Source organism: Pungitius pungitius, chromosome 9, assembly GCF_949316345.1.
Source record: "Pungitius pungitius chromosome 9, fPunPun2.1, whole genome shotgun sequence".
NCBI classification, from domain to species: Eukaryota; Metazoa; Chordata; class Actinopteri; order Perciformes; family Gasterosteidae; genus Pungitius; species Pungitius pungitius.
In genome coordinates, this window is record NC_084908.1 from 8,298,872 (window position 1) to 8,402,085 (window position 103,214).

Below are 103,214 nucleotides of genomic sequence, written 5' to 3' on the forward strand. Positions count from 1 at the left end.
AAATGTGTGCAGCCTCGGGATAACTTGATTAGGTTATAACCATTTCCGTAAAGCATGATAATGATTGTAGATACCAGCGGTTCTAATCTCCAAAGCTGGAAAAGCTCAACAGTGATTCTTCCTTTTACCTACACCTGTGTTTTATGAGTTTCTAAACAAATAATATTTGTGGTTGCTGTGAGGGGTCCTGCCTGTGTGTGGGTTTGTGCACGGTATTTCTGTCTGTGTACACACCTTGGCTATAAAGAGCCCCGCGTCCAGTACATCTTTAATATGTTTGAGCCAACCAGAGTTCTCCAGACCATACAGGAAGTCAGTCATGGATGGAGATCTCATCTCGCCCACTGCAATGGACAGAGACACACAAGTAAATGTGGAGAAATGCCATCAAACAATGCCTGGAGTACTTTATTTTACACATTTTTTAAGTGATGTATTATTGGTTTGTGGACAAACACAGACACACCGTCAATGATTTTCTGTTGGCTAATTCTCATAACGTGGATGTTTCTACAGCCAACTCAGACCAACATCTTGCGAACTGCTCAGTGCTGAGCGCCTAACGGTTGCACCATCAGACAAACATGATGTTTGATGATAAATTAACCACAATGTAAGCACAGCTAAAAACATTTCTTCGCAACTTGTCCGAGAAATAAACAAACAGGCAGACAAACGGAGAGATACTGACCAGGTTAATAGATCTTACAATTTATCTCACAAGGCAGGGACTAGCATTCCGAGGTGATAATGAGAGTAACTCAAGCAACAACCAAAGTAACTTTCTGGAACTTGTGAATCTCGAGAATACTGTAGTCTCCCTTCTACAGAAGAATGGTCTGGAGCTGAAAACATGTTTGACTAAGGCTATGATGGAGCAGCCAACAGGAGTGACATGTAAAAAGGTCTTCAAGCCTGAATATGCACGTTCAATGAGAAGGCCCTCTATGTGCACTGCAAAGCACACTTCCTGAATTTGGTCCTAGTGGAAGCCTCAAAGTTGAATAAGCAGTTTGTGACCTTCAACATTGTGGAGAAGCTGTATGCCTTTTGCAGTGGCTCCTCAAAGCACTGTTGGGCACGGCCGAATGGGGGGCTCCATTTTGTTGGGCATGACGTAGCGGTAATATATTGGTTAATTGCTAGTGTGAGATTAAATCATTGACATCAATAATTGCTAAGATAATTCGCAAAATAAATAAATAACGGGGCACCACCCTAAAAAGGGACTAATAACCAAACTAGAAATCAAGTTTAATAATTGATATTTACTCATTAGGAGCAAGGAATTGAAAGTTTGAGTTCGTATACTGGCTATGTTTCCAGCTAGCACTACAGTACACATATGCACAAAGAAATCACAGAAAGCTTTTTCTTAAAGTATAACATGGTTTATTGACTTCCAATAATACTTGAGATCAGATCAATACCATTTTAAATCAACAAAAGCTACCATACAATATCCTAATAGCTAAACATTTTTCTCCTCACTCTTCTTTCACTGGCGTATAAATATTTATTTTACAGAATATCGGGTAGTGATCACTGCCTATGGTTCCTATATGATACGCTTCCGCAACGTTATTCAATGCTAGTGTGAGGTCTAGTACAGACTCCTTTCCTGTGCTGATATTTAACTTTGTATTACTCACATCATTTAGGCAGACTAGGTTTCTTGCCTCTAGTTTCTCTATGGTTTCCATCAGTACTTCCACTCCCCCATTATTATGGAATGCCGTTTTATTCAAAATTAAATAAATGAATAAATAGATAAATAAATGAAATATGCATTGGAAATACATTGTGAAATAAATAAATGAGGCAATAAATACATAAATATTAAATACATTTAATAATTTCATGGTACTTTTATTTCATAAGTACACATTTCTTTATTTCATAATGGCACTTTTATTTCATAATGGCACTTTATTTCATTTCATGTTCTTATATGCAAATCAGGGGGCGTGGCTATCTCTCACATTCAGAACAGACAACAGAGCCGTGTGCAAAAAAAGGCTGGCTAAGGGACGTGAGAGTGTTGACATAATGGAAGACATCGGTGGGCTCCGAGATAGCATGCTAGCATTAGCAGATCAAATCGATCAACATGGGTTATCTGCAGATACTATTTTGACACATATTGAGGGTTTTTTGGAAATACTAGGGCTTGCGGTTCCCACTTCGGCAGTCTAGACGGCGGTCAACTCAGCCGACACTCGGATATCCGTGGTCAACTCAGCCGACACTTGAATTTTAGTGCACGTTTATGCTGACATTTACGGTATTGAGCAAGTAACCGGAATAAAAGCTATTTAATCAAATATTCTGGACAATGACTGAAGTATGTGAGTTAGTGACCAGTCTGACTACTCTTGTACAGTAAATGCAATATTTTTACTGTACATTTTTAGAGATTTCTCCAAAGGAAAAGCCCTATAATTGCAAGTTCAAAAGCACCATTTCTCAAAGTTTGGACTGCAAAAAAAACAGATTTAGCAGTAATTCCAGGCAAAGACCAATGTACCTGTGTTAAGGACCTCCTAGACTACTACCATGATGAATATCAAGCATTTTTACTGTACAGATTTTAAAATATCGGGAAAAATATATATAGGGAAAAAAATGTCCATTAAGAGCAAACAGTCCGTCAGTCCGTTACAACACGATGGGAAGGTGCCTTCAGGCAGTGGCGACTGGTGAATTTTATTGTAAAGGGGGCTAAATAAAGATTTTTTTTCACATACAAACGAAGCATTCTGGTGCATTCTGACAAAATAATAAAGACAAAATAGAACATCTTACAAAGGCAAATGGGGCCAAGGAAAATGTTTTAACTTCATTTGCCTTGTAGAATTTAGCAAGATTAAGTGCAGATACATCAATAGAAATTAGCAATTATACACAAGTTAACATTCTAACAAGTTAACAGAATGTGATTCTAAGTAGCTACTTGATCGAAAATATCCCCACCCCCCTCGCTCTCTTTGCTCAGTTACGTATGTGCGAGCCCCAAATTCTCATTGAAAATGCATTGAAGGCTCGATTTTTGAAAAAAAAGTTTTAACATGAGAGTCAACGGGAGAATGCTTGGGCAATTTTCCACGTCAATGAATTCCCCCCGGGAGAGGCGGGACTCACGGCGGGCGCACGCGACCATTTCAAACGTGACCTGAATCTGACGAATCTGAATGGACAATGACGGATAATATGTCTAGAACACTAAAAACTACTTTTGCTGTGATATAATTTGTTGAACCCTTCCCCTCTTTCTTCCAGTTGGTGGGGCGTTGCCCAAATCGCCCCTATACACCATCGGCCCCTGCCTTCAGGTCACGTGACCTGCCGGATGATGGAAACATGATGGAGACATTCAGAGAGGCGACGCTACAACAACAGAGGGACACACCTATCGACCTGCATGCTGTATGACTCAAATAAAGAAAAAAACATGTTCCAGTGACGGCTAAATGACACGAGGTCAGAGGACACACACGTTGTTCCCATTGATTAGACTACACTGTCTCCCCATGGTTTACTACTTCATGGGGGGGCGCATCGCTTTTATAATGATGAGGAGCGGTTGGTTATCAAAATATTGAACAAATACAGAATCCCTTAGTGTTCATTTCTAAACCCTCGGATTAAGGCATACGTCACTTTATTGAAGACGCTGCGCTACTTGCAGGTCGCTGTGTTGTCCCAGATCATCAATAAAGTTGTAACAACATGTAGGGCCGACCCATGGTCATGAAGACTCATTTAATGTTACATGGACTTTGCATGAGGAGCTGGAGGCGGGTTCATGTCGCTAAATACCAACTGAGATCAACTTGTACCGCGACCACCGATCTGCCGTCCTGAAAAAGATCCTTGACGACTTTACGCACCCAGCGTCAATCTGATTTGCGTCATTTGAGGCCCATCGCTGATAAACCAATAAGGTGTCTGGATGGTAAATGTTTACATTTCTCATCCAACCACAATCAAATTCACGCAATCCCAATCCGGATCCTTCTAGACAACTGTGATGAACGAGTAATTAACAAATAGTTTGGGAAGGTGGTATAGCAGGGGTTCCCAACTAGATTTGACCTGGGACCAAAATGGTGGGCACCGACAAGAGACTCTTGCACAACTGTTATGTCTGAAACCAGTAACAATTATGAAAGTGACTGAATGAATCTTTTAAATCTAAAAATGGAGGCAGCATAGATTTTGAGTATACTTGGCAGTGAAATTTGAGAAGCTGAGAAAACGTAAAATGTTTAAGCAACCATTTGCAAAGCTATTTTGAGTAAACTCAACAAAAAATGTTCAGTGCTGTTAATGGATGTTTTTCAATTTAAAATAAACACACAATTTCAAGTTCCTCCAATTTAATATTATAAGTGTTCTGAACTTAAGTACCTGAGTAGATGGCACTATCAAATGCAATATTTTAACTACTGTTAACTCAAGTATATTGGTAAGTCTGAATAATAATGTTGTTAATAATAATGTTGAGACACGATATTGAATTAAATGCAGATGGAATCACTTCTCGAAATTCAGCTACAGCCCTACCAGTTAGAAATCTAGTGTAGAAGAAAATTATTAATGACGTACACCTCAATAGGAATTATTTTGATTTGGTTAGGTGATTGTCTGATAAAGAGGGTTCTGAGGAAAGACTCTTGAATGTTGATTCTGATTTCATTAACTTCAGTTGCTGTGGGTTAGACTGGGTTTTTGGTGGTTAACTTCTCTAATGGAAGTGCAGAGAAAAGAGGTGATATCTACTTTTTGTTCTCAACCTTTGGGTTCTCATGATACTAGGTGCACACTACACGTCAGTATCCACCCATCCAGATCCATACATACATTGATGGCCAAGGCAACTAAGGATGGTGGCGCATGGAGTAATGTGATGCACTGGGAGCCATAAGGTGGGTTATTCGAATCCCGGCTGCTCCGTGCAATGCTCCCCAGGCACGCACAGACATGCCAACCCTGCCGATTTTTCCGACTCCCGAATTTCAAAGCCCCCCCCGGTCCTTTTGAATATCTCCCTAATTCTGAGGTCTCAAGGTTGGCAAGTATGGCAAAATGTAGGCCATGGCTGCCAAAGTTATAATACAATGTAGGTCGCTTTGGATAAAAGCGTCAGCTAAATGGCATGTAATGTAACTGTGAGCTGCCAAATACCCCACAGGATCCCAAACCCATTTACTCAAGCGCATTAAGACTATGATGACAGACCCTTTTGTGCAATTTCAGGTTAAATTTCTTGTCTATTCTATATGTGGACTGCAGAAGAAGCCAGGGCATTGAACTGCCGATCTCCATCACTGCATACTGCCATCTACAGCAACGTGTCAACAGGAAACTGACGCCTCTTCCTCACCCGGCTCCATAGCATGCAAACCAATGTTGGATGAGAATAAAGCGAGTTTCGGCCGACATCTTAAGCTGTTTGCTGATTGAGAAGGAATGTGCACGAAGCTTCTCAAACTCTGCTAGATGGAAACAATTGATGTAGTTTCACAATAGTCCGAAGCTTTTAAACCAAAGTGTTTAAATAATATACTGTAAAAGCTGTAGTCTGTTACATTGCTACGGTTGTTATATTGGCATTTAGTGCTTAACTTAGAAGGACAAATATTTGCATCAAAGTAATAAAGAATAACTGTTATTTCCCTTCCTCCATTCATGATAAATAAATAAATGCTGACAGTCTGCAGCCTACAGCTTGTATTTGACATGATGTAATAGTTAAAAAACAGTTTTTGTATTGTTTGTGTTACTTGCTACCTCCTGCCATTTTAAATCTACCAGTATTTTGGGAGTGAATATACAACATTTTTGTTATAGCCAGAAAATAGAAACAATATTGGACGTGATCCATACAAAACGAGGAAAGGTATTTTTTTCACAATTTGACTAATCTGATATTTTGTATAAATGATGAACACATAAATAAAAAATAACAATCTTTATAGGAAGGAATGTGTACAATATGAAAATAACAAATGCTCAATCTGTTAGTTATATATAGGCTACTTATTAAACGTAGTTTCTTGTATTTATCAATAAATTGGGTAAATTCTAAGCTAAATCAGAGAAACAGGTCTGTCCCGTTAAAGGTTGCATTTTGAGGTGGAAAACTGAATCCAATAGTATAATTTTCATTTTTCTAGCGTTTGCTTATTAAAAGCAAATACGTTCTCTTTTCATGCAGCTTGTTCGATGAAACGAAATGGAAACAGTCCCATATTTGTGTTTCTTCCTGCCAGTCTCATTGAAAACGGTCAACGAAGACAAACCCTCAACAACACACAACAAATTAACGCATTTGACTCGAAGCAGACAAAGGACTTTTGCCGCCGTGTGTTTAAAAGCTCAGATAAACCAATCAGCAGACAAACAACGCACACAAACGTGATAGCGTTTACTACAACCAATGACAACGATGTTTGTTTCTCAAGCTCTACATTCAAATGTAAATGTTTAAATCTAGCCAATCCGCCGACGGTTGGGAGGAGTTGGGGAAGTACTTCGAGCTAAGTTAGTTCGCCCCCTCAGACAGTGACAAAACAGTCGAGCTTTTGTCCTCTTTCAGTCGTTCACAAGTCGTCTAGCTGAGAACAGGTAAGGCACTCGCCATTATTGCGCTTTTGTTTAGTTATTCGAAGTCCCGGGGTTTTCAGTCAAATTTAATAGAAGTTAGTCTCCCAAGTTTGCATTTGTACCAACCAAATAGCTAACATTAAAGCCTATGGGCGAATTAAGTTGTTTGTACGTTAGCATGGCCGAAGTCGACGTTGAATATAATGCTTTCTAAAATCTGTCCAGGCGGTTGCTTTCTACTTTATCTTAGCTGCAAATGGAGACATTTCTGCCGAAGTTCATATTTGTAATCTAAGCAGTGGTATTTTGCTACTCGCGGTAACACGCAGTTCAAACGCCATTTGGTTTGGTAGCTTAGCTTGCCCCACGATGGTAGCTCCGCTTTGAAGTTAAAAATTGTTTGCTAGCCATTTGGGCTAGCGCCAGGCACATCACTTGGTTTTAATGCGGATACGTATGTATGCTAAATTGAAGCCAAAGCCGTTTGGTCGCTCCGTAGTAGTGTCCTAGATTAGCTGTTTACGCAGTTTAGGTTTAGGCGGGAAGATACAAAATGGAGTCGCGTCTTTTTGTCCCGGTGAAGCATAAATCCGATTAGAGCCTCTAAACACCCGTGGGCGTATGCACCGGTAATGCCCATCTGCAAAATACGTTTGTTTTCTATATTAACAGGCAAGTCAACAAGTTAACGTAAAGAACACGCAATGCTTAACAACCGCTCTAATAGTACGTTTTATCGTTCCGCTTTTACATACTAAGTAATGTGCTTCGTGTTTATGTGACTTTTTGTGCATCTGATGTAGATCTATCGCAGCCATGACAAAGGACCCAAATAAGCCAAGAGGAAAGACATCCTCATATGCTTACTTCGTTGCAACTTGCCGCGAAGAACACAAAAAGAAACATCCAGGTACCAGCGTAGGCTTTGCCGAGTTTTCCAAGAAATGCTCCGAGAGATGGAAGGTAAGCGGTCATTCATTCAACGAATCAAGCTATCAGCAACATAATTTGTCAAAACCATAGAACCATGTGTTTGAATTTGACCACAGAGGTGGAATTTATTATAGAATTGTACATGAGGTGATTCACTGTTTATTATGGAAATAGTATGACCTTTACAATGAAGTGGTTGTTGGTAGTGTATTTTCTAATGTTTATGGAGACTGTATTATGCTGAATTGCATCCTTTTTTAGGTACTTGTTTTGTTCTTTGTAGACTATGTCAGCCAAGGAGAAGGTGAAGTTTGAGGATTTGGCTAAGACAGACAAGGTCCGGTATGACCGGGAGATGAAAACCTACATCCCTCCTAAAGGGGCTCCAGGCAAAGGCAAGAAGAAGAAGGACCCCAATGCACCCAAAAGGCCACCGTAAGTCTTGGCGCACTGCCCATGTATGGTTTAAGACATACATTCAGTGTTCTAAAATAAAATCTTACAATTCTGCTTTTTCTCCAGGTCCGCTTTCTTTGTGTTTTGCTCCGATCACCGTCCCAGAATCAAGGAGGAGAATCCTGGCATATCCATTGGGGACATTGCAAAGAAGCTTGGAGAGCTCTGGTCTACACAGACTTCAAAAGACAAGATTCCGTATGAGGCAAGGGCCGGAAAACTGAAGGAAAAATATGAGAAGGTAACTTATCAATTTGAATAACGGTGACTTCTTCATATATACACCTCCGTACTATACTATATACTTGGAATTAAACTCATGTAAAGCGTTATGTTGGCCTTCTCAGGATGTTGCGGCATACAAAGCCAAAAGTGGCTTGGGGAAGAGTGATGCTGGCAAGAAGAGTGGACCAGGCAGGCCCGCTGCCAAGAAAGCACAGCCAGTTGATGATGATGATGACGACGACGATGATGAGGACGACGATGATGATGATGACGATGACGATGATGAGGACTAAGTGGCTTATTTAAAGGATGTGAATTTTGCATTGCATTTTTCAAATCGGATTTTGTGTGGATAATTCAAATGGCATAGCCTGCTGTCCCTGTTGGTCTGCCTCTGTAGGATACCAGACCTGTATTCATTTCATGTTCAGGGATTTAGTTTTCTTTTGTAATTTAGTCCCTTTTTACTTTAACTTTTGTTTACACATCAAAGACCCTCATTGATTCTTTAAGCGCCAACTAGACATGAATTTCCTGTGGCCATGTACAAGTGGTACAATCAGCATTTTTTTTTTAAGTATTTCTCGAAGCACTGCTTATGTTTTTGTTTAGTGGTGTGGTTTCTTCACTGTCATTTTACTACCAGGAGTTATCTGTAGTTTGATTAAAAATGTTTGAAGCCATTTTTAATATGGAGCTTTGAAAACATGTAGAATTTTTTTTTGTAATAAAATTTTGTATATTAACAGTGTTCACTCTTTTAATCAGTTTGCGTGCATTTCTTAAATGACATTTTCTCTTTATGTTATATGTAGTGTTCCTTAGCCACAAGTATTGAGTACAAAGCATAGGTTTGTATGAATATTCACCAGGCCTATGACTTGACTTCTATTCAGTGTATGGAAAGGTGTAGTCTGTTTATGGTTCAGTAATTTGATACCCCTTCACTGTTTGAGCCTAAAAAGAAAAACATTAATAGATTTATTCCTGATATCTTGGAAAGGGCTGGATTTGACTGAACATTTACTCAAGTACATGGATAAGTACTACGTTACGGTACTTACATTTTTCCCTTCCCTGCTATTAAACTCTTACTAAGTCAAATATTAATATTTTGAGGCAGAATGAGCTGCTAAAACGATTCAATGTTCAGTGAAGATAAATATTCCTCTTAATTCAGTTTATTATGAAAGCAGAGGCAACACAATTGGGCTTTGAAGAAAAATATCAATCTTTCGTAATTGTAGTACAGTACATTCAATATGAGAAACAGACCATCGGTTCTTGTTTAAATAAAAACCTTGTTTTACAAAAATACATTACAGAATGACGTGTGATAAACTGCTGAATACCGTATACCTCATATCGGTTGCTCAAACATGTAGAGTCTGGAGAGGCCTTGAAGTACTCCCCCTAGCACCTTAATTATATTGTACATATCAATAAATGTTTATACTTAGTTTTTGTGCTTTATTTTGTTGTCTTCATATTTTTTTATATTTCTGTCTGCTTCTACTTACTAGTTTACTCATTTCAATGCACAACTAAGAAAGAAATCCAAATAAATGGATAATTCAGATCCATGCAGCAGGTTTTAGCGCAGGAAAATGAATCACACATCCTGTCGGAGTCATGACGACAGTCTGCGCTTCTGGGTTCACGCAGAAGGAAGTCTTACTGACACTCCAGGCAACCAATAGCTGATCAAGTTGATTATTCCCGCCGACCAATCATTGCCGTGGTTCCGACCCACCGAAACGACGACAGTGAGTAGGGCGCATTTCAGAACCTGGGAGCTATCCATTGTGCACGAGCCAGTTGAAAAGAGGTAGACGGTAGGAATATTTATATTAGCTGATACACATAAATGACGATGACATGCCAAAAGAATGTGACATATCTTTGAATGCGCGTTTCATTCTCGCGCTCAGTGGTGTCCAGACGTTCCAACGTTCTATCTCCGACACTCAGGTGCTTCCAAACGGATTAGTTTGTGCTGTTGAAACCTGTTGACGCCGTCCACACACTAAGGAGGAACACGCAAAGACATATTCGTTTGCATGGAGGAATGTAACGTTTGCTAACGTTGGCATATTGCTGTAAAGCTGGTTCAGGCGATTGTAAACTGTTATCGTGTCTGAAACGAGGGATCTGTGATAATAATAGTTCCATGCTCATTGAATGAGTGAAATGTCTCTGCTAGTAGTTGACCTGCATGTGAAATCCAGGTCCATGGGGTTAAACATAACGCAAAACGAGGCGGCATGTAGTAGAAACAGCTTTTCCATGGTGACGTTGGTGTGTAACACAACATTCAGTGTTGATACTGGATGATCCAGAATGTGTTCTACAGAGATAACTATATTATGGCTAACGATGACTACCTAATGAGCAAGACAGCACCATGTCTTATCGTAAGTATGGGCAATTTAAAGAGACAGCTCAATTCTTTTACAATTGCTTCATTTCCATTAATACTGCACCTTTAAACACGTTTGTTCTGTTTTGCTTGGTGACTGAGCTAATACTGTATAGAGAATACTATATTTCAAAGATGATAGGTCACTGTTGGCCTTCTGGCAGTGAATCTCGTTTGAAGACCCTTCTCTGTGGCAGACAGTAATTCATATCATTGTCAAAACTGTATTCCATTTAGATGAGCCAGGTCCAGGTTCTTGGTATATTGGCTAACTTAACAGGATTTATGAGCAACACACAGACACCAACAGACACAGACACCAATGTTATCTCTAATACACACCATGTAGCCAGCGGACTTCGCTAACTCGGCAGGTTTTCCGGCTCGATACGGCCAGATGTTAGCCAGATTTGTCCCATTTCATTTTGCCATATCTGGTCCAGATGTAGCTGTTACGACATGGACCTATTCTGGCTGAGACATGGCCACCGGATTTATCGGCAACAGGCACTAAAACAGGTTCTGGCCCGTTGATGGCTGCCATACCTGAGCCAAATCTGGCATAATAGCAATCATCTTATCCTCTTAAACTTGAAATCTGTGTACTATTGTGAGTGTTACTACAGTAAATCTGACTACTGGAATCAAATCAAAATCCATAATTCTTCACAAATAATAGTAAAAATGCAATATAAATGCATTGTACTTGTTTTATCAGTAAATAACATTCACACAGCTTCCACAATTCAGGGTTAAGTGTCTTGCCCGAGGACACATCTACATGGACACTACCAGTGCCGGGGATCGAACAATTAACCCTTGAAAGAGAATCCTGCTCTCCACTGAGCCACATTCACCACCAGGAAAAGATGACTACGTTTTTAGCTAACATTTGGTCTTTAGACTTTGTTTAACATACATACATTGTATGTCGCCAGAGACACTGAGAATGTGATCATCTGTTTGCAAAAAACGTGCGCATTGATGCCATCTGCGAACGATGCTTGAATGTCTACAAAATGTAAGCCACACAAAAAAATTGAAGAGAATATAGAAAAACACATTAGTTATCACTAAAAACTGCGCAAAAGTGAAATCCTTGGACTTGTAGAGAAGACTTAAATATAACATAATTGCATCTGCATGTGTTGTGTGTCTCTAGGTGATAATGGCCAAGGTGAAGCAGGTAGGCTTACTGGCAGCAGGCTGCCAACCTTGGAACAAAGATGTGTGTGCTGCTAGTGGGGACCGCTTCGCCTACTGTGCTACTTTGGCTATATACATCTACCAGGTGAAGTACTTGTGCGTATATGTGTTAATAAAGGGTGGACAACTATTGAAATCTAAGATTTCATTATGTGAGCATACTTCTAAAACCTCATAGGAGAGGTAAGCTTAATGTAGTGTTTCCCAAACTGGGGGGTTGGGAGGGGGGGGGGGGGGCGCAACTTCATCACAGACCCACACACACAGGCACATAGACACACATTGGTAAAACAATATCAAATAAAATGATAACAAATACAATTAGATAAGATTAGCAAGATAGGTAAATCATATGGTTCCATCTAAAATATAAAAATGAAAGAAAACTAAATTAACCACGCCCCCAGCTCATGTTACAGACGACTAGAGAGAGAGAAACATATGTAAAAAGGAAGATGAAAGTATATGATAAATTGCCAAAATTGACAGATGGGTGAAGATAGTCTGTTCCAGCCGTAACAGTCAACGTCACCACCACAACAACGGCACAAAAAAAAATATGAAAATATAACAAGGCATGAATATCCCTGGGCTTTGCAAGCACTATGGTCGGCCAAGAAGAGGGACCCCAGTGAGCAAGGCCGTAACCATGGATTTAGACATTTGGGGGGGTCCAAATGAATATCCTTACCCATCATTTTTGTTTGTTAAGTGTATTGTCTACAATTCTATATTTATATATGAACATTTGCACATTTGCACAGCTGAGCAAAATGGCACAATTTGAAGAACGGCGACTGATGTTCATGAGCTATCATTTAATATTCTGCTTTTATGAGGCTACTCATTTTATTTGCTTACACATTTACCTTGGGAACAAGTTACTTACTGTCTGAGTAAAAACACTTATGCTTAGCTGCTGGTCCAGTTTTCTCTGCTTTTTAGGTAACCTTAAATCCTCCATTACTCTACTAACGTTAAAAAACAGAAATAAATTGAAAATCCATTGACAGGGTTCATAAAAGGAGATTTGACATATTTTCTGCTGTATATTGGGGGGGCAGATTGGTGAGGGGAGGACACGACCCCTCCAAAGAATACGCCCTTGCCAGTAAGTGTCTACCGGAGGCAGACAAAATAAAGCTCACTAAACTGACAAGAAACTGATCATGTTTAATGAATCAATCTTTAACATCTTTAAACATTGGTAACCATAGTTTTAAGGCAGTGGCAAACTGGGAGGTGGGACTCTCAGGGGGGTGCGGTGGGCCGACAAAGTTGAAATATTTCAACTTTCGCTTTTGCTGCCTTTGGGCATTTGACGCAATTTAGCCCAAAACTGCGTCAAATTTGTCACAAACTTGATGCAAGAAACCCGGTTACCACCAACTAGAGCAGAACGGTTACTTTCTTCTTACTTTGTTCTTCTTATTTCATGTCATGCTCTTTGTCTCCCTGTGTAGTTGGATCAGCAGTACAATGAATTTAAGTTGAGATCCATCATGTCAGAACACAAGAAGACCATAACAGCTATCAGCTGGTGTCCTGACAACCCTGATCTATTTGCGTCAGCATCAGCTGATAACTTGCTCATCGTGTGGAACGTAGCAGAACAGAAGACTGTTGCCAGATTGGACAATACCAAAGGTATTGATGGTTCATACCAGGTTTTATTGCCACACAAGATTGTGTCAACATATTTGATATACACTACCAATTTGGGTCTCTCTGTAATAACTGTAATAATCATATAAATATTGTGTTCATATATAGTGTCTTTCTGTGCTAAAATGACCTCCCCCCCTGACAGTTTTGGAAACTTTTATCTATCTATTGTAGTCCATCTGAGATATGACAAAAAATATACTTCTGGGACCTGCGGGAACCCCGGTTGACAGGCTAAGGGACAACGACAATATTCACTGTTGCGTAAAGCAGTGGTTCTCAACTGGTCTGGCTCCAGGACCCACCATCACCCCTTAATGACAAGCCTCGACCCAAATCGAGGAACATTCTCAACTTCTCAAATTTTTACAAAATCAAGTTCATAAGCTGAATTTTATATTTTATATTCAGGATGTTTAATTATCCTAAAAACCCAAAGTCTCCCCCATATCAGAATGGTTTGACCCAACCTGGCACACGCTGCTGAAAACATGGACGAGCCAGCAAAAATAACGACACTCCGTTGCATTAAAAAAGTCCCTTCAAAATAAAATCACAGGATGAATTTTTTGGTGATTTTTTTTTTTTAATTCTAATTTTTATTTTCCCATGCAAAGGCCCGGGACCCATTAAAAACGGTGGGTCGCGACCCACCAGTTGAGAATCACTGGCGTAAAGTATCACAGCCTCTCTTCTTTTTCAGGTGTTCCTGCATCAGTAAGTTGGTGCTGGAACTTTTCTGACGGAGTGGCGTTTGTTTCCCAACGTGGCCCGCTGTATATCTGGGTATATGGAGGTACTGACCCTGGGGTCACAGTGCATAAAGAAGCCCACTCCTTCCTATCTGATATCTGCCTCTTCAGATGGCACCCCACCAAGAAAGAAAAACTTGTGTTTGGACACACAGATGGAAGTTTGTCTGTTTTTCAGCCAGGTACCTACTGTATCTTTTGATTAAAACCCATTCTCTCTAATCTTTTCTCACCAAAGCGACGATGGTGCATGGATTAGCGAGCGTCCTCTGGCAACCAAAGGATTAGTGGTTTGACCCTCTGCAATGACATGTCCTGTGGCAAGACACCTAAACCCCAACTACTCCTAATTGTGTGGGATCGGTAAAAATGCAGAGAATTGTAAATTTCCCCATTGTGGGACTAATTCAAATCAATTCAATTAATTTGATTTTGTAGAACCCAAAATCTTAAATTACAAATTTGCCCCACAGACTGAATGCAGAAGCTGGTTTCACAAAAAAGGGGCTTGATAGCTGAAGGCTCTGGTTCCCATCCTACTTTTTAAGACTCTAGGAACACCAAGTAACTCAGTATTTATGGCGCGCAGCTTTCTAGTAGGGCAATATGGTATTATTCGCTCCTTAAGATAAAACAGCACTTGACCAGCTGGTGCCTTGTAGGTACAATTGAGTATCATCTGCATTTCAATGGAAGTTTATTCTGGGTTTTCTGAAAACATTGCCTAAAGAAGGCATATACAGGGTAAATAAATTCGGTCCAAGCACCTTGTGGGGGCTCTGTGACCAACATTGGTGGTCATCCACGATTCCCCGTTCACAGACACTAACTGGTATTGATCTGATAATATATATAGAGCCTAACTATAACATAAACCGTAGGTGTGAATTTTTAAAAGTTTTAATTTACCACAAGAAACACATCAATATATATCTGTTCAATTGGTCAGCACGCTAAGACATTATTTCTTAGCATGTATGAGATTAAAGGTTTCTCAAGATTCCCTAGGAAGGTGTGTAAATGACATTTTCCTCACTTTGAGTCTTGCGGCACATGGGTATTTCCATACAGATCACTATAGTTATAATCTCCCTGCTACAGAATGTCACTGTTGTTTTGTTCGAATATATTTTATGAGTGAACTCTTGGCTGCCCAGTGAAATTATTTTCATCATTACCAGCATAGAGTTTGCCCTACAATCATTTTGTCCTTTATAATGTTATTCAAAAGTGTTTTTCAGTAAACACACATTTTCATTATTCTGTCTGTCCTCTTGTTTAGGGAGTAAAGGCCAAAAGCATGTGTTGCGTCCAGAGTCGTTAGAAGGGACAGATGAAGAGGACCCAGTCAGTGCTCTCGAATGGGACCCTTTGTCAACTGACTACTTATTGGGTGGGTCAAGTGTGATTTAAATTAATAAAATAAATGAGAAACAGGACGTCAAGATACAGAATAGAATACTGAAGTAGATTTTGAAGTTGCTTTTATCCTACAGTTCAACTTTCTGTCTTTTCTAAGAAATCACAATATAGTACTATACATTAAAAAAACACATAACTGTGTCTATTCATTTACTGAGTATCACACAAAACTCAGTGATCATAATTGCAACCAGAGAAGCATGATGAAAATATTATTTATTTCACAGTGTCTAACCTTCATAATGGCATCAGGCTGGTGGACAGCGAGGCCTTGGCTTGTATCACCGTCTTCTGCTTCCCCTCAGCTGCTGCATCAGTTCAGTGTTTGGCCTGGGTCCCCTCAGCACCAGGCATGTTCATCACTGGAGGTAAAGACTATGCATTTCTGTCTAGGACCTGTGTATAATCTGGGTTCCCTTCTGCTTTCATGTGTTTACTACTACAGTTTTGATTTGCCTTTCAACAAGCTGGTATCACTGTCAAGATTAGGGTTGGGTATCGTTTGAATTTGAACGATTCCGATTCTGATTCCGATTCCTGGTTTCGATTCCGGTTCCCAGCGATTCTCGATTCCGATTCTTTTAAGAGGCAGGGTCAAAAAAGTTTAAGTTTAAGATATTTTAAATAAGCTAGCTAACCAAGGGTCTTTCTGAAGGAAATAGTCTCCATCAATGTCAACTTTTTGTTAACTTTACTATGAATTTCAGGGCTGTTTTCAACTACAATATAAATATAAAACTATGAACTTGAATATTGTATAAACATAAATTATGAATATATTTTAACACGGGTACACTTTCCTCAAGAGAGCTTTATTTTTGAAACCTCACAAAAACACATTTCCACATGATGATACTGCAGGTACTTAAACGTTACCTTGCTCCCACTGATGGACCCTTGGAGCCAGAGGAGGAGGCAGCGGAGGACGGTCGGTGCAGCGCGTCACAGACGGGGCACACATAGGGGGCCAACTCTCCCAACCTCAAATCAGGGACACTTTCGCTGACGGGGGGGGGGTGCTAGCGGTCGACGCGGGGAGTGCTAGCACAATCTTTTCATTGCAGTGCCAGCCTCACTGCTCATTTTAACAGATAGGACAGCTCCGCTCGGGCCACCCGGCACCCGCGCGCACACTGGTCTGATTCGTCACAACTTCACGACAACCGGGAGTTTTTTGCCGAGTTTTCGGTTTGTTTCGAAAAGTGTAACCACACTTTGGACCGCCGACGGACGCTACCCATGTTCGATCGCGCTGTTATGCTAACACTTCCGGTGGACGCTTCTTCGTTGGTGTTCAGCGGTTTCTATTTCCGGTCGGCGCCGGCGGACTGAGAATCGAAACTAGGAATCGAATTTTAAACTTTTGAACGATACCGGGTAAATCGCAAAGCTAGTCCCGATTCCAATCGATTCTCTATTCTCGATACCCAACCCTAGTCAAGATGCATCGTAAAGTAACACATGGCTTGTTAAAACATGAGTAATACTTTAATACAGTAAATTACATTAAGTCGACTTGAAAGTCGTCTGGTATTATGCAACCATAAGATAGTTGATGAACTATAATAATAGAACCATGCAATATGGGATGGCCCATTTATAGACCAGTACAAATAAATTCAACACATTTGCAGCATGAGAGAGACCTTTGAAATTAAGTAAATTATCTCTTTCTGTATGTCAGACTCCCAGGTTGGAGTCTTGAGGGTATGGAATGTGTCTCGCTCCACTCCTTTGGACAGCTTTAAACTGAAAAAGACTGGATTTCATGCTTTGCATGTCTTAAACTCCCCGCTTGCTAAGAAAGGTAGGTACATTTTGGACAAAAACTGTGAATATACAAAAGTGGTATAAACCGGAAAATCCATTTACCACAGCTTTTATCGTAAGTATGGTTGGTATCAAAATATTTTGCCAAATTACATTATTACAAATATAAATGTAGTGGCCATTCGTCCTTGTGATCAATAAAGAACTTTGGTCAAAGGGCCACTGATGCACCACTGGTTCGTTCCTTTTGTGCAGCGAGAGGCCTTCCTTTTGTTTGATATTTATTTTCAACACTGGCCAACACACACATGAACATTTAAGACATTTAAACTATTTAAGAATAAATAAATAAATACTAACTGCTAAATATTAGCTCCCACAATAAAGGTTTACACTAAATCCACCATCTTCTGATTTGTTCTCTGCTATCAAAGCACAACAGATGATATTGAGAATCTCATAATATATTTTCTTAAATAAACTCAGAGTGGGAATAAAGCAGTACCGTATTTTCACGACTATATAAGGCGCACTTAAAATCATTTTTTTTTCTCATAAAACGACAGTGCGCCTTATAATCCGGAGCGCCGTATATATGGATCAATTGGTTGATCCATACTGGTTAACGAGGATCCATTGGAGGGAAAGTCTGGTGCCAGCAGCCGCGGTAATTCCAGCTCCAACGGCGTATATTAAAGCTCGTAGTTGGATCTCGGGATCGAGCTGACGGTCCGCCGCGAGGCGCCACCGTCTGTTCCAGCGCTGCCTCTCGGTGCAAGATGCACGAAAGCATTTGCCAAGAATGTTTTCATTAATCAAGAACGAAAGTTGGAGGTTCAGAGATATTGTTAATATTCACAACGTTTGAACAACGTTACCATGGGAGTGAACGCTTAATAACGATTTAGCACAGCCCGATCTAGTGGATGCATAATGCAACCCCAGTCAAACGTTTTACTGCAGTATCTTCTATTCTATGCGCCTTATAATCCGGTGCGCCCTATATAGGAAAATTGTTCTAAAATAGGCGATTCATTGAAGGTGCGTCTTATAATCCAGTGCGCCTTATAGTCGCGAAAATACGGTAATTTGAACAATGAGTAAACACTTTCTCCTTTTTAATATGGCTTCACTTGATCTGATCAACAGTACCCTGATTATCAAAATCTTTAGAATAACACAACCTATAATTTCTTATAGCTCAGAGTTCCTGTTCTCCCAGTAAAGGTCACCACATCAGTTCCACCAGTGAGGCTGTACCTCCTCCAACCTTGACGCAGAACTGGTCCTTCTCTCTCCCTCCTGGCCATGCTGTGTGCTGTTTTATGGATGGAGGAGTGGGACTCTATGACATGGGTGCCAAGAAATGGGACTTTCTACGGGACTTGGTATTCTATAACATTCTTTGTAAAGTCACAAACTTACTCATGAAAACATATGACAAGGCTTGTACTGGGATGTTTACTTTAATATTATTTCCAGGGTCATGTTGAGACTATTTTTGACTGTAAATTTAAGCCAGATGACCACAACCTACTGGCCACAGCCAGTTTTGATGGAACCATCAAAATCTGGGACACAGACACACTAACAGCGGTTTACACCTCCCCCGGCAATGAAGGAGTGGTCTATTCCCTGTCTTGGGCTCCAGGTATTTTAGCTATTTTTCTACACATGCAAACACATGTATGCACACAGCCAACACAATATTTGTATTGTTTTCTCCACATTACACAAACAGCACAAACTAAACAAAACAAGGTACATCAGAAGGTACATATACATAAATATTTCAAATAGAAATATCAGTGGCATGACTTTGTTGGGCGTTACTGACTGTTTCTCAGCGGAGACAAGAAATAAAAATAGCAGCAGAAGGTGGCTGATATGTGCATGCACAGGTAGATACATTACGCCCGAGGGGTTGCAACAAAATCTTCTCAGGAACTACATAAATGAGCTCCTTCATTCTTTCAGCTATACATGTTTCTCTAGGACGAGGCATTGTAGCAGTCCCTTTATCCAACTTTGTTTGTTCAGCCTTTGAACGTATTTCCAAGCCATTGCAATCAACCGTCGATATGACCGTCGATATAACTGTGGTGAAAAACACTGAGTTTTGGACAAAATGGAAATTGTGGTTTGATGCAGACAGATATAATTGTAATAATCTTCTTTTCCTTTGCACAATATTTATGTCATGAATGAAATGCAGAGGAGAAAAATTAAAGTAAGATCGTCTTTGTCCACAGTAAATCCTCGGAAATAATTAGAAATGAGCTTTCTTCTCATATTCACATCCTTGCACCGCGGCCCCATGACCTTCCCTCTCCGCTAGCACCCAGGGGGCATCCTTACCAAATGCCCAAACCACCACAAATTGCTCCTTTCCACGCTAAGGAGCAGCAGATCTATTCCGAGGTCCTTACGGATGACTGAGTTTCTCACCCATCTCCAAGGGGGATGCCAGCTACCGCGCTGAGGAAACCCATTTCCAGTACCTTGGAGTAGACTTTACCAGAGAGGCTGAGTAGTGTGATTCCACTTAGTTGCAGTCAACAGAGTCCCATCCTTACTGTACAGAGCTTGGATGATACACTTTGGTGCCAACCATAAGTCTTTTTTTTTATAGCTACTCTGAACTCCGAACTCAAACGACTAGCGCAGAAGTCCAATAATAAACGACAGCTCAGGTTCATATCAGGGAGGCTATTCATCCCAATCACGACTCGGCAGTTATCTCCTTTGTAGCCCACGTGTGCATTCCCCAGTAGGACTATGGAGTCCCCTACTGGAGCCCCAAGCAGGACTCCATTAAGGGCCCCCAAAAAGGCTGAATGCTCTGCTGATGCATATGGACCGACATACAGTCAGAGTCCCCCCCCACACACACCCATAACTGAATGCGCCTGGGCCTGACTTGAACCCGTGGTTTACTGAATCATGGTTTTCACTAAAACGGATTAGCTAAAATAATTAGATCCTCTTAAGAAGTTTTGAGGGAAAGTTTATCTGGTTCAATGCATGAACTCTTTGCAACCTCAAAGAACAATATATTTACATTAACATTAGGTGATCCAAGCAATAAAACACACATAAACAAAACCAAAGCAACCGGCCGAAAAAATTGTCAGGTCATTTTGTGAAAATTGATGACTTTGTGTGTCTTTTGAAGGAGACCTGAACTGCATTGCAGGCGCAACATCTCGAAATGGAGCTTTCATCTGGGACGTCCGGAAAGGAAAGATCATCACTCGCTTTAATGAGGTTTCTTTGACTTCAGTTCAGTTGAAAATTACTTTGCAAAAAAATCTGTGTATCACATATGAATATCATCAGTTTATCACATGGTTTAATAGGAATGACAATGCTGTCTCCCCCTTTTATTCTGGCTGGAAACTGTAAAAAATGTATTAAAATTGTGATACTTTGCTTTTATAAATGATTACTCTCTCCTTGCCAACCCCTTTGCGAAACATCTGACTCCAACTTATTCAAAATTATCAAAATGATGAATGGTGATTTATATCACCATTAACGACCTCTCCGTCCTCTTCTAGCATGGTAAGAATGGTATATTCTGTATATCATGGAGCCATAAGGATTCTAAGAGGATTGCTACTTGTAGTGGAGATGGATTCTGGTCAGTCCTCATTTTCCCTGATACCTATATTCTGACAATACAAAATTACAATATTTGCCTCATGAAAGTCTTGTTGTGTTGATGTTTTTCCCTTTTTTACAGCATCATCCGGACCATTGATGGTAAAATCCTCCATAAGTACAAACATCCTGCTGCTGTGTTTGGTTGTGATTGGAGCCAGAACAACAAGTAGGATATTAATCCACCACCTTTGTCATTGGGGTGGTCAATATAGAGAGTCAGATACTTCTTTCACTTATTTCAAAAATTAAAATAAAACTGGGCTTGAGAGACAAACTTCTTATTAACATAAACCGCATATTGCAACATAATTACATGATACTGCTAGATAAACCCCAAGAAAAACAGAAAAATAAAAATAAATAAAGTTGCGAGCAGCAATGAACAGGCCTTTGCCTCCCCTTGCATGTAGGGGGGCAGGCTGCTGAAAAAACCCCAATTAGTCGCTATGAATTAATTTTAAAATGTGTCATTAATTAGTTTTTTGTAATCTACTGACAGCCCTAATTAAAATCATATGAAGTAACTACATCTTTAACTTTAAATGTGTCTGCCAAGATTATTTAGGTTTATAGCCTATTTAGTTCGTCAAAAGCACCTGCTCATAATAGATCTTAAAAGATCTTAATACATTTTAATTACCAAGGCCTCGGGATTGTTCTGTCAAAATTTAAAGCTGCTCTGACAAAGTCCCAGGGAGGGACTATTGATTTCAGAGCATGGTCCCAAGGGACTTTTTTTGTCCCTCTGTTGTACATTTTATTCCAAAATGTCATACATGGAGGTCAAACAGGCCGCTGGGCTGCTTTGTTGAAAACTGACAGGGTGCGCTTTGGAGGCATACCACTTACGAACCAAAGATCTTTACTGTCATCACGTAGAACACATGACAAAATAACTTTTGTGAAGAAATTTCAAGGGGGCGAAAGTGTCAAATTTGATAATATCAAAATTTTCCATGTTTCTGATACACACGCCATATTTGCGGGAGTTTTTGAATATAGGAAAGGCCTCAGGCCTCAGGCCATTGAAGTGAACAATAATCTTTTGGAAAACAATTAATAGTGTTATGACGTCTGGTCTCCCCTTTTCTCTTCTAGAGATATGATAGCAACAGGCTGTGAGGATAAAAATGTTCGTGTGTACTACTTGGCCACCAGCTCCGATCAGCCACTGAAGGTTTTCACTGGGCACTTAGCGAAAGTATTTCATGTCCGCTGGTCTCCACTTAGAGAGGGAATACTCTGCTCTGGATCGGATGATGGGTGAGTGCAGACACCATTGCTAATAAACATATTCAACAGACATATTTGTGGATGAAATAGACATTTCATCGGGGATATGTGCTTCTCTGCAAATTACATGGTACAAAGACAAGAAAGAGTAAGCAAATATGAAAAGAATAATGCATACATAACACACATGAGTAAATATGTAGACTGCAAAATGTAGATATGTATTGAAAGGAAAATATGTCATTTGTGTCCTTTTTGAAACGCTAAATCAGTGGTCCCCAACCCCCGGGCCCTGGACCGTTACTGGTCTGCGGAATATACTGTGTGTTAATATAAGACCATTGCCATTCCGTGATTGTGTCATCCACAAACAGCCAAATCTGACCGTCGTTTTTAAACTATTGACTTTTCTTTTACAGGGACTTAATTTAAACAGCAAACTTTTTTTATTATTCCAGAAGTATATTAGTTGCTGAACAGACCTTTTTCTGTTGGTAAACACAGTTTTAGGATTGATCTTTTATAACTCAAAATCACTATTTTTCTGCATTTTATATGGAAAAAACAGGCAGTAGGCCTTTAAGTAATCATTTGAAATGAATGCAAAAATAAACCTCAGTCTGTGTCTCTGTCTGCGCAGCACTGTTCGTATATGGGACTACACACAGGATGCGTGTATCAATGTGTTGAGTGGTCATGCAGCTCCTGTCAGAGGCTTGATGTGGAACACAGAGGTTCCTTACCTCCTCATTTCAGGTAAAATACTATTTTTGATTTTCTAGTTGCCAAGAGAAAGTGACATGTGGGTGATGGAGGGTTTGAGGTTTATACTTGGAGTGCAAATAGAGAATTGTGCACAGGTAAGCAGGAAGCGAGTAGCTCTTCTGTCAAGAAACCTCTTGGTAAGATTTTTGTCACCATTAACAGAGGAAATCAAAGCAGGGTACAGGTCTGAAATTCTTCAATAGAGCTAACATTGTTTATTCACCACTCTAACAAGTAGTAAGCAACAAGTAGTTGATTAATAAAAATGATTTATTAGTTTTTAAGTGATGGTAAAAAAAACATTGCTATTTAGTATCTTCCAGTAGCAATTACAGTCCATCCATCCATCCATCTTCAACTGTTTATAGTAGGGTCACGGGGGCAACAGCTCCAACAGGGGACCCCAAACTTCCCTTTGCTGGGCCACATCTACCAGCTCTGACTGGGGGATCCCAAGGCGTTCCTAGGCCAGTGCAGAGATATAATCTCTCCACCTAGTCCTGGGTCTTCCCCAGGGACCTCTTCCCAGCTGGAAGAAGGGAGGCGTCCAGGGGGCATCCTTACCAGATGCCTAAACCACCTCCACTGGTCCCTTTCAACGCAAAGGAGCAGCGGCTTTACTCCAAGCTCCTCGCGAATGGCTGAGCTTCTCACCAATCTTTAAGGGAGATGCCAGCCACTCTCCTGAGGAAACCCATTTCGGCCGCTTGTAGCCATGACCTAGTTCTTTCGGTCATGACTAGGGTTGGGTATCGAGAATCGAGAATCGGTTGGAATCGGAACTAGCTTTGCGATTTACCCGGTATCGTTCAAAAGTTTAAAATTCGATTCCTAGTTTCGATTCTCAGTCCGCCGGCGCCGACCGGAAATAGAAACCGCTGAACACCAACGAAGAAGCGTCTACCGGAAGTGTTGGCGTAACAGCGCGATCGAACATGTATAGCGTGCGTCGGCGGTCCAAAGTGTGGTTACACTTCTCGAAACAAACCGAAAACTCTGCAAAAAACTCCCGGTTGTTGTGAATTTGTGACGCATCAGACCAGTGCGCGCGGGTGCCGGGAGGTCATGTTAAAATGAGCAGTGAGGCTGGCGTTGCAAAAAAAAAAAAAAGTATGTGCTAGCACTCCCCGCGTCGACCGCCAGCAGCCCCTCGTCAGCGAAAGTGTCCCTGATTTGAGGTTGGGAGAGTTCCCCCCCTTCCGTGTGCCCCGTGTTTGACGCGCTGCCTCTTCCTCTGATTCCAAGGGTTCGTCCATCAGTGGGAGCAAGGTAACCTTTAAGTACCTGCAGTATCATACACTCACGTGTAAATGTGTTTTTGTGAGGTTTCAAAAATAAAGCTCTCTGGAGGAAAGTGTACCCCTGTTAAAATATATTCATAATTTATAATGTTTATACAATATTCAAGTTCATAGTTTGAAATTTATATTGTAGTTGAAAACAATAGTAGTTAGAAATTCATAGTAAAGTTAATAAAAAGTTCATAGAATTAACATTGATGGAGAAGGTCAGACTATTTCCTTCAGAAAGACCCTTGGTTAGCTAGCTCATTTAAAATATCTTAAACTTAAACTTTTTTGACCCTGCCTCTTAAAAGAACCGGAATCGAAACCAGGAATCGGAATCGGAATCGCTCACATTCAAACGATACCCAACCCTAGTCATGACCCATCCTTCATGACCATAGGTAAGGGTAGGAATGAAGATTGACCGGTGGATCGAGAGCTTTGCCTTTCGGCTCAGCTCTCTTTTTGTCACAACGGTGCAGTAAAGCGAGTGCAATACCGCTCTTCTGCTCTGATTATCCGGCCAAGCTCACACTCCATCTTCCCCTCATTCATGAACAAGATCCAGGTACAGGTACTTAAACTACTTCACTTGGGGTAAGGACACATTCCCTACCCGGAGTAGGCAATCCATTGGTTTCCCGCTGAGAACCATGGCCTCAGATTTGGAGGTGCTAATCCTCATCCCAACCGCTTCACACTCGGCTGCGAACGCCTCCAGTGAGAGTTGGAGGCCGCACAGCTCTCGCTTTGGGCGTACAGTGATTGGATGGCCCCAAGTAAGGACCCCCTCACCCCGTACTCCCACAGCACCTCCCACATTTTCTCTCAGGGGACCCAATCATACGCCTTCTCCGGGTCCACAAAACACATGTAGACTGGATGAGCATACTCCCCCCAGTTACATTACAGTAATTACAGTAATGTCAGCATATACATGATTCATCTGCAATAGTGTTTTTCAGAGTTCAGCTACTATGGTATGAGTTAAGACGCTTACTATGTTACCCCTCTTTCTGAAACTGAAAAAATTCTCTCTCATCCAAGGGTTAACTATCGTCTCTTGGTTACGTATGTAACCTTCGTTCCCTGATGGGAACGAGGCGCTGCGTAAAAACGCTGTGGGAACGCCGCTGTGGGAACACCTCTGCGTGACCGCGTCATGAAGCACGTGTCAAATCTAACCAATGGCGAGCTGGCGGGGGACGCCGGGACCAGGGCGCTATAAAGGGACCCGAAGGGCAGGACCATTCATCTCTGAAAGGCCGAATCGAGTGCCACGGGCAGGCCGGGAGTATGGCAGAACGTTTACGCAGCGTCTCGTTCCCTTCAGGGAACGAAGGTTACATACGTAACCGAGAGACGTTCCCTCTCAGGGAACTCGTGCTGCGTAAAAACGCTGTGGGAACCCAATACCCACTCACCATATGAGCAAGTGACCGCGGTGTGAAGTTTTTAAGACGCACATTCAGACGAGAGCACCTGTGCTCAAGGCGAGGGTAAAGGTCCGCGACAGGAGGGCTTCTGCAGCCGCCATACCCCAGGTAGAATGGGCCCGGACAGCCAAAGTGCGGGCTGGCCGGCCGATTCATACGCAAGTGTGATGGCCTTAACCACCAACTTGCTGCGGCTCTGTTATTACGCCTGGTCCGACGTCAGGAACTGGGGAACAGGGTGCCACAAAGGAAGAGAGATGCCTAGACAGCAGACGGGGATAAACCTGTGGGAAATGCAGCAGGAACTCCAGTACTGAACCGACCGGGCAGTTAGCTGGGTCCGCAGTCGTTCCCACACCAAGTGGGACCATTTACCGGTATACGCCCTCCTAGTGGTGGGGGCTCTGGAGTGGAAGGTGGTCTCCAAGACCTCAGTCGGGAGACCGGACCTTAAAGTTTGGGAACCGCTGGTCTACAATTACAAAGTGAAATAAAATGTGAATAGTTATTTCGCGAAATAGAGAATTCTCCGAGTTCCTAAGTCAAAGGCGACTTATCAAAGCTGCTGCCGGAAAAATCGAACTGTTCTTCTCCCGGTTTGATGAATTGAAGAGGTTGTCCTCTTGGTGTATTTGAATGTCATTGGCTCCTTCAATGTATCTCCTCTTGGTTCAGCCTTTTCACATCCAGGTGTGAACTGCCACGTGTGACTCCCTCTCTGGCCCTTCTCTCCCTCACATTCCAATGCATTCTATGTAAAAACATTTTGGCTTTTTATGCCTCAAAGAGTGAATATAACATATACATAGTTTGTCTTCATCTTATAACTAGTACACTTCAATTACAACACAACATATAAGATCACAGTACTTATTGGTTTATCACAGTTTATCTGGTGCAATACTTTGCCTCATTTGGCTGTCTTGCATCCAATTGATTAACTAATACCTGACAGGAGAAAAAACTCCTACAAAAACCCTCTCAGGGGAAAGATAGGAGAAATCCATAAAGGACGGCCATTAGCTTCCGTCCCCAGGTTTTAACATTACATCATGACAGGATGTTAATGTGTACAGTATTTATATGATTTACATGACTATAAATTGTTATTGCCTATAATACATTCACTTCATTTAACATACAAATGTAATATCTACTATCTAACATCACACAAACTATAATTCTACACTAAACATTGATATATGTAACATACTTCTCACCGCTAGGGGTGCACTTCTACTTAAATTCCTAACACCGCTAAAATCAACCAGTCGTCTAAGTAGTTCAAAATACGGATGCCCTGGGGACGCAATGGCGCCAGAGCAGCATCCACGCATTTGGTGAACGTACAGAGTGCGAGGGCTAGGCCGAAAGGAAGGACCTTGTATTGGTAAGCTTTATCCCCAAAAGCGAACCTCAGGAACTTCCTGTGTCGAGGGAGGATGGGAATATGGAAGTAAGCGTCCTGGAGATCTACCGTAACAAACCAGTCCTCGGACCTGATCTGTGCCTCGATCTGTTTGAGAGTGAGGTTGACGGAGATCCAGTATCGGACGCAAACCCCCAACCTTTTTTGGAACGATGAAGTAACGGCTATAATAGCCTGACTCTCTGTCTGGGGGGAGAACTCGTTCTACGGCTCCCTTCTGCAGCAGGGTCTGTACTTCTTGTTCCAACGCCCTGTAACAGCGTACTGGCAGGGAAGCGCTGGTGTAGTAGAGCCGGAACCCTCCTCAGAGGGGGCGAACGGCGAGGCCAGCCGTGTGCCTCAGCTCACAAACTGCCTCCGGAGTTGGCTCCGTCCCCTCGGCCACGTCGGCCAGCAGCTCTGCCTGATACGCCTGGATAAGCACCATCGTGTGCAGGCAGGAAGCCGTTTGCCGTGCCGCCGAGTAAGCCTTGCCCACCAGAGCCGAGGTAGTCCTCAAAGGCTTGGTGGGCAGCACCGGTGTGTCCTCAGTGACACAACCGCGGGGGAAACATGGCCCGCCAGGGCCCCCTCCGTGGCCGGCATACTCACGTACCCATGTCGCTTAGCCTCAGCTAAAGACGAGTACAATGCCGTACACGGGTTGTACACGCGGGAGGACACCGGCCTTCTCCAGGACGCCGACACCTCAGTGCGGACGTCTGGAAAGAACGGAAAGCGCCGGCGCGGAGGAACTCTGCGGGAAGGTAAAAACCGCTCCTGCAGCTTACCGGAAGCAGTAGGCTGCTGTTTACCCGCCGGCCAGCTGATATGGAACCTGTCAGCGGCTCGGGTGAGGACCTCCAGCAGTTCTTTGGCGGCAGCGGGGGAATGAGTCGCCTCGGCGTCAGCCTCCGCTACCTCTACACTCACCACGTCCAGCTCCTCGGAGCCGTAAGAACGTGAGAGCGGCGTCTCGTCCGGGGTGGAGGAAGCCGCGGAGCGTGCCTCCGACGCCGGAAACGAGAGCCTGGGTCCCGCGGTGAAGGGCCGGGAAAAGGCCTCAGCCGTCCCGGAATCCTCCGCGAGATCCATTTGTGATCCCCATGAAGACATCCGGCGCTCTGCCTCGGCACGAGCTGGACCGGAGCCGCGGGGAGCACGCCTCATCGAGCCGTCCGTTAGAAATCCCAGGCACACATTTCATATTAGAAGCTGCTTAAAGGTATTGTAAACAGGTTATAGTTACCTCTCCAATATCTATTGATATTGCTGTAAAAATATCTGCTTCAAACCACTGGATTTATCATAGTTAATAACACTACATTTCACAGGATCAAATTTGAACACATCATGATAACGTTATCACTCATCATCAGTCATTATTACTGAACAGATCCTGAACGGCATTTTTGACATTCCATAAAAATTGGCTTGTTGTAAAGTTGCATTCTCCTAATGTTGATGCATGGCAGAGTTGCATTCAAATTACTGGCAGTTTTACTGACATGTACACAATGTACAGCGATTGTAATTATAGTGATGGGACAGGTAGTCAAATTTGAATTGTAAATTTTTCCGTAGGTTCTTGGGATTATACAATCAGAGTGTGGGACACAAGAGATGGCACATGTCTAGACACAGTCTGCGACCACGGAGCTGATGTCTATGGTAAGACAGAACAACCTGTAGAAGGTGTCACGTATTTATGTGATTAATGAAGGTCCTGCACGTCAATCTGCATTTAACATATTGGTTTTAGAAAGACATGTTATATTCACGTTTGTTCAGTTTAGCTGCAGCAACACACTGATTACAATCATTTAGCAAAAAAATGTCATATTTAATTGTTTTTTTTGTGAACCGTCATACTTTACCGTAGAACAAGAAGACAGTTGGGGCTTTGTTGAGAAAAATGTACATTTTCCTACTTCCAATGGTTTTCCTTTAATCACTGTTGAATTTTTTGAAAAAATTGGGAAAGTTTCTGACATTTATAATGTTATGCTTATTGCACATCTTAGAGTGAATGATGTAATCACAGAGTGGGGTGGAGCTTCAGAATCTGGTAAAAATATTTCAATTTTTTCCGCCTTTCCACAATTTTCACTCTTTGTGGTCCATTTTTGGATACACAGTTAGGATGTTTTGTGCTGGTTCTAGACACGTGACTATGGAATCCATCACATTTTGCCAGAATTCCAAAAGAGCGAGAATCCAACTAATCCTTCCGGACTCATTGTAAATTTGGTGAGAAATTTCTCAAAAAAGCAGAGACTGTACAAGATTTTGAAACGTTTTCCAGAGTCTTTTTATGGCAGCACTGACATATAAATTTGCGTTCGCCAGAGTCTTGGGTCTCTCATGAAATCCTTTATTTTATTTTATTATTTTATGGTTTTGCTTTTACCGATTTGACAGGTAGTTTTGTTTCTCACTGTAATTGATAGGTCTGCATCTAAACCCCCAAAGCAGCACACAATTAGTGAAGTCACACTCTGCCAAGACACATGGGCTGTAGAGGTAATCTCTCAGCTAGTTGTGTCCTACCACTGGGTCCAGGCTCCCTGCTTGCACTTACCGCCATTCTTCTGTAAATAGCAGGAAGAAGAAACAGGAAATAAGTGGGCCTTGAAGAGTTTATTGTGTGGGATTACTTTTCCCACTCAAGCCCTGCGAGAACCTCCCTTTGGAACAGTTTTTGCTTCTCATTTCTTGAGGCATTATTACAGTAAATTTTGTCCCATGTCTGGCGCAACTAGTTGCTACAGTTCCATACAGGATGCAATGAATTGACACTTTGATGCATTTGCTTTGATTTGATGAATTTTGGTGTTACATGATTGTGAAAGGTTCTCCACCACTGTACTACCCCCACTTGTTCTGTTATAACATGCATCTCCAAACTGTGCATGTGTAGGTTTAACATGTCATCAGAGTCGTCCATTCACTCTGGCCAGCTGTAGCAGAGACAGTACAGTAAGGCTTTGGTCTCTCACACCCCTCATCTCTCCACTGCTGCTGAACATCCTCACAAACCAGCCTTGGGAAAGGATAATAGGAAACACAGGTAGAAACATTCTTCTGCTCCCTTAATTTTAATTGTGTACTTTTATACCTGGATATAACCACTTTGGTTGTGTGTGTCTGCAGACACAGCTATGGTTCCCGGGTCTCCTCCGCTGCTCTGTGGTAAAGTGTCTCGTGACATCAAGCAGGAGCTGGATAAATGTAGCTCTGACATCATGGCCAAGAAGCTCCGCTGGTTCTCTGAATGTTTTTCGGTAATTATATTCTGAATGCTTGGTTATCGTTGGATTATATCAGTGTGATACCTTCAGATCATTTGTCAGGTTGGTTCGCTGGTGCAGGCGGAACAGGAAGTAGGACCCAGGCGCAGGATTCTTACAGAGAGTGTTCTTTATTCAACACAACGGAAACAGGAACAGAGGCGTGCTCCAACGGACGGTTGACTAGACAATGACGCGACAAGGGCCAACAGGCACACGGGGCTTAAATACACAAGGGAGGTGCAGGTGATTGGACACAGGTGGGAACATTCAGGCAATCACAGGACAGGACAGGAAGTGAAGCTCACCCAGAGACACGAGAGACAAGAAACTACAAAATAAAACAGGAAGGAGGACCCAAACCGTGACATCATTATTCTGTTTTTTTTTTTTAATGTAAAAAAAAATATTAGATTTGAAAAATACATTATTAGTTACTATTATTAGTATTAGTTACTGATGGGCAGGTGCCATTTTGTGTGGTTGGCCCTGCCATCAGTGCATAAATGGGTGAAAAATGTCATGTCAGTGCTTTGAGTGGGCGGAAGATTAGAAAAGCGCTATACAAGTACAGTCCATTTACTATATTGTGTTTTAATGTAATTTGAAATGTGTTAAACTTAAGCACATGCAGATTTTGGTCATTTTTGGTCCAAATTTTAACTGTAAAGATGTAGACACATATTTTTTGATACCGTAAATATTACCAGACAAAATATCACAGATAGCACATCGTTTATTTATATAGACATTACTTGTCTATCAGTATTTATTTTTCAGACGACTTTTTACTTTTACTCCTAACGTTTTCGCGCAAATATCTGTACTTTCTACTTCTTACATTTAAAAAATCGCCTCGTTACTCCTATTTCATTTCGGAAGGTCTTCCGGCTTGTCACCGTTCAAAAACACACCAAAAAACTATCCGGATAAATCGCGCCGTCGGGATTGCGTGAATTTGATTGTGGTTGGATGAGAAGTGTACACATTTACCATTCAGACACCTTATTGGTTGATCAGCGATGGGCCTCACATGATGCAAATCAGAATGACGCTGGGTGCGTAAAGTGGTGAAGGATCTTTTTCAGGACGGCAGATCGGTGGTCGCGGTACAAGTTGATCTCAGTTGGTATTTAGCGACATGAACCCGCCTCCACCTCCTCATGCAAAGTCGATGTAACGTTAAATGAGTCTTCATGACCATGGTTCGGCCGTACATGTTTTTACAACTTTATTGATGATCTGGGCCAACACAGCGACCTGCAAGTAGCGCAGCGTCTTCAATAAAGTGACATATGTCTTAATGCGAGGCTTCAGAAATGAATACTATGGGATTTTGTATTTGTTCAATATTTTGATATCCGACCGCTCCCCATCATTATAAAAGCGATGCGCCGCCCCGAGGAGTAGTAAACCATGGGGAGACACTGTAGTCTAATCAATGGGAACGTGTGTCTGTTGTTGTAGCGTCGCCTGAATGCCGCCATGTTTCCATCATCCGGGAGGTCACGTGATGAATGTGAATACTTTTGACACCTCTGTTCTCAACATATTTGTGCATGCTCCTGTGTCAGACTCGTGGAGGCAGCAGCAATCTTTGGGATTTGGTGTCAGTGATTAATGGCCAGGACGACTCACTGCTACCACCCAGCTACAGTAAAGGAGTGATGCACAGGAAACACTTGCTCAAGTTCAAAACGGTGAGTAGCTCTGATTCCTAAGTCATTGTCAGTGTTAACAAGGTTTGTTTCTTGTTGTCCTACACTGAAATGTCACACCTTAAAGAGGGAGATGTGCGATGACCATGTCAGGTTCTCTATGATGCTGATTCGGAAACTGAGCACTGCTCTGCAACATTGTTGATTTCGTCTCTGGGTGTAGTGTGATCGTTGTTTAAAATCGAGCAGATGACGGTAAAGTAATGTGCAAACTTCAGAAAAACGTTTTCATCATGTTGCAGTTGTGGGTGTGTAGTGCACACCCACACACTGCACAACTGCAGTCCTCTGTTCCGGTACCATCGGCTCAGGAATCCCCCCTTAAAAAACTTCAACTGAAAAGACAAAGGAAGCAACATATAGGTCATCTTCCACCCAGGATGGAGAGAAGATGCAGTAGAGGTCATGTGTACAATGCCCAACCAGAGAGGAGAACACGCTGGATCACTGCTACACTACAGTAAGCAGGGCTTATCACACCGTCCCTTGTGGCCGGCGACCAATCCAGGGTGTACCCCGCGACCTTGAGTGCAGGATAAGAGGTTTGAGGATGGATGGATGGATGGATTATCGTGGAAGGAGTGAGTGAGAGAGGGGCTCGGTGTGTCCTAAGAAGTCCCCTGGCAGTCTAAGCCTAGAGCAGCTTAACTAGATGCCTTGTAGGGCAATATGGTGTAACAAGCTCTTTAAGATAAGACGGTGCCTCACCAGCAAGTGCCTTGTAGGTGAGGAGAAGTACCTTAATTTCTATTCTTGATTTAACAGGAAGCCAGTGCAGCGAAGTTAATACAGGTGTTATATGATCCTGAGGGCGATGGTGGTGCATGGAGTAGTGCAGTGCGCTGGGGGCCGCAAGGTTGGTGGTTTGGATTTCGGCTGCTCCATGTGCCATGTCGAAGTGTCCCTGAGCAAGATACCTTACCCCCAATGGCTCCCCAGGGAAAAATGTAATGCACGGGATATAATGCAATTTAAGTCGCTTTGGATAACAGCGTCAGCTAAATAACATGTAATGTAATGTAATCCCATTTCTGAGTTCTTGTTAATACACATGCTGCAGCATTCTGAATCAACTGGAGAGGTTTAAGCGATTTTCAAGAGCAGCCTGATAACAAAGAATTACAGTAATCCAGTCTAGAAGTAACAAATGCATGAACTAGTTTTTCTGCATCACTTTGAGACAGGAAGTTTCTGATTTCCGATATATTACCTAGATGAAAAATGGCAGTCCTTGAAGTCTTCTTTATATGAGTTGAAGGACATATTCTGGTCGAAGAGAACTCCAAGATTTCTGACGGTGCTGTTGGATACCAGAGCAATTCCATCCATAGAGACTGTATCACGTGACAGCTGACTTCGAAGGCGCTCTGGGCCTATCATGATTACTTACGTTTTTTCTGAGTTTAGCATCAGGAAGTTGCAGGTCATCCAAGTTTTGATGTCTCCAAGACAATCCTGAAGTCAAACAAGCTAGTTGGTGTCTTCTGGCTTGATCGATAGATAAGGTTGATAAGGTAGAAAGTTTATGCGGTGTTTTCTGATATCGTCGCCCAAAGGAAGCATACACAGGGTAAATAAAATCGGTCCAAGCACAGAACCTTGTGGGACTCCGTGACCAACATTGGTGGTCCTTGAGGATTCACCATTCACAAACACAAACTGGGATTGATCCGATAAATACGATTTCAACCAGCTGAGTGCAGTTCCTTTGATGCCGATCAAGTGTTCTAGTCTTTGCAGCAGGATACAGTGATCGATGGTGTCAAATGCGGCACTGAGATCCAGCAAGACAAGAAAAGAGACGAGTCCTTGGTCCGATGCAAGTAGAAGATCATTTGTAATTTTTACCAGTGCCGTTTCTGTGCTATGATGCACTTGAAATTCTGACTGGAAATCCTCGAACAAAGCATTGTTTTGAAGAAAGTCACATAATTGATTTGTGATTTCTCAAGGATCTTAGCGAGGAAGGGAAGATTAGAGATAGGTCTGTAGTTAGCCAACACCTCTGGAGCTAGAGTAGGTTTCTTAAGAAAAGGTTTAATTACAGCAACCTTGAAGGACTGTGGTACATGTCCTGTCAACAAAGACAGATTCATAATATTCAGTAAAGCTAATTAACGGAAAAACGTGTCGACAAGATGGTAGACAATAATACACAAGAGCCAAGTCGAGGGTGTGGTTAAAACAAAAGTTGGTTTATTTACACTGACAAAAACCAATTCATTCCAGCAAAGAGAAATGAAGTACCAAGGCTGTCGTTATAGACATCCACATGAATATTAAAATCACCCACTATAATTACCATGTCCGTTTTAAGGACCAAACAAGTTAAGAACAGTGAAAATTCACATAAAAATTCAGAATAAGGACCTGGCGCCCTGTACACTATTACAAAGACAACCGGCTGGATTATTTTCCAGGTTGGTTGGGAAATATTGAAAGTCAGGCTTTCAAATGAGTTATAATCCAGTTTAGATGTAAGGTTTATTAAAAGGCAGGAGTCATAAATAGCTGCCACTCCACCCCCTCGGCTTGTGCCTCGAGGGATATGAGTATTAACGTGACTTGGAGGAGTCGCTTCGTTTAAGCTGAAATATTCGATAGCCATGTTTCAGTAAGTCAAAATATATCAACACGGTGGTCAGATATTAGTTCACTTACTAAAACAGCTTTAGAGTACAGAGATCTAATATTCAAAAGTCAATTCTCCTAGTTTGTTGGACTGTTGTATTATTACTTTTACTTTGATTAAGTCATTAAATATAACCCCTCGGTTGTTTACCTTTGATTTAAATAACTGTGTTTGTGGGGCAGAGGTAATTATGCTATGGCTGAGTGACTGCTCGGATGGAAGCGCAGAGAAGTGTTTAAGACTGCGACTCTGCTTCCTGGTCTGAACTCTGGGTCACTCTGGGTCAAGTCCACTAAGAAACTGGGTCAGGTTCTTAGAAATGAGTAGAGCTCCATCCAAAGTTGGATGGATTCCGTCCCTCCTAATCAGACCAGGCCCTCCCCAAAACGTCTTCCAGTGATCAACGAAGCCCACATTATTTACTGGGCACCACCTTGACAACCAGCGGCGGAATGACGACATACGGCTATACATGTCGTTACTAAGTTTGGGAGGGGGCCAGAGAAAACTACGGTGTCCGACATTGTTTTAGCGTATGTACACACCGATTCCACGTTAACTTTTATGACTGGCGTAACCAGGAGTCATTACCGCTGACGTGAATTGCAATCTTACTGTATTTACATTTATCCTTAGCCAGCAGTTTAAGATAAGTCTCAATGTCGCCCGTTCTGGCCTCGGGTATACAAGTAACTATGGCAGTGACGTGCGGTGAGGTTGCTGGCAGGGGAGGCACTGACTCTTTCAAAGTCAGATCTACAAATTCAACAAAATAGCATAAATTCACCATTCAACTGGCTGCTTGCACATTGACTACTGGTTATGTTTCATATCCCGTAACGTGTATTCTTTTATAATACAGGTAGATGAAATCAAGCGTTCTGATTGGTTGATAGTGAGTCACGGGGTGTACTGAATTGAGCTATAATGTACCCGTTTCAGTGCGGTGATCAAATTTAAAATAAAAATGTATGTCAATCTCCTTGCTAATCATCAACCAATTTCTGTAGGCTGCTGGAATGCGATACACAAGTTTAGTGTCTACAACTTGTGTTGTGCAGAAAGGCAGCTGCTACTTATAATATCAAGGTATCACAAAAGCACTAAGGTTTGCCAACAACACCCTTATTAACCCATTATCTACGATAAAGTATAGCACCTCGTACATTATTGCCTAAATCTTTTATATATTTTTAAATATTATTAAACTAGGGCTGGTTATTAATTTGTGTCGTGTACAGCAGTGTTAACATGTTAAGTCTAGGGCTGTCAAATGATTAAAAATTTTAATCAAATTAATCAGAATTTTCAGTGGATTAATCATGATTAATCACACCTGAATCCTAACAATTTTTTCTTTCTGAAATGCATACTAAAGATAAATAACAGGACACAGATACATAATTATTATTATCATCATTATTATTTTTTACATAAATACATGTTATTTATTTGATTTTTTTTTAAATAATCAAAAAAATAATGCACAGATTATTATCAAATAATCAAAGCAATGTTATTTGATAAGTTACAGACTGATTTCCCTGCATGGCTCTAGAAGGGTATATAGAAGGACATATGCCTGCAGGTGGCAGTAATGTGTTGTAAAGGATGAAGTGCATTCCCTAGAAGAAGAGTCACTTTCCTGACCTGAATCATTTGTCACACTACGCATGCGTGAAATGCGTCAAAAAAATTGACGTAATTAACAACAAACAGCTAATTAACGCCGTTAACGCGCTATTTTTGACAGCCCTAGTTAAGTCCATTTGCCTTCTGGACAAACATCTCCATGACTGGTGTAAAAGTCGTCTTTATCTTCTTTTAGTTCCGTCTCTTTGTCTTATGAGACATTATTGCTCATTTTTGGTCGGTCCGATTCAAACTGTATGTTTTCAGTCTTAAAGGACTGCGGTGCACTTGACGTTCGCTAACGTTACTTGAAAGTTTTAGCTAGCATATGCTAACCAGTGTTGTGCCTGAACGCGTTCATTGAACGATAGTTCATGAACTCGTTCATATTTTGGGCGAACGTGAACTGAACGTACTGTATTAATGCCCGATGTTACTGTGAACTCGTTCATTCTGGTGTCTGTGAACGGCACGTTCTTTCAGGTTAACATCGTTCAATAGGGTGCCAGAATTCTTTAGAAAACACGTGAACGCACCTTAATAAGTAGCGGAAAAAAACACCCAATCTGGCAACACCAGCCTCCAGTGTCACACCGCGCATGCGTCATCAAAAAAAAAAGAAATGCATGGAGGCGACAGCTGCGTGTAGCAAAGAGGCGGTGTATAATAATTTAAATGAGTTTTATGAAGTTACTGACAAGGTCGGTGAAGATGGGAGGAATCTGACCTTTCTTGGCAAACATTTGCACCTTAATGATTACATTTACATTTTTTGGAACTGTGAACTTAGTTCAAAAATTTGAACTAAAGTTTGAACTATGAACTGAACTAGTTCATTTTAAAATTTGTGAACTAAATTTTGAACTAGTTCATGTAGAAAGTGAACTTTCCCAACACTGATGCTAACTATCCCATCTGTCCGTAAGACAGAAAAACAACAGCAGAACGAGTCTGTGTGCTCAACACGCCCCCTTCAGGAAGATGGAGGTACTGGCTCAGCCTCCAGCAGTGAAAAGCAGGAAGGGAGGCGCACAGTCCAGCTGCCCCCCTTACCGCGTTTTCACCAGAGGTGGGAACAAGTCACTGTTAGGCAAGTCACAAGCAAGTCTCAAGTCATTGCCCTCGAGTCCCGATTCAAGTCGAGTCAAAGACGAAGCAAGTCCCAAGTCGAGTCACAAGTCACAGCCAACAAGTCTCAAGTCGAGTCACAAGTCGTACCATTTTAGTTTCGAGTCATTTCGAGTCCTTTTATTATAGTGGGGACGGGGAACCCTAGGTGATGGTGCGCTGCCTCACAGACCTAGACTACGAAGGGAAGGGTAATGGTGGATCGACTGTGACTGTGTTATAGTACTGTAACGCTCACCCCAATGCTGCAGCGTAAATAAGGAGGCGATGACTGTCTTGCAACTCCGCTGCATTTATTTATATAAAACAACTCAACTTCGGTCACTGTTGGCCGTCACCATGCCGAACGAACACTTCCGCATACACGGCCCCCCAAAACTCGGGTTGTCTCGCGTAACTACAGCTGGTAACAGAGCATAACGTGAACACATGCAACATCTGCATAACTGATTAACTAATAACTTTAACTCAGCTCATTACACTACTTTAAAACGGACGTTGACATAATGTTGGCGAGGATTTCCATCGGAGTCTGAATCCGGGTTCAAAAATCCCGATTTTTGTAACCATGAACGAGCTGTCTCGTTGATACGGTCAAATGGACTGCAGTGATTGGATGTCGTGCAGGCAGCGCGCGCTCTCTGCATACAGGTGGCGCACATTTTTTTGACAGATGCAGATAAACAGAGCGGCGCGGTGGTGTGAAAATGTTTCCCCCAGTTTTCATGGGAAGTAGCAAGTCTTCTCGAGTCAAAAGGCTAGAGTCCAAGTCAAGTCACGAGTCATCGGTGTTCAAGTCCAAGTCGAGTTGCAAGTCTTTGTACGTTTTGTCGAGTCGAGTCTCAAGTCATCAAATTCATGACTCGAGTCTGACTCGAGTCCAAGTCACATGACTCGAGTCCACACCTCTGGTTTTCACTATGGCGTTATGTCAGATTAACAACACTAACATACGTGAAATACAGGACCCAGGCTATGGGGTGTGAGGACATGTGATAAAACTGTACAAACATTACATTGGAGACATATTGTGGCGTCACGAGAGGCTGGGTCCTGGAGGGACGCTACATCCCCAGAAGATGGCTGGGTCCTGGGACAGCTATGGCCCCATCTGCTGGTGGACCCGGGAACCCCACCCCTCCAGTCACGCACACCTGAGACGGATCAACACATAATGAACTGAAGGGTTTTTAAGAGTCAGAGAGGGAGTAGGGGGAGAGAAAGCTGAAAGAAAGGAGCAGCAGACTGGGCGCTGAAGAACGGACCAGACCACGACAAAACAGTAAGAGAGAAGAAGGGTGTTTCCCTGCCGGAGGGAACCGGTGTTTTAGTTTACCTCAAGGAGAGGGTCTACTTAAGTTTATCCCGGAGAACATTCATTTCTGTTAGAACCCCCTGAACAACAATAAAACATTATTTTTTGTTAATCGGTGTCCGAGCACTCCTTGAACTGTTCCGCAGAGAGCGGTGTGGCCTCCCGTGACGTCACAATATAGAGACAATAATTACACATGCTCAAATTGAGCAAAAACACAAGCCGCTCAAACGGGTTTATGGGGGGTTGCGCAATCCTTCTATTACAGACCAGTGGCACTATGGCCCATGGTTTCGATAACTTCACGTTCCTCGAAATGTAGCTACCTATCACCAGAGTTGGCTTCTCAGGGGCTGTGTCGCTGAGTGAGGAGAAGCGGTTTGTAACGTGAAGTGGTGGTTAACCGTGTGCTTCGACTTAGACTAATGCTTACTCCGGACAGTCACCCAGCCCCGGCCGCTCGGGGGTTGCCAGGGGGCGGTTAGCAGGCGAAAACCATACGTCTATGTGGTCCGCACCGACTACGGGAGATGGCTGGTTCAGCAGCGTGTTTCCACCGAGCAGTACAGTACGGTACGGGTCGGGTCTGTTAACCGTGATTTGGCGAGCGTTTCCACCGCAAACAGTACCCTTACTTGATAGGCGCGGTGTATTCCAGAAAGTAGTGCTAACGTCACTTGATCGGCGCGGTATTGGACGGAAAGTAGATTGACGTCATTCAATTGCGCGGAAACTGAAAGCTAACCGTAAACAACAATGGAGACATACAGCCGATCCTGTTCTTGCTTCTCGATATGTGGCTGTTAAAGTAAATGTTGCGCGGCGACATTGTTGTGAAGGTGTTGTAGTTTAAAAACGGCGCTTCGTGTGTTGTCTTTCCCCTTACGGCACGCGCAAATGACGACACTCTTTCAACCAATGAACGCTCTGCAGTGAGTCTAGCTCCTCCCTTTAGTACCAAACAACTGTGCCAGGTACCCCAACGGAAGGGTACCCAAAAAGTAGTACGGTACGGTGCGGATCTTTGGTACTTTTCTCAGTGGAGACACAAATAAAAGGGTACCGACCCGACCCGTACCGTACTGCTCGGTGGAAACGCACCACAGTGGTGCGTTTCCACCGAGCGGTACGTGAGCTTCCATGGTGCGGAGCCGTGCTTCTAACTCACTAAGGCAAGACACTTAACCCTAGCATTGCTCCTCTAGCTATGACTACAATGTATGGATGTTTAGTTTGAATGAAAAACATTCTCTCTCCCAACCCCCCCTCATCCAATTCCATTATTTAGAAATAAAAGCCTCAATGATTATCTGTACCTCAACCATAGGTACACCACAACTGCTCTTTCAAATACTAGTACAACTAGTACTTACTCTTTCTACGGCTAGTACTACTAGTACCACAATTACAACTATAACTAGTACTAAACCTTATATTACTACAAAAATACATGAATTCTCTGTTCTTTTCCTGTTTCTATTCTTTCAGCAATGTTTAAATTATTTTCAGCTTTTATTATTTCTGTATTTTTTCAAATTCATATAAGCTTCTCCCTTTTTTTATTTTTGCAATTCTTTCAAGTTAATTTCAGCTTTTCGCAGTTCTGTATTTTCAGCAATTTTTTAATTCATTTCAGCTTTTCCTATTTCTATTGTTTCAGAAAATGTTTACAAATAATTTCAGCTTTTTTCATTTCTGTATTTTAAGCAACTTTCTGAAATTAATTTCAGCTTTATGCATTCCAACGCATTTTCAGCAGGAAATGCATTTTCTAGTTTTTTTCTGTTCTAGTCATCAACGGTCCATTTAAGACAAAAAAGTATTTTCATCCTAATGTCAAATTTATCTTCCATTTGTTCTATTTGCTTTCAGTCTGAAGCCCAGGAGCTCACTATAGTCAAGATGTCTAAATTTGGAGGAGGTATCGGAGCTCCAAGTAAAGAGGAGAGGCTGATAGAAGCAGCTAACATCCATCTGAGACTTGGACAGATTCAACGATACTGTGAATTAATGGTGGAGCTGGGACAGGTATGGAATGAGTGTGGGTTGGCATGCAGGTGTATTAGTATTAGTATTTGTGCAATAACTTCAGTCTCAAACAAGCTAGATACTAGGGAGACTCGACTATTTCTATATTTAATATTTAACAGCATGTTCTTTAATCCCTGTCTAGCTTCTTTTTTCTTTTGTCAATAGAAATTCAAGTTTGTTGGTCTAAAAGCAAAATCATTAGCCAAGCGGTTTTACAGCTATTGTTAATTATATCTGTACCTCCATTTAATCTCTGCCATCACCAAATGCTTTGAAGAACCCGCAAGTGGAAACTGTAGGTCAAAGTTCAGAAGAGATGGCATGTAGCCATAAGCATTGAGGAAGTCCGAACAAGGGGAAAGTCAAAGTAGACAGACCACTGCAGGCAGCAGCTGCAGAGATAGAGAGGGATAGAGGAGTGACATTTTGGCATTATCAAGATATTCTGACAAACCAACAGGTTTGTTTCTTATATTTGGTCACAAATTCAGAAATGCCTCTAAATCTGTTGTGAGAAAAAAACGAAAATAAAAATATAGAAATAAATTATCTTGCCAATGTTGAGCTAATAGAAAGTGATTTATCTTGCAGTGGGAGAAAGCATTATCCGTGGCACCAGGAGTCTCCATGAAGTATTGGAAGAAACTCATGCAGAGGTAATGTAATTTCAGAAAGGAAAGACCGCATTGTCCCAGTGCGAGTGTTTTCAGTTTGAGCAGCAGGATGATTGTTAAAAATATGGTAAGCATCTTTGCTTACCATATTTTTAACAAACCAGCACGCACAATATGAGGAGGACCTCAAAACTGTCACACCTAGACACATGTCTAATATTATGGAGCCAAATCCAGGTCAAGACCAAAACTTTCAGGTTCACATTGGTTTTTAAAATAAACAAAACTTTTGACTTGGATTTGGTTCCATAAAATATCTGCTGTGATGAACGTCGGACGGTTTCCAGCCCCCGGCATTATTCATTTAAACTTCAGTAGATCCTGGGTAGTAGGGCTGTTATTTCTTTCTGAGTAATGTTTGGGGTTTTAGGTTTTTACTAGATGTTTTAATAGTCTAATTCTGTTAGAACCAAATTCCATCTAAATCTGCTATTTGTGTTCAAGATGATTTATCCACAGAAGTTTTTACTTGCGTGGCAATTCAAAATAAGCTATTTTTTCAGCTGCATTTGAAAAGAGAGAATTAAGATGATCAAAAAGATGCCCTTAAAACAATTTAGATAATGCATGATCATGTATAAATTCATCTAAACGTAAAGGCAACAGCAAATTTGTTAATAGCAAAAGACGTACAACTGTTTCTGGGACTGATCTGGACCCACATGAACTGAGACATCTAATCAGGAATGTTTGTTAAAGGGAACATTTGGTTGTTTGAAATAGGTTTGTATGAACTATTTATAGATATAGTCAGTGTATTATATACACTAGATTTGGCCCAAGGCTAGATGAACAGACCGTACTACTAAGCAAAGCAAAGTTCTCAAGTATATAGGGCCGATGGAGAATATAACTTAAAATGATACCGGTGTAAACTTTGGGATGAGATAGCATTGATAAGATTCACTTTCAGCTAGGTTCTTCATCAGAAAAAACTGTATGACAAAAAGATAAAGATTTGAAAATATGTCAAACATACATGTATACGTACAGGGTTCGAAATTACTTAGGGGGGTCCCCTAAAATGTAACTATAAAAAATACTGAAGACTACCTTGCTACACTATATACTGCAGGCAAAATTATATTGACATATTTTGAAGGTGGGATAATGGTTTTGGGATGTTTTTCATGGTTTAGGCTAGTCCCAGTATTGTAGTGGTGTCTGGAGAAGTGGATTGGCTATAATCAAACAGGTAACCCTCTAATTCTGGAGCAACAAAGTTACAGCACCTTATATAACCATGCACCTTCAAAGGGTTTGATGAAATACAACTGGCGTTTCTCATCCCTTATGTTAATGGTATTTGTAAAACAACTAGCCGCTGGATTAAATAATAATGATGTCTATAAAGACTGTTCCTGGCATCTAAATAAGGCACCGAAATCAGAGTTGCTATTCGGTCCGGTAGATAACGGCCCTTAAGACACCTGTACCGCGGAGAAAAACCTGTAAATCTCCATAGATCACTGCGTAGAGCAGTGGGCTCGTTGGCTTCAGGATGTTTTGACCCACGGGATTCGAATCCCGATCGTTCCGATCTTTTTTTAAATATATTTTCTTGAATAGGTGTTTTCATACGTGGTTGTGATGTAGTGCTCACTTATACAATCGTGAACGCTGCAATGGATTTGTGATGCGTTTTGTAGATTTTCAGCAATATGTTTGTGAATGTGCTGCTGTTAGCTGGTTGTTTGGCTTCATACACATACAGCAAGAAACAAACGCACTCTTCTAATCATTACGTTACACTGTGTATCTAAATTAGTTAATGCAACTTTTGATATAGGAACACCAACTCTAAATATTTTACTAGAATAAGCAATTATTATGGAGATATAAACATAATCGAAGCACTTACAGGATTTTCATTAGGTATTTCACTCTTTGTGAGGCTTCGTTTTTGCCGCGTTCAACAATAACCTACGTGTCTGTGCCATAGACCACAACAACAATCTGTGATGCTATTAGCTGCCCTGATTGCTGCCCAATCGCGCTAGGAAAAAAATTATTGTTATAAATATAAAACGTCACTTAAGACCTTTTCACAATCATTATTAATGTTAAAAATATTTGTCGGGGACCACCCAAAATCTAAAAATAAATTCTTATCGGGGTCCCTAATGACTTATAGGGGGTCCGGGACCCCCCCAGACCACCCTCATTTCGAACCCTGGTTATTATAGATATAGACAAAGCATTGACCATTATCTCATATAACTCCACTAAAACTTGTCCTTTCAGAAATCAAGTTGAAATAATTTTGTCACATATTATGAAATTCTTACACCTTGATTTTAACTAGGATTTTTCTTTTACTTATTTTAATTTTACCAATTGTAACGAAAATACAAAAAATGTGTAAACTGTGTAATGTGTTTATTTGAATATCCTATGTCACAGGAGAGCTGACCAGCTCATGGCTGAGGATAATGATGATGCTATCCCATACTGCATCGCTACAGGAGACATTAAAAACCTTATAAGTTTCTTCACCGGCCGTGGACAGCTGCTCGAAGCATTAATAATAGCACAGGTACACAAAAAGAGTGGATGACAGGAAGCAAGTTTTCTTTCGGGCTGGATGATGAGAAGTGGATCTTAAGTTTATTATTATAGTTGGGGTGGATAAATAAGTAAACACTGAGAGCTGAGAAAATACTTATAACTGTCATTTTGATTACAACAATACCCAATATTGAAGTTTAATTATTAATCCATATTTTTAGGGAGCATGTGAAGGAAACATTTGTGCACCTGAAAGCTTCCAAGTTAACCACACAACCAATGATGTGGATAACAGACTACAATACCACAGGTAAAGCAAACACACACACATGCTTAACTTGAAACTTCAACATTCAACCAAAATGAGTCGCCCGCCGCCCAAGTGGTACCCCAGATACCGTGCCGCCCTCCGGCCAACTGCACACTTCCCCGGGTTGGCGGTGAGCACGGCCTGCCTCAGGGATTCCAGCACCGCGCCCACCTGCCGCACATGCTCCGCCCAGGTGGTGCTGTGTATGATGACGTCATCCTGGTAGGCGACAGAATATGCAGCATGTGGTCCATGAGACCTTGGAACGTGGCCGGGGCCCCGAACAACCCAAAGGGAAGCATGGTGAATTGGTATAACCCAAACAGAGTGCAGAAAGCCGTCTTTTGCCCAATCGGTCTAGGAGTTTGCCGACGCGGGGCATCGGATTTGCATCGAAACGTGACACATTATTCACCCTGCGATGGTCCACACAGAACTGCACGGCGCCATCCTTCTTCTTGGGGCTGCACCAGGCACTGTTGGACTCCTCTATCCCATCTCCAGCATCGCCGGCAATTCTCTGAACAATTTTTCTCTTGTGTTCAGATAACTGATAGGGCCGCAATCGCACTGTCACGCCTGGGGACGTCTTGATGTGATGCACTATGAGATCCGTGCGACCTGGCTGGAGGGAGAACACATCATTAAACTGCTCTTGCAACTGGGCTAAGTCTGTTTTCTGGGTCGCAGAGAGATGGGGGTCTAAATGAAGCCGGGTCGGATTGGTGGACTTGGGGACCTCGGGCCCCTGCTCCTCTCTCTCTGCTACTGTAGACACCAGGGAAACAGACTCCGCCTCTCTCCATCGTTTGAGGAGGTTGAGGTGGTAGATCTGTGTAGCTCCGCCCCTGTCAGATCACACCACCTCATAGTCGTCGTCCCCTACCCACCGTGTGACCACCCTACCCTTGCCACTTGGCGAGTAGTTTTGAGCTGGAAGAAGGAAGCAATACAAGTACTTTTTCTCCCGGTGTAAACCCCTCCTGGTTTCCTGCCAAACAGCAGCTCGAAGGGAGAAAGTCCCGTGGGTACCAACAACTGGACGTTCTCCTGACCTGTTCGAGCGACACGATTCACTCTGTATAGCCTGTCCCTTATCAATATAAGTGTGGGTATGATAATGCTGCGTCAGGGCGCACCATCAATACGTATCACTTGGTGGAAGGCAAAGCGTAGAGTATCATCACGAGACTGTTCCAGTGGAAAATCTTCCATGGAGCGTAATTCGGGAGCCAGCGGAGTCTCCGTAGGGGGCTCCGTCAGTTCCCTGTCCCTGTCTGTAGTGTCGGACAACCTTGCGTCACCGCTGAGCACACATCCCGCATGTCCCTGGCTGTCGTGACTGCACCCCCGCGCATTGCTCCGCTAACTTATGAAACCCTGACCAGTCCGTCCCCAAGATTATTACTTTATGCTTTTTACCCCCAAATCTAATCTCTACCGGTACCACCCTAATGCACACACTTAATACTCAATGACTAATGCCCCGGGTCGAACCAGCCTCTGGTGGATCATAGACTGCGTGCAGCCCGAATCCACCATCGCCTGATATGTACCCCCCTGGATCCTTACCGGAACACAGTACGTCGCTCCCGGACCGGGGGAGGGTGTTGGAGGTCCGGCAACCCTCACCGTCTGGCCCACCTCCATCAGCGGGCATTCCCGTCAGTAGTGCCCGGGCTGCCCGCACCTCCAACACTCCTGCCCTGACGGTTGAGGCACTCTCGGCGGGTCGGGAAGAGTGCCGGGCCCGGTCGGTTCTGAAAGATCAGCCCCACGGGTAAGGGCGGGTGATCGCGGCGTCAGCAGGGGCCAAGCCGCGGCCGGGGCCTCCTTTGGTGCTTGGTGACTGGTTGCGATGACGCGGGCGGGCATCCGCCATCCCCCCGTCCGCCGGGGTGAACAACGAGGTCCGCGGCGGCAGACCCTGCAGGAACTGTTCCACCACCACTTTCTCCACCACAGCCGGTGCTCCACCCGCGCCCCCCGGCTGCAGCCAATGTTGGCCGCGTCCTTTAGCCGCTGGCCGAAGGCAAATGGACGGTCCTCCGGCCCCAGTCTCGCCTCCCGAAAACGCCTCCTGTGGTCCTCGGGGGAGAGCCCCAGCCGGTCCATGATGGCCCTCTTAACGCCGGCGTAGTCATGCTTAGCCCCGGGTGGCAGCCCCAGGACGGCCGTCTGCCCACTCGTCTGCAGGCCATCCGCACGTCCCTGCCATTGCCTCGAACATCTCCAGCCCCACCAGCTCCTGCCAGTCCTGCTCACTGTTTATATCAGAGGGGAGACAATCAGTCCATAGGTCTTTCAGCTGCGCTCGTTACCTACCGGCACCGTTCCCTGAAACCCTCCCCCAGCTCCCCCTCTGCAGCTGAGCTAACCACACCCCGCCACCACACAGATACATTTGGACTAAGTGTTATCTTAGCTTACATACAATGTACAATACAGACAACTTGGCTATATTGATTTAGCATCCAATAAGTAATTCAATGTCTTGAGACGCACAGTGCGGACGTCTCTTTTCATATGACCCTTTAAATATTATACATCCTAAAGAGTTTGTAAGCATTGACCAGCTTTTATATGAATGTCTAATCAGTGACGATTGTAAATGTAGTCATTGAAGCAATACGTTTCTTAGTGTGTGCTCTATTGAAAAAGAAAGTTGAGTTTGCATTTACGTTTAATAATAAAAGTTAACTTTTTGACAAACTAGCACAAGATGGTTTTAAAGGAGACAAACACCTACTCAATGCCCTCTCGAACCGATCGCGATTGGGTTGGAGAATGTCTCCAGCACACCTCTATTGAGGTGGGGAGTATCATATTCATCCATAATGGAGCTGAAGCGGTAGTTCTCTTTACACAAGGGGTCATTTATAAATATCACAGTCTAAGTCCCCCAGCATTACGCTATCAGCTGATTAATGCACAATTCTGATGTTATACCGATGTAAAGAAATATTGTTAATTCAGAATTAGTCTCTCCTAATTGAAATAATGCACACACTCTGTGGACTGGTACAAAATCAAACAAAAGCAGCCGTAGCATACATTTAAAGCACAGGAGCCTGCGTTCTTCCTTGTTGGAGACGCAACCAGGGCCTCTCCTTCGGCCGTATATGTTATGGCCAGTTTAATATCAGCGTCTCCAATGAAAAATGTTTCCTGATCTCCTCTGCAATTTGGGATGCCATCAGAGAAATCTGATTATGCCTGTAATTTTTCCTACTATTAACAATGTTATTGTCCCGTCAAATGACTGTGCTATATACAGAAAAGAACAACCAATTTTGCAGCTGCTCCCCAGAGAAAAAAAAACATTTGCAAGGTGTCTTTCAGCCTGTATCTCCAACTTTGATTGGATGATAGTTGAAATTAAAATACTGTTAAGTAGTTCAAACAATTCAATATTATCCAACCAACCCCTGCTTTAATTTATCTTCTGATGTATCCTGATACGATCAAGGATAATCAGGATTTACTATCTGCCTATTGAAGTGTCATAGAGCGCGACACTGAAAACCTTGTTGCTATCCAAACAACTGCACTTAAATGGAATTAATGCAAATGACAAATGTGATATATGTAACTATTTGTGGTTAATGAATGTGCCGTTTAAAATAATAATAACCATGGAAAACTTGTTAAACACACATAATCTCTTTATATTTAGTCCATCCATAAACTCTGAATTTTTCCTGTCCAGTCTCCTTCAAAGGGTATGTAAGGAACTAGCTGAGTGGTACTTCCAGGATGGATGCTCTGTGCTGGCAGCATGCTGCTACCTAGCTGTAGACAACATCAAGGTACATGCCAGTGTCTGTGCATTTATTTTGTATAGAAATTGCAGAAGGATATTGTGAAGTTTTATCTTACCTTTTATATTAACTGACTAATTAATATGTATGTACTGTATGTGTTATGCTTTTAGTTAGCCATGTCAAGTCTTATCCGAGGTAACGAGTTGGAGTTGGCGGCATGTGTGGGTATTGTCCTGGGAGAGGCTGCTAAACAGAGCACTCCATACTGTCTTGAACTCTTGGCCAGGAAATACATGACAACAACAACATGGTACGTCTTAATCAATGCTCATCCGGTTAGTGTAAGTTATATTTTTGTTCTGTATACTTTGAAATTAATCCAAATCCCCACAGATCCATGTTTAGAGACTAAGTGCTGGTTGTTCCTTTAGAATGTTGTCTTTACACTAGAAAATGTATTTCCTGCTTTAAAATGTGTTGGAATGCATAAAGCACAGAAATGAAAAATAAATTAATAATTCTAAAAATTGCTGGGAGAAGCTGATATGAATTTGAAAAAAATACAGAAATAATAAAAGCTGAGTATTAAAAAATGTATTTTTGTAGTAATACAAGTAGTAGTACTAGTTATAGTTGTAATTATGGTACTAGTGGTAGTAGCAGTAGAAGAGGTAAGTACTAGTTGTACTAGTATTTGAAAGAGCAGTTCGTATTTTTTTTAAAACTGCTTCATTCTGTGCTTTATGGTTAAGGTACAAATATCGTCATTGAGGCTTTTATTTTTTTAAAAGAGATTAATTGATGGGCCTCATCAAACATTACAGTAAGAATAAAAGTTTATTTTGAAAGGATGGGATTGGGGGGGCGTTGCAAGCGAGGGAGTTTGTGATGTTGTGAATCCATTAATACGCTGTTATGGTTCAGCTGGCTGAGACATGGTTCATACAAATTTTGACCAACTAATTTCCATAACTTCAAACTAAATTTCCATGACCAAAAGGTTTGTGAAATCTCTGTGTATACAGAAAAAATGTGAGAAAATATAACACTAACAATAGGGTTGGGTATCGTTTGAATTTGAACGATTCCGATTCTGATTCCGATTCCTGGTTTCGATTCCGGTTCCCAGCGATTCTCGATTCCGATTCTTTTAAGAGGCAGGGTCAAAAAAGTTTAAGTTTAAGATATTTTAAATAAGCTAGCTAACCAAGGGTCTTTCTGAAGGAAATAGTCTCCATCAATGTCAACTTTTTGTTAACTTTACTATGAATTTCAGGGCTGTTTTCAACTACAATATAAATATTAAACTATGAACTTGAATATTGTATAAACATAAATTATGAATATATTTTAACACGGGTACACTTTCCTCAAGAGAGCTTTATTTTTGAAACCTCACAAAAACACATTTCCACATGATGATACTGAAGGTACTTAAACGTTACCTTGCTCCCACTGATGGACCCTTGGAGCCAGAGGAGGAGGCAGCGGAGGACGGTCGGTGCAGCGCGTCACAGACGGGGCACACATAGGGGGCCAACTCTCCCAACCTCAAATCAGGGACACTTTCGCTGACGGGGGGGGGGTGCTAGCGGTCGACGCGGGGAGTGCTAGCACAATCTTTTCATTGCAGTGCCAGCCTCACTGCTCATTTTAACAGATAGGACAGCTCCGCTCGGGCCACCCGGCACCCGCGCGCACACTGGTCTGATTCGTCACAACTTCACGACAACCGGGAGTTTTTTGCCGAGTTTTCGGTTTGTTTCGAAAAGTGTAACCACACTTTGGACCGCCGACGGACGCTACCCATGTTCGATCGCGCTGTTATGCTAACACTTCCGGTGGACGCTTCTTCGTTGGTGTTCAGCGGTTTCTATTTCCGGTCGGCGCCGGCGGACTGAGAATCGAAACTAGGAATCGAATTTTAAACTTTTGAACGATACCGGGTAAATCGCAAAGCTAGTCCCGATTCCAACCGATTCTCGATTCTCGATACCCAACCCTAACTAACAATGAGAATTCCAAAAGGTATACACAGTGTTTCCCCTACATTCAATTAGGGCCCCAAGAAAGTATGTTTTTGATGTTTACAATTATTCACTATGGATGAGTATTGTTAGGCGTTTTCCTGATACCAGTGCTAAAACGATACTTTTAAAACATACCGCTGGCTTAAAGAGTGCCTGAACCAATACTTGACGCTCCTTGTGTGTCTAGATGTATCGTCGTCATAATTGCAGCAGGTGCAACACAGCAGAGCTGCATGAGGCACGAGAGCATATCGTTAATCTACCTTGTGACAGAATATATTAATAGTATATTAAGTTGACGCTTTGTTGCGTAAAATAAAGACCAAACGAAAATAATCAAACGATCGCCTGTCGTTCGCGTAGGAAAATAAAGTCACGTGTCTGCAGCTCAATACGGCTCAATGACAACACCGAACGCCGCACCCCCGCTTTACAGCTTGGAACTGCCGCCAGCAGACGGGCAGCAGTCGGAAAATGTTGGTATCTTGCAGGGCTGGACTGGGACAAAAAAAGGGCCCTGGCATTTTTGCTCAGACCGGCCCCCCACAATCGGTCGGACACAACCACCAACCAGTACACTATCCTTGCGGTCCCTGTAGATATGCACATCTACTGTTCCGTTCCCAAAAACCCATACAAAGCTGAGAACTACTGTAAGTGCCATGGACGGTAATGTCGGTAATCAGACAGCTGATGGACCCCATTGACTTCCATAGTAGAAAAAAAAACACTATGGAAGTCAATGGGGTCCATCAACTGTCTGATTACCGACATTCTTCAAAATATATATTTTTGTTTATCAGAATAAAGAAATTCATACAGGTTTGAAACAACTTGGGGGTGAGTAAATGATGAAACAATTTTTGTGTGAACTATCCCTTTAAAGAGTACAAACCCCTCTTTAATATGACACCAAACAACATTTACCTCTAATTGTTGAGATACTTCCCATAAAAAACCTACACAAACAAATTACTCACACAAAACGTCCTGATAATATATATATATACAATTTAGAGTATTCACTTGCCGTAATATTGCATATTGATGATATTGGAAATTCAAATGAAACATTATAAAATCTCTAGTTGGTTGAATATACAGCTTTCAAAATGCAAAGCGGGTTTTTAACCCCCAAAAAACATACGTTAGCTACCTCTTCTAACGTGTAACTCGTTGTGGGCGAGTAATAATTAAAATAATCAAATGGCATCATTTCAGTTTTTTTCTAGAGAAGAAGGGCCGTCGACGTTATGAGTTTTAAATGTTTACATTAGAATATCCCGTTAGAATATAAGTTGCAATTGAATAAGTGAACTCTCAACTGTGCTAGCTACAAAAACAGTGCAAAATAGCTCATGCTGTGTTATTTGACTTTAGCTAACTGAGTGGCCATTGCAGTAACTTTTAAGTGACAATTTGACAAATGACAACCTGACACTCAGGCTTTATAATAGCAACAACCGACAACGATAATGTTTGTTGCCTTATTATAATATTCATTAATTGAGGTAACTGTTAAATGGTCATCATCTTGGTTGTGGCCCAGCCCAGCCACACACTATCCTCATGCACCCGCCCTGATTAACACTCCCTCCCTGTTCATGTAGCTACCTGCTTGCTTACCGTTTCAATGACACTCTCCTGCTCACTCTGCCCCTCCTGGACTTCACTGTCACACTGACACCTGCTACACCTTCTCCTCTGCTGCACCTTCTCCTCTGCTGCCTGCGAGCTAGGTTTGCCAACCGTCCCGTATTACCCGGGACATCCCGAATTATGGGCCAGTCCCGATTTCCAATCACAGCCTGCTAAGTCAATGACGCGCGAAAAATTCCCGGTTGTTGTGAAGTTGTGGCGCATCAGAGCAGTGTGCGCGCGGGTGCCGGGTGGCCAGAGCGGAGCATGTGAGGTTGTGCAAACCCGCCCGCCGACCGCTAGAACCCCCCCCCGTCAGCCCGCGAAAGTGTCCCTGATTTGGGGTTGGGAGATTTGGCAACCCTACTGCGAGCCGCAAGCACCGCTCTCGCTGTGGCTAGTCACCTCTCCTCCTCCATGTGCTATGTTCACCTGCTGGTTCTGCAACATGTCGTCAGGTACTGTAGTAGTTTTGGAAACTGAAGCTACAGCACTAAACATGTCGGTTATTTTTGAACATGTTGAGGCATCAACCTCTAGATACTTTTTTGGCCCGCAATTTCTCCGCACCCCCCTTACGTTTTTGTTTCTCCATCTTAATCCACACATTTCTTTCTAGCTCTGAGTCACTGAATGCATCTGACTGACACACGGAGAGGGAGGGATGGAGCCTGCTAAGAGGTGATTGGGCCAGCCCAGTGTCAGTATGGAAAATGAACCAATGGGCCGCTGTCCCTGCTTTATGGGCCGGTCGAAAGCAAAACATTTTTTTAAATAAAATGTTTTTATAGGCCTATCGACCGGCCCCCAAGTGCGTCGGCCCACCGGGCATTTGCCCAGTGTGCCCGATTACCAGTCTAGCCCTGGTGTGGCTTAATCTGGCAAGATTTATAACTTCCAAATGGCTTGGCCTGCCCTCACCTAAATTGCAGGATGTGTAAACATTGAACCCCTGAACCTACCCTAATTTTTTCATAATTTTTTAATAGGGGCATTTTTTTAGGGGGGCGCTGCATTTAATCTTTAAAGATGTGCCTTTTTGACATATTTTCATAATTTCTTACAGTTACAGTAAAAGACCGAACTCCTCCCAGGGATTAAACCCGATTCTTTTCAAATCCACGCAGTGTGCTCTTGAGACCTTGGCCTCTAAAAGTTGCATTTTGCCGGAAGAAATACTAGACTATTTGCGTAGGGCGCAATTTAAAAAAAACACCTTTTAAAAAATTTCGAAGGAAGTTGGGTCATGTATGGTATTTTGAGAGGCTTTTATTTTGGGATGGAACATCAAAATGTCCTGGTTGTCACCTTGGGGATGTGTACTATCAACCTGAAGTGGAATGGTCACGACAGTATTGATTGTTTCCTTTTAAACCTAATCTGAAAATGACCAAATGTAGTCTGGTGATAGATTTTAAAGGAAATTGGCCCATATATGGTATTTTGAGAGGCTTTAATTTTCAATGGTACATCAGAAGCTCCTGGTTATATGTTGACATAAAAGGCCTAAGACCATGATAATGTCAAAGATAAAGTTTGCAAAGCAGCATTCCTGGCGTTGCTTCACACGGTTGACGACCACTGACTGCGGCCGAGGAAACGCTTCGTCCGACGGCCGAAGGGTTCCTCGGCCGCATTTGTAACTGTCCGGCCAGTGCCCCGACGTGCAAGGAGTAGCGAGGCCCCGTCCAATGCTGCTCGCAGCTTTAATTTCAGTTTGGAATTTATAATTTTGAAATTCACCATTGTATTTATCAATGTGGAATGTATAACAGTAGATGACAGTAGATGCTCCACCGATAGTACTGATTTTTAGGCTGTAGTGCACAAACATACACCTACTGGTTGCTTCTAGGGTGTGGTAAAAAAAGGCAAAACCTTATCTCTACCGTTTCTACATTTAGGGCGCTTGCAGTTGACCTACTGAAAATGATTCCTGACAACCACATTCTGTTGGCTAAGCTGTGTGCTTTTTACCCAGGAAGTGTTGCTGAAATCAACCAATTTCATGAAAATGTGAGTAGACAATCATGTCAAATCTCAAACATGTTGTGGATGAAATTGAATATTGTATTATCATCTGATGTGATGATTATAGTGACTATGACTATCTGTTGACTACTATCTGTTGACTATTTGTTGCTTGTCATTCAAGTGCGGTCTCCCTTCCTTAGAGGAATGTAAGGCCCTAGCGGAAACAGCCATGTGTGAAGGAGATTTGTTTTCAGCAGTAAAATTCTACCTGCTGAGCTCTGAACCTGACATTGCCCTTAGGATTGGGCTAGATCACGTTAAAGGTAATGGCTACAGTTTCAGTGTGTATTTGTTTGTGATTACCTACCTAGCATCTATAACCACCTACCCACCTATAATTTACACATTTTACATATGATTGCACAAATTACCTTTAACATGAAACAGTTGGCAATATTTACTCATATCAAATGTTTTAAAAGTTCTGACATATCATCAGTTGGTGCGATTGACATTTTTCTGCCAATGTGTTAGGAATAAATATTATACAGAACACATATCAACCATTCCATGGTTGTAACACTAGCAGGAACAATTGTAATCAATGAATGACTGGTTTCCAAACCAATCCCAATGAAGACCCTACAGATCTGCACTTTCTAATTTATTTACAGTGAATTACAATTATTAATCATATCTTACACAAAAATCATAACAATAACTTATCAATATTTAATTGGGTATTGGAGACAGTGTTTTAGAAAATCTATCTAAATGTGTATTTTAATAAAGCAGGAACTCTATTTGAATTTCTTCCTCACCAGAACAGCTGACTCGACCTGATTGGACAGTGGATATTGTTCAGCCAATCCTGGACCTGATGAGTTACATCAGAACAGACTGCCTCATCATGGCCAAATTGACTGGGTAAGATAATCAATTTTTTGAGGTGATAATCAGTGTTGGGAAAGTTCACTTTCTACATGAACTAGTTCAAAGTTCAGTTCACACATTTTAAAATGAACTAGTTCAGTTCATAGTTCAATCTTCAAAATATTTGAACTAAGTTCACAGTTCCAAAAAATGAACTAGTTGAGTTCTTTTTTTCCATATGTTGCTGCAAGCTATTATTTTTCAAAATTATTGCCACAGCCCATATAGAACCACAGACAGCAATTATTTTATCAGTTTTAACACTGAAGCTATGCATCAGATTTAATCTTCATATCCAATTTTGAATCCTTATCCAACCAGGGTTTACATTAGCATTGAGGGGACAGCATTTCCCCATTGTTGCTTTAATGTTGCTGTCCATTCACTCCACACTAGCAGCAGCTGCAGCATTCACCCCTACAGTACATTCTCAAGCACATGCTGCTTGAAGGGTCTTTTTTAAATAAGGAATAAAAACACGACAGTTATCATTAAGGTGCAAATGTTTGCAAAGAAAGGTCAGATTCCTCCAATCCTCACCGACCTTATCAGTAACTTCATAAAACTCATTTAAATTATTATACGTCGTCTCTTTGCTACACGCAGCTGTTGCCTCCATGCATTTCTTTTTTTTTGATGAAGCATGCGCGGTGCGACGCTGGAGGCTGGTGTTGCCAGATTGGGTGTTTTTTTCCGCTACTTATTAAGGCGCGTTTACGGTGTGTTTTCTATAGAAATCTGGCACCCCATTGAACAATGTTAACCTGAAAGAACGCGCCGTTCATAGACACCAGAATGAACGAGTTCACAGTAACGTTCATCGGGCATTAATACAGTACGTTTAGTTCACGTTCGCCCAAAATATGAACGAGTTCATGAACTTTCGTTCAATGAACGCGTTCAGGCACAACACTGGTAATAATTACATATTATAAGTATTTAAATGTCTTGCGGTTGCTGAAATTTCATGTGGTTGCTTCTTATGGAGTCTGACCTGATTATCATCCAGGCCTTTGTAAGTATGTGTGCATGTGTGTGTGTTTGTGTGTGCACATTTGTGTGCAGAGCCCGCAGTGAGCTGTTGATCCTGTGTGGTTACATTGGAGGTCTGCAGGCAATCAGAAGGCAGTACTCTAGCATCGTGCCTGCCCTCTACGAATACACCAGGTAGACACAACACTATGTGTGTCAATAATAAGGTTTAAATTGGATGAACGATATAGAAGTGATTCCAACCCTACTTTTTCTGTTTCTCAGTCAGCTGATGAAGCGGAGGGAAGTGTGTGTTCCTCTGAATATTGAGCAGCTGTCTGTGGAGCTGGATGTCTGGAGGGCCTGCACACAAAATAACAGCAAGTAGGTTACAAAGATACACACATAAACACAAAGAAAATGGTTTTACAATATAGCAGCTGAATCCCCTGAGGGGAGACGGATGTGTTATGATGCTGCCCATTCTATTGAGCTATTTACATTGCACAATCATATTCCACTATTAATCCCGATATCACAATACTCCAAAGCAGAGTTTTACATTCCCAAAAGAAAGTTCTGGTTGGATTTGAAGTTTTTTAATATGCCGTTAAACTTTTCAATATTTTGATGACATAAACAATATCAAGCCAAATTAAACAAGGCTGCATTTACATTGGGTTATTAGCAGGGCTGGACTGGTAATCGGGCATACCGGGCAAATGCCCGGTGGGCCGACGCACTTGGGGGCCGGTCGATAGGCCTACAAAAACATTTTATTAAAAAAAATGTTTTGCTTTTGACCGGCCCATAAAGCAGGGACAGCGGCCCATTGGTTCATTTTCCATACTGACACTGGGCTGGCCCAATCATCTCTTAGCAGGCTCCATCCCTCCCTCTCCGTGTGTCAGTCAGATGCATTCAGTGACTCAGAGCTAGAAAGAAATGTGTGGATTAAGATGGAGAAACAAAAACGTAAGGGGGGTGCGGAGAAATTGCGGGCCAAAAAAGTATCTAGAGGTTGATGCCTCAACATGTTCAAAAATAACCGACATGTTTAGTGCTGTAGCTTCAGTTTCCAAAACTACTACAGTACCTGACGACATGTTGCAGAACCAGCAGGTGAACATAGCACATGGAGGAGGAGAGGTGACTAGCCACAGCGAGAGCGGTGCTTGCGGCTCGCAGTAGGGTTGCCAAATCTCCCAACCCCAAATCAGGGACACTTTCGCGGGCTGACGGGGGGGGTTCTAGCGGTCGGCGGGCGGGTTTGCACAACCTCACATGCTCCGCTCTGGCCACCCGGCACCCGCGCGCACACTGCTCTGATGCGCCACAACTTCACAACAACCGGGAATTTTTTGCGCGTCATTGACTTAGCAGGCTGTGATTGGAAATCGGGACTGGCCCATAATTCGGGATGTCCCGGGTAATACGGGACGGTTGGCAAACCTAGCTCGCAGGCAGCAGAGGAGAAGGTGCAGCAGAGGAGAAGGTGTAGCAGGTGTCAGTGTGACAGTGAAGTCCAGGAGGGGCAGAGTGAGCAGGAGAGTGTCATTGAAACGGTAAGCAAGCAGGTAGCTACATGAACAGGGAGGGAGTGTTAATCAGGGCGGGTGCATGAGGATAGTGTGTGGCTGGGCTGGGCCACAACCAAGATGATGACCATTTAACAGTTACCTCAATTAATGAATATTATAATAAGGCAACAAACATTATCGTTGTCGGTTGTTGCTATTATAAAGCCTGAGTGTCAGGTTGTCATTTGTCAAATTGTCACTTAAAAGTTACTGCAATGGCCACTCAGTTAGCTAAAGTCAAATAACACAGCATGAGCTATTTTGCACTGTTTTTGTAGCTAGCACAGTTGAGAGTTCACTTATTCAATTGCAACTTATATTCTAACGGGATATTCTAATGTAAACATTTAAAACTCATAACGTCGACGGCCCTTCTTCTCTAGAAAAAAACTGAAATGATGCCATTTGATTATTTTAATTATTACTCGCCCACAACGAGTTACACGTTAGAAGAGGTAGCTAACGTATGTTTTTTGGGGGTTAAAAACCCGCTTTGCATTTTGAAAGCTGTATATTCAACCAACTAGAGATTTTATAATGTTTCATTTGAATTTCCAATATCATCAATATGCAATATTACGGCAAGTGAATACTCTAAATTGTATATATATATATTATCAGGACGTTTTGTGTGAGTAATTTGTTTGTGTAGGTTTTTTATGGGAAGTATCTCAACAATTAGAGGTAAATGTTGTTTGGTGTCATATTAAAGAGGGGTTTGTACTCTTTAAAGGGATAGTTCACACAAAAAATTTTCATCATTTACTCACCCCCAAGTTGTTTCAAACCTGTATGAATTTCTTTATTCTGATAAACAAAAATATATATTTTGAAGAATGTCGGTAATCAGACAGTTGATGGACCCCATTGACTTCCATAGTGTTTTTTTTTCTACTATGGAAGTCAATGGGGTCCATCAACTGTCTGATTACCGACATTACCGTCCATGGCACTTACAGTAGTTCTCAGCTTTGTATGGGTTTTTGGGAACGGAACAGTAGATGTGCATATCTACAGGGACCGCAAGGATAGTGTACTGGTTGGTGGTTGTGTCCGACCGATTGTGGGGGGCCGGTCTGAGCAAAAATACCAGGGCCCTTTTTTTGTCCCAGTCCAGCCCTGGTTATTAGTGGAGTATGAATTGTATTAGGCATGTACAGTTTATTGGAATATATGCTAATACCACATTTTTTTGTCAACATAGGCACTGTATTGTGCCTCGTGTTAAGTGCACCAAGGAAAAGCTCACATTGCTGTGCAGCATTATAAAAAACAATGTAACAATGTCTCTTGACAGACCAACATCACACTAGTTGTTTTGTGTGTAGGAAAGAGATTTAATATGGCAAGCCGGATTTGTTTACGCAATATGATATTTATATATATATATATATAGATATATATATATATATTTTATTCATACATTTTATCTCGCGCTTAAAAATTGACATTGTTAAAATGGGTTTGCATTAACGTTGTTAATAACGCGTTTAACACTAATATATATATATATATTAGGGCTGTTAAATGATTAAACATTTTAATCAAATTAATCAGAATTTTCAGTGGATTAATCAGGATTAATCACTATTTGCAATTACACCTGAATCCTAACCATTTTTTCTTTCTGAAATGCATAACAAAGATAGATAACAGGACACAGATACATAATTATCATTATTATCATCATTCTTATTTTTTAAATAAATACATGTTATTGATATTTGACTTGGTTTAATTCATTCCAGAAAATAATCAAATCAATGTTATTTGATAAGTTACAGACTGATTTCCCTGCATGGCTCTAGAAGGGTCTCGAGCCTCTGCAGTTTATCCCACTCTGCAGCGGTCGGCAAAACAAGTTTGTGCTCCTGATGGTCCAGGGCTGCGAGGACCAGACATGTCAACCCTCCCGAAATTCCCGGGAGACTCCCGAATTTCAAAATCTCCCGGACCGATTTCCACCCGAACAACAATATTGCTCCACCATCAGTCACTGGGCGCACCGTTTCAGACCGAACAATGATAAAGGTTACACCAAGTCGAGCGCGGGCAATTAGAACGGAAAAAGATGAGACTGGCGCAGCAAAGAAAACCGCTAGCACCCCCCCCCCTCCCCCCCTTGACCATCGAATTCCAACGTGTTGGAACATTTTGCTATTGTGTTGGTCAAATGATCTGAGGTTGATTTGGTTAATGGCCTGCGAACATTCAGCGTGGACCGGCGCAAACGACTTGCTGAACCTGACGGCCTGACATATGCCTACAGGTGGCATTAATGTGTTGTATAGGATGAAGTGCATTCCCTAGAGGAAGAGGTACTTTCCTGACCTGAATAATTTGTCACACTGCGCATGCGTGAAATGTGTTAAAAAAAATTGACGTAATTAACAACAAACAACCAATTAACGTCGTTAACGCGCTATTTTTGACAGCCCTAATATACTATATATATATATATAAAATGTAGAGAGCTGATTTCGAAGGCACTTTAGGCCTATCAAGATAACCCCTGTCAGGGAATTGCTGGTCATCCAAGTTTTGATATCCCCAAGACATTCTTGAAACCGAACAAGCTGGTTGGTCTCTTCTGGCTGGATCAACAGACAATTGAGTATCATTTGCAAAACAATTGAACTTGATGATGCAGTGTTTTCTGATAACATTAGTACAGAACTACAGAACTCTGAATCCTTAATGACAACCAATGTTTGTCACAGAAAAACAGGGATCAGTCCAATAAATACAACTTAAACCAGCTGCATGTGGTTTCTTTAATACCAATCAAATGTTGTAGTCTTGTTTGCTTTGGGAAATGTTTATAGCTTGGCATAATTTTGTATAACCTAACCCTGCTTTATTCTTAACTAAAACTAAACCTGAGCTGTTTGGTGAGCTCCTTGGTCTTCATGATGCTATTTGTTCAGTATTGCACTCCAACAAACTCTGAGGCCTTCACAAAACAGGTGTATTTATACTGAGGCCAAATTGAAGACAAGTAGACCCCTACTTGCAAATGCATTTGGTCGCATCAGACCTTTTTTAGGGATTTTACAGTAATGGGGTTAAATACATATGCACTCACTACTTTTGAGATTGTTATTTGTAAATCATTTTGGAATCCATGTAAATTTTTCCTCGATGATATACAGTGTATTCATTTTACAATATGTTTAAATTTCCCTTCTTATGTCTGGTATATAGCTTCACAATTGTATCTCTGTCTGTCTGTTTTCCACAGTCTTTCATCAGATTGTCAAAGAGAGTTGTTCAGCTATCTCGAGAGGAGAATCCAGCCAACACCACCTGGTATACATAACAATTCTAAACAGTGGTCTTTGAGATTTGCTTTTATCTGACAAAGTATTGTGATGTGCCTTGTGTATGTTTTCTTTCATTACTTTGTTTGATGTATTTTCTTTTTCAGATGGTTTAGTTCTGTGTGGTGCTGATTATGTGACAGGTTCCAATCTGCCAAGCCACTCAGATGTTCATCTGTCTTGTTTCACTGGACAAAGAATACAGGTGTGTTATTTGTTTGTATCTCCACAAACATGTCTTGTAAAATTGTGATTTTTCTCATCGTTTTTTTCTTTTCATTATCAGGGTCCAGTTTTTTTGCTGGAGGATGATAAATCCGCAATCTCTCTTAATGATGCCTTAATGTGGGCAGAAGTCAATCCTTTCTCTCCACTGGGAACAGGAGTTCGCATCAACCCTTTCTAACACACACACACATACACGCACACACACACACACACACACACAAAAAGAGAACATCCCAAGGTAAGAGGTGGATAGATAGGACACAAGAAACATTTAAAGTAGGGCTGTCAATAGAATAAAAAACGAATTAATGGCACATTTTTAAAATTCAATATATGAATATTGCTGTTGTTATAATGTTGTTGTTAATGAATGTTTTTCTTACTAAAAACTAAATAAGTAATGAGTCACTTTAGAAAGCGTGCATTTTAGACACTGTTGTTTAATTGTTACCGTGATTTTAAACTCAAAACTAAACACATTTGATCATCTTGGAGGCAGAATTCCACCGGGTGGAACTTGTTAAACTAGCAACTCTTCCTGCTGTCCTCATGCACTGATCTCAACTCTCCATAATTTCACGGCTGTGTTTGAAGTGCCAACAATCTCCCCAGATTTAGCCATAACGTTTTCAAATCACTGTCTTTTCAGGATACAGCGTCCGGTCCGTGTACCTTTTGATAGTCCCTTTTTCCGTAAAAAACATGAAATGAAACCACTGTTTTCTCTAAAACGGTAGTTGGCGGCCGTTTTCTAGTTTTTCGTTTTAAATCTAAAACGAGACAGACTGACAATCTGTGTATCATTCGTTTTTCCGTTATTTTATTGAGAAACTAAGAACGAAAAACCAGAGTTGAAAAAACGGGCCACTGGCTGAAATTTATTTTGAAACTTTGTGTGTGTGACCCGGAAGTTTTAAAAAGTTGAAATGATGACTTAGATTATGAGCATCTTTCGTTGTTTGGTAAATTGACTTTCCAAACCCTCTTGGCGAATTTTTGCTTCAGTCAGATCACAGAGGATATATACGCCAGTGAGCATTTTTTGGTTGAAAAGACATTGAATAGACTTCTATGCGCGACGTTGAAAAGACGTTGAATAGCCTTCTATGCCTGACGTTGAAAAGACTGCAAAAAGTGAACTTTTTTTAAATTCGTAGACATTGAAAAGACGTCTATGTTTAGACCTCATATCAACGTGATTTTTAATACGGTACAATGTCATCCTCTACTTTGTGCTATAGAATTATTTCACAGGTTTAAAAAGAAACAACGTCCACATTTGTATGTTTACCACCGATATTAAAAATCACGTTGAAATCGGGTCTAAACATAGACGTCTTTTCAACATCTACGAATAGACGTCTTTTAACGTCTCTTCAACAGATAAATGACATACTTAGTGACAGTTGTCATGTCAACAGCCCTTAACAAGGACAACACATTTGATTAATTTGTATTTATTAATATCAATATGACCTTATACATATAACACTTTTCCTATACAAAACAGCTTACAAAAATAGAATATATTTTGTGAAAATAAACTATGAAATTATAAGTTAGTTTAGAATTATGTGTTTGTAGCCCATTTTTCTGAATCATTGGAACTTGGAACATTTTCAGATTCTGTAACAAGATCTGGCTCACTTGAATCAGGATCGTATACCTGAAATCAGCTCCATCTCCCTCATCGTCACTCGATGATTCTTTGTGTAAAGGGAGTGAGAATGCGCCCCTCACCCCTCAGTTGCAGATTCCTCCAGTCAACATGTTAATTCAATTCAAATTATTTTATTTTGTTCAACCCAAAATTAAAAATAAGCCTGAGGGAGCTTTACAAACTGTAAACATACAACATCCTGTCCAAAACTCCCTTCAACTGGGCAAAACCTGAGGGAGAACAGCGGAGAAGTAAGTGTGTACCGAATGAACAACTTAAAGATGTACAGTACGTTCAATTCCTACAACAGAAATTATTCTTATATTGAGAGTAGTACACCAGGTGTAAAACCTGAAATGAATTCTAAACATTGCTGGAACAATAGAAAACGGGAAAAGCTTAAATTAATTAAAAAATTGCTCAAGTAGCAGTAAAAGTATTTTTTTGGTTTAATAGCAGTAGAAAAACCAAAAGTAATAGTGTTATTAGTAGTACTAGTATTCTAGTTTCTAGACCCCCTAGGCAAGAAGGACCATGAGGCCCCCCAGAATCATGATATTTCGTTGCAGCGTCTAGAGCAGTTCCATTATTTTGTCATAGACGTCAGCTGTCCCTCAGGAAGCCCTTCAGCTCAGGGCCCTAGGGAATTGCCTGGGTTGCCTGCACCGTTGAGGCGTCTCTGCTAGTATAATCAGCTGTAGAACTAATAAACTAATACTATTCGTCATAGTGGTATTTGTAGTAACATCAGTAGTAGTTGTAGTATTAACAGCAATAGAAATAATAGTATTGAGAGTAAAAGTAGTTTCATAGGTAGTAGTACTACTAGTAGTAAATGAATTATTAAAAGCAGTAAAAAAAACTAATAGTACTTTTTATAGCAGTAGTAAAATCAGTTGCAGTGTCACTATTACTGGTAGTATTATTATTCCAGTACTACTACTAGTAGTATTAGTAGTAGTGAGTCTATTTACTATTAATAGCATTTGAAATACTATTAGTAAGAGTATTAGTAGTGGTAGAAGTGGTATCAGTTGTAGAAGTACTACTAGTTGTATTTGAAAGAGCAATATGTATTTTAACAAAACAGCTTCATTCTGTGCTTCAAGGTTAAGGTACAGATAATCATTGAGGCTTTTATTTTTGAAATAATGGAATCTGGTAATAGTAGTAGTAGTAAAAGTCATTTTAGTCCGGTTGAAAAATAAGAAGTAGTACTAAAAGTACTAGCAATATTAGTAGTGGTTGTAGTACTATTTGAACGAGCAATAAGTATTCAACGAAACAGCTTCATCCTGAGTTTAATGGTTAAATCACAGATAATAATTGCAGCTTTTATTTTGAAATGATGTTATTGGGTGAGGGTGTGAAGGGGGGGTTGAGAGAGTATTTGTTAGTCAAACTTAAAGTTATTAATTGATGTGCCTCATCAAACATTAAGGAATTCCCTCCATGAGGGGGGGGGGTTGTTTTGAAATGATGGGATTGGGGGGGGGGAAAGAGAGAGAAAACTGGAAAGAGGGACGGAGGTGTCTGTTGACAGAAAGCATAGCTGCGTCATGTGACTCTACCAATCAGCTGTTATGGTTCAGCTGTGTGAGACAGAGTGCAGCACGCAAGACTATCCATGGCAACGGAGCACCTGAGGGTGGAGACAAGGAAAGGAGGTCCTGAAATGTCCTCTGTAAGATCTGAATACCTTCAGGTCCTGTCAGACTGCACTAATCAGCTAATAAGATGTTGGAATAAAGATTAGAACAGTGTTTCTCAACTGGTAGGTCGCGTTTGTAGTGGGTCGCGGGCCTTTGCATGGGAAAATTAAAAAAAAAAAATCATCCTGTGATTTTATTTTGAAGGGACTTTTTATAATGCAGCGGAGTTTCGTCTTTTTTCCATGTTTTCCGTCACCCCCCCCCCCCCCCCCCCCCCCCGTTGACACTGCCAGCGAACGCGGAAGCAACCCCCCCCCCTCCCGTTGACCGATCGAATTGGGTCGCGGCTTGTCATTAAGTGGTAAAGGTGGGTCCCAGAGCCAGACAAGTTGAGAACCACTGGATTAGAAGATGCTTAACGCATTCCAACAATTACAGCAGCATGTGTGTTAGAACCCTCATTGATTGATTGTTTACATTATAAACACGATAACAATTTATCTGCAACTTATTCCATTTCTGGAGTAACATTTCCAGGTATATTACACAGTATCATACTTTACATTGTTGGTTTAAGCATGCAGAAACTTAGAATGTTTTGGCCAGCTTGTTTACAGACACAACTTGTGGATTTCAGCCCATGCAATCTGTATTTAAGCCGCATAGCTTTAAAAATGTGTATTTTCAATATGAAATGGGAATGGCTATAATATGATATGGTTACAGCAACAACCTAAGGCATTAGCAACATCAAACACACGGAAAATATTCTGCTTTTGGTTACTTTTGGTCCAGTTCCTGTTGAACGCTAGCATGCTCTAACTAGCAAACTATGGGGCGCTTACGCTAACTAGCTTACCAAAAATAACAGTCTTTCCCGTATAGAGTGGGCAGCACAAGTAAAACAGATGGTTATAGTTCTAGGTCTGCTTCATTCAAACACTTGCGTACTTGCAGAGTAATTGAGCCGGTAGACGTGGTTTTATCAGCCACGTCAAACTTGCGCATGCGCGTTACAGATGCGAGCAGTGTTTTCAAGTAATGTTTGAAACGCCCCGCTAACCCCTAACCCTAAGACAAAATGCTTTATGTTAATGACACAGTCTGTAGTTCCATATTCATGACGTTTTAAGAAAAATATTAAATGCGTTGAAATCGTGTCTTTGCGCAGACCAAATTTTGCCGACCATTTCATTCATTATTATGATAATCTTAATGATTATAGTCTATCTTTCAACCTTACGTTACGCCATGACACATTACCATGAAATTTACCCTTTTTTAGCACGCTGATGTTTCACACACTTTTTGGCCGGTTGAAAAGACGTTGAAATGAGGTCTTAGACGTTCAGACCTCATTTCAACCAGATTTCAACATTGAAATAACGTCTTGTGCTCACTGGGACGTCACACCCAGCCTGAAAGTCACATGCTTATGCACAAAGCCGCCGCTGATTTAGCAGCGTCTTTTCCTCGTTGAGGTGTTGGCAACCAAATATATGTGTATATATATGTGTTTGTGTATATATATATATATATATACAGCGTCAATGCAAAAAGCTCTCTCGATCTTGAGCTTTCTCGAATGTAATTGACTGCAGCTAGCTATTGTTTCGTTTATGCAGTCAACTTTCGGTTTACTTTCGGTCTAAAATCATACAAAATGTTTTTGTCGCATTAATCTTTACCACATTAATCCCATATATTAACATGCTCATGTTGACAGCCCTAATTTAAAGTAAGTATAAAGGTATAGGAAAATGTAAATGTCCAATAAGAGCAAAGTATTTGTAGAATTGAAAAGTATGCAGAAGTTGACTTCTTGTGATCATGTGCTGATGGAAGAATGCATGGATAATCATAATAAAATATCTGTTACCTCTTTGGACTTTTATTTTCAACCATAAGATGCTAGGTGTAGGGAAAGGCTGTATGTAATCTAAGAAAAGCCCAAATAAAAAGCTAAAAATGTCTGCAATTAATTAAAGGTGCAAAACTTACAGACCCTTTAAAACATGAAGTTTCGGGTTTGACTATGCCAATGATTTTATGGATGTATTGTGCCCAGAGATATCTACTGCCATCAAACAACTGTTTCTAAGATTTGGATTTTAATTGACCTTTATTTAACCAGGTAAAATCCATTGTCCAAAATTCTCATTTACAAGAATGACCTGGCCAAAAGGCAGGCACAGTTCACACAAGTGACACAAACAGCACAGAATTATGGTTTTGAAGACTTGAATTGTGGCCGCTGCCATTTTGGTCTTTAGGAACCTGCAGAAGGTACGCAAATAAGGGAAGAAAGCAAGCAAACTGATAATTCACTTTTAGTTAATACAAATAGTATTCTGTCACTACCTTAAGTTATTTACAACTTTTCTTGTCTGCTCTGTGGAATTACTGGACATTCTAGTCAAAGGTGCGCTCACCTTTACTCATGCGGTGAGACGGCGGAGGGGAGGAAAACGGGCCGGCTTGTTAGTGCGACTCACAAGCGTGGTTCTCGCACACTGCTGCCAAGCATCTTTCTCTCCAACTTGCACTCACGGTGCAACAAACTGGATGAACTTCAGCTGCTGGTGAGAAGAGACAGACACTTTTCTTCATCCTCCGTTTTGTGCTTCACGGAGACCTGGCTCTCTGGATCAATACCAGACTCCGCACTCCAGCTGGCAGGCTTCCAGCTGCTCAAAGCGGACCGCGACACAGAGCTCTCCGGCAAGACGAAGGGTGGAGGAATCTGCTTCTACCTCAACAACGGCTGGTGCAACGACATGCATTTGACTGCACAGACTGGGATGATTTCCGGACTGCTTCTGAAATTCTGGATGAGTTCACAGAGGCTGTAACTTCCTACATCGGCTTCTGTGAAGACAGCTGTGTACCATCATGCACCAGGGTGAGTTATAACAACGAGAAACCCTGGTTCACAGCGGAACTCAGATAGCAAGAGCAGAAGGATCAGGCATTTAGGAGTGGGGACAAAGACTTGTACACAGAGTCAAAATACAGGTTTAGCAAGGCAGTGAAAGAAGCTAAACGACTGTACTCTGAGAGACTCCAACAACAGTTCTCAGCTAATGACTGCTTCAGTTTGGAGAGGCTTTAAACACCTCACAAACTACAAGCCGAAAAACCGCCATTCCATCACTGACCTCTGCCTGGCAGTCGAGCTGAATGAGTTCTACTGTAGATTTGAAAGACAATGTCCTGACTCCATCCCCCACAACTGAACCACCACTCCCTCCTCCCACTGATGTGGCTCACACCTTTGGATTACCCTCCCCTCCCCCACTGTCCCTCTCTGTCCTGGAGAGAGACGTTAACCGGCTCTTTAAAAGACAGAACCCCCTGTAAAGCAGCTGGTCCCCTCTGCTCTTCTCCCTGTACACCAACAGACGCCGGAGCCGCACCGCCCGGCGCCCCCCGAGACCCTGAGGCCCGGTCGCCGTTGCGGCAGGCCCCCCGAGACCCTGAGGCCCGGTCGCCGTTGCGGCAGGCCCCCCGAGACCCTGAGGCCCGGTCGCCGTTGCGGCAGGCCCCCCGAGACCCTGAGGCCCGGTTGCCGTCGCGGCAGGCCCCTCGAGACCCTGAGGCCCGGCCGCCGACCCGGCAGACCCCCCGAGACCCTGAGGCCCGGCAGCCGCCCCGGCAGGCCGCCGGACCATAGCTGTCGGGTCCCAACCCTCCCGCCCCTTGTCTGATTTTCATGGTTCTGTCCCCCTTTAGGACCGTCTGGAATTCGGTCCTTGAGGGGGGGGGTTCTGTCACGGTTTGGGTCTGCTTTGCGTCTTATTTTGTAGTTTTCATGTCTCTCGTGTTCCTGGGTAACTTCACTTCCTGCCTTGTCCTGTGATTGCCTGATTGATTCCACCTGTGTCCAATCACCTGCACCTCCCATGTGTATTTAAGGCCCTGTGTGCCAGTTGTCCTTTGTCGCGTCATTGTCTAATGTCAGTCGTTGTTGGAGCACGTCTTGATTTTGGTTTAGAATAAAGATCACTGGTTTTGGAAAACTCTGCGTTTGGGTCCTGCCTTCCGCCTGCGCCAGCAGCCGATCCTGACAGAATCGAATTTTAAACATTACATTACATTACATGTCATTTAGTTGACGCTTTTATTCAAAGCGACGTACAATAAGTGCATTTCCACATAGAGATACAAACTCAGAAGAACAAGTAACAAGAAAGTACATTTTTCATCAAATAAGCAGTTTCAAAACATGTTATAGAAAAGTGCCATTATAAGTACAATTTAAGTGCTACCATTTGTTAGTGCTACGGTTTGCTAGTGTTTTAGTCAAGGTAGAGTCTAAAAAGGTGTGTCTTGAGTTTTCGACGGAAGATGTAGAGGCTCTCTGCAGTCCTGATGTCATCAGAGAGCTCATTCCACCATCTGGGAGCCAGGACAGCGAAGAGTCGCGATCTCGCCGAGTGCTTTTCTCTCAGTGAGGGAGGAAAAGCGGGCTTGGCAGAGGCAGATCGGGTTTCACCATGTCCTGGATGTAGACTGGTCCCGATCCATTCACAGCATGGTACGTCAGTACCAATGTTTTGAACTGGATGCGGGCAGCCACTGGTAACCAATGAAGAGAACAGAGAAGTGGTGTGGTGTGGGAGTATTTCGGAAGGTTGAAGACCAGTCGAGCTGCTGCATTCTGGATGAGCTGCAGTGGTCGAATGGCGGTACCTGGGAGACCTGCCAGAAGGATGAGGACGGAGGAGAGAGAGGCGGCTCTAGCAGCGTGGAGTTGCTCCGCGACAGCGAGGAGAGCACTCTCTGTGGAATGGCCCGCCTTGAAGCCTGACTGGTGGGTGTCAAGGAGGGTGTTACTATGGAGGTAGGAGGAGAGTTGGTTGAAGATGGCTCGTTCAATTGTTTTGGACAGGAAGGGAAGAAGGGATACCGGTCTGTAGTTGTTTTCTTCAGAAGGGTTGAGGCTGGGTTTCTTCAGGAGTGGGTTAACTCTTGCCTCCTTCAAAGTGTTGGGGAAACAGCCAGATAACAGAGCATTGTTAATGAGACAAGTGAGGAAGGGAAAAAGATCGGGGGCGATCGACTGTAGGATGTGGGATGGAATGGGGTCAAATGGGCAGGTGGTGGGATGGGCAGAGGTTACCAAGGTAAGAACTTTGTTAGGAGACAGGGGTGCGAAACAGGGAAGTGAGGGCGATTGAGGTGAGGTCTGTGGGATATAGTTGGAAGGAGGTGGGTTGGAGAAGGAGGAGCGTATGTCAGCTATTTTTTTGGTAAAGTAGGTGACAAAGTCTCCTGGAAGAAGGGGGGAGGGGGGAGGAGGACTGGGGGGTTCGAGGAGGTTAGTGAAGATGGAAAACAGTTTTTTGGGGTTGGAAAATGAGGACTCAATTCTGGATTGGTAGAAAGCACTTTTTGCAGCGGAGATGGAGGTAGAAAAAGATGACAGAAGCAACTGAAACGCATGCAGGTCATCAGGTTGTTTGTATTTTCGCCATTTCCTTTCGGATGCTCGCAGAGTGGCTCTCTTAGCACGCACCGGTTCAGTCAACCACGGAGCTGGAGGGGATCTGCCAGCCCGTCGAGTCTTAAGCGGACACAGCGAGTTGAGAGAGGTCGACAGAGTTGTTAGGAGAGTCTCTGCGACAACGTTCGGATGCAAAAGTGCGAAAGAGTCCGTTGAGGGGAGAGCCGATAGAACGGATGAGGCCAGGGAGGGGGGGGGAGAGTGAGCGAATGTATGGCGGACGGGTATAGAGTCGATTGATGGGGGCCGGGTCGTTAGTTGGTGAGAGCGGAAGGGAGTATGAGACAAAGTAGTGATCAGAGACATGCAGCGGAGTTACAGTAAGGTTAGTTGTAGCGCAGTTCCTAGTGAAGATGTAGTCATGGTGATTGCCAGCTTTGTGAGTAGGAGGGAAGGGATTGAGTGACAATGCAAATGAAGAGCACCCTGCCGAGCACCCGAACACAGCTCTCGCTTTGGGCGTACAGGGATTGGATGGCCCAAGTAAGGACTCCCTCACCCCGTACTCCTGCAGCAACTCCCACATTTTCTCTTGGGGGACCCGGTCATACGCCTTCTCCAAATGCACAAAACACATGTAGACTGGATGAGCATACTCCCAGGCCCACTCCAAGATTTGTGAAAGAGTAAAAAGCTGGTCCGTTGTTCCACGACCAGGACAAGAACCGCATTGTTCCTCTTCAATCCTTGGTTTGACTATCGGGCAAACCCTCCTTTCCAGCACCTTGGAGTACAGCCGTGGCCAAAAGTTTTGAGAATGACACATTACTGGTTTTCACAAAGTGCGTTGCTTCAGTGTTCTTAGATTTTTTTGTACAATGTTAATATGGTATATTGAAGTATAATTACAAGCATGTAATAAGTATCAAAAGATTTTATTGACAATTACATAGAGTTTATGCAAAGAGTCAATATTTGCAGTGTTGACCCTTCTTTTTCAAAACCTCTGCAATTCGCCCTTGCATGCTGTCGATTAACTTCTGGGCCACATCCTGACTGATGGCAGCCCATTCCATCAATGCTTGGAGTTTGTCAGAATTTGGGGATTTTTGTTTTTCTACGCACCCCTTGAGGATTGATCACAAGTTCTCAATGTGATTAAGGTCTGGGGAGTTTCCTGGCCATGGACACAAAATTTCGATGTTTTGTTCCCCGAGCCACTTAGTTATCACTTATGCCTTATGGCAAGGTGCTCTATCATGCTGGAAAAGGCAATGTTGGTCACCAAACTGTTCTTAGATGGTTGGGATAAGTTGCTCTTGGAGGACGTTTTGGTGCCATTCTTTATTCATGGCGGTGTTTTTAGGCAAAATTGTGAGTGAGCCCACTCCTTTGGCTGAGAAGCAACCCCACACATGAATGGTTTCAGGATGCTTCATTGTTGGCACGACACAGGACCAATGGTAGCGCTCACCTTTTCTTCTCCGAACAAGCTTGCTTCCAGATGCCCCAAACAATCTGAAAGGGATTCAGAGAAAAATACTTTACCCCAGTCCTCAGCAGTCCAATCCCTGTACCTTTTGCAGAATATAAGTGTGTCCTTGATATTATTCCTGGAGAGAAGTGGCTTCCTTGCTGCCCTTCTGGACACCGGGGCCATCCTCCAAAAGTCTCACTGTGCGTGCAGATGCACTCACACCTGCCTGGTGCCACTCCTACGCAAGCTCTGCACTGGTGGTGCCCCGATCCCTCAGCTGGATCAACTTTAGGAGACGATCCTGGCGCTTGCTGGACTTTCTTGAGCGACCTGAAGCCTTCTTCAATGGAACCGCATTCCTTGAAGTTCTTGATGATCCGATAAATACTAGATTTAGCTAATTAATTAATTGCAATTCATCTGATCACTCTTCATAACATTCTGGACTATATGCAAATTGCGATCATAAAAACTGAGCCAGCAGACTTTGTGAAAATGAATATTTGTGCCATCCTCAAATCGGCTATAGACTTTACCAGGGAGGCTGAGTAGTGTGATACCCCTGTAATTGGCACACACTCTCTGGTCCCCCTTTTTGAAGAGAGGTACCACCACCCCGGTCTGCCACTCTTTTGGCATTGTCCCAGACTTCCAGGCAATGTTGAAGAGGCATGTCATCCAAGACAACACCCATTGCTTTTGGCAAGGCACTCCTTCTCCACCGTGCTGTACCTGGCCTCCCTCTCTGACAGCTTCTGGCTGATGTATAAAACAGGAAGGCCGCAATAGCCACCGTCGTGTCCACCTGAGGGCGCATCTTTATGACCTGTTTTATTATCAACTTTTATTTATTTATGGTTACATTCATTTACTTATTTCCATATTTATTTCAGCATTTATTTATTTATTTATACATTTATTTATTTATCTTTTATTTATTCCTGTATTTATTCATACATTTATACATTTATTTATTCATACTTAAGTCATTTTTGTCCTCCATACATCACTGCCACGTATGCAGAAATACCTAAAAGAACATATATTTATTGAAAGATCGCAAAAACCTGGATTCGAATCCTGTCGAGCAAAACAATACGTTCTAAGGCATCGGCCAAGCGAGCTTTTAAGTGTCCCTGCTGATTTAAATACTTGTCATAAAATTGGACATCGTCAGTGGCGAGAAAACATTTTGGTTCAGGGTAAACCAAGACAACTGGTTTTTGGTGGTGTAGCGTAGAACAGATGCTTTTGGCATACACCACTGACTCATTTAAAAAAAAAGAATGTACCTTTGCGACAATTATACAGTGAATATACTCAATAATTGCTACCACTAAGCCGCAGAAGGAATTAAATATCAGTAATGTTCTATCCACAAAATGAAGAAATGGACGTAATGATTTACAGCCATTGTAAACACTGCTTGATGAGAGATTAATCGGAACATTAAGGCCTTATCGTCTTATTATTATTGCTTGATTGCTCACAATTGGCAAACAAATGAAAAATTAGCTGTACCATGCCTGAATATCTACAAGACCAACATTTCAGAAGAAATTATAATTCAATCAAATGTATTTTGTGCAGCCCAAAATCAAATATTTGCATTAGATGGCTTTACAATCTGTACATATACGACATCCTCTGTCGCAGGACCATCACATCGAAACAGGAAAAACTCTGGGGAAGAAACTTGTGGAAGAGCAAAGGGATCGCTCTCCAAAGATGGAAAGAAGTGCAATAGATGTTTTGCGTACAGAATGATAATCATAAGAGCTACAAAACATTCAATGGATACGCCAGAACCACAGAAGGAGGCAATACCAGGGTCCAGATAGAACCATGATGCATGGTGACCTGTGAAGAGACAAAGCACAAAGACTGGCTGGCATGCAATAGGTGCTGAGCAGACAGGCAAATTCACTGTGTTATTACTTTAACAATATGACTCATCTTCCTGTTTGTAATGTTAGACTTCTCTCTATCTAGACCCTTTCAATTCATCCGAGATAAGACTAATGGGAGTTCTCTCAAGTTCATTAGCACCCTTTTTGATTGCATTGTCTCTTCTTGACAACAGGAAAGAGATGAATGGTGGAGCAAATGTTTAGATGTTGTACACTGGATCTTAAAAGCATTGATGAGTAATATATTATATTTGAAAGATTACAAAACTGTCAGTTTAATCTTATCCAGTCTTCATGCCCATGTTTCTTTGTCCTTGGACTTTCCCATGCATTCCCACATGCTCTACATAGTTCTGTCAGGTTTTCTAGCACATTACCCAAGTATCATTACTCTCTCAATAACATCTAAATGTATACGACAAAAAAAAAAAAACGTTCAGTTTACGAGGGTTCATCGGTGCACTTTTTTTTAATAGCTTTATAAATATATTTCTACTGGGCAGAGGTCTCACAAACTTTGCAATTCTCCCCTTTATACTGATATTGCTAATTAACGTGATTTAACCCCCTGTCACGGTTTGGGTCTGCTCTGTCTTATTTTGTAGTTTTCATGTCTCTGGTGTTCCTGGGTAACTTCACTTCCTGCCTTGTCCTGTCTTCCCCTGTAATTGTCTGTCGTGCCTGATCGTTTCCACCTGTGTTCAATCACCTGCACCTCCCTTGTGTATTTAAGCCCTGTGAGTCCCTTGTCTGGTGTGGCGTCATTACATGTCGACGTTCTTGTGTCCCGTCAAGTAAGTCAAGTCTATGTTTTCAAGTCCAGGTCCCTGTTTTTTTGTCTGTTTTGTTTTTGCCTCCTTCCTCCCCTTTTTTGGTTGGAGTGATTTTGAGTTTGAGTTTTTTGACAATTAAAGTCTTTTATTTTTCAAACTCCGCATCTGAGTCCTCCCTCCTTGCCCTCGACCGCGTCCCCCCTGACAGAATGACGCCACCACCTAAAGACTCAGCAGGGTTTGACCTGAGAAACCCGTTTTTGGGAACTCGCCTGGCGTTTGGGGACCCACACGGCACGCAGCTGGCTGCCCGGCGCAACGCCAACCCCGGCTCGAAAGCAGGCTCCAGGCAGCGCCACGTTCACCGCCCTCGCCGCTCTCCAGACCCAGGTTGGGCCTCGCCGATGGAGGCCAGCCTCCAGCCCCCAGTCCTCAGCGCACGCTGGAAACAGGTGCTGGAGCTGGCCGCCCGCCTCCAGGCCAGGTACGACCCCCACGCCCTGGACCTCCGCATTCGGCGGCAGCGACGGCGCCAACCACGCCCGTCTCCGCCCGAACCGGCCCCAAGACCCACGCCCCCAGCTCCAAGACCCACGCCCCCAGCTCCAAGACCCCCGCCCGTTCCGGCCCCCAGAGTCTCGCCTCCGCCCGTTCCGGCCCCCAGAGTCTCGCCTCCGCCCGTTCCGGCCCCCAGAGTCTCGCCTCCGCCCGTTCCGGCCCCCAGAGTCTCGCCTCCGCCCGTTCCGGCCCCCAGAGTCTCGCCTCCGCCCGTTCCGGCCCCCAGAGTCTCGCCTCCGCCCGTTCCGGCCCCCAGAGTCTCGCCTCCGCCCGTTCCGGCCCCCAGACTCCAGTCTCCGCCCGTTCCGGCCCCCAGACTCCAGTCTCCGCCCGTTCCGGCCCCCAGACTCCAGTCTCCGCCCGTTCCGGCCCCCAGACTCCAGTCTCCGCCCGTTCCGGCCCCCAGACTCCAGTCTCCGCCCGTTCCGGCCCCCAGACTCCAGTCTCCGCCCGTTCCGGCCCCAAGACTCCAGTCTCCAGGCCCGTCCCCACGGCCCCCGACCATGACCCCTCCAGGCCCGTCCCCACGGCCCCCGACCATGACCCCTCCAGGCCCGTCCCCACGGCCCCCGACCATGACCCCTCCCTCCCACCCTCTTGGGACCGCCTGGAAGTCGGTCCTTGAAGGGGGGGTGGGGTCAGGGGTTGGGTCGGCGCCCCACGCCACGACGACGCCGGAGCCGCACAGCTCGGCGCCCCACGCCACGACGACGCCGCACAGCTCGGCGCCCCACACCACGACGACGCCGCACAGCTCGGCGCCCCACACCACGACGACGCCGGAGCCGCACAGCTCGGCGCCCCCCGAGACCCTGAGGCCCGGCCGCCGACCCGGCAGACCCCCCGAGACCCTGAGGCCTGGCCGCCGACCCGGCAGACCCCCAGAGACCCTGAGGCCCGGCCGCCGACCCGGAAGACCCCCAGAGCACCCCACGCCCGGCCGCCGCCCCGGCAGGCCGCCGGACCATAGCTGTCGGGTCCCCACCCTCCCGCCCCTTGTCTGATTTTCATGGTTCTGCCCCCCTTTAGGACCGTCTGGAATTCGGTCCTTGAGGGGGGGGTTCTGTCACGGTTTGGGTCTGCTCTGTCTTATTTTGTAGTTTTCATGTCTCTGGTGTTCCTGGGTAACTTCACTTCCTCCCTTGTCCTGTCTTCCCCTGTAATTGTCTGTCGTGCCTGATCGTTTCCACCTGTGTTCAATCACCTGCACCTCCCTTGTGTATTTAAGCCCTGTGAGTCCCTTGTCTGGTGTGGCGTCATTACATGTCGACGTTCTTGTGTCCCGTCAAGTAAGTCAAGTCTATGTTTTCAAGTCCAGGTCCCTGTTTTTTTGTCTGTTTTGTTTTTGCCTCCTTCCTCCCCTTTTTTGGTTGGAGTGATTTTGAGTTTTTTGACAATTAAAGTCTTTTATTTTTCAAACTCCGCATCTGAGTCCTCCCTCCTTGCCCTCGACCGCGTCCCCCCTGACACCCCCGGTGTATTTCACGTCTGTAAAACACTTTTTAACAATGTGGATGTTATGTGTAAATAACAGTATCAAGCATCGCGAAAAAGCACCGATAAATATGTATGAAGTGTTCAATGCTGCGCACACCAAAATACAGTTGTCTTGGTTTACCCTGAACCAAAATGATTTTTGCCACTGACGATGGCAGGGACACTTGAAAGCACGGTTGGCAGGGCTGGACTGGTAATCTGGTACACTGGGCAAATGCCTGGTGGGCCGACGCACTTGGGGGCCGGTCGATAGGCCTATACAATTATTATTTATTTTTTGCTTTCGACCGGCCCATAAAGCAGGGACAGCGGCCCATTGGTTAATTTTCCATACTGACACTGGGCTGGCCCAATCATCTCTTAGCAGGCTCCACCCCTCCCTCTCCGTGTGTCAGTCAGATGCAGTCAGTGGTTTAGAGCCAGAAAGAAATCTGTGGATTAGGATGGAGAAACCAAAACGTAAGAGCAAGGGGGGTGCGGAGAAATTGCGGGCCAAAAAAAAATCTAGAGGTTGATGTCTCAACATGTTAAAAAATAACCGACATGTTTAGTGCTGTAGCTTCAGTTTCCAAAACTACTACAGTACCTGACGACATGTTGCAGAAACAGCAGGTGAACATAGCACATGGAGGAGGAGAGGTGACTAGCCATAGCGATAGTGGTGCTTGCGGCTCGCAGGCAGCAGAGGAGAAGGTGCAGCAGGTGTCTTAGTCTGATAGTGAAGTCAAGGAGGGACAGAGTGAGCAGGAGAGTGTCATTGAAACGGTAAGCAAGCATAGTAGCTATATGAACAGGGAGGGAGTGTTAATCAGGGCGGGTGCATGAGGATAGTGTGTGTGGGCCTGGCTGGGCTGGGGCTGGGCCACAACGAAGATGATGACGATTTAACAGATACCTAAATTAATGAATATTATAATAAGGCAACAAACATAATCGTTGTCAGTTGTTGCTATTATAAAGTCTGAGTGTCAGTTGTCATTTGTCAAATTGTCACTTAAAAGTTACTGCAAAGGCCACTCAGTTAGCTAAAGTCAAATAACACAGCATAAGCTTTTTTGCACTGTTTTTGTAGCTAGCAGAGTTGAGAGTTCACTTATTCAATTGCAACTTGGGATATTCTAATGTAACCATTTAAAACTCATAACGGCCGTCGACGGCCCTTCTTCTCTAGAAAAAAAACTTAAATGATGCAATTTGATTATTTTAATTATTACTCGCCCACAACGAGTTACACGTTAGAAGAGGTAGCTAACGCATGTTATTTGGGGGTTAAAAACCTGCTTTGCATTTTAAACGCTATATATTCAACTAACTAGATATTTTCTAATGTTTTTTCTGAATTTCCAATATCATCAATATGCAATATAACGTCAATCGAATACTAAAAATGTTATATATATATTATCTGGACGTTTTGTGTGAGTAATTTGTTTGTATAGGTTTTTTATGGGAAGTACATTTATAGGTAAATGTTGTTTGGTGTCATATTAAAGAGGGGTTTGTGCTCTTTAAAGGGATAGTTCACCCAAAAATGAAAATTGTGTCATCGTTTACTCCGCAAGGATAGTGTGCTGGTTGGTGGTTGTGTCCAACCGATTGTGGTGGGCCTGTCTGAGCAAAAATGCCAGGGCCTTTTTTGTCCCAGTCCAGCCCTGACGGTTGGTCGACGGCGTAGCGCAGCGGCCTTAGATAGAATGCATTGTTGTTTTGCTCGACAAGGTTCGAATCCAGGTTTTGCTGATCTTTCAACAAATATATGTTCTTTTAGGTATTTCTTCATATGTGGCTGTGATGTAGTGCTCACTTTTCGCTGCAATGGATATGGGATGCATTTTGAACATTTTCAGCATTATGTTTGCGAATGTATGACGAATCAGGTGACTGAGGCAAACAGTGTTTTTATTTATGGAGCACAGACACGTCTGTTGTCTTTGGAATCAACAATTGGTGTAGATGGGGGGGGACGAGAGAAGGAAGGGATGATGTTGCAGGTGTGCTGTCTGGACAGTGGTTCAGGCTGAAGGTTATGCCCCTAGACAAACAATGGCCAGAGGAAGACTTCTTGAGCCTCTCATCAAATCTTCTTTCAGTATCTAACAACAATTGAGTATGGCCAACATCATTAAAGGCAAGTTTTATGGTATTGCACATTTCAACAACAAGGCAATGCAAAGTACGTCACATAAAAACATTAAAAGGCAAAAAATAAGGAAATTAGTTTCTTAATTTGGAGCAGCTGAAAGTCTCATCAGACCTGCAACTTTCTGGGACTTTGTTCCAGACATGTGGAGCAGAAATAGTCCAATATATTTTTGTAGTTATATTTATACACAGAACAAATAAACTAGCTGTTACTACTTTTAAGACTGTTTCATCAAACAATTCACATAATGGTTTTGTGTGAGTTAACACTGTCAATTATTGGCTGTAACACATAGAAACCTAGTTTACATAAGCAAAAACACTGGATTTGGTTCTTGCCTATTTTCATCATACTTATATAATTAACATAATTACATAAATCAGATGGAGAGACGATTACTATTATATTGTCAAAATGTATGTTTTAATTTGGACATCTGTATGCCTATGTACTGTATATATGATAAGGTATTGTTCAAGTTATTTATATGTTATATGTTTTTCCTGAAAATCCAAATGATGCTCTGACACAGTTCTGATGATAAGCCCAGCTGCAGCAAGATGTCCTGGTCCATTTTCTGTTGGGTTGCATTTTATGCTTTTCCTGAGCTGCAGTGTGAACATGTCTCAAGCAGACATGGGTTCGTAGGTATGGAAGTGAATTCCTTTTGAGCAGGTGATCTTCATCACAGCTCCATTCAGAGTGGTGTCCATAATCAACCTCATCATGCCCTCTGCTATCAATGATGGCCTAGAGATTAATACAGAGAGGGAATAGGGCATTAGATTATAGATTGAAAAGTAAGGCACGCACAGACTTCACAGGCCTGTTTAAGGATGTTTTTTGTTTTTTTTCTACATTCCTACAGTTTCATGACATTTTCTTTTTTGTGTTCTCTTTGGCCTGTCCTCACTTTTGTAAAAAGTGTCTAAAGTTAGTTAAGGGTAAGGGTTATGAATTAAATAACTTTACTTGCATTTATTTCCTGTAAAGTTGATTATTTGCCAAGGTGAACAGACAAACTTCTATCCGTCAAATATGACTAAAACCTTTTAACGGTCAGTGCCCACACAATGGTATGGCATCATCGGAGGACCCTTTGGGCAGGAAATAAATGTATGATGCATGTCAATGTAATATCTCCTAGTCATGAAAACACTATTGTGTTGTATTGTGTGTAATGAGGGATCAGGAAGTCATCTTGCCACAACTTTCTCTGACTCAAAATAAATCTGCTCCTTATCTCTGAGCTTCACAATTTGTGTTAAAGAAAGCTTCTTCAGAGCCATATATAAAACCATTTTTTGTCATACAGATGTTTCAGATCATCACTGCATACTTTTAGTGCATGCAGTGCAGTGCATGCAGTGTGCATGCAGTGGGTTTGACTTAATCAGTGGAGCACGCTCAAATGCACTAGCATTGAGGTTGCTCCACTGGCCAGGTCAAAGCAACCACCTACACTATGCACATACAGCTGTTACATTTGTCGGGGAACCATAGCAGTACAGTATGTTAAATCAATACGGATTTTGCCATTTTTGTTTAATTACTTGATATTCTGACACAATTTCTTTTTTAAGGTTTCTTCTTTGGTACATAATATGAATAAAAACTGTATAGTAATGGAAAAAAGGCACAGGAAGCTAAAAAAAAGTTACATTTTTAATCAAGTAATCTTACTGTAAAACTCCAAACTTGCTCATGCTGCGTTTGAAATCATCCTTGAACTTGACAAACTTGCCCATGGTGTCCTCATGTTCCACTGAGTGCAGCAGAGGAGTGTCAACAAAGGCCGGACACAGGGTGTTAATACGAACGCCGTAGTTTCCCTGAGAGGACGCATCCTGCAAGAACATTTGGAATAAGCTGCTGAGCTTTTGAGCATTCTGGAAGGCATCCCATTCTACAGGAGCTGAAGATAATCTTTGTACTGTTCCAGTGTTTGTGTGTGCTTTTCTTACTGCCATAGCTCTAGTGAAGCCAATGACTCCATATTTTGTAGCAGTGTAGACAGGCTGGTGAGGTGAATGCAGGAAGGCTGGATTATTTAGATAAAAGGAGACAAGAGAAGAAACTTAAGTTGAGCAGAGAAAAATTCAATCACGAATAAGCAGAATTCTAAATGCATCTTTCAATTTACTTTTTACTTTTCTTTTACATACAAGATACGTAAATATTCAGTTTCCATATCCCTGGTTCATTCCGAGTCACTTAAACTACATTTTTTTGCTCACTTGCAGCTTTCATTACATCTTATTACAAGGGACACATTGAGTCGCAAGGATCCAAGCAAGGAGAGAAGACCCCAGAAAATATAAGTAGTTGTTAAAATGCAATTAAATTAACCAGAATAGGATTATAATGTTTTGAGCACTGTAAATTATTTTAGGCCTGATGTTTTTGGGAGTTGTGTCCCTTTTGTTGTATAGCAATTAACATTTTGAACTAGATTGTTAACAACAAAATAAAGAAATCTGAGAATGATACACAAATTTAATCTGTGATAAAACTTTCCACTGGAAGAGATCAGATTAGTCAGCGTACCAAATTATATCAACTTTATATGCACCCTGCTAGCTTCATACATGTGAAACTTTGCCAAGAAAAAAAGAGAATGAACAAAATTGAGAAATTGCTGAGCGCAAGTTCTGAGACGCTCGCAGAGCTTCCACCAGGTGCAGCACTAGACGAGGTTTGTACGGGAGCAGGGCGACATGAACGGGCTGATACAACCACGGCTACCGGCTCCAATGATGCCGTTTGTGCAATCCCCCTACGCTGTTTGGTGATAAATTAACCATAACATTAAGCGCTCTCCCAACCGTGAGTGAGTGGGGAGCGCTGTCGACCTCCAATCAGAGGGTTGGCGGTCTGATCCCAGGCCCGGCTAACCTGCATGTTAATGTGTCCAATGTGTTAGTTACTGATGGGCAGGTGCCACTGTGTATGGTAGGTCCTGTCATTAGTGTATGAATGGGTGAATGATGTCATGTAGTGTTAAAGCGCTTTGAGTGGTCAGAAGACTAGAAAAGCGCTGTACAAATCTATTTTACCAAGTCCATTAAGTTTGGACTATACTATCACAATTCAAGTGAATTCCAAACTAACTTGTCCATGTTGTTTCTGCACTTTTAATTCCATAGTTTTTATTTTCGTATCGTTTTTATTGAGGAAAAGAGTTATGTGAGATCACCTTCCCATTCTTTAATTATGCAACCACAGCATTTGTAGTGTACTGTCAAGGCATACAAGTGTAAAGATATTACTAGTTTAAAGTTAGTGTATTTAAAGTCAAAGTTTTTTGGTCTAAAATACACATCATGATTCTAAACACAGCAGACACACAACATAGCTCAACATTCTTTCCTTTGGAGAATGCTTCACCATGTTTGGACAAGTTTGTGTTTGTATTGAAAATGGCAAGTATGCGCGCACATCCAACATGCAAGCCTTCAGTTATTAAGCTCCTCTTTTGTGCAACCAGCATCCACTTCTGCTGCTATCATCATTCTTATTATTTTTTCCAAATATTAATCCCATTACTATTACTGTCATCATAATCCAACACTACCAACTTGGCTTCTTTGTGCATTCCGTGTGGATGGTGGTTGTATCTGATGGTGGTTGTTCCTGCAGTGGTCCTGCCGTACACTTGGCTTACTACTTGCAATATTTGAAACATATCTGTCATAGGAATTGAATGTATGATACATCTTTTACGTTGTTCATTCTGTATACATGACATCCATTGTAGTCTGTCCATCCCAGGAGAGGGGAGTTTTTCCGGTGCCGATGTTAAGGTGTCAGGACAGAGGATGTAAAGCCCTCTGAGCCAAATTTGTAATTTGCAATTTTGGGCTATACAAAATAAAATTAATTCAATTGAAAGTACATTCACTGATGTTATCACAAGCAAGATTTGTGAAAGATTTTCAGCTCATACTGGAGACGGAACTGTTCTAGACCTAAAGTGCCTTGAAAAAGTATTTGCTAAATTCTGGTTTCTTATTGTTTTTAAATATTTTTCACTAAAAAGTTTCAGTTTGTTTCAGATCGTCTAACTATTTTTAATGAGACAAAGATAACCCGGGTAATTTCAAAATGGAATTTATTTATTATGGGAAAAAGCTATCTAACCCTACCAGGTCCTATGTGAAAAAGAACCCCCCCCCCCCCTTATAAACCATGAATGAACTATGATTGACGACATGTTTTAAAAAGTGTAGTTAAATTTCACTAGCCACACCCAGGCCTCATTTCTTTTGTGAACTGTTACAAAAGCTGATGAACTCCATAAAGCAGTAATTTATAAATGAACGACTCATCTAGGAGGTCATAAAAGAGCCCCAGAACAACATGTGGAGAACTGCAGGCTTCACTGGTCTCAGTTTTTACATTTTACATTTCTGGTAACCGTGTTATAAAAGCAATAAGGTACTTGAGGCAGTACTTTATCTTCAATAATGTAACTGTTCGAGGGTTGCTATGGTTACTGATTAGCAACTTAACTTTTATACCTCTTGGGCCAAGCTGTAGTTGTGTCTGTTCTATTATTTAAACACTAATGTTAGGTATGTTATGTATGTTTTAATGGCACTTCATTAATCTGAATATCTGTCACTTATTGAGTTTAATTTTCCTTGTTCAAACTGAACAGTGACAGCGGCTTTTTAGACACAGCAGGAGATGGTGCAAGATAAATAGTCATCTTTTCTAACCTGCTATTTATTTTCTGTTATCTACCAAGTGCAGCCAAGGTCTGTTTTTGTCTCCTTTGACTAATGCTCTCACCATTTTTTTTTAATTGATAGATCTGAATCTATACAAAGAATCACATAAAAGCATTACTTAAAATTGTGCGTTTGCCAGAGATATGATCATATTTATTCTAGAAAAAAATTCAGTCTTAACAATTTGGCCAGTCAGCTAATTGAGAAAAGTAGGACAGCACTTTACATTTTTAGATACGTATAACTTTAGCTAGCAATCAAGGCAAATATGTACATGTACATGTTGGTGTGGGCATGTGTTACCTGCCATTGAGGAGACATTGATAATGGTACCTCCTTCTTTCTTGTACTCTTTACTCATGTGTTCAAGTGCCAAGTAGGTCCCTTTAATTACAGAGGTCTACAAAGATTAAGAGACAACATGGGCAAAATGGTTATTTTCACAACAGGCAAGAGCAGAACATAACACAGAAGGAAATGAAAGCAGCGAATATGTTAATTTACTGATAAGCAAATATATTTGTAGTTGTGGTTTTCATTGTTGACACCTGTTCGGTGAGTTCTCTATAAGCCAACAGATAAATTCTGTCAGTGGAAACAAGTATAATAAAAATGTTTTTTAATGCCATTCCATTAACTGCTCGCTGTGTCATAATGCAATGTTTGTGAGTTTCCTTTCCAATAATAATGACAACATTGACATGAAAGCAAATTGATTAACACAAAGGTCAGTCCAAGCATTAGTCCTAACGTATACTATGATGTGCATTCACTACCACTGCACTTGTTGCACTGTGCACTGAACTATTTTAAGTCGCTTTGGATAAAAGCATCAGCTAAATGACATGTAATTTAATGCAATGTAATGAACTATACTCTAACAACAATATCTCCCAATTCAACAAGCAATGGCCGGTTACTGTTATTACCACCTCATAGGCAAGGAGATAAGTAGATTGAGATAGGCACCTCATTCATTACTGTGTCGACTTTATCTAGTGTTACTTCCTGTTTTATCTTTTTACCACCGAACCCATGCGTCACTGATAATTTTGCTTCCTGTCTTTGTTTAGTTGCCCGCCATTTCCTTCATTAGAACCGTTTTTTACTTAAACTGTGTATACTCCAGTGCTTCCTTAAATGTTTGTCAACGAGTGCCTTGTCTTTTCTGTTGTCTCAGGCCTTTCTTTGTCTATTACGGGCTTTTTGATTTTTATATTTTCTCTCTGTGTATTGTATGCCTGTGCTGTTTCATTTGACAACACTATTCAGTCTTTATTGAATGTCCCTTTTGCAACAAATTACTCATATTTTCTAGTCTCTCTGTGCGTGAGTTGAAGATAGTAGATGCTTTCATTACAGCCTGTGCCTGCATAGCTGGTTAGCAGCAACCAATAACCAGAATGAGGTGAATAGTCCACACGTACTCTAATATATACTCCAGCTGCCATATTTGGAACACAGACATCTCCAGGTTTTTATATGGGGTTTTGATGCTCAAAACATGTACAGGTACCTCTAATATAAGTAGTCCTAAAAGCATGAAGCATGAACCAGTTCAAACACGTTCAACAAGAAAAAAAGCTGAAGAATGTAAGAGGAACCCCTTTGGGACAAGCAGCCAATAATGTCTCTTGATGAGGAGGAATTTTTTCCTCTAAAAAATCTTATAGGGGATTTGGCTTGTTGTGAATGGCTAAGAGCCTGTTGATGCAATAAATGAGTAAAACTGGTACAATGCTGTGAAAAAGTATTTGACCCTTTCCTGGTTTCTTATTTTTTTGGGGCGTATTTGTCACACTTGGATGTTTTAGATCATCAAGCAATTTTTAATACGAGACAAGAATAACCAATTTTTTTATAGATGTGTTATACATATGGTTGAGGCTGCTTTGTTGAATTATTGTAAGGTTATGGAGCTGTTTTACTGCTCTGAAGTGTCAAAATTGTATAATACAACAAACGTCAAATGCTTCGTAGGATGGCATTATGGACATCTTGAGTTTGTATTAAAGTAATTTGAATATACATAATAAAAACATGAGAGCTCAAACACATCAAGGCCGTTCAGTCCAGGCTCACTGAAGACTATCAAATTTTCAGACAGAGAGCTTAAGCTAGTGTTAAGGAAAAAGATAAGACTGGCGCGGAGCCAGACCAGTTGAGAACCACTGGTGTAGAGAGTAGATATTGGGACGTGTTTGAACAGTTCTGTGATGTAAGGGCCTTTGTCTTACCAGATTGACCTGTATGGTCTTTTCCCAGTTCTTTTCATTGTTGATGCCAGCGTTGTTGATAACAATGTCCAGACGACCAAATTGGTCTACCGTCCTGTGAAATGCATCTATTCAACAGAGACAAAACCCATCTGTGAATGACTTGAGACATTAAGGTTGAAAATGTGAGACATGAGACATTGAAAAAACTAAATCAAGCAATTGCACCTTACACTTTTGGAGAATCTCTCTTAAAATGTCTTCATGGGATAATGTGTTTTCCGTTGTTCACTGAACAACAAAGAGGATAGCCCATGTGTTTTGTTTGCTTGTGTATGTTAGAGAACATACTCCAAAAATTACATAAATATCAATAAAAATTCAACATGAATTACGGTATATACATTGTGCTCTTATACAATGAGCCACCAGCAGGTTGTCTATGTGAGCAGACAGACAGTTGGATGAAAAGCTGAATCCTACCACATTCAAAACTTAGATACCCCGCAATTAGAAATGACAAACCTGCTTTTAACAGATCTGCTTGACGAACACACACGCCTATAAAGGAATCACACACATTGATGGTGCATACACAAAGAACACAAGCACTACCTAAAATTGCACACACTGTTTACCATACACTTGATGGTCAGGTGTCACTGTATGATAGTTCCTGTCATCAGTGTATCAATTGACAATAACAGTGTTAAAGTGCTTTGAGTAGTTGAAAGTTTAGAAAAGATGTATGAATACATGTACAGTCCATTTACCAAATATACATATTCAATCTCTTCTTACCATGCATGCACGCACGCACGCAGACACACAATCATCAGCTCTATGCAGGCTTGTGTCCATAAGAAAAACAGAATTATCACACAAGAGCAACACCAAACCGCATTCCACAGCTGTTAGCCTGCAGGGATTTACTTTTTGGATGTCAGACAAAAAAACGTTGTCTTATGTCTCTCTTGCTCACTGACTCACTCTAAGACATTTTTTCCCTACAAATACTCCAATTCTGTGCTTCTACTTGTTCTCACCCAGCCATGACCAAAATCATACAGATACAATTTGCTCATCTGCATAAAAGAACATAATGAGCATTTCATGTACAAGTATTCTGCAGTCGAAATGCTAGACATATTGACAGACAAGTAAATCGTAGTATTTTCTTCTATTAACACCAATTTTCTACAGGTTAAATTTTCATTAAAGGCAATTACAGTACGCAATGGCCCATCTGCGTTCGTGTTACCTCTCAGTGCCTCTCCATTGGACACGTCACATGCGATAAAGCAGCAGTTGCCCTCTCCAAACAAAGCATCCAGCTCTGTCTTGCTCTCTTCCCCACATGTCTTGTTGAGGTCGACCACGGAGACCTGAAGGAATAAAATGTACTTTTTAGAAATAACAAACAAGGATTTATGCCTAATGCATATATAATTTCCTCTTTAGTGTGATATATGCATTTTACTTTTCTTTTAGTATTATAATTATATGGAAGGAGGGCATTGTAATAATCTGCAAGGTAGGAGGCAAAGAATGCCGACAACAGACATCACTTTATCAAACGATAGTCAAAAATGTTCTCTTTCCTGAGCTGTTTAGCTAAGGGATATGTATTTTTCCCAGTAACTCCACATTGAAATATGTTCATCTACTTTCTGTGCTCAGATCATCATGGGTGGTTCTAGGTGATGTTTCTGACCATAGGCTGGAATGGCAGTGTATACCTGGTGGCGATTTCCACAGACTTCTGTTAGTTGGAGGGTTTATATATATCTCTATATTTTTTTTAATGTTAAGCCCCAAACTACTGTATTTGGATGTATTAAACACCATAATTTGCATACAAATCATGTTTTGCAATATCCATTTATTCAAGGTGTTTGATTATAATATACAAAGTTTGTAAAATAGTTTTTTGCTGCAGACTATTTAGTGATATCCCTTTTATTAATCCATAATCCATTCTCTGTAAAATTATCAAGGAAAATTCTTGTAAACGTACGGTTTTCACATTTTACTTCATCATCAGTTTAGTTGCATACTGGGGGCTGAGTGAACTATAAAGCTATACAGCTAATGCCGGACATCATTCTTTGGTCACAGTGCTGACTTCCTCTGCTTAGGTCTGTGGTTTGACAAGTGTTGCTGTGAACAGCTCAGTAACTGAGCACTTCTCAGAGAACACAAATACAAAACCGATGACATGGCACTGTAATTAATAGAGTCAAGGGTTGTGAAGAGGTTTAACTACTTCAAAATACTTTTTGCTCTTTCTTGCATAGCAAAATGCAAGTTTCCTATATAGCCAAATAATTATTCTGTTTAGACTCGAAGACGAATAAACACTAGGCCAATTTCTACATATCAACTAGACACAGCTGTAAGAACAAACAATGCATTGAGAATGTGAAATAAGCTTCCCAGTGTTTAGTTGAATAAATAAAGCCCCAGCAGGTCTAGTGTGTGCTTGAGCTGTGGAGATAAGTATTTTGTACCTGGGAACACATGACAGAAGCTTAAACAATAAATGACAGCAGTTATGTTAAACCCCATTAGTTATTAAAATTCTAATTTTCAAAAGAAGACAAAGTAATACAATAATTTAAAAAGTAATTAGTTTATATAGCGTTGAACTTACAATTGTAGTTTAAATAAAGGCAGACTGAGCTGTACTGACCTTGGCAGAGCTCTGCAGTAGTGACTCGACCACGGCTCTTCCAATGCCCTGAGCACCCCCTGTTACAAGAGCCACCTTTCCATTAAGAGACATGTTCCGAGCGCAGAAGCAAAGCCCTTACACCTCTTAAAAGCTTCCTTTCTCTGTCTCTTCCACTTCTCCTTCCCCTGTCTTTGTCTTTCTTACTTTATCTGACAGATTTTTTCCCCCTATTTTTCTGCCCTTCTATGTGTGTTCATGCCCTTAACTGCTCTCTCACACAAGCCATAAGCTTTCTCAGCTCTTGTGCGTTTTTCTCTTTTAGCCGAGACTTTTCTTCCCTCCCTTTTCCGCTCTCATTCTCTCTTTTTCTCTTGCTCTCTCTAAGCTTAACAGTCTATGCAAACATAGCACTGTGTCAAAAATAGAGAGGGGGAGAGTTAAAGGCTATGTAAACTGTAGGACACCATAACAACTTGTATCCGGCTAGTTGTACCTGCTCCGTGTTCTTCTCCTACTTATTTTATACCTCGTCCTTCTATCCCTCACTGATTCCCTCCTCTCTTACTCTAGTTATACAAGACACTGTATTCAAAATAAAAATAAGTGGACGAAAAATATTTTCGGGTTGAATTTATTTTTGACTCAGTTTTATAATTTTTTGGAATTATATATATATATATATATATATATATATATATATATATATATATTATTCTTCACTTGAATTTATTTTTTTATATTCACTGTATTATATTTTTCGGTTGCAGATTTTATATTTTCAGGTACAAAACTTTTTTTCGCGTTCGGATCTTTTTTTCACATTCAGACTTTTGACCGTGATGTGGTGTAGGGGGCGGGGCGTCGACTGAGAGGGGCGTATCATCATGAGTGACAGCTTAACAAATAAGGCTGAGGACAGATTCGGACATCCCGGTTCAGTAGTTCGTCAGCGAAGCGTTGTTAAAACACAAACTACACCTCTCTGTAACCGTAGTGATGTAGACAACCAGCTGCAACCCCAATCGGACAATAGGACATAATTTATCATCACAGAATGGTCAGCTTCCTGTGTGACGAGTACGCAGAGGCGTCGTCTGTATTTAAGTTTCGCTGACCAGTTATTCAACCAGGAAGCCCGAATCTGTGAATATCTTTCCAACTCTACCGAACTCAGACGCCATCGCACGGATGCTGCGCTGCGTCCACACTTGTTTGTGGAAGTGGGAAACGAGATTCATGTGTGGTTGATGAATGGTACATTCTGAGCTTTGTCTGTGGCGTCAATCGTTTTACATCTCATCTTAAATATAGTGAAAAGAAAGGGTTGACTCTTAAGTCTCGCGTGCCCACGTCTGAAGAAGGCATTACGGTTGATGACTCTGGCCCTTTCTCAATACCTGAGACGGCGAGAACGGACTTGCGTTCCCGCGAGAATAGACTCGGGAGAAAGACTCGGGAGTTCTGACTCGCAGGTTCGGGAGAACGGAGAACGGTCATTTCCGCATTTGGAACAGCAGCTGACTTGATGACGTCACCACGTCAGCTGGTCTTGCTAATACGTTTTAATTTAGTTTTTGACTTAAATATTTTACTATTACCAAGCTGTTGTCTCATTTTCATTTAAAATTAGTAATGATATATATAATATTGAGCACCATATATATAATCAGTCCTAAAATAATTAGCTTTATCATTTTAGGAGGAGGAGGATGGATACAGTAACAAAAAATAAACTATTATACTAAAATATTTGAATGCACACACACCTACCATTTGTCTTGTTACTTAAACACCAAGAGGCTGATAATCAGTGTAGTGGTCCTCGTACAGCAGGAGCAGATTGTAACAACAAAAGTTGCTTACACAACTAACTTCAGTCATAAAATTACTAGAGCCGGGACTTTAGCGCGTTAATTAAGATTAATTAATTACAATGTGAATTAAGATTAATTAATTAGACAAAAAATTACACATTAAACATTTTTTAAGCATTTTTACACTTATTTTTTGCACCGCGGGACGTTTCTCACTGGATGAGTTTTGGCGGACCGATTATACTGGAGCACCAACTAGCGTTCATGACTTCAGACAACAACAAACCACAGTGAACATGAACGAAGAAGCTGACGAGACCGTGTCGGTTGGCCCCGTGAATGGGAAATTTTATTATAAAAAACAGACGGATGGAAGCGTCGATAAGAGCATGGTTGTGTGCAAGCTATGCAACAAGAAATTCGCATATCACCGCAGCACATCGAGCCTCAAGTATCACCTCAACGCAAAACAATTACCAGCTAGCGTGGACGTTAGCCCGACTCCGAGTACAAGGACCCACACCCAACCCACATTGCACCAGATGACTGGTTTAAGGACCAGGGTAACTAAGTCCACGTCTGAAAAAATAACCAATGTTCTGAATGTACTTGAAAGTATTGGTCTACTTGGTAAATTGGTCTAATTATTAAAAACATAGTTTACAGAAGGTCTACTTACCTATAGACTACCTGAATTTCTGAAAGTACTATATTTCTAAATATGCTATTGCTACACTTGTCTGCTGGAATTGGTTGAACAAAAATAAAATCCATGTGAAAAAAATTACTTCTCACTGTTCTCAGGTCAAATATTTATGCAATTAAAATGCGATTAATTAATTACAAAGCCTCTAATTAATTAGAATAATATTTCTAATCGAGTCCCGGCCCTAAAAATTACATTATGTTACTTAAATAGAGTAGTATTTATAAACTTCGACATAAATTTGTTTATTTTCCCCTGTCGTTGTTACCTGTTGCTGAGGTGAAATGCATTCTGGGATATTTGGCTCTCACAAGAACAGACGAGCCTGCTCCGATGCATGCCCGGGAAAATGGGCGGGGCGAGTCACATCCGGGTATTATAACCGTTCTCGGCCAGATGCGGACTTTAGAATGGGAACCGTACTCGGGCTGCGACTGATAACGTTACACAAGTCCACAAGAACAAAAGGCCACACAAGAACGCATATTGAGAAAGGGCCTCTGTCACTCGTGATGACACGCTCTTCTCAGTCGACGCCCCGCCCCCTACGCCACATCAGGGTCAATAGTGAATGTGAAAAAAAAGATCCGAACGCTAAAAAGTTTTGAACCTGAAAAAATGAAAACTGCAACCGAAAAATATAATACAGTGAAAATCAAAAAATAAATACAAGTGAAAAATGAAAAATACATATATTTTTCAAAAAAATAATAAAACTATTTAAATATTATTCGTCCACTTGATTTTATTTTGAATACAGTGTTGTATTTTTCAAAACATGGGGAAATGTGATGTCCTGTTCAAGGTGATTTTTGTATAATTATTAAATAATTATTTTTGCATTGACTAAAGTTCATCCATTGTTCTAAATTTAGTTAAATATTACTGTGTTCATTTCAGGGTTGTGTTGTTACTGGCGTGAAAATGTGTATCGTTTTGTCTCCCTTTTCTTTGTTTTCATGGCACTGTCCACCTCAGTCACCTTTGTGTGAGTGTGTTTGTCTGGGGAAAGAAATGAATTGTACTCTTTTTTGTCCTCTGTTAGTTGAGAGGCTATAGCACCATTCGGTATTTTTTTGTATACCGGATTTTTTCTTAAAGGTAAGGTGAATGGAAGACAACTGTTTTTCCTCTGTAATGAGGCTTGTTCACGTCCTATCTTGCGTAAGCGAGATTTAATAAAAAACTGTCACTAATGAAGACCACGTTGTTCCCTGTTTTGTGGCAATACCTGTATTGACTTAAATTGAGTAGGATTTGTTAAGGCTCATGGCAGATTCGTCATAACCTTTTCGTCACTTTTAGAATGAGAGAATGCCTAAAACGGAAACCATTGAATGCAGTGTTGTGCCTGAACGCGTTCATTGAACGATAGTTCATGAACTCGTTCATATTTTGGGCGAACGTGAACTGAACGTACTGTATTAATGCCCGATGAACGTTACTGTGAACTCGTTCATTCTGGTGTCTATGAACGGCACGTTCTTTCAGGTTAACATCATTCAAATAGGGTGCCAGATTTCTACAAAAAACACACCGTAAACGCGTCTTATTAAGTATTCAGCATTCAAGCAGCATGTGTTTGAGAATGTACTGTAGGGGTGAACGCTACAGCTGCTGCTAGTGTGGAGTGAATGGACAGCAACATTAAAGCAACAATGGGGAAATGCTGTCGCCTCAATGCGAATGTAAACCCTGGTTGGATAAGGATTCAAAATTGGATATGAAGATTAAATCTGATGCATAGCTTCAGTGTTAAAACAGATAAAATAATTGCTGTCTGTGGTTCTATATGCACTCTCAGAAAAAAAAGTACAAATCAGTACCTTTAAGGTACAAAAGCTTGTCACTGGGGTGGTACCCTCAAAGGTACATTATTGTACCTTGAAGAAAAGGAGCAAATTTGTACCTTACCTGTGTGTACCTTCTAAGGGACAATACTGTACCTTAGAGGATCAATAATGTACACTGTAAAAAAAAATTTGTTGACTCAACTTAACTATATCAAGTCATCTTGTTGCTTTGACCGAGTTAATTTGAGTCAACTAATAGTGTCAAGTTTATCACACTTCAAAACAGGAGTTGATGCAACTTGCAGTCTGTTGACTCAACTTCCTGTATCAAGTAAGTTGGACCTGAAAATATTATTTGAGATAACTTTAAGAGATGTTGGTTAAATGTATTTTATCAAGTTCCTTCAACTGTGAATCAAGTTGGCTCAACATGGAATACATAATTGATACAACTCACGATTTGTTGACTTAACTTTCTGTATCAAGTAATGTGGAGTGGAAAACATTACTTTAAGAGAACTAAAAAAGATGTTGGTATAACTTACTTTATCAAGTTAGGGTAACATTATTATTTGCCAGTCAAACTTAAATATTAACACATGAAAAAAATAGCTTAAAAGACAATTCAATAAGGACCTTTATTAAAATCCCAACAAGTCCAACTTCAACCAGGCTTGCTTCAAAATAAGTGTCAATTGATGTCCTTGGGACAAAGTTAGCCTTAACACCCTCTAACACACTTTTGCTTTGGGCTGCTCAAACTGAAATTAAACTGTCCCACACATAAATAATAATTTATTACATAAAAATAAGAGCACCCTTCCTTCAGGGAAAAACAATAACTCAACCCTAACCCTTCAACGGAGTCCATTCTGAGTTAAAGTGATGGTTCTGAGTAATTTCATCCTAGGGTCCTTTGCACCATTACCGCAAGCCAAACACCCCCCCCAGCTATTCAGCTGATAACGCTACTCTACGCTAACTCTCCCAATGTTCGACCCAGGTAAAACAAGATTCTGGGGGGGGGGGGGGGGGGGGGGGGTGTTTGGCTCGCGGTCATGGTGCAAAGGACCCTAGGATGAAATTACTCAGAACCATCACTTTAATCTTCAGAGTTGCTGCAGTAAATTGCAAAAAGATTCATAAAAAACCAAAACAAATCTCAGAAACTTGCTGAAAATGAAAACATTCAAACATTACTGAAATGTCCACTCTTGACAATTTCTCTGTAACATCACATGGATTAATACTTTTGAAATAAGTCAGTACATGAAAACAAGGTGGGGTGACCCACAGAAGGGCAATCGATTTCATCGCTTACTAAACGGTGTAAAAAACGAACTCTTTCAGGGCTGGTCAAAAACTGAAGTTACACTGTGTCCCACTTGTAAGAACAAAATTAAAATAAAGAGCATCCTTTCTTTGAGGGGAAAAAAACCCAACTCTCTAAATGACTTTATCAACATCTACATCCATTCTAAGGGAATGTTCAGTAAAATGCAGCAAGATATACATACAAAATAGGAATCTCTCTCTGAGAAACTTGCTCAAGTGTCAGCCAGAAAATGAACACGTTCAAACATTACTGAAATCTCCACTCTGTTCATGTTTGGTCTACAACATTAACGTCTGCATTAGTGTCTGCAAGAGACATTTCCTCCACAGAGCAATAGAGATCGGTTAGAACATGAAAACATAAAAAACTTGTGACCCACAGAAGGACTTTACATTTCTTTTCCTCTTACTACATAGTGAACAAATGGCAAAAAAACCCACTTCCTCAGGGCCAAATGCAGAAACATCCTCCTGAGCCATCCCTCTAGCGTAGCAGTTTATTCTTTAGAGAGTGGACTCTGGGAGTGCAGATCTCAGACTCGATTCCCATGAACAGGCGCTGAATCACCTCAAAAGTATATTTAATGTCTTTTGGATAGTCAAGGTTCAGCATGTACAGCAGGCCCATCAGGTTCACAAAAGCGTTGGGTACATCACCGAGATGACGCATGACAATCTTTTCCTCGATGACGATGGCAACATCGTTGTAGGAAACTGGAAGGGGCTCCTTCACATCTTCAACGACCAAGAGGATTCCAATCACCATTCCCTTGATGACGTCCTCCCCAGGATCTGTTGGCTTCATGCATGAACAAACAAAAAACAAAAAGGTGCCTGTGCTTTAGACATGTTTTGCTATATAGTGTATCCACACAGAGGATGCCTGAAGTGATATGCATATGTGATATGCCTATTGTGAACTAGTTTTTATATCATTGAACAATATTTTGCTGCTTACCTCACATCTCTTCATCAATGTAGAAGGATTTTCCTTCATGTACCATGGCAGTCCCTGCAAAGCTGCTGCTCTCTTCCTTTGGTTTGATGCCTGCAAAAACACGATATGTGAATTCAGTTGATATTAGAACTCTGATTTTTGTCAACCCTCAAATGACGGAAACTTAGCTTTCAGTTCAAAGAGGTAACTTAAACTCTGACCTTCTCACAGGCAGGTTATATTCAACAAACCCATAGTTTCTCTCCATCTCCTCCATCTTACGGAGCCATTTCTTATTCATTCAGTACGTATCAAAGTCCTTATCCAAGCACATTAATTAGAGGAAGTTTACTATGTCATAATCTACATCTGGGTCCCTTTCCTCAGTGGGGTTGCACTATTAATGTGGACCACAACTACAACAAATATGCACTTACATCCTTGTCGAGACTCTCCATTAAGGATGTCATTTCTTGAACTTCCTCAAAGCGCTTCAACCGGAATAACTGAAGAAGTTTATGCAGATGGCTGTCAAGACCCTCATAGAACTTATTGATGTCCATTGACATGAGCCTGGTGAATTCCTTGACGATCTATGTAGAGAAGTAAGATTAGTTTTAGTTCAAATTAAAAGTCACCTAAATTTTCACATTTCAGCACTACAACTGACAGCTTGCAATGGAACATTCCATTGAGTGCAGCGCAGCCATCTTGGACTGAATGCAGCACAACGTTTTGTTGAGTTTCTCCTCTTGTTGCTTCTATACTCTTTGGGTACATGTCAGGCGAGATGCAACGCAAACAAAATATCGCATAATTATCGCGAGACTTTCGGTATAATATCGCAATGGGTCACATCCGAAGTCATCAATTTACAGGTATAAGGTGAATTGTTGAGGATTTTTTTTACTGTTATCAAATGTAAAAATGGGTCACGCTTGACCCAAACATTATTTAAGCGTTACATAAACAATTTTTTATTTGACTCCCAAATATTTCACTTTAGGAGCACATGTGCTCAATGGGAGGAATGTTAGCATAGAGCCCTGCAATATACACAATACAACATTACTACTTTGCAATGGCTAAGAAAAACTACACATTTTACCTGTCTTTCAGTAAAAAGGGCAGGCCATCTGACTCTCATTTCGGCCACAGGTGGCTCCTCTTCAACGATCTCCTGTCTTCTCAGTGCATATGTGGCATTCATTGCATTATCGATGTAGGCTAGGTTTGGGGTTGTTTTTCTCATCTCCTGGACCATCTTTTCTCTATCTTCTTCAAGACTTCTGCTGTCTCTTCCCTGGGGGAGCTGTGGAAGAAAATTTGTTTCAGACCGTCTAGGTTTCTTGACTTTGTTTCTCTTCCCTCGCGTGTCCCCAGCACCTCTTTTCTCAGAATTAACCTCCAGTTCTCGGCAGCCCACAGCTTTTAATTTCTGTCTGTAATTGCCCATCTTAAACGTTATGCTGTGTTTCCATCCATACCATCCAGATGTGGAGCCAGGTTCTGTAAGGCAAGGGTGTTTTTCAACAAGTGCCTTGGCTACACATCCATAATGTTCAAGTGTAGGGTAGGTCATGAATGAATATATTGTTTCAGCAAGTTTGAGCAGAATCTCAGACTTCATGTCCCTTGAAATGGATAGAAGTGCTCCACTTTCTTTAAAAGCACCATTGCCCTGCCTGAGCCTCAGCTCAACATCATATGAGAAGGTGGGAATGGGAAAATGAGTTGGCCAGTGCTGTGAACGCTGACCCGCAAAGCCCTCCGTTTGGCTGCTCAATGAAGAGGACGTCGTCGGAGATGATGAATGAGCTGAAGAGGATGCTGCCGGAGATGATGGTACAGCAGAGCTTAAAGTGTCCAAACTTGAGTCCGAAGAGACAGGGCAGAAAACGACTTGCAATGTCACCTTGTCTTTCGGTAGATCGTCAACACACGTGAGGTTACAGAAGTCTTTGAAATCCTCATCTTCATATTGAAGGTCAAATGGAGAGCGTAACTGCAGTTTGTTTTTCAACACCAGTTTCAGGCTGTGAACCGAATCTGGAACAGAGTCCAAGCGGATCTTTCTAATGTCCTGTGCTGAAATGATCACACGCAACAGCATCTTGCAATTGAGGAACTCTCACGACTTCCCTGGTGATGAGAAAAAAAAAAGAATGTAAGAAAAGACAAAATGAACAATAAAGAAACATTAATAAACATTCTGTTTAAAACATGTTTTTACGCTTATGGACATATTGCATATGTTTTTCAGAGGAAGGAGAGGAACGCCATTTAAAGTAAAATAACAGCTCAACTATACCTTAATGAAGAAAAACTTTTGATGTCACGATCAGTTTGCCTGCTTTTGTGTATGGATACAGGGGTTGATATCCATTTAGTTCATGTAATTCCACAATCACCAGTTCAGAAGACTGTTTTTTCATCAACTCATAACTCCGCAGGTGCTCCATGTATCATGCATGATATGGTTCTATGAAGAAAGACACTTTGCTGGACACAACTAGAATTTTAACCAGCTTCCCAAAGTCAGGCAGGCCACTGGTGTGCCCCACGGACAGAAACATACCCTCTGAATACTTCGTGCCATAAAGGCAGGCATGGGTTGCAAGAGACACACGACTTAGGTTTCCATATTTCAGCTCTACAGCCCGCCTCATGGAGTGCTCGAGTGCATCAGGTGAAACAACTGTAGTGTGTCCAACCTCCAGATCAGGTCTGAAAAGACTTGGCAAGTCTAGATGGTAAGCTAAAGTAAGCTGGTGTTTTTTTGATAGAGTGAGCAAGATGTTTCTGAAATTCTGAGAATCATGCACCACCCTTTTAAAAAAGCTGTGCTTAGCTTCAAATCTAATGGTCCAGAAATCAACCAGGGGACCAAATCTCCGAATCAGTTCGGGATAATGTTCCAAGAAGTGGTGCTTGGGCAGGAGGTGGAAATCAGGAAACACCTCTTTTAATAGGCACCTGTGATCGGAGATTTTACACTCCAAGTATGCCAATGTCTCTTCTGAAAAATGTCCACTAGCTAGAAGCTCTACTATTTCTTTCAAATCTAATAGAATTCCCCATGTTTTGTCATCTTCTGGTATAATGTGACCGATCATCAGAGGCAGAAGTCTCAATAGTGTCCAGTTTTCGTGGCAATTCCCACCAATAGATTTTTTGGATGCAAACGACTTTGAAATTGGATGAGGTCTGTTGGTTTTATCTGTAAACTTGAAAGGGAAAGATTCAATGATGGAATTCAGCTCTTCTATTGTAAAGTACTGTTTGGATATCAGAGACTTTATGCATAGACTTAATTGCCGTGGCACTATTCCTTCAAAAAGGTCGTGCATAAAATCTGGGGGGAAGCCCTGGATTGTGTGGAAATGAGAAAGTCTATTGAGAACACAGTCACTCTTTACTCCATTCACGGAAACTAACTGATGTCTGTTTAATTCCAGAAGGTCCTGTTTGTGAGCTTCAACCGTCCGGAGCTGAAATACTCTCTCCTTTACCTCGTGACTGTCAATATCTTGCCGACTAGCTAAACAAAACCGGCAAAATTTGTCAACATTAAAACTCTCATGAAGCCCAGCAAGTGAGTGGGCCCCTAAGTTGTCTGCAGACACATAAAGTACAGTACCTCTTACAGTTGTTCCCAATTTCTGAACATACAATCCTTGCTGCTCAAGTAGTTCAAGGTCTTTTATCAGTGGTTCAAGAATGGCTCCATACCCATATTTCTTCACATCATTGCTATGACACAGACATGCAAGGTAGATTGACTGTACAGATGATCTGTATCGTATAGGTAAATTAGAAATCACCCAATAGACTGCACAGACCTTGTGCTTTTTTTTTGATGTTCCTAGTGGGTTGCAAACCTCAAAGTCATCTATATACAGTCCTAGGGCAATGCTAAGATCTTCTGATGAGAGCAAAATATTGTCTTTGTAATATAGACCGTCTCTGTATGTTTTATAATGAGACAAGTGTTCAACTGTTTCAATATGTCCCGTCTCCAAGACTTTATCTAACACATCATTACGATTTAACAGCTCTGTCAAAACTTTCAAAACCGGAATATAAACAAATTTCCGCCTTGAAGATGCATCTAAAACATATTCAATTGGCTCAATCACTTTAAAACTTTTCTTGTAAAAAGTTTCTCTTTTGTATTCAGAGCCAAAAGGCCCGTCTTTCGACAAGAAACTTAGGGGGTTCACTTTTTTAACTATCTCGGATATAGCAGCAGTGACTGCACTGTTAACTGCACAATTATGCTTGATCAGTACACTTTCAATTATTTTAGGTGTGCACTCTTCTACAACTGAGCTAATACTACAAAGCTCATTTATTATTTCCTGAGTTGTTGTTTTAGACACATGCAAATTTGTTTGCATACACAGTAAGAGAGATGCAACTTTGTGTTGAAGTAAATCATGGAGGTCTTGATCCTCTAGGGAATCATCTGTTAAGTCTAGATCGTCCGAATGTGTCTCAAAGTCTGTACTTTCAGAGTTTAAAGTGCCTTGAATAAAAGTTTGATACAGGTTTTCTCGAAAATTGTCAATGGTACAGAGGTGATGTTTCTTACTCTTATGTGCACGAAAAGTACTGTACACACTTGACTGAAAACTACAGTCTTTAAAGGGACATTTAACAGTTTCCTTATTGTGTATGTGTATTTTCAAATGTGCAAAATACTGTGTATCACTACAAATCTCAGAAAAGTTGCACAGTTCACAATTTAACCGTGCAGTCACTTGCTTTGAGCGGGCTTGACTATGGTCTCTAGTTAAATGTTTTTTCAGAGATGATTCTGTCCTGAAGGAGCACACACAGTCTGCATAGACACAGGGAAGAGGACAGTGCCTTGCCTGATGACAGTGCTTCAGCTTATAATGGACAATTAGTGTGCGTTGGTTCGGCGAGGAGAAATTGCAACACTTGCAGGACCACCGCATTGAGGGGAAGTTGCCCCAAACAGCACAGCAAACACTGAAGTGAAGTAACCCTGTACAGAAAAAACAAAGACAGAAGTGTAACAGCGCACATATCACTATGGACAAAACAATCACCTATCACTACGTGTTTATACCGCATCTAACTCTACATACAACTCTACATAACGGCGTTAGGTAATGCCGTTATTTTTTTTAGTAACGGGGTAATCTAACTAATTATTTTTTCCGCCTTTACAACGCCGTTACCGTTACCGGACGTTAAATACGGTGCGTTATTATGCATTGATTGAATAAACAGCTATCCGAACTAGAGCTGCAACTAACGATTATTTTAATAATCGATTCATCTGTCGATTATTTGTTCGATGAATCGGATAAAAAAATAAAAAATGTAAAAACATTAATTTCCAACCCTTTATTGAAAAATAGAACTGACTGTGCACTTTCTAAATATCTTTTGCACTAACAGATTGCTCCTTGAATATCCCTAAGTAAGCAAATAAAACTAACACAAAAAACATACACACATCACATGATGTATACTTTACAGCCGCCAAATTAAATATATTAGGCACAAAATCATGAATCATCCCCGTGGTGCTCTCGTGCCAGGCCATGTCGCTTTTGCATATCTTACAATCAGACATGTCAACCCTCCCGAATTTCAAAGCCCCTCCCGAAAATATCCCGGACCGACCTTTCTCCTGATTTTCCACCCGGAAAACAATATTGCTGCACCACCCGTCACTGGGCGCGCTGTTTCAGACCGAACAATAATAAAGGTTACACCTTGAAGTCGAGCGCGGCGATTAGAACGTAAAACTACTGGCGCTGCAAAGAAAACCGCAGCACCCCCCCCCCCCCCCCGTTGCCCGCTAGGACCCGCACCCCCCATTTCAGTGTGAAATATTTAGATTGCATTGGCTTCTCTTCCTCCGCATGTTTCACAACAGTAGTACGGGTCTCTCCGATGTTCTGCTGCGCGAGCGCTCAACTTTTTTTTTCTCAGCTCTGCGCGGCGCGCGCAACTTTCTTTTAATACTCAAAGATAATAGTCGCGCGACACAACGAATCGATAATGAAATTCGTTGCCAACGCTTTAATTAATCGATTTCATCGATTCGTTGTTGCAGCCCTAATCCGAACGCATTTCAACGCGGCCAGACGCGCACACGACATACCTTGTATTTCTAACGCAGCGAACCCGCGCACTGCCCCAAGTCGACGATACTGTGCCAGGTTGATTGAGTGCGTGCAAAGCTTCTTGTACGAGTCGCGACGTCACGTAAACTGGGGGGTTGACCCGGGTATAATTTTCCCACTGTTCACACATTTTTCCATAATAATGACAGGTCTCGCACCGTTTCACTCGTTATCGGTGCCGAATACTTGTTACAGTCGAATTTGAGGCTCAACCCTACATAAAATACTTGCTGTGTCACTCCGGCGATGCTAGTCAGCTAGCTAGCGCTACATGCTAACGTATTTCCAAAAAACGAACGAACATGAAATATTCATCACAGGTTATGTTGACGAGTAATTTGAGACAGAGAGACATTAGACGACCAATGTACATTACCAACAGATGAACTAACTGAGCTAAAACAATTTAAAATGTACTTACTTTAACAGCTCGGCTACGAGGAAAAAAGATGGCGGTCGCCTTGGATTTTCAGAGTTCAAAACTGCGCGTGACGTCAGTGCGTGCGCATGCGTGTTGGTTGAAATGCCCACCTTTGACCTATTTTCTGAAGTGAACTGAATGGATTATTATGAGTTTTTAATGAGTTTCCGCGCTTTTTTGAAGTTGAAGTTGTTGTAACTCTTCTTACTGTGTTGTAATGGGCAATGAGTTCTCTCAGCTTGACAACAGTAGTCCCTCTGACTAAAAGCCCAAATCCTTTTTAACAGTGTACCTTAAACAAAGGTACAATAAAGTACCTCTACAAAAAGGTACAATTTTGTCCCATTGAGGTACCGCCCCAGTGACAAAGCCATTTTGTACCTTTAGGTGGCAAAAAAGTTCCTTTTTATTCCTTAAGAAGTGAAATAAATAAAAGGCAAAACAACTGCATTTTAGACATTTATTTTAGTCCTTAAAATGGAAAATGGTTTAAATCACAGATTCAATAATAATTCATCTCACAACCAGACAATGTAACATCACAAAACAAAATGCCACAATGTTTTAGGATGTCATGTCCAATTTAAAAAAATGTAATACATTTTCTTAAGAACCAACTGAAAACCAAGCTTAGCATAAATGCCGCATACAAACAAACAGTTTATCATCGACACAATACGTATCCAAAGCATGCAAATCCATCACCTCAAAAGGGGAAAGTACAGTCCAGTCCAGTTCATATTTCACCAAGTAGGCGTAATAGTGATGACAGAAAGAAAGAGGAATTAATAGTTTTCCACATAACACCCAATCTGTGTGTATGTTTAGAATATATTTGACCTGAAAAAACAAAGGTATTTTTTCACAGTGCAAATGACCCACAACAAAGACATCTCCCACACAGTATTTAACACTGTTTATCACAACCTCTGTTACTCGGTTGAGTGTAATGTCCTGAAAATTCACATGTTTGTACCTCTCACTAACAGTTATGGAATCCCTAAGAGCTGAAGGAAGAGACTGTAACAGTGTGTTAACACTGCGTCCCATAACCCTCTCATACTCCCCAAACATATTAGTTGAGGAAAATTCCCAACACTGTCTAAACTGATGGCGGCTGCTTAAAGTCGATGTAACATTGACAAAGTTCCTTGAGGAACTAGCTACCTGTTTGAAATACTGATGTTTCCCTTCAAATCTCATGCACCACAAAGACCGTAAAGGACCGTAGGACAACATTAGACGAGAATAATGGATTAAGTAATGACATTTCGGAGTTATTACATTTCCAAACTCTTTTTCCATACCACACAAAAACTCAGAAATTAATTGATCAAGAAGAGGAAGAGACTCTTTTTTAACAACCGGTGCCATTACAATGTCGGCAATTTCACGACACAATAAATAGATTCGCCAGTAACTGCAGCCTTCAGGTATCCTGTGTGCCATCAAGAAGGGAAGTAGGCGGAATAAACACCACTTCTGTGAAGCAGATCCAACAACACTGGATCCATGTAAAATATTTTCTGAGAAAGGTACCGGCTTATTTGTCCTATCATTTTGTCCAATAGACATCTTTCTTAGTTCCTCATTTAGTTCTTGTATGGTTATATGTTTTTCTTGATGAGCTTTACATACAACAAGCCTCAATACCAACGGTGCTACACCCTCCAAGAAATCATGCATGACATCTGGAGGAAGAGATGTTGTGACGTCAAAGTAATCTAACTGGTCAAATACACATCCACCACGAACTCCATACATTCCTTTGTTTTCTGGATTTTGTCTTACACATTCTAAATGGTACCTGTGTACATCAACATTTCTTAGAACAAAATCTGATTCACTGAAGTTCATTCTCATCTCAGAGTGAGTAGCCATGCAGTATCTACATATTCGACCAGCACCAAAAGACATGGTAAATCCACCTATCATGTGAGATGACAGATTGTCTCCCAATATTGCAGCTACAGCTCCAAAAACATGCTTCTCCATGCCATTAACAATGATAGTTAGTCCCTCTGATGACAGTTTCTTAAGGTCATCCAGTAATGGTTTCAAAATTACATCTAGACCAAACTTTTTGACATGAATGTAACGAACAAGCAAAGCTAGATGGATATGTTTTAGCTGTGAGCAGTACTTTGAACCTACGTTTCCAACAGTGTAGTAAAATGCACAAAGTTTGTGCTTGTTACGTTTAGAACCCAGTGGATTACACACCTCAAATTCATCCTCATACAGGTGTAACCTTAGAGCATCTGGATTATCTGCAAATACCTTGTGGTCCCTGAAATATAATCCATCTCTATAATCAGTTAAAACATGTACATCTCTTTCACAGTTTCGCTCTCTCTGCATAGAATCCCAAACA

General features: G+C 41.8%; 4 protein-coding genes across 9 annotated transcripts; 2 read left to right on the top strand and 2 right to left on the bottom strand.

The window, feature by feature from the left end:
- The first annotated feature begins 6,492 nt into the window (after window positions 1–6,492).
- Window positions 6,493–9,540, top strand: hmgb2a (high mobility group box 2a). The gene is made up of 5 exons (XM_037472953.2): window positions 6,493–6,630; window positions 7,413–7,572; window positions 7,826–7,977; window positions 8,065–8,239; window positions 8,346–9,540. The coding sequence occupies exons 2-5, from the start codon at window positions 7,426–7,428 to the stop codon at window positions 8,514–8,516; spliced, it is 645 nt and encodes a 214-aa protein (XP_037328850.1). The 5' UTR covers window positions 6,493–6,630; window positions 7,413–7,425; the 3' UTR covers window positions 8,517–9,540.
- A 439-nt stretch (window positions 9,541–9,979) lies between these two features.
- On the top strand, window positions 9,980–64,502 carry wdr17 (WD repeat domain 17). 6 transcript variants are annotated; one of them, XM_037472750.2, is made up of 32 exons: window positions 9,980–10,058; window positions 11,805–11,933; window positions 13,312–13,495; window positions 14,217–14,447; window positions 15,548–15,658; window positions 15,915–16,055; window positions 17,372–17,494; window positions 18,658–18,845; window positions 18,940–19,108; window positions 20,633–20,724; window positions 21,018–21,100; window positions 21,203–21,289; window positions 22,222–22,386; window positions 22,997–23,112; window positions 28,836–28,922; window positions 30,172–30,321; window positions 30,405–30,535; window positions 32,116–32,241; window positions 40,839–40,994; window positions 41,589–41,653; window positions 44,075–44,207; window positions 44,401–44,489; window positions 48,199–48,298; window positions 48,424–48,563; window positions 53,826–53,937; window positions 54,077–54,218; window positions 54,720–54,822; window positions 55,894–55,995; window positions 56,086–56,184; window positions 60,622–60,689; window positions 60,808–60,905; window positions 60,987–64,502. In XM_037472750.2, the coding sequence occupies exons 2-32, from the start codon at window positions 11,811–11,813 to the stop codon at window positions 61,104–61,106; spliced, it is 3,834 nt and encodes a 1,277-aa protein (XP_037328647.1). In that variant the 5' UTR covers window positions 9,980–10,058; window positions 11,805–11,810; the 3' UTR covers window positions 61,107–64,502. The 6 variants fall into 6 exon arrangements, 4 of the variants coding, with proteins under 4 accessions (XP_037328647.1, XP_037328648.1, XP_062420347.1 ...); XM_037472751.2 differs by having other exon boundaries at window positions 9,985–10,051; XM_062564363.1 differs by having other exon boundaries at window positions 9,985–10,051; window positions 18,976–19,108.
- A 10,534-nt stretch (window positions 64,503–75,036) lies between these two features.
- hpgd (15-hydroxyprostaglandin dehydrogenase) lies at window positions 75,037–88,220 on the bottom strand. The gene is made up of 7 exons (XM_037472743.2): window positions 87,686–88,220; window positions 86,255–86,378; window positions 85,015–85,121; window positions 83,081–83,177; window positions 80,009–80,085; window positions 79,728–79,891; window positions 75,037–78,794 (listed from the first exon to the last, which is right to left on the bottom strand). The coding sequence occupies exons 1-7, from the start codon at window positions 87,776–87,778 to the stop codon at window positions 78,671–78,673; spliced, it is 786 nt and encodes a 261-aa protein (XP_037328640.1). The 5' UTR covers window positions 87,779–88,220; the 3' UTR covers window positions 75,037–78,670.
- Window positions 88,221–93,020: 4,800 nt separating this feature from the next.
- LOC119226466 (sterile alpha motif domain-containing protein 3-like) lies at window positions 93,021–98,647 on the bottom strand. The gene is made up of 5 exons (XM_062564736.1): window positions 96,564–98,647; window positions 95,361–96,394; window positions 94,690–94,845; window positions 94,274–94,363; window positions 93,021–94,114 (listed from the first exon to the last, which is right to left on the bottom strand). Exons 2-5 carry the CDS (start codon window positions 96,363–96,365, stop codon window positions 93,800–93,802), a joined length of 1,566 nt encoding a protein of 521 aa, XP_062420720.1. The 5' UTR covers window positions 96,366–96,394; window positions 96,564–98,647; the 3' UTR covers window positions 93,021–93,799.
- Window positions 98,648–103,214: the final 4,567 nt, after the last annotated feature.

Excerpts from the sequence above, each read along its gene's own strand:
- LOC119226466 (XM_062564736.1), bottom strand. The coding sequence starts at position 96,365 with ATGCTGTTGCGTGTGATCATTTCAGCACAGGACATTAGAAAGATCCGC. Across the intron at positions 94,364-94,689 it reads TGGAGAGTCTCGACAAGGAT|GCATCAAACCAAAGGAAGAG; the intron begins GTAAGTGCATAT and ends GTGTTTTTGCAG. Across the intron at positions 94,115-94,273 it reads CATTGATGAAGAGATGTGAG|CCAACAGATCCTGGGGAGGA; the intron begins GTAAGCAGCAAA and ends TCATGCATGAAG.
- wdr17 (XM_037472750.2), top strand. The coding sequence starts at position 11,811 with ATGGCCAAGGTGAAGCAGGTAGGCTTACTGGCAGCAGGCTGCCAACCT. Across the intron at positions 30,322-30,404 it reads AAGGATAATAGGAAACACAG|ACACAGCTATGGTTCCCGGG; the intron begins GTAGAAACATTC and ends GTGTGTCTGCAG. Across the intron at positions 60,690-60,807 it reads AATCCAGCCAACACCACCTG|ATGGTTTAGTTCTGTGTGGT; the intron begins GTATACATAACA and ends TTTCTTTTTCAG.
- hpgd (XM_037472743.2), bottom strand. The coding sequence starts at position 87,778 with ATGTCTCTTAATGGAAAGGTGGCTCTTGTAACAGGGGGTGCTCAGGGC. Across the intron at positions 85,122-86,254 it reads CAATGGAGAGGCACTGAGAG|ATGCATTTCACAGGACGGTA; the intron begins GTAACACGAACG and ends TCTGTTGAATAG. Across the intron at positions 79,892-80,008 it reads GCTTCACTAGAGCTATGGCA|GATGCGTCCTCTCAGGGAAA; the intron begins GTAAGAAAAGCA and ends ATGTTCTTGCAG.
- hmgb2a (XM_037472953.2), top strand. The coding sequence starts at position 7,426 with ATGACAAAGGACCCAAATAAGCCAAGAGGAAAGACATCCTCATATGCT. Across the intron at positions 7,978-8,064 it reads AATGCACCCAAAAGGCCACC|GTCCGCTTTCTTTGTGTTTT; the intron begins GTAAGTCTTGGC and ends CTTTTTCTCCAG. Across the intron at positions 8,240-8,345 it reads TGAAGGAAAAATATGAGAAG|GATGTTGCGGCATACAAAGC; the intron begins GTAACTTATCAA and ends TGGCCTTCTCAG.